This window comes from Carassius carassius, chromosome 49 (assembly GCF_963082965.1).
Source record: "Carassius carassius chromosome 49, fCarCar2.1, whole genome shotgun sequence".
In the NCBI taxonomy this organism is placed as follows: Eukaryota; Metazoa; Chordata; class Actinopteri; order Cypriniformes; family Cyprinidae; genus Carassius; species Carassius carassius.
In genome coordinates this window covers 21,591,973-21,713,868 of record NC_081803.1, presented here as the reverse complement: position 1 = coordinate 21,713,868, position 121,896 = coordinate 21,591,973, and the positions used below count along the sequence as shown (strand labels likewise).

At 35.4% G+C, this 121,896-nt stretch overlaps 9 protein-coding genes across 12 annotated transcripts in view; 5 read left to right on the top strand and 4 right to left on the bottom strand.

The window, feature by feature from the left end:
• Positions 1-6,216: 6,216 nt before the first annotated feature.
• On the bottom strand, positions 6,217-10,135 carry LOC132132572 (chronophin-like). The gene is made up of 3 exons (XM_059545000.1): positions 9,361-10,135; positions 7,863-8,330; positions 6,217-6,495 (listed from the first exon to the last, which is right to left on the bottom strand). The coding sequence occupies exons 1-2, from the start codon at positions 9,962-9,964 to the stop codon at positions 8,005-8,007; spliced, it is 930 nt and encodes a 309-aa protein (XP_059400983.1). The 5' UTR covers positions 9,965-10,135; the 3' UTR covers positions 6,217-6,495; positions 7,863-8,004.
• A 967-nt stretch (positions 10,136-11,102) lies between these two features.
• setd9 (SET domain containing 9) lies at positions 11,103-13,821 on the top strand. The gene is made up of 6 exons (XM_059544664.1): positions 11,103-11,424; positions 11,499-11,821; positions 13,136-13,259; positions 13,331-13,446; positions 13,532-13,637; positions 13,726-13,821. Exons 1-6 carry the CDS (start codon positions 11,327-11,329, stop codon positions 13,811-13,813), a joined length of 855 nt encoding a protein of 284 aa, XP_059400647.1. The 5' UTR covers positions 11,103-11,326; the 3' UTR covers positions 13,814-13,821.
• Positions 13,822-16,277: 2,456 nt separating this feature from the next.
• Positions 16,278-31,669, bottom strand: LOC132132772 (mesoderm induction early response protein 3-like). 2 transcript variants are annotated; one of them, XM_059545294.1, is made up of 13 exons: positions 31,612-31,669; positions 30,586-30,610; positions 30,068-30,213; positions 29,765-29,899; positions 26,653-26,773; positions 26,485-26,558; positions 23,731-23,800; positions 23,330-23,472; positions 21,786-21,867; positions 21,614-21,708; positions 21,182-21,309; positions 20,901-21,046; positions 16,278-16,899 (listed from the first exon to the last, which is right to left on the bottom strand). In XM_059545294.1, exons 1-13 carry the CDS (start codon positions 31,618-31,620, stop codon positions 16,478-16,480), a joined length of 1,596 nt encoding a protein of 531 aa, XP_059401277.1. In that variant the 5' UTR covers positions 31,621-31,669; the 3' UTR covers positions 16,278-16,477. The 2 variants fall into 2 exon arrangements, with proteins under 2 accessions (XP_059401277.1, XP_059401279.1); XM_059545296.1 differs by lacking the exons at positions 30,068-30,213; positions 30,586-30,610; positions 31,612-31,669 and having other exon boundaries at positions 26,653-27,388; positions 29,765-29,901.
• A 778-nt stretch (positions 31,670-32,447) lies between these two features.
• On the top strand, positions 32,448-45,671 carry LOC132132173 (G protein-coupled receptor kinase 5-like). The gene is made up of 16 exons (XM_059544479.1): positions 32,448-32,686; positions 34,759-34,857; positions 35,958-36,070; positions 37,316-37,393; positions 37,524-37,621; positions 37,704-37,796; positions 38,476-38,539; positions 38,643-38,783; positions 39,598-39,788; positions 39,906-39,943; positions 40,760-40,849; positions 41,040-41,248; positions 41,397-41,537; positions 42,146-42,283; positions 42,360-42,536; positions 45,332-45,671. The coding sequence occupies exons 1-16, from the start codon at positions 32,635-32,637 to the stop codon at positions 45,389-45,391; spliced, it is 1,782 nt and encodes a 593-aa protein (XP_059400462.1). The 5' UTR covers positions 32,448-32,634; the 3' UTR covers positions 45,392-45,671.
• A 356-nt stretch (positions 45,672-46,027) lies between these two features.
• LOC132132424 (set1/Ash2 histone methyltransferase complex subunit ASH2-like) lies at positions 46,028-63,915 on the bottom strand. 3 transcript variants are annotated; one of them, XM_059544787.1, is made up of 17 exons: positions 63,822-63,915; positions 63,323-63,386; positions 62,354-62,487; positions 62,183-62,271; positions 61,081-61,175; positions 60,918-61,013; positions 60,740-60,835; positions 57,641-57,716; positions 57,532-57,567; positions 54,801-54,906; positions 53,590-53,807; positions 53,344-53,511; positions 53,070-53,263; positions 51,316-51,408; positions 51,125-51,223; positions 47,912-47,971; positions 46,028-46,652 (listed from the first exon to the last, which is right to left on the bottom strand). In XM_059544787.1, the coding sequence occupies exons 1-17, from the start codon at positions 63,866-63,868 to the stop codon at positions 46,545-46,547; spliced, it is 1,779 nt and encodes a 592-aa protein (XP_059400770.1). In that variant the 5' UTR covers positions 63,869-63,915; the 3' UTR covers positions 46,028-46,544. The 3 variants fall into 3 exon arrangements, with proteins under 3 accessions (XP_059400770.1, XP_059400771.1, XP_059400772.1); XM_059544788.1 differs by having other exon boundaries at positions 57,532-57,549; XM_059544789.1 differs by lacking the exon at positions 57,532-57,567 and having other exon boundaries at positions 63,822-63,914.
• A 4,967-nt stretch (positions 63,916-68,882) lies between these two features.
• Positions 68,883-77,558, top strand: ykt6 (YKT6 v-SNARE homolog (S. cerevisiae)). The gene is made up of 8 exons (XM_059544832.1): positions 68,883-69,153; positions 69,842-69,952; positions 70,079-70,161; positions 71,102-71,202; positions 73,557-73,661; positions 73,793-73,858; positions 74,047-74,148; positions 76,758-77,558. Exons 2-8 carry the CDS (start codon positions 69,849-69,851, stop codon positions 76,791-76,793), a joined length of 597 nt encoding a protein of 198 aa, XP_059400815.1. The 5' UTR covers positions 68,883-69,153; positions 69,842-69,848; the 3' UTR covers positions 76,794-77,558.
• A 2,165-nt stretch (positions 77,559-79,723) lies between these two features.
• ddx56 (DEAD (Asp-Glu-Ala-Asp) box helicase 56) lies at positions 79,724-87,886 on the bottom strand. The gene is made up of 14 exons (XM_059545369.1): positions 87,815-87,886; positions 86,989-87,150; positions 86,752-86,906; positions 86,053-86,223; positions 84,887-84,977; positions 84,571-84,812; positions 83,291-83,416; positions 83,060-83,173; positions 82,027-82,121; positions 81,636-81,712; positions 81,462-81,551; positions 81,277-81,382; positions 81,099-81,190; positions 79,724-80,074 (listed from the first exon to the last, which is right to left on the bottom strand). Exons 1-14 carry the CDS (start codon positions 87,869-87,871, stop codon positions 79,994-79,996), a joined length of 1,659 nt encoding a protein of 552 aa, XP_059401352.1. The 5' UTR covers positions 87,872-87,886; the 3' UTR covers positions 79,724-79,993.
• A 5,556-nt stretch (positions 87,887-93,442) lies between these two features.
• LOC132132841 (cell cycle and apoptosis regulator protein 2-like) lies at positions 93,443-112,222 on the top strand. Its single transcript, XM_059545368.1, has 18 exons — positions 93,443-93,560; positions 93,923-94,008; positions 94,086-94,200; positions 98,655-98,790; positions 99,172-99,286; positions 100,412-100,561; positions 100,637-100,847; positions 100,927-101,019; positions 104,172-104,335; positions 105,141-105,267; positions 105,379-105,507; positions 106,935-107,072; positions 108,019-108,255; positions 108,338-108,484; positions 109,613-109,721; positions 109,799-109,987; positions 110,817-110,989; positions 111,121-112,222. Exons 2-18 carry the CDS (start codon positions 93,923-93,925, stop codon positions 111,160-111,162), a joined length of 2,361 nt encoding a protein of 786 aa, XP_059401351.1. The 5' UTR covers positions 93,443-93,560; the 3' UTR covers positions 111,163-112,222.
• A 2,813-nt stretch (positions 112,223-115,035) lies between these two features.
• Positions 115,036-121,896, top strand: part of LOC132132832 (caspase-3-like) — a gene marked incomplete at its 5' end in the record, with an annotated part of 8,408 nt that continues 1,547 nt past the window's right edge. The window contains 2 exons of the mRNA XM_059545360.1: positions 115,036-115,234; positions 115,735-115,898. Coding sequence (XP_059401343.1) covers positions 115,036-115,234; positions 115,735-115,898 — 363 coding nt within the window. The remainder of the gene's footprint in view (positions 115,235-115,734; positions 115,899-121,896) is intronic.

The window sequence follows — 121,896 nt, the reverse complement described above, 5'->3', positions numbered from 1 at the left end:
ACACTAGCTTGCTCTGTTCTTTTTCTACTCTTTCCGTTTTCTTTTTATTTATTATATTATTTAAAAGCCTTTGCTACGTGTACGGTGTTAAGCTAACTGAGACTTGTTATAGCACTTTTATATCATTGCTCTTTTGTTGATTTTGATTGCTTCTATTGTCCTAAGTAGCTTTAGATAAAAGCGTGTGCTAAAAGACTAAAAGTGTATATTTATTAGGTCACGCTTCATTTTAAAGTCCAATTCTATTAACTTCGAGTTTTGCCTTAAACTCTTAATTTTCTTATTAATAGTTTGTAAAATAGTTCAGTTCAGGTAGGATAAGGGATCTAAAAATGGGCATGTGTTTTATAACTAGCTTCTAATAAACATCCAATATGCACAGTTTGAGAATTAAACTAAAGTGTTACCATTTATTCATTTTAACTCCTTTTTTTTTTTTGCACCGTGAGAATTAATCTTTTTGTTGCATTTATGGTGTTAATCATAGACTGTATAAAAACAGGTGTTAATGCATTGCTCAGGTGTGTGTGTGTGTGTTTGATATTCAGGCGTCGCACCCAGATGTTGTGTTGAAACGATTAAAAAGTTTCCACTGGAGATTCTGATGACAGTGAACGAGTATGAGGTCCAGAACCACGGCGTCTGTGCCATCGATGCACTCGTGTGAGTGATTCATTAATACTCATGTCTGCTGAAAGATGAGCTTCTGAAGCCTTGAACTCCTCCATCCTCTGCTTTCAGACTTCACACCAAAGACAAGATATACTGCGCGACGCCCAAACTCCAGAGATTCCTGCAAATCTTACTGAAGCTCAAAATACGGCACGGTCTGAATAACACTGCCTCTGCTGTCTGAATGAACAACAAACATTAGTCAAACTTGACTCAAAGATCATGAAAGCATTCACTCATTGCTTCTGTTTGCATGTTTTCTACGTCTTCATATTAATTCATTGATCTTGCATTCGTAGCTGCTTCATTTTGTACATGTTTAAAGCTTTTTTCTTACAACAGCAAAAAATAAATTTGGATTATGAGAAAGGACATGAACAAAAATTATTGCATGCTTCAAGGTGAAAACATTTTTTTGTAACTTTTATTGAACTGAAAAGCTGTTAGTGTGATGAATGAAGTTGCTTTGTTTTTGAGTTTATAATGAAAAATATCAATCATCAAGATATCAAATATATATATATATATATATATACTGCTGCAAAGCTGAAATTTTAGCATCATTACTCCAGTCTTCAGGTTCATGTGATCCTTCAAAATAAAACGTATTAAAAAAAGGACTATGTCTGTCTGTTTTGTCTTTTACATACATATATATATTTACAATTTTTCTGAAGGATCATGTGACACTGAAGACTGGAGTAATGATGCTGAAAATTGAAAGCTTTGATCACAGAAATAAATTACATTTTAACAGATGTTCACATAGAAAACAGTTCTTTTAAAAAAAATCACATTACAGTTTTTCTTTTTGTAAGCGAAACAATCTAATAATATGATTAACATATAATTGTATACTATATTAATAAAAAAAACTATAAATGTTCATTATGTTCACAGTTCATTGACTAATTAAACATTTTTAAATTTAATAAATGCTTTTGACAGTGTGTATTCATTGTATAAGAAAGGTTTCAATTAGCTATTGCTTCCTAAAATATTGTTTTAGAATAACTTAGGTTTGCAACCATTTTAATACTGTTAACAAATAAAAAACCCTTACTGAAGGTTTAACCCACACAGTAGTGAACACACACCCAACACACGCAGACCGATCCTCCCACACACACACACACACACACACAGCGTAGTGAACACACCCACCAACACACACAGACCCACCCACCCACCCACACACTAGTGAACACACAACACCCAACCAACCACACACACACAAACTAGTGAACACACATTCACACACACACACCCACCCACCCACCATAGTGAACACACAACACCCATCCACCATAGTGAACACACAACACCCACCCACCATAGTGAACACACAACACCCATCCACCATAGTGAACACACAACACCCAACCACCATAGTGAACACACAACACTCAACCAACCACACACACACACACAAACTATTGAACACACATTCATTCACACACACACCCACCCACCATAGTGAACACACAACACCCATCCACCATAGTGAACACACAACACCCATCCACCATAGTGAACACACAACATCCACCCACCATAGTGAGCAGACAACACCCACCCACCATAGTGAACACACAACACCCATCCACCCACCCACCATAGTGAACACACAACACTCAACCAACCACACACACACACAAACTAGTGAACACACATTCATTCACATACACACCCACCCACCATAGTGAACACACAACACCCATCCACCATAGTGAACACACAACACCCATCCACCATAGTGGGAACACAACACCCAACCACCCACCCACACACATACCCACCATGGTGAGCACACAACACCCACCCACCATAGTGAACACACAACACCCAACCACACATATACCCACCCACCATAGTGAGCACACAACACCCACCCACCATAGTGAGCATACAACACCCACCCAACCAACCACACACACACACACACACACACACACCCACCCACCCACCATAGTGAACAAACAAAACACCCAACCTCCCACACAACCATAGTGAGCACACAACACCCACCCACCATAGTGAACACACAACACCCAACCACCATAGTGAACACACAACACCCATCCACCATAGTGAACACACAACACCCACCCACCATAGTGAACACACAACACTCAACCAACCACACACACACACACAAACTAGTGAACACACATTCATTCACACACACACCCACCCACCATAGTGAACACACAACACCCATCCACCATAGTGAACACACAACACCCATCCACCATAGTGAACACACAACATCCACCCACCATAGTGAGCAGACAACACCCACCCACCATAGTGAACACACAACACCCATCCACCCACCCACCATAGTGAACACACAACACTCAACCAACCACACACACACACAAACTAGTGAACACACATTCATTCACACACACACCCACCCACCATAGTGAACACACAACACCCATCCACCATAGTGAACACACAACACCCATCCACCATAGTGGGAACACAACACCCACCCACCATAGTGAGCACACAACACCCATCCACCATAGTGAGCACACAACACCCATCCACCATAGTGAGCACACAACACTCAACCAACCACACACACACACACACACACACACAAACTAGTGAACACACATTCATTCACACACACACCCACCCACCATAGTGAACACACAACACCCATCCACCATAGTGAACACACAACTCCCATCCACCATAGTGAGCACACAACACCCACCCACCATAGTGAGCACACAACACCCATCCACCATGGTGAACACACAACACCCATCCACCATAGTGAGCACACAACACCCATCCACCATAGTGAGCACACAACACCCACCCACCATAGTGAGCACACAACACTCAACCAACCACACACACACACACACACAAACTAGTGAACACACATTCATTCACACACACACCCACCCACCATAGTGAACACACAACACCCATCCACCATAGTGAACACACAACACCCATCCACCATAGTGAGCACACAACACCCACCCACCATAGTGAGCACACAACACCCATCCACCATGGTGAACACACAACACCCATCCACCATAGTGAGCACACAACACCCATCCACCATAGTGAACACACAACACCCATCCACCATAGTGAGCACACAACACCCACCCACCATAGTGAGCACACAACACCCATCCACCATAGTGAACACACAACACCCATCCACCATAGTGAGCACACAACACCCATCCACCATAGTGAGCACACAACACCCATCCACCATAGTGAGCACACAACACCCATCCACCATGGTGAACACACAACACCCATCCACCATAGTGAGCACACAACACCCACCCACCATAGTGAGCACACAACACCCATCCACCATGGTGAACACACAACACCCATCCACCATAGTGAGCACACAACACCCATCCACCATAGTGAGCACACAACACCCATCCACCATGGTGAACACACAACACCCATCCACCATAGTGAGCACACAACACCCACCCACCATAGTGAGCACACAACACCCATCCACCATGGTGAACACACAACACCCATCCACCATAGTGAACACACAACACCCATCCACCATAGTGAGCACACAACACCCACCCACCATAGTGAGCACACAACACCCATCCACCATGGTGAACACACAACACCCATCCACCATAGTGAGCACACAACACCCATCCACCATAGTGAACACACAACACCCATCCACCATAGTGAGCACACAACACCCACCCACCATAGTGAGCACACAACACCCATCCACCATAGTGAACACACAACACCCATCCACCATAGTGAGCACACAACACCCACCCACCATAGTGAACTCACAACACTCAACCAACCACACACACACACAAACTAGTAAACACACATTCAAACACACACACACACACACACACAACACCCACCCACCCACACACCATAGTGAACACACAACACCCAACCACCCACACACACACAAACTAGTGAACACACATTCACACACACACACACACACACACACACACACCATAGTGAACACACAACACCTACCCACCCACACACACACACACACACACACACACTAGTGAGCACACACCCGGAGCAGTGTTGTATGTTTTTAACGTGGGCAGACAAAGATAAGATACAAGCCATATTTTTATTTCTAAAAAAGTGAATTCACAACACAGAGAGAGAGCATCAACTCAAACCAGTTGACAGTTGACTTCAGATGCAGGTTTGTCTTCAATATAATCACTGCTCAGAATCAGATCATAACGGACACAGATTCTAAAGACACTGAACAATGAGCACAAATCACTCAGGATTGTTTTCAGAATAAAACGCTCCAGTTTCAATAAACAGTCGACTGACCAGAATCAAAAACACAATATGATTTCATCTTCTCATACATGCAGGTTCACATTCAGTGGTTTCACGTGGGATCATTTTGGCACATTAGATTTGCAGAGGTTTCATATTTCAAGGTTTTGAGCTCCATATGAAGGCAAACCACATGAATAACACACGGCTCTCAAACATCAACTACTCCTGTCCAAAAGGTCACTTTTGTTAATAAAGGTGAAACAAACAGCAAACAAGTGTGCAGTAATCAAGACCTGAAAAACAAACAACACTAATTCAATTCAATCTCAAATGATTCAAAATAAATACACATACAGTGGTTGGCACATAAAAAGAACAGTCCCATTACTAAGCAGAGATTTCGACTGGCACAGTGCTTTAACTAGACTTAACAAATCACCAATGCTGTTAACTTAACCATCAGAAACTCATGCTAGGATCAAGGAAAGGTACTCGATTATCTTCTGACCAGCTGTTGAGGGAAAATGAAGCTGCACGCAGAAAATAAAGCAGTCAGCAGTCAATCACAAGCTGCTTAATCAAACACTGATCGTCTGATTTCTCCACAATCTCAGCGTTAGCTGCACTTTAAAAGACCACATACTGCTACAGATTAAACTCTGTTTAACTAGTTCATTTCATTTAAAAAACTTATTTTCAGGGACTTTTATTTTTATTTTACACTTCCTTCGTTTTTTTAATTTTTTTGTAAAATATTAAGGAAACATTCAATCAAATTATTGATGTACAATAAAATCCACTTAGTATTATTACCTTTCAAAAGTCAAATCAAATTTAAGGGTGATAGTTAATTGATACTAAACGTATTTATTAAATTTCGACAATAAAATAAAAACAAACACACACACAAGAGAAATATAATCATCTAAAATGGAATAACCTTTTAATAACAAAAACATAATAATAATAAATACAAACACACCATAAATTCATACATAAAAAAAGAAAATGTGAAAAAAAAGAAACATAAAACCCCCTTAAATATTACTACCTTAAATATATACATTACAAAAATTTATTTATTAGATTTCAATAATAAAATAAAACAAACAATCCCCTAAAATTTCATTACCTTTTAATAATAAAAAAAAACACAAAATAAAATAATTTAACAAAATATAAAATAAAAATGAACTAAATAAAAACACCTTTCAAAAATAAAATAAAATGTAATTTAATTAAAAATCAAGTAAAATGGGATATATAAGTAGATTTCTGTCATCATTTACTCAGACTCCAAACTAAGATGAATTTATTTCTTCTTTGGGAGACAAAGGAGCTTGAGCAGAATATTCTCACAATCCTTCCACTCAGTGAAAGAGAATCCGGATGAGTGTCATTAAGAAAGCCTCCTGCAGTCGCTTCATACAGAGCTCGTCTCATGGACAAATGCTTTCCAAAGACTGCGTGTCTTTCTGGAGACTGACAGCATCCGACCCGATTTATCCCCTTTGAAAGAAGCCACATTCATATTCAAGTTCATCTTCTTTAATAAAAGGCTCTCTGTCTGTTGAAAGCATGTGATGCATAAATGAATCTTATCTGAGGAGCTGCATGAACTGTGAGATTCATCTGACAGATGATGCTAAACTAAGACAACTAACTAACCCAGGCTGAAGACACACCAAGACTAACTGTTGGATTCATCTCATTCTTTTTGATTTATCCAAAAAAAACTATAATAATTATATATAGCAGAAAATAGCAGAACATTTAAAATAAATTCCAATTGGATTAAAATGTGAAATATTACATGTTTTTTTTTTCTTTACTTAAGGGGACTGTATTTTTTTTTATTAGCTTTTAATAAAATAACTACATTTATTAATCAATAAAAATATAAATCACCTTTCAAAAATAAAATGACAAATTAAAATAAAATATTTAATGCTTGTCTGTATTGATGAAAGGTATTTTAGGGGATATTTTATTTTATATTATTATTATTTTTTAAAGGTAATTATATTTAAGGGGATTTACATTTCTTTTATTATTTTTTCATATGTTCTTCTATTGATTTGTAATTGCTTAATTGTTTGCATTTTTCAAAAGGTATTTTGGGGGATTTTTAATCAATTTTGGGGGGATATTTTATTTTGTGTAATTTTATTCTTAAAAGGTAATTGTATTTAAGTGGATTTACTTTTTTCATTTATTTGTTATTTTATCATTTAATTTTAGATCTTATTTAAAAATATAAGAAAATATAAAATAAAAAAAGACTAATCTTCTTAAATATAATTACCTTTCAATACTAAAATAACAAGATAAAAAAAAAAGAAAAATCCCCTAAAATATATATTTTAACAACACGCACGGCCGCACGCACAAAAAAAAAAATATATATATATATATATATTTTTTTTTTTTTTTTTTTGTTAGAATTGTTTATATTATATTATTATGGATAAGTAATTATATTTATGGGGACTAATTTTTTTTTTCATTACTGAATATTTTATTTGATATTTTCTTTAAAAAAATTATGGAGTAATAAAACTAATAAATTCATGAACATTTTTGAATCCTCTTAAATAATAAATTAAAGTAATAAAAAAATATTACGTAATATAGAAATATATTTACGTAAAATTCTGTCATTTATTTATTTACACTGGAGCAGAGCGTCTGGTGTCAGACAGTGATTATTGAATATTTTCTTAATATTTTATATCTTTTTTAAAGAAAATGATGGAATTATAAACTAATAAATTATGAACATTTTTGAATCATCTTAAATAACTCTCAATTATAAAATTAAAAAAAAAAAAAAAAAAAAAAAGAAAGAAAAATTAAACCCCCTTAAATATTATTACCTTTCCTAAATAGAAAGGGAGAAATATATTCAAGTCTAATTGTGTCATCATTTATTCTCACTGGAGCCGAGCGTCTGGTGTCAGACGGTGATTACTGATGTGCTGATGCCACCGGTCCGTGTTGAGAGTGAAGCTGTAGCTGTCACTCGTCCAGAGCCTGCAGGAAATCAGCCACAGACTCCATCACATAATCAGGAGCGCAGTCCTTCTGCTGCGGCTCCTGGCTGTCTCTGAACACGAGCGCCTCCTCCAGCGTGGAGACCCCGGTCAGCGTGAGCACCGTGGTCAGGCCACAGTTACTGCCGAACAGAACGTCTGTCTCCAGCCGGTCTCCGATCATCAGTGAGCGCGCCGGGTCCACATCGAACTGGCTGGCGATGCAGTCGAACATGAAGCGGCTGGGCTTCCCGATGACCGTGGCCTTCCTGCTGCTGGCCGTCTCCAGAGCGGCCGTCAGACTGCCAGACCCTGCGTCATATTCACACACACGTCATTCACATGTGCATCAGTGAATGACCCCATAGTGTGTTTGACAGGGAGCTCATCACAACAAACGTCACAGCTACAGCTACTGCAAACCCCTGACAGACTTCAGATCAAATGAAAGCTCTTGAAAACAGGTCCATTTCACAGTAAAATCAAAAGATATGTAACCTATCTTCCTGACCAATACATCTTTTTTTTTGTTTGTTTGTTTGTTTTTCTATGAGCTTTTCTAGTAGTCTGTTATGATGCTAGAACACATTTATGTTTCCAGGGCTGTGGGAACCAAATATTTTGCATCTCATTTACATTGTGTATTTTTGCATTAGTGTAATTAAACTAAAAAAATGTTTATTTTTTTTCATTACAGCTTTGAGAGTTTTGGTGAATTGCCATGAAGATGATTTAAGAATGCAAAAATTGTAATAGTCCTAAAATAGGCTTTATTTTCTTATTGTAATATATTATATATATATATACCCCTGATTTTAATAGACAGAATGCATAAAAATATTATATTATGAACATTTTATGTATTTATTTATACTAAAAGCAGTGATAGTTTTGGTGGAGATAGTGTTGAAATAACATTAATATAAATGTCAGAATGCAGAAAGTTGTAATTGTTGTATTTTCTTTCCTAAAAAATAAATAAAAAATAAAACGATTGATATTTGTAAGGTTTTTTTGCTTTAAGAAATTATATGCATGGTGTACTTTAATGCACATTTAGACCCAAAACTGTCATTTTAAAATATGTCTTTAATTTAAGCTGCTAATTATAGAACGTATGTAATACTTCAAAACAGCTTTTTTCATTTCTGTAAGATTTTCCAGGGCTTGATTAAAATGATCTGCGTTCGCACAATTACATCCCAAACTCTCACTTGGCATTAAACCCTGTGGCATTACAACAAATCTTTAGCGTTTCACGATATGCACACAATCTGCTTGTGATTTCAATAAGAAGATGCATTTTCATGAAGCTGAGTGGGAGTCAGCAGCCCTGACTCACCCGGGGTGACCCTGCCTCCTCTCAGCGGGTGCCAGGGGTCCGGGTCAGTGGCCAGGAACAGACACTCGGGGCTCCTCAGGTAGCAGCAGGCTTTAGCGAGCTTCATGAAGGTGAAGTTCTCGTCGTATCCCACCAGCACCGCCTTCACATCCGGGTCCAGCGGGCAGGTGTAGATGCTGGCGCCCGGCTCCGCGTCCTCCTCCTCCGCCACCGGAACCCCGGCGTCCCGCAGCTCCTTCATCACCCCGCCGCAGCCGATCACGTACACCTTCCCCTGCACCCGCGCCACGTCGCGCAGGTAAGCGGCGGAGCAGTAGGCCGAGCTGAAGATCTCCTCCTCCACGACGTCCGTGAAACCAAGGCGGTTGAACTTCTGCACGTAGTTCTCCCGCGGCCTGGTGCAGTTGTTAGTGACGAAGAATACGCGTTTGCCGCGCTTCTTCAGCAGACTTACCACCTCCGGAGCTCCGGTAACGGCTGTTTCTCCGTTCCAGATGACGCCGTCGCAGTCGAACAGCACGTTGTGTTTAGCTTCCAGCAGGTCCCGGATCTGAGCGCCGCGGAGCGTTACACAGCCCCTGCCGCCACCCGCCGCGCCTGCCATCCTGCTGGCTTGAGATCCTATGATGGAAAACGACGAACTGCGTCTGTTGTATTCAAACGCGCTGAGGTAACGTTAGATAACGGTTAGTGGAACGAACGGAGAACCGAACGCGACCCAGTGGAGCGGCTCACCAGCGCGTCCATCTCTGAGGCGAGAACAGACGAGATCCAATCACGTTTTAGGATATTGCAATGGACACACCTACTCCTCCGCGTCTTCCAATCAGAAAGCGAGCAGATGTAGATGATTAATATGAAAGAAGAAGGTGGTGCTTAGAAGAGGTGAGTTCTTATTGGCCAGGTGCGATTGTTCTAATTTATAATGTTTGCATATTTTATAGATTGTACAGCTTGGTATCAGATTGTACCTTTTTAAGAGATAATATAAATTAAATCTATACTAATATGTATATAGATAATAAATATATATATATATATATATATATATATATATATATATATATATATATATATATATATAAAAAATAGTATAATAAATATTTTCTTTCTTTAAAATGTAAAAAAAAAAAAATACTTTATTATATGTCCTTTGTAGAGGATGCCAGGACTAAGTTATTCAAAAATAAAATAAACAAGACATTAAAAGGCATGTATAGACAAAAACAATATAATTTATATTCAGTCAGTTTTTATGTTTCAGACTATTTTTAGCCAAACTCTGTAAAGAGATAATTCTCAGCTATTTTATTAAAGATATAACAGAATGATTTAATATACTATTGTTATTCATACAGTCTGTGCGTAAAATGTCCAGGAGGATATATAATACTATGCATTTGTTAATAATTATTTCTAAAACGATAGGAATTGGAGTTTGCCCTCTCTGACTAGTTGTACTAGTTAGATAAGATAACAGCGCTCCACAGAGCACTGAGCAGTGCATGACAAAGAAAGAATAATGTTAAATTCTAAAGCATGTCAAAATTATTATTAATTGTTAATAATAATATAGTAATAACATTTCCTCCAAATTATTAAAGCAAAGCACCGCAGCTTTCTCCTGATGCACCGGTCTCCCAGACGCAAGGTGGCAGTAATGTACACTAGCGTCTGATTCACGTTTAGAGAATCGGTTCACTTCAGTGAACCAGCTCACATAGTTCCCGTGCGAAATTTAACGTTTTATTTTTGCACTGAACAAACAAGTAGTCACATACCACTGTTCATCGCAATATTTCCGAATACATTACACACAATATGAAAAGAGTTGTCGCTAAGATTCGAGTGATTTACTCGAATCGGTTCAACAGAATCATTAACACGATTCTCATTCGCGAATCACTAGTGCAGGAAGATAAGAAGCTGTTTGACCGCCGATGCAGCTCTTATGTAAACGAATAATATGATTAAATCTCTTTATAAAGCGTTTGAGGTCAGGTGGAAATCCTACAGGCACAGATTTGTCCCCTGGATGGCGTTAAATCTGCAGAAAAATGAGAGGTAAAGTTCAGTTTGTGCTCTGTCAGGCACAGCCATGTTCAGATTTACTGAGTTCAGTTTGTTTGTTTTCTCAGAACTCTTCGTCAGGTGAAGAATCGATCGCAAGATAAGTTAGTCGAAGATGAGGAGGTGTTCGGATCTCTTGTTTGTTTATTCACTGAACTCCTGAAAAACGATCTGAAGAATCAAAGCGAGCTGCTCCGGTTCCTCCCTCAGGCGAACCGCGACAAGTACACTAACGTTCGGAATGAAACACGCGATGCTCCGTCTTCAGTGATGTTGAACGCTCTGGGCTTCCGGATCGAGCGGAAGCGCAGCTCTCTGCGTTTGGCGGGAACTGGCGTCTTTGTAACGCGGGGACGCGCGCCGAGAGGAAGTGTTGTGGCGATGTATCCAGGTGTAACACGTCACTCATCTTATATAAATAATAATTTAATAAACAACAACACTTATTTTAACAATACTAACATATTTTATAACTATTATTAATAGTAACATTATATTTAATTATATATATATATATATATGATTTCTTTATATGATTCAAGCTATTACTGATTTTAAAAAATATTTGTTTTTAGTAGTGATTAATGCATGATAACTAATACATTTAGTTTTTTTCCCGTAGTATTTTTTCCCGTCCATCTATTATGTAAATTCATACTTGTGATTAGACAATGTATTCAGTTATCCTTTATGACGTCACTTGTCAGTGTATCGCTTTCGTTCAGAATGATTTGGTCATCTTAAACAATAAATAAGAATATTTAAATATTTAATGCATTTTCAATTATGACAATAACAAATATAATTTATCCATATATAAATATAATTAAACCTATTTTTATATCATGATAAATAATTATAATTAAAGAAACAACTACTAATGCTTTATTTACGAAGTAGTATTAATAATATATTTTAATATTATTCATATGATTAATGATTCATGATTAATATTAAGATACTTAACAATAATATTTAATAATAATATAACAATAATATTTAATAATAATATAACAATAATAATGTTATTATTGTTAAGTTTTAATAGATAGTTATTAAATAATATATTAATACTATTATTTTTCTATCACATTATAAATAATAATAATTAATAATAATAATACTACAGTGGGTATAGAAAACAATTACCCTTCTTTAAAATAATCACAGTTTGTTGCTTTGCAGCCTGAAATAAAGACGGACACAGTTGTTCTTTATTTCTTAAAGAATTATTTTTTTATTATTAAAAAAAAATATTTCAGGCAGCAAAGCAACAAAATGTAATTATTTTAAATGTGCTGATTATTTTCAGTACCCACTGTATAGTATAATAATAATTATTAATAAATTATATATTTCTTATTAATAATAATATTTTTTATTATTAATTAGTATTAGATGTAATAATAATTATATAATATTAAAATAAAATATTTTATTTATTTTTAAATTGGTGATAAATCGTAAATGTTTTAGTAGTGTTTACTACACAATGTCTCTTTTTACATAATTATTAGGAATTGTATGTATATCATGCATTTTCATACTATTAAAGGTTAGGTTAATAGCACAGTGCTCAGTTATTGATATCTGAATGTATTTTACTCTTTTAATTGATTTCTATGTCATAAATATTAATTTTGGTTTATACTCTTGTATGTCTTCATCATCATAAGAATGCTGTTGTGATGTTCTCCTTTCACAGGAACCATCTATCAGGCGGATGAGCCCATCTTCTTCCAGTCGATCAGAAATCCCTTTGTGTTTCGATGCATTGATGGTGTTTTGATTGATGGGAACGACAGAGCGCTCTCGAAGACTGTGTACCGGTGAGCGGCATTCACAGCACATTATGAGTGCACCACATAGACACAAATCAAACGTCTTGACTGAATAACAGATCGTGTAGCGGACGGGACAGACTCGGCCCCTTGTGTCTGAGCGACTGCTCCTGGCTGACCTCTGACCCCGTGAACCCTCTCGCCGTGGGACAGTATGTCAACAACTGCTCTAACGGTCAGTCAGTCAGGTTGGACGAGTCTCACCCTCCACAGTTCTTAAGGAGCACATCTTTGAGAATAAAGTGGCTTGTCATCCACAGAAAAAGCTGCGAACGTCTGCTATCAGGAGTATGACGTGCCTGAAGGGTTTCCTCTCGAGCTCCGTCAGTTCCTGCCCAATGTAAACTACAGAGCTGACACTCAAAGGCAAGATGAGAGACTTCATATGCTGTTATTAATATTACTATTAGGATATTATTATTGACATTTGCTTATCTTTCCGTTTCTATTTCAGACCTTTGCGCTGTGTGGTTCTTGTGTCACTGAGAGAGATTAACTGTGGTGAAGAGCTCTTCTCCAACTACTACACAATTGTGCATTGAATAATTTTTATATATATATATATATATATAAATAAATAAAAGTTGATTGATTTGTATTATACATATAGTTCACGAAAAAAAAAAATGGACTTGTATTTTGGGCTGAAGCAACAGTTTGAGGTAAAAACAAAAAAGCCTTAATGATGGATTTGTTCCTTCTGGTTCTTCACAAGACATTAACTGATGGACTGGAGTGCTGTGGATTATTGTTATGTTTTTATCAGCTGTTTGGACTCTCATTCTGACGGCACCCATTCACTGCAGAGCATCCATTGATGAGACACTGATGCAATGCTACATTTCTCCAAATCTGTGTGGAGGAGTACATTTACAGCAAATTTTCGTTTTTGGGTGAACTAGTAGTTCTGAAGTAGTTCTTTGCTTTGAAAACTAGTTTTCCTGAGATGTTTATTTACAACTATTTAAAAATGAAAATGTTGTTACTCTGGCCATAAAATCAACTTTTGATAGATGTTTGTGAAAAAACATAAGTAGAGGAAGTTAAACCTAAACTCCTTTTTCCTTCGATCACATAATTAAACTGACATACATTACAGAAATTCAAAAATCAATCATCGTTACGGCAAATAAAGATCCAGAGGCGTCAAATTCGATCAAGTTTTTGGATGAACTCATCAACACGGTTATAATATCTCCAGAACTTTATTTCTGGAATGGTTCGCCAGTTAGGTACAACATAAAATACAAAATAAAAACCAACGAAACAAGAACAGCGTCTATGTACAAACATTTAGAATGATAAAATTTCCTTTTCCAATATTAATTGACATTTGATTGTCTATTCAACACTATAATTTTATCACATCAAATTTTGTTGAAAAACAACTTTAACTAGTAACTTCCCCGCCTCCGAAAAGCATGAAAGTGAATGAAAACCAATCGAATATGAAACAAAATAAAGCATACAACATTCCAAAGATAAATGGAAGGTTTTCAAATGTACATTTTCTTTCCCTGGAAGCAGACAACCATTACATTACAATTTCAATGTTAAGCTATTCATTTTTTAACACAAATTTTGGGACACAAATTACTGCACCAAGACATTTCCTAAAGCTCTTTTCCATTCTCGTAAGGGACAGGAGAAATTAATTGCACAACCTACAGGACTGCATTGGAGAATATTGTATTTAAATTGATCAATACACATCCTTCAAGTATGTCAAGTCCAAAAATATAAATATGGAGGATTCGGTCCACAGGTACGAGGAAACAATTTTAGACACAGCATGAACCGTCCAAAAGAGAGATCTCAGTCCTGAAAACCCTCCCAAGTTCTGAATGAAGGTTAAGGCAATACTGCAAACTGGGCTTCTGCCTTAACCAAGAGACATTCGAGTTCAGTAAATCCCTAAGATGTGATAATACTGTACATTCAGCTAGCGCCGCGACTTCCTGTGAAGACAACGACGGCGCTTCGTCTCCAGCGGACGCTAAATACAACACCCACTTGCAGTCAAGTGAATAAATAAATAAATAACTCTCTTCTTAAGCAAATCTCTTATGAGGAAAAGCATCAAACGAATGGTTAAAGTCGAGAAGGCATTCTTGTGGCACACGCAGACTCAAAAGCAAGTCTGTTAGCCGAGGAAGAAAAAAAATGGGAAGGTATGTGGTATCTGTACATATTTACAAATTATTGCCATACGAGAGCGTGTAAAATAAAACAAACAAACAAACAAACAAGGTCCGAAATGATCCGTTTCATCTGTAAGCGATTCTTGATGCATAGATAAATGTCGGGTCAGTGCTTGCAGGCCTTCATCAAGGACTTGGAATGCCAATGAACACACGATGAAGACGAGAAGTCATTTACAACGTTGCATAATTAAGTTACTGAAGGGAGCAGACGGGTAAAACTGTGGGTTTGGGTTCTGTTCCCATGATGAGAAATCCCTGCAAAAATGGTTTTTCAATAAATAGTGATCTCTAAATATCAAAACAAATTGAAAAACTAAAAAATGCATGTGCCAGTATTTCAAAACCACTTTGGGAAACCAAAGATTATGACTGTAATGCAGTCCAATGGTCTTCATTGGAATAAATATGCAAAACGCCGACTGCTAAAACAAGAGGAACACTAATAAATATGCGCAGAAATAGATCAATTACACACGTAGTAATACCTCTACTGTATTTAGGGCCTATATATATATATATATATATATATTTGCTAGAACCACTTTCAATTGTTCTTAGGTTTGTTTTTGCAGTCAATTCGAAATAGCAGAAAATCTCCCAGGGCTGAACTTTCCATGGTGCAAAAAAACCCAAATTAAGAAGTTGTCCTAAACGCCGTACAGACGAAGGCGGAGCTGTAAACACTTGATGGGAACCACAGAGAGGCCGAGCTCATGTCGTCAAGATGATGGCTTAGAAAAACCCCCTGCTGTCGGCCGACAGCACGCCAGTTCATGTTTTCCACAGTATTCGGACGCACACACGCTTATGACACTTCCAAAAATTCAAGACTGGAAAATAAATGGCTGTATTAGCTCTTGAGAAATCAAGATTTAGGTCTGTACAATTAGACATCACTGATGTCATAGTAAAAAAAAAAAAGATCAATCTGTACATATATACACACATATGTATATAACCAGGAACTGAAGGAATATATTGGATTGCATGAAGCACGAAGTGTTACTCCGACTGCAGCGCCGTGTGCTGATGCAGTGTGTGTGCTCCCATGTAGCTGCCCGCCTCGCTGAAGTCACTGACCGAAACTGCCATTTTGGCACTTGTGATGTGGTGCGTGCGGCCCTCGAAATCCACGCTCATGTTCCTGCTGTCGTTTAAGAACGGCTCCGACAGTCCCATCTTCATCCGCTTGGCCGGGGGGCGCTCGCAGTCCTCGCCGCACACACTGATCTGCCCGAGCTCCGAATGGTAGAAGCCCGTTTCCATCAGGTTGAGGCAGTCTCCGTCTCTGTTGCTGGAGTAGTTGAGCGGCTCTTCGTGGCTCAGGGGACCGCGGTGAAGCCCGTCCAGCGAGGAGAAGCTGTAGGAGTCCAGACAGCTGACGTCTGCGGGGTTACACACCGATGCCACTGTGCTGGTCAACGCTGGAGGAAGAGGAAGAGGTTAGACGCGTCTGCTCACCAAGGCTGCACGTGTTAGATCAAAAATACAGAAAATAATTTGAAATATTCATTTGAAACCAAAATCTTGTGTGACATGTAGTTGCTGTCACTTTTGATCAGTTTAATTCATGCTTGCTCAAAAATAATTATCCTACAAAAAAAAACACCTTATTAACCCAAAATTAATGTGAGCTGATTTGGAAACTTATTTTACAATATTTAATCAAAAAGAACAGTAAAAAGTTTGTCTTTTTATTAAATATTATAAAAAATAATGTAACTAAATTAGTGTTGGGCGATATGGTAATTTTTCAAATCGTCATATCGTCAGCCTGTGAGATCGATGATACACGATATTATCGTGCATGGGTGGAGCAAGAGAGAGACTATTTGTTCTTGTCATAGCAGAACCGTTTGGTGTTTTAAACCACGCAGGTGCACGAGAGAGCCTATGGAATCACCAATAATCGAAAAAATATACTTTCAAACATACTGATAAACTAACGTTAAATATAAAAATACTGTATTTAAAACAGCTGGTTCATATATAGTCGGACACAATGGTCATATCGCGCGTCCTGTGACAAATCTGCGCTTCTGTGCACGGAAGTTATCAGTCTAAATGTTCTGCAAAATCAGTCAACGCTGAAAATCGATAGTAGATTTCTTTTAAAGTCCAACAGTTTAACACTAATATTGTACATAATCAAACACGTTAAATATAAAAGTATTCAAAACAGGTAAGTTGATACATTTGTAGTAAAGTTGAATTGAACTGATGTATCAGTCAGACAGCGCTCCGGACCGCGCGCCTCATGACGAACCCGACGCACTGCTACAGAAACAAGAATGAGACGCACTCTAACATAACTGTGGCATTAAACTCGGTTAGTGAGGGCTCGTTTAATATATTGCACACATATAGGCCGTTCAGATTACTTGTTTAAGTGTAATGAAATATGATGTACGTATGTTTGTGGATGGAGACTTTCTCACAGCCAAAACTCCTCATTTTCTATCTCTTTCATTTCATGGATTTAACGAGTTATTCGACTCAAAGCGTTCCAACTTCATGGACAACAAGCTCAAATCCCCCTGTGCAGTGTGTGTGTGTGTGTGTGTGTGTGTGTGAGAGAAATGTGGTGCTGAAGTGAAATAGCTGAGCAGTTTGATAGCCGAATTATAATAGGCCGCCTAATAAAAATAATAAAGTTATTATTATAATCCAATACATTAATAGAATGAGCCTAATATCGTATTGATTATCGACAGAGAAATCTGCTTACACCTATCTCTAACTATCGTCGATACACGATACTATCGTCTATCGATACAACCCTAAACTAAATCACTTATATTAACTACACCTATAAATTTTTTACAAATAAAAAGTCATTTCTTTTGATTAAATATTAAAAAAAAAAAAAATCACATTAAATACATATAATTAAAAAAAAAAAAAAAAAATTTAATTATATAATTTTAATTTAAGTGCCATAGAATAAAGGCATTCTATTCATATTTTTTCTTGGATTAAAACACCTTTACATTTCAAATCATATTTTTGTGTTTTTATCTCCCCTCCTTTTACAGCATCAGCCTTCTAATCAATCTAGAAGATATCCTGGGAACTAAAGTCTTTTCCAACTTGAGAACTATATTCAGTCACAAAGAATTGTTTAATGCACAGATATCACGGACCATAAATACTTCAGCATCACTTGACCACTGAGTGTAGGTTAGGCTCCTGCTCAAAGCATCATAAATGCTGTCATGCTTTAACAAACACAGCATATAGACTATAGATCCTAATAACAAGAAGCCTTATTAGTATGGATTATAAACGAGAATTGTTAATCTCCACACAGCTGACAGCTTTACCTGTTGTAGTTTGTTCAAGTTGTGCATGAAATAGACACTGCTTTTCTGCACTTGTGCTTCACAGGTCTCCGTCATTTTCGCTCTCTCTCTTTCTCTCGTGCTGCACAGCTGGAGCTGCTTTCAGCAAGAGTGCAGTCAACGCTGCTGTTCGGCACAGATGAGGACCATTTCAAAGCCTTTTTTTCCCCACTAAAACTTTGATGCGCATCGTCTTAGTTTATTACGTCAGCATAACAAAAGATGTGATCGCAAAACAAGCAGGGAAAAAGGCGTTAAGTCATAACATGTAGATTTATAAAGTCACCAGTGGTGATCTCAACAAAGATATATCACTTACAAATTAATATTTCTGGTCACAAATGCGATTGTTTTAGTCGCAGTCTGGAGCCCTGGTTAGGTCCTCTGTGCATGAATATATTTTATTTTTTCCCTCCGATATTTATTCAATAATAATAAATGGAAGGGAAAACATTTTTTGCCCAGCCACTGACATAACATATCAGGGAATTTTGGCAGAAAGTTCTAAATTAGTCTATCACTTACTTTTTGTATTTTATTTACTGAACACTGACATTTTATATTGCTGTTGTAGTGTAAGCCACTAAAGGCTGTTCTTACAGTGACTTCCCTAAAGTTTAAAGTGTCTATTAACACTTCTCACTCTAAAAATGACTAACACAATGGCTTATTGCTTTACACATTAATAGAAAGCGGTTATCAGAGCATTAAAACAAAAATGTGTCCCTGAAGCACAAAAGCAGTCTGAAGTCTCTGGGGTATATTTGCAGCAATAGCCAAAAATACATGGTATGGGTTAGAATTATAGATTTTTCTTTAAAGGCAGGGTAGGTAATACATGTATAAACAACTTTCTTCCAAATTTGTTTAAACTTTCTATATATATCAATGCATAATTAAAATGTAAGTACTCTGATAAAAAGAGTATAAAAATCGAGTGACTCTAGACCGTTTACTCTGTATTAAACACAGCTCATTATTTCCATTTCGGGACGAAACATAGGATTGGCTTAGGCGACTGTCACTCTCTCGCAACCATGGCAACCACCCTTTTGCCACACATGACCTGCCCACTTGCGCGCGCACGTTTGATTTGAGGAATTCAACAGGCACGGATCCTAGGAATACCAAAACAATGGCAGAGAAACAGCAAGCAAAATTCACAGTACCAGCCTATGCAGTTAGTGAAGGCAAACCAGGCAAAAAAAGGAAGACAGTAACAGTACAAGAAAAGGCAATGAACAAAAAGTCTTTGGATAAACAAAGAAATAAAACACGAGTTAATATCGGCGTGGCTTTCCAGCGATGACGAGAACTGAGGGAGCTCAAGGGGCTGAAAAGTGACTCCTTGATGGCTTTATTTCTGCTGGACAGGTAAATCTTTCTTTTTGTATTTTGATCATACATATTTTTTTCATGAAGCATGTGTCATTAGCACACGTAGCTGCGTAATATAGCTAACATAACATTACTTAGCGAGCCGTAGTAGAGACGATAAATAATCTATAGGAGCCCAGAAGGGAGGGGGTGGAGTGAATGGAAATAATGAGCTGAGAGGTCTACAGTCACTCGATTTTTATACTTTCTTTTTCAGAGTACTTACATTTTAATTATGTATTGATATATAAATAAAGTTTAAACAAATTTGGAAAAAAAGTTTTTTATACATTTTTTACCTACCCTGCCTTTAATACCAAAAATCATTAGGATATTAAATAAAGATCATGTTCTATGAAGATTCAATTTCGTATTCAATTTCAATTTCGTAAATTTCCTACCGTAAATATATCAAAACTTAATTTTTGATTAGTAGTATGCATTGCTAAGAACTTTATTTTTAAAAGGTGATTTTCTCAATATTAAAATTTTTTTTTTTTTGCATCTTCAGATTTCAGATCTTCAAATAGTTATATCTCGGCCAAATATTGTCCAATCCTAATAAACCATACATCAATGGAAAGATATTTATCAGCTTTCAGATGATGCATACATCTCAATTTTGAAAAATTGACCCTTATGACTGGTTTTGTGCTCCGGGGTCACAAATGAGGTAAAAGCATGTCTGAAAAGGTTTAGTAATGTACCGGAGAGGTCACTGGCTGTGATGGAGTTGAGCAGGTTGAGCTGTTGCTCGGTCGGAGGCTCGATCCTGCCGCTGCCGCTGGAACACACAGACGCAGATCCATCCACCAAACCCTCGGCTTCATCCACCAACCGGTCCATCAGATCCCTGCAGAGGCCATGAGGAGAGGAAATCAGCCTTCAGAGCTCCAGAGACCTGGATTAGGCTCACTTATAAAACTCCTATCGCTCTGCATCAGGTTCACACGGAACATTTTAACACTACGATCATTACGAAACTCACGTGACGCCAGGATAACTGCTGAACTTCTTCTTCCCGAACCGGTTTTGCTGGACGAAAAAGTCAAATCGCTCGGACTTCTTCCACATGTAGTAAAACGCAACACATTCTGCCACCGTTCGTGTGTTGACCTTGAAAGAAAAAAAAGTTACATGCAACTTATGCAGTATTGGTGCAAAACGATGCAAAACAATGTTTCTGCACGCATAAAATCATTTAAATGAAATTCCAGCCTGACATTATTTTTTTAAACCGATCAAATCCCAATGAAAATCAAAGACCGATATTATGAAAATTCTTAAGATTCACTTAGAAAAGCATGCATGCAATGTTAATGGAATTTCATGTTGTAATTGACAAGAGTGACATCTGATTTATGCAAACACTGACTCAAAACTGCATTTAAATATTTAACATAAAAAGACACCGTCTTACTTTGTGCTTCTGAATGAGGTGGAAGTTTTTCTCGTACAACAGAAGAGCGTGTTCAAAATTTCGGCATTCTTCTTCAGACCACGGAAGCATCTCGTCTAAATAATAACATTTATATTAGTTTATTATTCAACACTTAGTACAAAAACAAAACAACGGCGATATTTCCACTCACCCTTTGAGGATTTGTCTTTGCTGCGATATCGTTCAAGAGCTTCGTGGACGTTGTAGTTACACTTCAAAAGCTCATATAAGGCCTGGAGATGAATAACAGGTTAGTTAACCCTATAAAAGCAGCCTCGAAAAGTCCTCAAAATCATCCACATGATCAAAACTTCATTGTTAAATCAGTTTCATACATAATCTGCTCCATGCCTTCTGTCGACTGATTGATAGTTTGGACATTATCAAGTAAACATATGAATAACTGATATTGTTAGTAATTTTTCAAGATGAACACTTCGCTTTACTTGATTCTCCAGACATCTCCAGACATCTCCAGACATATTTTTAATAATAAAAAAAAAATAATAATAAGTTAGGGCTGGGGGATTTGGCAAAAACAAAATTAAATCTAGATTTTTCCAGAATGTTTAACCGATTCTAGAATTTTTATTTTTTTTAATGATTTTTAACGTCAACTTGAAAATGTAACTACAATATCATTCAAGTAAATTTTTCTTTACTAATGGTTCGTTCACGGTTTTCTTTATTTCCGGTTAATCACATGGGGTCGGATCGTACTTCTCTCTTTACGGTTATCACCGACATATTGTCAGAGTTGGCACGTATTTTTCGGCTTCATATTTTTGTGGAAACCTATTTTTTTCAGGATTCACTGATGAATAGAAAGTTCGAAATAACAGCATTTATTTGAAATAAAATCTTTTAAAACTATTATATTTTCTGGCTCTTTTGATCAATTTAATTTGTTCTTCTGGAATAAAAGTATTAATATATAAATAAAAATTTAAAAAGGTAATATATTATGATTTCTACACAAATTATGACGACCAGAGAAGAAATGATGCTGAAAACTCAGCTTTGATCACAGAAATAAATTATATTTAAATTACCATGAATTACTGTTTTTACTGCATTTTTGATCAAGCAACTCCATCCTTGGTGAGCTCTGGAAACTATGGAAGTCGTCAGCGTTGCTGAACAGGACTTACTCAAGAAGGATTTGACATTTTGTTTCTACACCACGAAATCAACAGTCACCAAAGAAATGTGTTTGTGGTCGTGAGGGAAAGAAACTTCGTTCAGCTTCCCGAAGAACACCGCTTCAAGGTGACAGTGGATGCAGTTTGTTTCTCCGGAGTTGTGCAAGTATATTTATTTGTTCCCGCCGTTTCAATGTCAAATGTTTTATAAACAAATTAAATAAAATGTACGTTTTTATTCCCGTTTTATTTATATCGATGTCAAAGCTTGCAGACGATCACTATGCAAAAGCTTTGCTTGCTTGATGACAGAAAGCTGTATCTGGCTTTTATAAATCTGATTAAACTAAAGACTCTTTTGAGATACAAAGGATGTGATACTCCTCTATAGGTACTCGAGAGTAACATGGGATTGGTGTGTTTTATCCCCTTTAGGGGTTTACAGGGTTAAGTGTTACCGATAACAGTGCTGAAGTGTCTATTATCTATTTAGTGGACATAATTAACAGCCTCTCATGTGTAACGAATGTGTTTGGTCTGTGTAAAACTTTACCTGCTCGTTGTCTTTGACCAGAGAACATTTGCCATCTCCATCCATCTTTCCGTCCACACGCAGAGCGTCCTGCAAGAAGCTTTTGACCTTTGACTCGGGCAACATGTCCGGCTGCCAAAGCAGCTGATCTTCCTCTGCGTACACTGAAAAACACAGAGAACATTTCCAAACACACTGCATTAAAACTGTGCAGATGTTGAAGTGTTTTATTTGAGTGCCATCAGGTTTCAACCAATGATTGCTCACGAAATATTCTGTTTCACTAAGAAATGCATGCATGCAATATGTCAAAGGCATTTCATGTTGTATTTAAAAACATGATGGGTTGAATAAATTAGGTGTCAGGTGACACCTAATTTATGCAAATATGCACTTACTTTATTTAAATATGAAAGACTCACCTTTTTCCTGGTCATTATAACAGGTGAGAGCAGGAATCTCTGCCTGATATTCAGATCCCACCATGATCTCCTGTGAAAACACAAATTAATAAAATATACACTGACCTTAAAACGTTATGATTTGTCCGACACACATAAGTGATAAGGCAATCCTTAAAAATATTTTGGTTTGCAGTAACAGTCAATAAAAAAAAATGGGTCGGTAGGTAGGTCTTTTTTTTTCTTCAAGTTTCAATGTAAAAAAAAAAAAAAGAACAATTTTGGTGATGGTGATTACGTAGATATGAACTTAAATTAGCATATCGTGACGTCACTGGCTGGGTCTTCAACCCGTGCTTTTGGGCGCATCATTGCAAACCTCATTTTGATGCAGGCTATATAGTCCACAAACAAATTAAAATCATTGTCAAAAACATGTTTATTGCATGAATTTCAGGTGAGAAGAAAAAAAAAATGAGGTACTGTTATACTGTTTTACTTGCATCCACCGCTAGGTGTGAATGCAACCTACAAATGAGAGACTGTTTACTTTGCTTTCTTGGGTGGTACTTTTGTGAAAAAAAATCCTGTTTGATTTTAGTGACAAGTGTTCATTAAATCGATTGTAAAATCGATTTTGCATGTCTAAATACGTTTTATACAGCAAATTACTCAAAATATAGGTAAATCCACGGACAACAGGCAGGACGAGGAAAGATTCAATACATTGGTAAAGACCATACATAAGTAGGCGATTCTAGCCCGAATCTGTATCTGTATTAGAGCTGCAACTAACGATTATTTTTTCTGTCGACTAATCTAACAATAGTTTTTCGATTAGTCGACTACTCTAACGATTATTTTTATTACAATAAATAATTATTCTGTTCTTTTTTTTGATTAGCAAATGAATCCTTTGGATAACGTTACCAAAAAATATAAGTACAACTTCTAATATATATATATATATATATATTTCAACCTTTATTCATTTTCAACCAATGTGGTCGAAGTTTTTACAATATACAAAAATAAAGAGGCAAAGAAAATTATTTTACTATGGTAAATGAGTTTACGATAGCGTTTATAATTAAACCACAGTAGCCACAACCATAAATGAAGTCAGGGTTCTGCTATGGTTTAGCGTGGTTTCCGAGATCTGGAGCTGATTCGGGGTAGCTCGGTGGTTTGTGACTGTTGTCTCGCGGTGCTCTGTCTTTTAAGGGGCTGTTCACATATTCACAAGTTCGTTATTACAATGTAGGCGCGCGGTATGCGTGCTCATAATGGAAGCAGTTAAAAACATCTCAACTTTTCAGAATGCCGCAAGCGCACCGCGGGTCATGTGACGAGAACTAACCAATCAGCTTCATCCTTTCCCGTAACAACGTTGAAGGCTCAGCTAAGATGAGGGAACAGCTGATCATAGCTGTATTTGGATTGCCATTTTAAAATAAATTTAATAGCAGAGTTACTGCAAGCGATTTTTAGTGCTGCAAATCCATTTATCCTTTGCTGAAATTTCCGTGTCTTCATGGAGAGCACGTCATGGTTGCTTAGCAACGGCAGACATCCCAGGGGCGCAACTGCCCGAGCGCTTTGGAAAGAAGGAGAAAGCGGCGCGACTAGTGTTTTACACGCGTTTTTAGGCACGATATGTGAACGCCCCTAACGCGTGTTCGAAACCCGCGCCAACACAGACTTACTTTATTTTTTATTTTATCCTTACTTCAGCCGCTACGGGTGATCATACCAATAACTTGTAATCTTTACAAGAATATCAGAATCATGCAATGAGCAAGTCTACTCTTATTAGACACTTAATAATATAACATCAGTTTGTGCTTTTAGAATTGCCGAATCTGCTGCGGTCGTTCCATCATATCTGCAACAGAGACCTGAACCAGGAAGTTGGTCACCAGATCACACGGTAACCAGTTAAACCGTAACACCAGAGAGCGCCAGGACGTTTTCCTCTGAGGTGCTCGTGCATCGCATTTGTGCCGCCGTGGTACACCATATCGGTTTTGCAAAGGGAACAAAGGGCCATTTTATTTGGCCTCTGTTTAAAGTATTCCCATACTTTTGATAACATTGGTCTCCGTTTTTGTGATAGAATGCAACTTTCCTCATTCCCAGAATGCCATTACGCGAGATGTAAACAGTGTGACGTGTTGTTGCAGCACTAATCTGTATGCATGAGAAAAAAATAAAAAAACCTGGAAGCGCTCCAAAAAAAAACTAACAAACCTGGACGCGCTCCGAGAGAAAGTCGTTAAAATCAATTTCCTATTTTCGTTTTCGAAACTTGTGTTGGTTGGTCCAATCGATTCGTGCAATAGATTTTCTAACATAGTGACAGTCGACACGGTCACGGTTTTAGACTAGACGGGAGAAGGGATGGGAAAAGATCTGGGCAAAGATCGTTGCCGAGTTAAAGCGGTGTCGAGCTGTTTTAATGCATTTTTTAGATGTATTATGGTGCCCGAACCATAATATTATTTATTAATATTATTTTATTGCTTTTGTATTAGTTGTTTGAAGAGTAAAAAAAAATTTGGTCGGTCTTAACGCAAATCTACAACCGGCAAGTCGGTCGGACTAAAAGCAAAAAATATATCAAATTTGAGTCGGTCCTACATTGACAGGGTCAGTCGGGTTACGGCAAACAAAAATATTTTTAAGGATGCCCTAAGAAACAGCCCCTTTTGAACTCGAACTTCGAATATTACTGTGGAGTACAATGACAAAGTCAGTAAAAGTGATTTTCCTCACCTTGCGAGAGTCTTCAGGACTCAAACCTTCATCCTCGCCCTCAGATTCTTTGTCTCCATCATAAACCACATTTGCTGGAAAACAAACAACAAAATTGAGCTATAAAAAAAATCTAATGGAAACTGAAGCATAAAGTCAAATGTACAGAAACAATGTGTACGAGCTTACATCGAAGAGTTCTGGGGAAGAAATCGTTGGTTTCGTGTGACGTCACCGACGGTGTGAGGTCATCGGCAGAAGATTGTGTTTCTTCGTCGTCTCCAGAGAGCAGATCTTTAGCGATTTCCTCCTGTTTTACGAGAAAAGAGGACATGCAACAAGGTCAACGAACATGAATGGAAACTCACGGTTCGGATCAGATCACCGTTTTTGAGTCACGGATCGGATCAGCAAGAAAATCAAATCAAATCAATCAATCAATATAACTTTGCTTTCCATTTATTATTTGAAGCCAAGTACTTCTTCGATAGCATAACAAAAACTACGATCAAAAGACAAGATATAGAGCAGATATACAAATCACAAGGATAGATAAATAAAGAGACCAAAAGAACAATTAAAATAAGGCCAGTAGCATTCAGATACAGAAATGTGTTGTTTGTAATGACAGAAGCAGGTATTTATAGACTGCTGTACCTTTAAGACCTGATGCACTGATGTAATATAAATGATGAACATCTGATTTCTTTCTCATCTTTTTTTTCTTCACTTAAGACATAACCGACTTCGCTTACCAGAATCATTGTCGAGACGGGTATTTTGTCAGTTTTATGTGCATGTGTCTGTGCAAACGCAAGGAAATGCGAAAGAGGATTCATTTCGATGTTCGTGCGCCGTCTGAAACGTGCCTCTCTGCGTGTTTGCTTGAGTATTGAATTCTCGTTCTCTTTCGCCTCTTCTTGAGCTGGAATGGTTTAAAATCACTTGAGTGTGAAACACATACAAATTATAAACTTTCACTCTATTATGGTTCATTTGTGCAATTAATCTGCAGATTAAATGTGTGCCGGACTGTGTGGCTGGGTCCGTACGGATCAATTACGATCTATTCAATCCCCAATGAACAGCACGAAATGTATATATACAAACAAAACTGCTCAACAGTTTGGAATAATCATAGTTTTTTTTTTAATGTTTTTGAAAGAAGATACTGCTTTGCTGCTCCAGAAACATTTCTGATTATTATCCATGCTCAAAACAGTTGTGCTGCTTCATATTTTTGTGGAAGCTGTGATACATCACCATTCAAACGTTTGGGGTAAGTACCTTTTTTTTTTTTTATTAAACACTTTTATTGAATAGGAATGCATTAAATGTCAAAAGTGACCACAAGGACATTCATAATGTTAATACAGATTTCTATTTTTCAAAAGCAGTCTTAAGTCTCTGGGCTATATTTGTAGCAATAGCCAAAAAAAACATTTTTTTTGCACCCTCAGATTCTAGATTTTCAAATAGTTGCATCTCTGTCAAATATTGTCCGATCCTAATAAACCATATATCAATGGAAATATATTTATTCATCTTTTAGATGATGTATACATCTCAATTTCTAAAAATTTTACATTTGGTCTGGTTTTGTGGTCCATGGTAACAAATGAAGCAGCACAACTGTTTTCACAATACATTCCGTAATAAAACTGTTATTTTAAATAAGTAATAATTTACAATATAACTCTTTGTACTGTGTTTTTGATCAAATATAGGTGCATCTCAATAAATTAGAATGTCATGGAAAATTTTATTTATTTCAGTAATTCAACAAATTGTGAAACTCGTTGTGAAGTAGTTTAAATCTTTGGTTCTTTTAATTGTGATGATTTTGGCTCACATTTAACAAAGACCCACCAATTTACGATCTCAACAAATAAGAATACTTCATGAGACCAATAAAAAAAAAAAAAAAAAGTTTAGTGAATTGTTGTCCTTCTGGAAAGTATGTTCATTTACTGTACATGTACTCAATACTTGGTTGGGGCTGCTTTTGCTTTAATTACCTGCCTTTTATTAATTGCCTCAGTTCAGCGTGGCATGGAGCTGATCAGTTTGTGTCACTGTTGAGGTGGTCCGGAAGCCCAGGTTTCTTTGACTGTGGCCTTCAGCTCATCTGCATTGTTTGGTCTCGTTTCTCATTTTCCTCTTGACAATACTCCATAGATTCTCTCTGGGGTTCAGGTCTGGTGAGTGTGCTTTCGGCAGTGTGGGCAGGTGCCAAATCCTGCTGGAAAATGAAATCAGCATCTTCAAAAAGCTGGTCAGCAGAAGGAAGCATGAAGTGCTCCAAGATTTCTTGGTAAATGGGTGCAGTGACTTTGGTTTTCAAAAAACACAATGGACCAACACCAGCAGATGACATTGCACCCCAAATCATCAAAGACTGTGGAAACTTAACACTGGACTTCAAGCAACTTGGGCTATGAGCTTCTCCACCTTCCCCCAGACTCTAGGACCTTGGTTTCCAAAAGAAATACAAAACTTGCTCTCATCTGAAAAGAGGACTTTGGACCACTGGGCAACAGTCCAGTTTTTCTTCTCCTCAGCCCAGGTAAGACGTCTCTGACGTTGTCTGTGGTTTAGCAAATTCTTGACACGTCCGTGTGTGGTGGCTCTTCATGCCTTGACCCCAGCCCATTCCTTTTGAAGTTCACTAAGATTTTTGAATCCAGTTTGCTTGACAATCCTCATAAGGCTGCGGTTCTCTCAGTTGGTTGTGCATCTTTTTCTTCCACACTTTTTCCTTTCACTCAACTTTCTGTAAACATGCTTGGATACAGCACTCTGTGAACAGCCAGCTTCTTTGGCAATGAATGTTTGCGTCTTCCCCTCCTTGTGAATGGTGTCAATGATTGTCTTCTGGACAACTGTCAGATCAGCAGTCTTCCCCATGATTGTGTAGCCTAGTGAACCAAACTGAGAGATCGTTTTGAAGGCTCAGGAAACCTTTGCAGGTGTCTTAAGTGGATTAGCTGATTGGACTGTCAACATATTCTATTTTGTTGAGATGGTGAATTGGTGGGTTTTTGTTAAATGTGATCCAAAATCATCACAATTAAAAGAACCAAACACTTAAACTACTTCAGTCTGTGTGCACTGAATTTATTTAATACACGAGTTTCACAGTTTGAGTTGAATTACTGAAATGAACTTTTCCACGACATTCAAATTTGAGATGCACCTGTATATACAGCCTTTGTGACTTCTTTAAAAAAAACTTCAATATTATTATCAAATTTGACTGGATAAAAACAAATCTTAAGATCCCATGACTCCAGTGACTTACTTTATCTAACGTCATGTCGGGCAGCTCATCGGTCAGCTCTACAGACGAGCTGTCCACACTCGACCCTCCGGCAACGCTGTCTCCAGCTTCATATCTGTACAACGCCAGCAGCTCTTCCAACGGCATGCTCCCCTCCTGTGACACACAACTTTAATTCAACACTTAATCACTGCAAACAATTCAGAAAACTACACGAGCAATATATGGGTGATTACATCAGTACTGGAAAATATTAACCGATATTAATAACAATATTAGCCTGGTTAAAATCAGCCACAATATAATTTTTTTTTAAATAAAAACCTTCTCCAGATCAGCAATTTCTGAGCTCCCGCTTGACTCGCCCTCCCTCAGCTCTTCTTCCTCTAACGTACGTTCATCATCAAAATCATGCACCAACATCTCTGCCGTCGGGTCAAAATCGTGATCTTCCGATGAGAGAGAGCCAACTAAAAAGATCAAATCAAAAAAATATATTCTTTTATATATATATATATATATATATATATATATATATATATATATATATATATATATAATTAAATTTGTGTGTGTTTGTGTGTATTTATTATATAAATATATGCAAATATGAAAATATAAATAAGATATATAAATATAAATAAAAAAATAAAAAATAAATAATATCAATATAATACACACACACATACATATATATATATATATATATATATATATTTTGTGATAATTTAATTATTTGCATTATACACACATACATACATACACACACGCACACATACACATGTGTGTCAATAAACCGATGAACATTTGTCATTATCAAATATATAAAGAGAAATATTTACCTGGGCTTGTACTTCCCAAGGAAACCTGAAATTACAAATGAAAAAAAAAATACATGTTAAGTTTTGGGAATCTACAGAATAATAAAAAGAGTAATGGTTTATTCCCTTAACCAAAACATTACAATAGTAACCATAATTTCCACAGCTCCTACTATTACTACTGCAAACTCAACAGTAAGAAATATATTTCAAAACGTCTTTGTAATTTTCTTAACATTTCTGTTTGGATGAGTGACAGCTGATAATATTACCAGAGTTTTTAGCTTACTTTTAAAAGTACTGTTGCCATAGTATAATAATAATAATAATAATATGCTTCCCAAGATGACAGACCAATGAAGATAAAATTAATCTAATTAATTAAAACTAACAAAACTGTCACCGAATATAAAAATGTAAATAAAAAAAAGAGATTCATAAAAAAATAAGTGAATCTTGAGTAACGTTTATAACGTATATAAATGATACATAGAATATACAGCAGTAACTGTTAGTTTTCAGAAGGTCACTAACAAGCCAAATCAATTTGTATTATTTATTCAGAGGTTCAAACAAAATACAGCCATGAGGCATTATAAAATAATACATATATTTAATTTTAAAATAGGACAAAAATAATAAACGGTTTGACGTCGTCACAGCATCAATCCGCTACTGCAGCAACGAAAAACAAAATCACTCTGACCACTTTTAGTCGATAAAAATGGAATAACCGATAAGTTAAAATATGAGAAAAGCGTGAATGAAAACATTTGAGCTGTTTTATGACTAAATTTAACCAACGCGCGCGCTTGACGCTCGCAGATCTTACGCAAAACACGGACGCTCGACGCTAAAAGAGGCCCCATCTACGCTTCAAACACTTGCTTTGACGGCCAAAACCGCTCGTATCTCCACAAAACCGGCCTTTATTTAACGATAAGATATTATTACACGTAATCAGATACAGAAATCCCAAACTAATGTACTGTGGAAAGAGAAATGAACGACCAAAATATGACGCCTTCCTCCTATTTTCCAACTTACCTCCGCCATCTTGGTACCTTTCGACTACTGGCTTTACGACGGAGCCCGGATTGACATCGATAACCAATTGTGGGAGAATATTTCAACAGGTTCGCTCTGATTGGCTGATGCGTTTGGAACGCACGGCGAGCGGTGCACGGGATTGGCTGCTGAGGGCAAACTGTATTCCAATAGGTTTTATTACCTGAGAATTAATTAGGATGTATTAAAAATACACATAACTTATTATTCTCTTGAAAACATTCCGAGTGAACTGTGATAAATAACTTTTATTAAAAAAAAAAAACATAGATTATGCAAATTGTCAATCATCTTCAGTAAGTGCAATGATTTTAGGCTACTTGAATGAAAAAAGATCAATATTGTCTACTTACAACAAAAAATCTTCAGGAAAATAAGATTGTTTTAAAACATATATGTTTTCTTTCCATCTTTATTTATAATTCTCCTTGATATTTCTAGCTGTTTCATATTAAATAGAGCAGGAGGTGGCGCCAGTTACTTAATTCACAATTCTATACACAATTCTAAACTTCAAACCACAAGGTTGAAGTGAAATTAGAAAAAAAAATAGTGCATAATATATTTATTTATTTATTTATTTTTCATGCCACAAACATACAGTTTATTATATTGCATTTAAACAGACTTTTTAAACACAAACATATAATTTAATGCCAGATCTCTTCCTGCAATTAAAAAAAAAAAAAAAAAATCCCTGAAATGGTAACGTCATTTTTTCTGTCTGAGTTTTCACCTGTTGGCTCACCTGTACAGGTGTAACGAGATTGGGTGCCACTGTAGATGAATGCAGAACAAGAAAGTTGAGTTCTCATTCGTCACTGAAGGCTTCAGTCTGACAGCATGTTCATTATTAAAGCACACGGAGGATGTTAACTTATATTTATAATTGAGTGCATGAATTACTGCCTCATAAATATGCAATAATTCAGTGTTATATAAAAAAAAAAATCAGTGGTAAATGCAGAATCCCGACTTTGTTGACTTTCACCAGCTGTAGAAATGGAGATTGAATCAATGGTAGCAAACTGTGCACTCATAAAAGCACGAGAAGGTAAGATAGTTATTTGCCTGTTTTTTTTTTCATTGCATTTGATTAAGAGATGTATTTTTAAGAACAATGTTCATTAAACTATAGTGTTTTTATATACTTGGAGTAAGTTTTAGAAGAAAATACTATTTCAGTCTTCGAAGTGTCATGTCTAATGCAACGTGTTTCTTGCTGTTTCTTTGTAACTTTGTGAAATTTACTAACAATTTCTAAATGAAAATTGTTTCTACGTCAAATTTGTTTGTGTACACTCAAAACATTGTAATTGCTATTACATTTCACAATGAATTACAAATTAACAGCAAGCAACACATTGAAATAAACCTTAAAGATTGAAACAAAGTAGAAAAAAGTAATATTTAAGAAGAAAATAAAAGAAATAGTATTTTCTTGTAAAACACACTCCAATAATTTTGGTTTTATGTAGAATTTTGAAAAACAAAATTTTTTTACAGTGAAGGGATTTTTTTAATGTATTTTTCTTTACATTAGTTCAAACAATTTTAAACAATATTTTGCTGATAATTTTATAATTATTGCCCTTTTATGATCAATTATGGAAGATAAGTGCTTTTTAAAAGCTGCAGTTCATTTAACATGAAGTAGCAAAGACAAAACAGTGATAAAAATAAATATATTCACTAAGAAATTACTAATACATTTTGAAGCAGAATGACTGAAACAGTATTTTCTTATAAAATATACACTAATAATCTTACTTTAAAACTTTTTTATAGATGTGAAAAATATTCGAACTTTAAGATATACTTTTCCTTTTATACATTCGTATAAGCTTTAACTTAAAATCTTCACATTTGATCACATTTGTTACCCATTTAATTCTTAATATCTAATTCGGACACACTGAGAAAAACTCAAAAGTGGTGATGATTTTGAGCAAAAGAAACAGCACATTCAACATATTTTCGTTCGTCCTGCACCTACAACCTGAAATATTTTGACTTCAAACACAATGCCTTTGACGTCATTCAGGCCTTGCATCACAAACCGGTCTGACTTCTTTCACTGCCAGCAATCCAACAAATCTGAGCCCTAAAAAAAGATTCAACTCATGTCTCCAACCATGTTTTCCAACTTTGCAACTAGACAAACTTTTTTTCCAGTGAACAGGTGTAAGTCGTTCGATAACACTTTTTTTCTCATAATAAAGCTGATGTATTTTGTGTGGTGAAGAGTATTGTCTGGGTGAAGGTGTGTCCTCTCATATCTGATGTCTACAGTTCCTACAGCTTCATTTTCACTGCTATTTTTAGCACAGTCTCATATAGTAGAGGATGCCATGGATTCTTTTCAGTATTACTGTCAACAAACCGTCAGACAAAACACACACACACACGTTCCCAAAACAACATTTCTATGAGTGCACCGCATATCTATCTTTTTCTCAACACCAAAAGTCACCTTCTGAAGAATAATAAATAAACACAAATATTATTATTCATATATCTAAAATATTTTTAGGGAAGTGTCGTTGTAGTATTGCTGAAAAAATTCAAAGGGCAAAGTTATGGATGGCTAAAGTACCCTAAATTAGATTATTAATTAATTAATTAATATTTACATCATAATAGCTTTTAATGTACATATTGTTTCGGTTAATGTTTATTTGATTTCAAATACAATTTCTTTTTTTTTTTTTTAATACACAGACATATACATATATTTACATCATAGTAGTATTTATTGCACATTTTTATATTTTCTTTAAGTTAATGTTTATTTATTTACTATTAATTAAGTATAATCATCCTAGCAATGAAAAGCTAATTTTGGATGTCTAAAGTAATCTAAATGAGATTAAATAAATAAACTTACTGTAATATACTTATTTAATTTGCAATATTTGATGGAAACACAATTTCAGTGTTATGTTATCCAGTTGTCTTTTTTAATAGGTCTAATAATTTCTGAATGCCACATAATGGACATGTAATGGATTTGATGGTTCATCACAGGTTCTTTAAAGCACTAGAATCAAAGGTTCTCTGCAGGTTCTCATGTTGCTTGATTATAAAGCTCTTTTTTTTTGTCTCTTTGTTTCTTCTGTTGTGCAGTAGGTAACCGTGGGAATGGCAAAGGAAGGAGTCGAAAATGGAAGGAAATTCTGCGTTTCCCGCACATAAACGAGTGCACAGAGCTGGAGAAAAGCATTGGTGAGAAGTTGTTGGGGTCTGGTTTTTAAGGTGTTTTAACCTCTTAAGACGCGAGAAAAAAGTTTTAGAAAAAAAAAAAAAGTTTTTTCCATATCTTTACATTTTTTAAAGCATTACAAATAATGTAAAAAAAAAATCATATTTCATTCATAAGTTATGCTATGTCCTCGGTAGAGTCCTCAATTTGTTAAAAAATAAATAAAAAGACATGAATGAACATGCATAGGAAAAAACTGTTGATTTTTTAAATCATCAATGCATTTTTAGTTTTAAACATTTTCTTTTTTACCAAACATTGTATAAAGATGATTCTCAACTGTGTTATAACAGAATGATTTAATACATAATTTTTCTTTCTGCAAACTGTGTGTAAAATGACCATAATCTGGTTTTCTCATTATATACAATGTATCTATAAACTAAATCTAATTTGCATATTAATGTGTTTTTGGGGCAACGTAATGAAAAAAAGAAGAGTAATAATGAGAGTAATAATTGACAAGATTTTCAGAATAATATATAATATTTAATAGAATACTGAAATATATAATTTATTTCCCTATTCATTTTTTATATCTCCCAAAATGCGTAATACACATGCTTTTAGTGCCGGTGTCCACATATGAAATCAACGTCATGTTTCATAACATAAAGTCATATTTTGATTTGAAACCCCATAACATTTTCATGAGATTTTGATTTATGACACACAATTCAAAAATTAGACAAAATACAAAATATTACAATATTTCCATAAGAGTGTCACTAAATTACTTTCAGACATTTTTGAAGACCCTGAAGAGGAAGTGGTAATGTTGAAACATCCAAACATTTAGTGAATGTGCTCTGTACACATCCAGACTTAAAACTGTGGCATGTACAGTCTCAGAGACATTCACTAAAATATAATGTAATGCAAGAGGTTAATTTCTTTGCTGTGGAGTTTATATCCAGGGACACAGATCCTGTGGTGCACATGTACACCATAATATAATAAAACATCAAATGATCAGTACTTCAAATGAATAAAGATAATTTCCTGATTGTTGTTTTTAAGCTGCGATAAGATACTTGCATTTGATTTATTTTCTGTCCTTCAGAGCGAGATTATCACAGTCTGTGTGTCAAGCAGCCCATCGGACAACAACTCTTCCGGCTTTTCTGTGCAACCAAATCTGATCTGCAGCATTGCATCGATCTGTTGGATGAAACGGTATGATCTTCTCTCTAGCACACTGGGTTTGTGAGTCAAAACTTATAATTCTTTAAATCAAGCACAGAATTCAAATAAACGAAAGGAATAGACTTGAATTAGTGGTATATATTCCATCAAATCACTACATACATGTTCATTTACACACATGCATCTTATAATAAAGTGTTTTCAGAGCGGCTCGTGATGCTCATGAACTCCATCTCTGCAAGCGCTGTGAGTTAAAAGTGCATTTGGAAATGCAAACATACACATTCATGTCATTTCTAACATTTTTGTGGAAACATTTCTCCAGTATTACACCGAAACAGAAGCTTGAGGGTTTGAATGTTTCAAAGTGAAGAATATACTGCACATATTTGTATGAAGGCTTAGTGTTAGTTGGTTATTGCAAAAAGTGAACTTAGTGTTAGAACCCTTAAAATGAACTATTTCTATTAGAAGAACAGTCTTTTGTTTTTTTGTGTATGAATGAAATTCATATAAAATGAAATGTGTTGTTGCAGTTCAAGTTCAGTTGCAAAATATACATTTACATTTATTCACTTAGCTGACGCTTTTATCCAAAGCGACTTACAATTGCCACATATGTCAGAGGTCGCACACCTCTGGAGCAACTAGGGGTTAAGTGTCTTGCTCAGGGACACATTGGTGTCTCACAGTGGATTCGAACCCGGGTCTCTCACACCAAAGGAATGTGTCTTATCCACTGCGCCAGCACCACCCTTAAATATGGCAAAAATAATCACAATATAATGTTTGTATATATATGCAACTTGCATGTCATGTGAAAAAGCGTTCTTAAATTATAGAAATATTAAAGTAAATGTAAAGTAAAGTAAATGCTTTACATACAATCAGTTTGTCTGACAAAGAAAAAAAAAATAAAAAGAAAAAAAATCCCTGGTCTAATAAACAATAAAAAATATTTTTGTATTTATTTATTTATTGTCTCTCTCTCTCTCTCTCTCTCTCTCTCTCCCTCTATATATATATACACACACACACATATATAATAAAATACGAATTCATAATTCATCCGTTACACGTTTAAAATGTTACTTGCCATTTATTTGTAATTATTTGTGAAATGTACTTGCAATTTCTTAATGAAAAGAAATCATATGCATCAAATTGTTTTCAATGTACATGAAAATCTACATATGACCTGATACTGAATTGTCTGTTTCACATTTGGTGAAATGCAAGTTGTTAGTTATTGAATAAATGTTTTTCCTCTTCCAGGCAGAATATGAGGTCATGCCGGATGACAAGAGAAAGATCTTTGGCAAGCAGCTCATCAACAAATATCTTACCTCACAGGTTTTTAAACATTCGTTTATTCCCTATTCCCAATCTGACAATCAAATTTTAATTTTTGCAGTTAGGAAATGTCACTAACTTGTGTAAACGACAAAAAGGCAAGTGTTTTCACGCTCATGTATGTGTTCAGTCCTCTAGGGTGCATGTGATTGTCGACAGTGAACTTGAGAAGTGCATCTGTGACCTGGAGCTCAACGCTTCTGAAGATATATTCAGCAGCTGCCAAGAGTCAGTTCCACAAGTGTGGTCATCAATGCATCTGTACATGTGTGTCTGTGAGCATCGATGTGACATTGATTTGGTCTTGTAGGGCACTTCATGAGTATCTAAGTGGAGCTCCGTTTGCAGAGTATCAGAAAAGCATGTATTTTGACCGGTTTCTGCAGTGGAAGATGGTGGAGAGGTTAGTGTGAATCGTTTTAAAGGGATTGTGCACCCCAAAAATGAACATTTGCTAAATGTTTTCTTTCTCTCAGGCCATCCAAGATTAGGATGAGTTTGTTTCTTCATCAGATTTGGAGAAATGTAGCATTGCATCACTTGCTCACCAATGGATGTGAATGGGTGCCGTCAGAACGAGAGTCCAAACAGCTGATAAAAACACCAAAATATTCCACAAGTAAACCACAGCACTTCAGTCCATCAGTTAAGGATTGAGTTTTTCACTGAATGGAAGTGTTATTATGGATTATGGAGTCATATTTTGGCCAAAAGTGATAGTTTGAAGTTAAAACATCTTAATAATGGATTTGTTTCATACAAACAAACAGCTGTCAGCTTCTCCAGACATTAACTGATGTACTGGAGTGCTGTAGATTACTGTGATGTTTTAATCAGCTGTTTGGACTCTCATTCTGACGGCACCCATTCACATCCATTGGTGAGCAAGTGATGCAATGCTACATTTCTCCAAATCTGATGAAGAAACAAACTCATCTACATCTTGAATGGCCTGAGACAGAGTAAACATTTAGCTAAAGTACATTTTTCATTATTAACTATTCTTTAATAAAGCATCACAATCAATGCTGTTATTTTGGAAATGTTTTGAACAGACTTTGACTTTTCTTTCATCCCTGCAGACGCCCGATCACCCGAGACATATTTCGAGAGTACCGTGTTTTGGGGAAGGGTGGGTTTGGAGAGGTGAGACCAAATCTAGTGGCCATTCTTGTGAAGTGTAAATGATAATCACATTTAGAAATAAAGAGGAAAGTGTGAGAAGGTAATGCAACGATTCTGGTTCCAGGTGTGTGCATGTCAGTCGCGAGCTTCAGGGAAAATGTATGCATGTAAGACACTGGAGAAGAAGCGTATTAAGAAGCAGAGAGGGGAAGCTATGGCCCTCAACGAGAAACAGATTCTAGAACGAGTCAACAGCAGATTTGTGGTGAGATTTATGATTATTATCAGTAACCATGTTTGATGTTCAAGTTTGTGACGTATATGTTCATGCTTAAATGACTATTTCTGCTTCGTTGAATCTCACAAAACCGGTCAAAAGATTCCAGATTTCACTCCAAGATCAAAGACAGACAGAAGATTTTACAAAAATATTTAGACGTATATACAGACGTTTATTAAACATCTTTATTTCATACATGTACTGTATACAATTATATATTTTTAAAAAACAACTACTTAATAATGTGTACACGTAGCTATTTTATATATAGATTTTATATGTAGAACTATATATGTTTATATCATAGTAATATTTATTGTACTGAAAAAAATGTATACATTTTACATATAGTAATTAAGTAATTTTACAATACAATAAATACATATAAAAGCTTATCTATTTATATAATTTTTATAGTAACTACAGTATATGAATTTATATATATATATATACACACACACACATACACACACACACACACACACACACAGTATATATATATATATATACTATATATAATGAAATATAAACACACACATATATAGCATTTATAATTAATTTAAATTATATAGTAGCAATTAAGAATAAATACTATTTGTGTGTATATATATAATTCATGCAATATACAAATATATATATATATATATATATATATACATATATATATATATATATATATATATATATATATATATATATATATATATAGTAGTAAAATCTTTCTTTTTTTGACTTTATACTGAAATATGAGCAGTTTTTGTGACTTTGCTGTGTGTGTGTGTTTATCTGAATGTGTCAGGTCAGTTTAGCATACGCTTACGAGACGAAAGAGGCTCTTTGCCTGGTGCTGACGCTGATGAACGGAGGAGACCTGAGGTTTCACATCTATAACATGGGCACCGAGGGCCTCAGCAAAGAAAGAGTAGAGTTTTACGCTGCTGAGATCCTGTGTGGCTTGAGCCATCTTCATAAAGAGTCCATTGTTTACAGGTAGGTCATAAAACTGAGATCTGTCGTGTGACTCTCAGTGACATAGTTTCCAGAAATCTACCTGAGAAACAGATCAAGCCTGGCTCATAATTGCATGTTTTGCTTCGTTTCTATTAGGGATTTAAAGCCAGAAAACATTCTGCTGGATGATAATGGTATGTGAACTTCCATATAAATACAAAAAGGCGTTAACTGCCAGTACAAGCTTTGTAACAATACCTTCAGGAACCACAATTTGCCTAAACTTTCTATTTTTGGCATCAACAAGGAAACATATCTCCAACATCACTTTCATTATCTTATCTATCTATCTATCTATCTATCTATCTATCTATCTATCTATCTATCTATCTATCTATCTATCTATCTATCTATCTATATGCAATCATGAGTCTAAATCTCACAATTCTAAACTGCAAGAAAAAAATAGAATTGTGAGATATAAATTCAGAATTGCAAGATAAAAAAAGACACAATTACACTGTTTATTTTTTATTTTTTATTAATTGTTTTCGTGGCGGAAACAAATTTCCATAAGTGTGTCTTAAATATCCAAATATATTTAAAGGCCAGTGTATGTAAGGTTCAAGTTTCTGACATTTTTCTTAATTAAGCAGATGGTTTGCACACTCTCAGAAAAAAAATAAAAAATAGAAATACTGTCAATTTGGCATTACCTTAAGAAAAGTACAAAAAACATACCTTATTTACCCCTAAGGTGAATATAAGTACCTTAATTGTGCATTTTGGTTCCAAAAGTGTATATCTTATTACCTAAATTGTACATATTAATGGCTTTTGAAAAGGTTTTGCCCCAGTAAAAGTTTTGATACCTTCTGAGAGTGTACTCAGAACTGTTATCAGGAATTTAGGCATTTAGGTGAAGTTAAATATTCCTTAGTAAGGAAGTCTGGATCAGTGAAATAGATTAAAATACAGAAATTGTTCTCTTTTTTTATGTTTTCTGACAGGTCACATTCGGATCTCTGATTTAGGACTAGCCATAATCTTGAAAGAAGAAAAACCTGTGAAGGGCAGAGTGGGAACAGTGGGTTATATGGGTATGAAAATCATCTTAGTAAATCGTATTAGACATTATTTTTTCTATACAGTAAGCTAATGATAACTATGTGTTAATTTTTAAGTACCATCAAAATAATAAACCACAAAAAAAATCTTAATTGTGCTATAATAATAAAATTTTCTTTATGCAATATAAATATACTTTTTTCATATTTGTCACATCTTTAGCCCCAGAGGTGATCAAGAACACATACTATAGTGTAAGTGCGGACTTCTGGGGACTCGGGTGTCTGATCTATGAGATGACGGCTGGAAATCCTCCCTTCCGCAACCACAAAGAACAACTGCCCAGACAGGAGATTGAAAGACGGGTTCTGGAGACGATCGAGCATTATGGGAACAAGTTTGACGAGGACACCAAATCCATCTGCAAAAGCGTGAGGCTGCATGTTATGCACTGTTGAATCCGTATAATCCTCCTCTGTTTCCTCTGATCTGATCTGATCTCCCACTCGGTCTGATCGGGTCTTACTTTCTATAAAAAAACAAATATTAGAAATATTTCTAATTGCTTTATTTATTTAGCTCCTGGCTAAAAACCCAAAGGAGAGATTGGGCTGCAAATGTGGGCGAGGGTCAGAGGTCATCAAAGGTCACGCGTTCTTCAAGGACATCAACTTTACGAGACTTGAGGCAGGAATGATGCCGCCACCATTTGTTCCCGATGTAAGTGACATTTCTGATTATTATCAATGTTGAATACACTTCATCTTCAACTTCAACACCATTTACATGATATATATATATATATATATATATATATATATATATATATATTATTTTTTAAATAAAAAAAAATACTGACTACAAACTTTTCATGCACATAATATAATTTTTGTAATTTTTTCACCCCCCTTGTTACCTTTTGGTAGCCTACAAAAATTTATTGTAAATTTCTCATTATGTTATATTATTACCTATATAGGATTCAATCTTTTCATCAACTTATATTCTCTCAGTTACCACAGGTTTTGTATTTCTTTTTAGAAATGATTGATTGTTGATCTGAACGTACGCATTCCCGTTTTTAAGTGAACCTGGCAAAAACATCACAAAATAATACACTTTTACTCAAAAATCGAGTTTAAGCTCAGATCAATGAGGCCTAAAATCAATCAGTTTGAAACCAAAATTAACATTAATATAAAATGCCCAGATGTTTTTATTCTGCAAAAAGGCAGAATGGTAGCCTATGGGTGCCACCACTTTATCTTCCTGACATTACTGCTGGTATTCACCTGAAAACAATCGTGTGATGTTATTCTCTCCACCAGCCGAGAGCCGTTTACTGCGCAGACGTCCTGGACATCGATCAGTTCTCTCCAGTTAAAGGAGTGAGCCTCGATCAGGTCGATGGAAATTTCTACAGCAAGTTTAACACTGGAAGCGTGCCTGTGCCCTGGCAGAATGAGGTAAGGAAGAAACATCAGAGTAAGAAGGACAATCCATGCTCAGTAATTCATATATGCTTTTATAAAATTCCTTTAGATGATTGAGACTGAGTGTTTCAAGGACCTGAATGTGTTTGGACCGCGTGGAACAAGAACACCAGATCTGGACCGCAGCATTGTGATCACACAGACCAGCTCCGAGACTCAAGTCATGAAACGGAGTCCTTCTGAATACGGCCGACACCGGCTGCTGAACCGAATCTTCAAGAGACGCGTAAGGAGCCGCTTCAAACGACAACACTGCAGTTATTACACACAAACTAGATCTGTTAACATGCACACATATAGTTGGTTAGCAATCAGATTGAAAAGACTTTATGTAAACTCCTCAACAGGTCCGACTGAGCTTGATCCGAACTAGATTTTCATCAAATTGAAAGGGAAGAGATTTTGGAAACCCGTTTCCCCCCAAAAAATTATTTGCGACTTTTTCTAATTCTCAATTTGTTTCTCATAACTCTGAGATTTAAACTCAAAACTGCGAGAAAAAGGTCAGAGTTGTTAGATATGAACTCAAAAAAGGGTGATTAACGATAATTTTGACTATATAGATTATTCAAGGTTGTTTACAAATTCATAACACAATTCTGACTTTTTTTCTCGCAATTGCAAGTTTATATCACACAAGCCTGCAATTCCGAGTTTATATCTTACAATTCTCGGAATTCTGAAAAAAAAAAAATCTGGAAAAAAGTTGCAAGTCAGAATTAAGATATAAAAACTCGCATTTGCAAATAAAAAGTAAGAATTGTCAGATAAAAGGTTGAGATCAGTGTTGGGGAAAGTTACTTTTAAAAGTAATGCCTTACAATATTGCGTTACTCCCTAAAAAAGTAACTAAATACGTTACTTAGTTACTTTTTATGGAAAGTAATGTGTTACATTACTTTTGCGTTACTTTCACGTTACTTTTTAAACATAAGCAGGGCTTGATTGTTTTTAATATAAGAAGTTCTATTTATAGCAAATGTAAAAGCCCTTTCACACCAAAAAGTGTAATGAATAAACCTCAGGCTGAAGGAAAAGTCAATTCACGTCTGTACAGTAGAACACAGGAGAAGAAGATTCAACACTCTTCAGCAATAAAAAAAAACAATGAAGCACAATTGTTAGTTTATCTAAAGTCATTTTTTAATTATTAGTATGGTTGAACTGGATCATTAAAGGTCAGCAGCAAAGACACTGTTAATAAAATAGGAATAGATACATTTGTGTTATTTCATATATTTAGTTATTGCAGGTTTGCGTCATATTCTGAGTTTGCATTTCACTGTTTTGATTAATTTTGATGAATACTAAATCTGTTTTGTTTTTTTGTGAGTGGGATGAATTAATGCACATTCACATTTAGTCTAGAACTACAGTAACATGTTCACACAGCGCACACAACGCCTCCATACTTCCGATTTCTCCCAATATGGGAACAGGAGGTTTGTCAGTCAAAAAATGGGAATACAAAGTAACTGGCGTTACTTTTTTGAAAAAGTAACTCAGATATTTTCTTGTAAATTAAAAAGTAATGCGTTACTTTACTAGTTACTTGAAAAAAGGAATCTGATTACGTAACTCGCGTTACTTGTAATGCATTACCCCCAACACTGGTTGAGATTACCTTTTCATTATTTCTGAAATATAATTCTGAGGAATTGATTGCAAAAGTCGCATATACCAAAGAAAAAAAAATATGCAAAAAAAAAAATATATATATGCAACAGTGCTTTGATTAATAGAAAATTCTAGGTTATTTACAACTTAATTATAACTTCTATTTTTTATTTAAATAACTCCCACGTTGCAAAATTCCTGTAACTTTTGCCGTCTTAAAAATAAATGTCATGCCAAATATGTTGAAGCTATGCTTTGATGTATTATGTGACGAGTTTTTTCCAAATTAAATCATTCTCATCCATTCACTTCTACTCAAACAGAACAGCCTCTCGTCTCTCTGTAGGGCATCACACATGTTTGAGCTTGTAGGCTCCTTTAAAAGAATAATTCACCCAGAAATGAAAATTCTGTCATTATTTACTCCTCCGAAAATCAACCTAGAACAATGCAGAAAAAACATAGGCTATATGTTTGAGTTACTTCACAATAAACCTATTGAAATTGTACCCTAGTTTGTGCAGTACATTTATTTAAATTTGAATGTTAAAAGTTAATATTGCTCATGTTCTATACTGTATTGTTAATATAAATAATACACTCTCCAAATAAAAAGATTGCATTTTATGAATGCAACAGCCTAATACTAGCAGTCCCTTATGACAATGAACCATGTTAAGGTGAACATAGTTTAACTACAGTATTTGTAGATTTCCTTGGTTATAACTACAGTAAACATATTTTAACCATGTTTAAACAAAAACATAACCTAAAAAGTTGCAATTAAGGCATATTGAATGTTAAAATGCATTTTAAATATAAAGTTAAGTAGGTATTATTACCCTTTGTACTCATAATAATTAAATACATTTTATAATTTAAAACTTCAGTTTAGAAGTATCGGTATAGATATCGACTATACTGGCCATTAAAAGTATCGGTATCATATCAATATCAGGATCGGTATCGACCATACTGGCTATTAAGAGTATCTGTATCGTATCGGTATCGATATTGACGATACTGACCATTAAAAGTATCTGTATCGTATCAGTATCAATATTGACGATACTGACCATTAAAAGTATTTGTATCGGTATCGATATTGACGATAATGACCATTTAAAGTATCTGTATCGTATCAGAATCGATATTGATGATACTGGCCATTAAAAGTATCAGTATCGTATCAAAAACAAAATATGTGGTATCGCCCATCCCTAACAAAGAGTCTGTGTGGTTGAGATCAGTTTGATTCGCAAATTAATCTAACGGTTTATTTACATCACAAACTTGCCAAGGGATGTCATTTTCAGTTATTAACATGGAATATTAATGTCATTTACAGATAAAATTAATTGAGTAAAATAATAAAAAATGCACTTTGTATCTCTGTTGTTGTAGCCCAGGGGACAGTCAGCTGAACCCATTTGTTGCTCCTCGTCCAGCCAGGGTTCTGTGTGACTTCTGCAGAAGAGGACTGAACAAAACACTCTCCTTTTAATCCTCAGAATTTCGGATTCATGGAAAAAAAAGACTCTACGGCTTCCTCACTGGAAAGCTTGTTTAAAGAGCCACTGTTTTAACGTTATTGAAAACAAAAAACAAAATTATCCTACATTTATCATACCACAAATCCTATACAGTTTAAGTGGTTAGGGTATTTTTTTATGCTTTAATATAACAAAAAATGGATTTATGATGTTTTATATGCTCAATTTGTAAATAAAAGACAAAAGCATTGCACAAATTGTGTCTGCCTTCATGCTGTCATTTTATAAAACCAGATTTATATGTTAAATTTGTGCATAAAAGACAAAATCAGTGTGCAAATGTCATCCATTTTCATGCTTTCATATCTCAAAACCAGATTGGTTTATATGCTCAGTTTGTACATAAAAGACAAAATCAGTGTGCAAATTATGTCTATTTTCATGCTTTCATATAAAAAAAAAAAAAAACAGATTTATATTTTCTACACTCAAGTTTTTACCTGAGACTAAATCAGTGCACAAATAGCGTCTGGTCGATGCATTAATAAATACTGAATTATAACCGTAGAAATATCACAAACGTACATGCATAAAAATAAAAAGGCCATTTATAATTATTTAGATAACTTTATTAACCCAAATTTGCGTATAAAACATGGTTTACAAAAAAAGGATCATATTTTACATCTATCTGAATGACTACAAACCAAATAACTGATAAAAACCATGAATGAACACACAGCACATCACACACAACTGAACATCAGACCTGAAGAGGTCACTATACAGTCAAATCAAACAGCACTTGAGCGGTTACAAAGGAAAAGGATCATATGAAGGAATTTATATTGCATAACTGATGCTAAAATAATCCTGCAGTATGAGGAAATGTAATATGCAACCATTAATATGAGCTTACATAAAAGATAAACCATCCTACAGCTCAAAAACATCCTCAGAAACATCTTCTGAGAAGAATCTTTCCATTCCTCCACGGGAAACAAGGGCAGGATACAACTGTAACCAAATGATTTAATAACATACAACAAAAAAGCTGTGTGCTGCTGAGAACGGGTCATGAAAAGCATGTTTTCAGCCTGATGGATGGAGGATTTGGCATGGTTTTAACCCTCCCATGGGGGACTCCGTCGGCCGTCTACATCCGTCTCTACGTGGTACAGCAAATCAGCCAGCGAGTGTTCAATCACAGCACCCCAACCCATGTCACTTATCTGATGATAAACAGGGAGAAAAATCTGAACTGTGACCATGAAATCAATCAACATCAATGGTGCAATAACAGCTCAAAACATTGCAGATTGTTGTACTTCAGCTGTACGACAAGCAGAAATTAATAATGGGTAATATAACTGAAATATAAATGATATTTTAAGATAAAATTTGCACTAAAATGGCTAATAAAGGGTGACACTTTTCAAATTCAACAGTCATTGTTAATGTTAGTACATGAAAATACAGTTCATGATAATTTCAGTGCATTAACTAATGTTAACAAGCACAACCATTGATTTTAGTAATGCATCAATAAATGTTGAAATTAACATTAACTAAGAATATTAAATACAGTAGAGGTGTTGTTCATTCTTAGTTCGCATTAAATAATGAACCTTGTTGTAAAGTGTTATCCCAAAAAATTCAAATTTGTTGAAAATGTCAATGCATATTTTACTAAATAAACAAAAAGAAAAATCATATTTAATCATTTGATTTATAATGCACATATACAGGGTTATTATAGTTAAAAAGTAAACTGAAATACACTGAAATTTATCAAAAATATATATTATTTTATTTCAGCATGTTGCAATATTTCTTATTTTCATTTAGTTTAACTTGAATTAAAGTCACAAAAACTGAAATGAAAATTAATAAAAAAATTAATGTAGACTAAAAATTCTATAATAAAAATGACATATACATATAAAGTTTTACTTGATTTACTCAAAAAACCTAAACGACAAAAAAATAAAAACTATAACCAACAAAAACTAATACAAATAAATAAATAAAAATGTCAAAACACAACAAAAGTTACTAAACTTTAAAATGAAAATGAAAACGGAAAACACACAAGTACAAACGAATTCAAGATATTAAAAAAACAGTATATCAAATGATAGCAAAACAACACTGCACTTAACTTATTCTTTTATAAATAGATTGAATCAAATAAAGACTGAACCACACGGTTCCCCAGAATCTCACTGTATGCATTACAACTACGTCATGCACAGCTTTAATGTCTTCTCTGGAAGTAAAGCGCTGAGCCAAAGCAGTTAATAATAAGGTGGAGTACAGATGATTTCAGTCTCTGAATCAGAATAAAAAGAACGCTACGACATAAATATCTCAGAGCACATGTGGAAATATTATGCTGTCATTTGAGGATAGAAATATATCAATCAGTATTACAGTAACAGGAAAAGCATTCAAGTGTAAAAAATCTTAACACTTTGGATTTCATACTCACTGGCTGATACTTGATGTCTTTTAGTGGGTATTTAAAGTGTGGTCCAAAATTAACAGACACCTGGAGAGAAGAAACAGCATGAAAAATAATATACATCCACTGATTTCGGATGGTATGCATGACATAATCCTGTCAGTTACATCATCTCGACTCTTTCAAACTGCACCATCTAGTGTAGGTACAGAGGAGCTAATGACAAACACCTCTGAGAGCACTCAAACTCAATCGGTTTAGCCAGAATGGAGAAAAACACACATTTGTTCATACACTAGTGTAAGATTTTTTTTTATATTGACATTTTTAAACTGCTGCATTAAATTGCTCAAAAGTGACAGTAAAACATTCATAATGTAACAAAAGATATCAAATTGAAATAAATGTTGCTCTTTTAAACTTTCTATTCATCTGTGAATCCTAAAAAAAATCTTTAAATCTTAAATATTAACAGATATTCAGCATATTCTGATTTGTGAAGATCATGTGACACTGAAGACTGGAGGAATGATGCTGAAAATTCAGCTGCGCATCACAAATAAATTACAGTTTACAATATATTCACATATAAAAAAAAAAAACACTTTAAATTACAATGAAATGTAATTTATTTTTTAGTTTTTACCGTATTTTTGACCAAATAAATGCAACCTTGGTGAGCATAAGAGACTTCTTTTCATACGTCCTGGAATGCTAGAACGCCAATCTCTGGTGGAGACTGTTTATAAAGTTTTAAATATGGATATTTAAAAAATTAGGAGGTCTTTATTAACCCCTCGGAGCCTTGTGGTGCACTTTTTAATGTTTTTATTACGGATGGATGAACTTTATCAGACTTCTTTTGGACTATTGAATCTCAACACCCATTCACTGCCATTATAAAGCTTGAAAGGACCAGGACATTTTTTAATATAACTCTGACTGCATTCATCTGAAAGAAGAAAGCCATATAACACCTAGACTTGCTTAAAGGTGGCTAAATCATGGGGTAATTAAAATTTTTGGGTGAACTATCCCTTTAAAAACATCCCCAAACTTGTGTAACAGTAGTATGGGCATCAGTGGTTGTGAATAATTAAAAGAATGATTCACATTCCAGGGTTCCCACTCTTTTTCAGAGATCGTTTTCCAGGACATTTCAAATTTCATGATGATGGGAATAAAATATAAGGATCACATATTCACAGCCTAAAGTAATATATTCCTCTCTCCTCTCTTAAAAAAAGCATACAATTTATGGCTATAACCCAACTATAAAATCAGAAATGCACCAAATACACACACACACACACACACGTCTGGTTCACTATCCTGCTAGAGAATCTCCTTAGACATAATGGTTTTTATACTGTACAAACTGTATATTCTATCCCACTATCACAGAAAACTTTTGACATTTTCAAAAAAACATTTAGTATGTTTCTTGATCCATTTCCCCCATGGGGACTGCTGGCTGGTCCCCACAATGTAGATGATCTTAGGTTATACTATCCTTGTGGGGACCATTTGGTCACACACACACACGCGCACACGCACGCACGCGCACACACGCACACACTCTCACACACACACACACACACACACAGCTTCTGAAGGTAAACTCTACACTTTATTTTAATGAACACATTATAACGACTGTCTAGGCCCTTCTTGTCAAGCTTCCCCTTCCCTCTTCCCCCAACTGCAGTCTCCAAAGAAATAAAAGGCATTATAAAAATAGTTTGCAAAAAGCATCTGTCCCAAACAGACTAAACAAATAAATGTCTGTCCAAAATATTTACTGCATTAAGCTCCACAGTAACCTTGTGAATTTTTTTTTTACTGTTTGAGTTGGCTCAAACTCTCTTGCAACTTTTCCAAGCTTTGTTTTAGAGCTGTTAACTCCTCACTTTTGTCTGCGACACTTTTTCGATAGGCATTTGATTTTAACAGTAAGGTGAAGTCAAGGGAGCTCAAGTGCCACACAGCTGGGTATATTAGGGGACTTCTCTCCATTATTTTCTTGCAAGTCATGGAAAGGAAGGAGACACATTCTTTTTTGAACAGCTGAATTTTTACAGGATGCTCCTTGTGTTAATGTTCCTTATTTAATAAAAAAAACATATTAGAATAGAAAGAGGAAAGGTAAGATGCTTTAAAAATTAAACTATTACCACCAGCAGATGGCAGCAAATAACAGTCTTAATGTGTGAATCATTGGAGTCACTCTTATCAAACGATTCATTCAAAACGCTTATTTAGGAATGAAGAAAATGACGGTCTTCATGAATGGGTCATGAATCGTTTCTCAAAGATTCAGTCGGCAAAGAAACGTCACTGTACTGTATGTTGCTAAGAGAAACGTCTGTTTGGAACTACTAGGTTGGTGAAACAGAGCAAACAGACAATAGTACAATAGCAAACGTGCCTTTATATATACGTTTATATAAGTACTATTATATACTACCGGCCTCCGCCTCATGTTCACAAGTCTGACTGCACTATGAACATACAATTATCGCTGTGCATCGCGTCAGCTTTTCATTTTCCCTTCCTATATCGTTCATAAAACAGGTTTGGGAAGTTTGGGTCTGATTTGTCATGGGGATGCAAGACGTTCCAACGATTCTAAATAAAATAGACTTAACAAATCGATAACCTTTTCTCAGGCAAATGCCGTCACGCATGCTGTAATTCGCCGTGCAGACCCCTTGCACATGCGTATCAAAATAATTACTTTACAATATTATTAACATGTAATGAAATATTACCTCCATACCAGTGAACATTTGCTGCAAACATTGAAAAAATTAATTTCTAGCACCTGAAAACCGGCAACACGAGACAGCGTCATACGTCACAGGGAGCTTAAACAGCGTGAGCTCACGTGTCAAAACTCAGCATCCCTGAACAGAGCGCTTTCTGTTACGTTCATTGTTTCAACCAGTTATCGGCCAATTCTTTAATGATCAAGTAAATTTAAAAATAATAATTTTCCAGGACAACAAGATTTTTTTCAGGACAATCTATGTTTTCTCTCATTTTCCATGTGTTTTCCAGGACTGGAAAATTGGTCATTAATATTCCAGGATTTCCAGGTTTTCCAGGACGCGTGGGAACCCTGCATTCAGATGAGAGTTTCTGTCCTGCTGTATCTAAACTAGCAATATTTATTTTAATGTTTGTCTAGATTTACTCCCACAAAAGAGAAAGAACAACTTTAAGACCGTTTTCACGTACCGTGCAGCTCTTGTAGAGGGATATGGCGGGGTAATACATGCCCTCGAACAGATCCTCATAGGCCACTCCTTGATTCACTCCGTTCTTAAAAAATATAATCTGTAAAAAAAAAAAAATAATCATGCATCAGTGATGACATCACAATCCAATAGCCACATGAACACATGATTATAATGCAGTGAAACACTCACTTGACTGGAGCTGATGGGTTTTAAACTCTTCTCAGCCTTGTCCACGTAATCTTTCTCTTCAAAGTACAAATAGCTTTTGAATTTGATCAGCGCCTTTGAAAAAAATCAACATTGCAACTTTAGATTAGTGAGGCACAAAATTTAATTTAAGCTTTCAAACTGGAAATAAAGTTTATTTAATAACTTGATTAATAAAATGTATTTAATATCCAACACAAAGAGTTGTATATAAAAATTAAAATAGCACATCAATCAATCAGTTTATATATATATATATATTTGCTGTAAATGTGATCATCCTCAGTTCATCTGAGATGTAGATATGTTTGTTTCTTCATCAGATTTGGAGAAATGTAGCATTGCATCAGTGTCTCATCAGTGGATGCTCTGCAGTGAATGGGTGCCGTCAGAATGAGAGTCCAAACAGCTGATAAATACATCACAATAATCCAAAGTAGAGCTGTAATCGGGGACAGGACCCAAGCCCGACAGGTTTCGGCCCGAGCCCGACAAGTACATTTTGATAGACAGCTTTTTAAAAGCCCGAACCCGTTTACAGCCCGACATTATTCAAATGTGCGCACACACACAGCTCTTTTGCCTTTTGTCAAGATTCAGTCATTTATAGAGGTTTTAACATAATTTATTCATAACTAGCGTAGACTACACCACTTGGAAGTTGGAATAAGGAAATAAAATAAGTCCTATGTGACATCTTAACAAATAGGCATAGGCTCATTTAGCCTATAAATAGACCAGCGCACTAATAAAAACGAGTCTTTTTTAAATTAAATTAAGATAAATTCTAAATTAAGATGGGTATTTGGCAATAACGAAATTAATATAAAGGCGCCGGATTTGCTTCGCCACTAGCAGATGATATTTAATAAAAGAATAATGCCAAAATTAGTGTAAATACTCAGTCCACATTATGCATTTAACACTCAATGAATATTTAGCTATCATAAAAAAAACCTTTACTCACAGAGATTAGGCTAAGCCTATATGTTTTTGTGGAGGAAAATGATTGAATCCACTGTAGATGTCTTCAGCGTGTTCCTGCTCTCACTGATGGTGCGTCATTATTCACTCATTATTCTCATTATAAACATGGTCAAAACTTTTCCACACCTCAGACTTTGCTTTAGTTGCTGGTGCAACCAAAACGTAATCGCCAGAGGCAAGCCTCCGTTACACCTACAGCATCCATTTTCGCATTTTTCTCAATTTTTGCATCTTTCTCGCGCTAACCGAAACACATCACATGACCGGAGCGCAAGCCCGAGCCCAACCCAGCGTAGGATGATATAAATTAAGCCCGAACCCGTCGGGTCCCGTCGAGATCTTCAGCTCTAATCCAAAGCACTCCAGTCCAACAGATAATGACTTGTGAAGCCAAAAGCTGCTTGTTTGTTAGAAACAAATCCATCATAAAAGTGTTTTAATGTCAAACCGTTGGTGTGGATTACTTGTGGATTATTGTGATGTTTTTATCAGCTGTTTAGACTCTTATTCTGACGGCACCCATTCACTGTAGAGCATCACTGCAATGCGACATTTCTCCAAAATCTGATGAAGAAACAAACTCATCCTAATCTTGGATGGACTGAGAGTCAGCACATTTACAGCAAATGTTCTTTTATGGAAGAACTATTTCTTTAAGAAACATTTTTAGTCACCAAAATGTAAATTTCATTACACTAGAGACTTATTTATCATCTTATTTCATGTGTTTTTACTTCATGTGCTCATACTTTGTCCTTGTATGTGTCAGGCAGAGCCTTGGCGGTTTCGGTGCCGTCTGGAAGCTCAATGTAGAAGCCCAAGACGTCGCCCTGTCCGTATCCATCAGAGTAATGCTTTCCCATGGACTGATGGAAGCGTGTTCCTTTCTTACTGCGCCACGAGTAGCTGAACTTATCGTAACCCAGAGGAGCTTGAAGGTTTCCTGAGATGAAACACATATGATAGACGCTGTAAATACACGGACGCTTCTGTAAGTGTTAGCAGTGCTGTTACAGGACAGACCTAAAGGCTGTGACCAGCCCAGTCGAGCCGCGGTGTCCGGTGGCATCTCGTCCACAGTGACCTCAAAATACCACGCGCCCTTTCTGACCCCATGAGACGCTCGGACCATCGAGTAGCCCTTTTCTCCGGTCACCGTCAAGCGGTCGTCTGAAATCTTCAACTGTGGTGCTGAAATATATATAAGAAGATAGTAAGCAATGGAGCAGGAGGTTTATTTTGGTCTGATGTTGAGGATATCACATGTACCTCGGTCATGCAGCGCCAGGAGCACTCTCTCGTACAGACACGCGCGGTACAGGTCTCCAGGGATGGGCTTCCCGGCCCAGCAGTCCAGCTCCAGTTTTTCCGGGTCGGGAGCATGGGGATCCGGCTCGGCTAGGATGTAGCGGTACCCGTCTTTGTTGAAGGGGTGTTCGAGAGGGTAACCATGGGGCGGAAGACGCTGCGCTGAGAACAGTGGGTCACTAAAACAAGGAGTAAAAGATCAGATCTATAAATTTTAACTACGTGTGTATTTGTTTTTAGAATTGGGTGAAAAACCACAACTGTGTCCATCATCAGTTCATATTAGCTTGATTAAATAGTATTTACAGATACATCTTTAGATTTTAATAATGCATTGTTGAAATGAACATTAAAGGATTTAAATATTTGTCAAATATTTTTAAAGGGATACTCCGTTAAATCTCTTACCCCCATGTCGTTCCAAACTTGTAAAAGCTAAGTTCGTCTTCGTAACACATTTTAAGATATTTTGGCTGAAAACCGGGAGGCTTGTGACTGTCCCATAGACTGCCAAGTAACTTACAATGTCAAGGTCCAGAAAAGAATGAAAGTCATCCTCAGAATAGTCCATCTGCCATCAGTGGTTCAACCGTAAATATAAAGATAATGACTTTATTCAGCAAATCGTCTCCGTGTTTCTCCACATCATGGCACTATGGTGATGCGGAGAGACACAGAGGAGATGAATTGTTAAATAAAGTCGTTATTTTGGTTTTATCGGTGCAAACAAATTATTGTTGTCGCTTCATAATGAACCAGTGGTAGATGGACTATTCTGACAACGTCTTTCATACTTTTCTGGACCTTGACAGTGTTATTAACTTATACCAAAATATCTTAAATTGTGTTCTGAAGACGAACAAAGCTTTTACAGGTTTGGAATGAAATGGGGGTAAATGATTAATGACAGTATTTTAATTTTGGGTTGGATTATCCAAGTATTTAGTCATTTAGACTTTTAGTAGATGCTTTTATCCAAATGAGGAAGAAATTAAAATTAACAAGAAAGGCGGGTACACAATGAAACAGACTTCAAACAAGTGCATTTTTAAATCCAAAAAATTTACACAATGAAAAGTGGACACAAATGAAACATTTACAACATGCAATTATGAATAAAGTGGAGTTTAATCTCATTTCAAATGGACTTTAAGATGCCCTTGGTGTCAGACCTGCGTGTTCTTTTGGCCGTTCCAGCCACAGCTCCGTCGTGCTGCTGCTGCTGCTGTTTGCGTTTGGCTCCTCTTCCTTTTCCTGAAGCAGCTGGAGGAAGCCCTCCTGTGACAGAAGCAGAGTCTCAGACGGAGATTCAACCTCAGCCTGATTCACACGCTCGGATCATCCAACATGAACAACGTAAACGCTTGCAGCAGAGCAGCCCGGGGATTGAGCTTAATCTAAAGGCCACAGCGTTTGACAAACACAACAAAGCTCAAGCGTCAAAGCAATATGCCTCAGTCCATTCATGTGCCAAAAGCCAGGACGGTTAGTAGGGATGTAACGATTCACTCAACTCACGATTCAATTCACGACAATATATATATATATATATATATATATATATATATATATATATATATATATATATATATATATATATATATATATATATATATATATATATATATATATATATATTTTTTTTTTTTTTTTTTTTTACAAAATTAGATTTAAGACAAATTAGAAATTAAATGCATCCTTTTATTATTGCTTGGACAAAAAGCTACACGTTTCTTAGTGAAATTGAAATATACACCATTAATAACATACTAATATAGCACTTGAATATCATTGCTCTTTTGTTGTTTTTGATTGCTTCCATTGTCCTCATTTGTAAGTCGCTTTGGATAAAGTGTCTGCTAAATGACTCAATTTAAATATAATATAAATGTAAATAACAAAACTAAACAGAAATTTTAAAACAAGCCCCAATTCAAATAAATAAGCATCACAGATAAAATCCATCTCTTCAAATAAACAATAAGGATTGTCTGTGGTCTTTCCATTTCAAATGAAAGGAAACCACTGCATTTTAATCATGATCCACACAAAGATGCTGCAGACATGCAACATGAGCAGTTTTTAAAACTAAACTAGATCGTATAATTCTGAAATCTTAATTAAAAACAGAATGATTTGACTTCAGCTTTGTGAAACTATACATAAAAAAAATCAGCATGAAACAGAAACAGTAGACGAGCTGAACGAGATGCAGATTCACTCTCTGCCAGCAGGTGGAGCTTAAAGCGTTTCCTTGATTACAGCTGTAAACAAAGCACTAGTGAACAATGCAGCAGACGGAGCTTAAAGCATTTACTTGGTTACCGGCATAAACAAAGCACTCGTGAACAACGCAGCAGCCGGAGCTTAAAACGTTTCCTTGGTTACCACCGTAAACAAAGCACTCGTGAACACTGCAGCAGGTGGAGCTTAAAACGTTTCCTTGGTTACCGTCGTAAACAAAGCACTCGTGAACACCGCAGCAGGCGGAGCTTAAAACGTTTCCTTGGTTACCGCCGTAAACAAAGCACTCGTGAACACCGCAGCAGGCGGAGCTTAAAACGTTTCCTTGGTTACCGCCGTAAACAAAGCACTCGTGAACACCGCAGCAGGCGGAGCTTAAAACGTTTCCTTGGTTACCGCCGTAAACAAAGCACTCGTGAACACCGCAGCAGGTGGAGCTTAAAACGTTTCCTTGGTTACCGCCGTAAACAAAGCACTCGTGAACACCGCAGCAGGTGGAGCTTAAAACGTTTCCTAGGTTACCGCCGTTAACAAAGCACTCGTGAACACCGCAGCAGGTGGAGCTTAAAACATTTCCTTGGTTACCGCCGTAAACAAAGCACTCGTGAACACCGCAGCAGGTGGAGCTTAAAACGTTTCCTTGGTTACCGCCGTAAACAAAGCACTTGTGAACACCGCAGCAGGTGGAGCTTAAAACGTTTCCTTGGTTACCGCCGTAAACAAAGCACTTGTGAACACCGCAGCAGGTGGAGCTTAAAACGTTTCCTTGGTTACCGCCGTAAACAAAGCACTTGCGAACACCGCAGCAGGTGGAGCTAAAAACGTTTCCTTGGTTACCGCCGTAAACAAAGCCCTTGCGAACACCGCAGCAGGTGGAGCTTAAAACGTTTCCTTGGTTACCGCCGTAAACAAAGCACTTGCGAACACCGCAGCAGGTGGAGCTTAAAACGTTTCCTTGGTTACCGCCGTAAACAAAGCACTTGCGAACACCGCAGCAGGTGGAGCTTAAAACGTTTCCTTGGTTACCGCCGTAAACAAAGCACTTGCGAACACCGCAGCAGGTGGAGCTTAAAACGTTTCCTTGGTTACCGCCGTAAACAAAGCACTTGCGAACACCGCAGCAGGTGGAGCTTAAAACGTTTCCTTGGTTACCGCCGTAAACAAAGCACTTGTGAACACCGCAGCAGGTGGAGCTTAAAACGTTTCCTTGGTTACCGCCGTAAACAAAGCACTTGTGAACACCACAGCAGGTGGAGCTTAAAACGTTTCCTTGGTTACCGCCGTAAACAAAGCAGCGCTGCACAGATGAACTTTAATATGCATTATACAGAGGCAAGACGAAAAGAAAAAATACCATCTAAACTTTTCTAAAGACGCACATTCATATAAACTCCTAATCGATTTGCGATTTGTTTAGCACCTCAACAGATTTGAATCGTCAAATATTTTAATCTATTTTCAATCAGCTCGCGGTTAATCGTTACACCCCTAACGGTTAGATTTCAGTGTCTAAAAGGGAAAAGAGGGGGCGCAAGCACACAGAAACATGAATTAGTGCTACAGCAAGTCAATCAAGAGCGCAAAGATCGTTGCAAAGGGAGAAGACACTACAGGAACACCAAACATCAGACTTCCATTTCAAAAGCCAAAAATATTCACCTGAAAAAGTCGATCCACCTGGAATACAACGCACAGCTTTAAAGAAACTCCCTTAGCAATGGATTCAAATATACAACTTTAATAATGTCTAGAGTTTAGAGAGTTTTACCATTTAACCCTCCAGCACCCGTGACGGCTGTCATCTGCTTCTGGTTGTCATACGATGGTCCAATATTTGCCAGATCCTGAGGAAAACCAAACGCAGATTTACCACCAAATCTTTCAGTATTCATAAAACACTGAAAATGACCCACTAAATGTTGCAGTACAAAACCAGAACAAAAGGTACAGAATACTGTATCCCATGAAGCAATGCATACCCTTGATTCAGTATGTGTGTGGCCTGTCATGACTGGATTAAAATGCTAAATAGCTGTTCATTGCATTAATATAACGTTCATATTAATGGCATTCTTCTGCTAATTGATGCCAACTGCATATGCATATGTGAGTGTGAGTGAAGTGACATTCAGCCAAGTATGGTGACCCATACTCGGAATTTGTGCTCTGCATTTAACTCATCCGAAGTGCACACACACAGAGCAGTGAACACACACACACACAGCGAGCACACACCCGGAGCAGTGGGCAGCCATTTATGCTGCGGCGCCCGGGGAGCAGTTGGGGGTTCGATGCCTTGCTCAAGGGCACCTAAGTCGTGGTATTGAGGGAGAGAGCACTGTACATGCACTCCCCCCACCCACAATTCCTGCTGGCCCGAGACTCGAACTCACAACCTTTCGATTGGGAGTCTGACCCTCTAACCATGTAGTATACTATTTCAAAAATAGACAATTATAGACACCATGTTTATTTTTGGAATAGAATTCTACCGTACAAGTGTTATTTTAGTATTATTTATACATGATTTTCTTAACGTACTAATAATTATGAATATATTTTAAATTATTATTATATATTTTTTTTACAACCCGAATTCCGGAAAAGTTGGGACGTTTTTAAATTTTAATAAAATGAAAACTAAAGGAATTTCAAATCACATGAGCCAATATTTTATTCACAATAGAACATAGATAACGTAGCAAATGTTTAAACTGAGAAATGTTACACTTTTATCCACTTAATTAGCTCATTTAAAATTTAATGCCTGCTACAGGTCTCAAAAAAGTTGGCACGGGGGCAACAAATGGCTAAAAAAGCAAGCAGTTTTGAAAAGATTCAGCTGGGAGAACATCTAGTGATTAATTAAGTTAATTGATATCAGGTCTGTAACATGATTAGCTATAAAAACTTTGTCTTAGAGAAGCAGAGTCTCTCAGAAGTAAAGATGGGCAGAGGCTCGCCAATCTGTGAAAGACTGCGTAAAAAAATTGTGGAAAACTTTAAAAACAATGTTCCTCAATGTCAAATTGCAAAGGCTTTGCAAATCTCATCATCTACAGTGCATAACATCATCAAAAGATTCAGAGAAACTGGAGAAATCTCTGTGCGTAAGGGACAAGGCCGGAGACCTTTATTGGATGCCCGTGGTCTTCGGGCTCTCAGACGACACTGCATCACTCATCGGCATGATTGTGTCAATGACATTACTAAATGGGCCCAGGAATACTTCCAGAAACCACTGTCGGTAAACACAATCCGCCGTGCCATCAGCAGATGCCAACTAAAGCTCTATCATGCAAAAAGGAAGCCATATGTGAACATGGTCCAGAAGCGCCGTCGTGTCCTGTGGGCCAAGGCTCATTTAAAATGGACTATTTCAAAGTGGAATAGTGTTTTATGCTCAGACGAGTCCAAATTTGACATTCTTGTTGGAAATCACGGACGCCGTGTCCTCCGGGCTAAAGAGGAGGGAGACCTTCCAGCATGTTATCAGCGTTCAGTTCAAAAGCCAGCATCTCTGATGGTATGGGGGTGCATAAGTGCATACAGTATGGGCAGCTTGCATGTTTTGGAAGGCTCTGTGAATGCTGAACGGTATATAAAGGTTTTAGAGCAACATATGCTTCCCTCCAAACAACGTCTATTTCAGGGAAGGCCTTGTTTATTTCAGCAGGACAATGCAAAACCACATACTGCAGCTATAACAACAGCATGGCTTCGTCGTAGAAGAGTCCGGGTGCTAACCTGGCCTGCCTGCAGTCCAGATCTTTCACCTATAGAGAACATTTGGCGCATCATTAAACGAAAAATACGTCAAAGACGACCACGAATTCTTTAGCAGCTGGAAATCTATATAAGGCAAGAATGGGACCAAATTCCAACAGCAAAACTCCAGCAACTCATAGCCTCAATGCCCAGACGTCTTCAAACTGTTTTGAAAAGAAAAGGAGATGCTACACCATGGTAAACATGCCCCGTCCCAACTATTTTGAGACCTGTAGCAGAAATCAAAATTGAAATGAGCTCATTTTGTGCATAAATTTGTAAACTTTCTCAGTTTAAACATTTGCTACGTTATCTATGTTCTATTGTGAATAAAGTATTGGCTCATGTGATTTGAAAGTCTTTTAGTTTTCATTTTATTAAAATTTAAAAAACGTCCCAACTTTTCCGGAATTCGGGTTGTATTTGCAGTTTAAGTTTTAGTCATTTAGTTACAGTATGTGCATTATGTCATTTTTACTCGCTTTTAATTTTTAATATTTATCTATATATCTTTATTTTTATTTCAATTTTAGCAAACAATTTTTTATAATTAGTTTTATTTTTTATAAAATAAAAATTGTATTATTAGTATTAATCTACAATAACACTACCATACTATTATTTTCACTTTGTATAGTATACAGTGCTAGTATGTGAAATTCATAATGTAATATCATTAATATCAAATCTATTTTGTCTAATTACTTGATCAGACAGCAAAAGGTTAAGACATTAAAATGCAATTTTTTTAAATTCCACATGTACAATAATGCATATTTACAAAAAAGAGCATTGCTTTTTAAATATTTTAACACTATAGCAAAAACACAATGCATGTAATTTGGTGTTTTGATTTCAGCTTCCTTTGGTTTTTTCAAGTCAGGTAACAAGCTGAAATACTATAAAAGTAAATAAAATTTGAAAACCTATAAAACTCTAAACTGGATTCAGGATGGACCTAAGTGAACTTAAACAGCAGAATTTAATAAGCTATGTTTAAGAGAAACTCATATCGGTGAATCCTGAATCTCGGTGTGATTTTGTGATAGTGTCCTATTCTGCTGTGTGTTTATATGAGCCGATGTCTATAAAATGGCACCTGATCAAGCAAACCAAACTTGGGATAGTCCTCTTCAGGGTCTTTACTGCCGGGGTCTGGATGTTCTTTCACCAGGAAAACATCTCGCTCTTTACTCTGAGTCCAAACAACAAGAGTCAGCCTTTCTCCATAAGCCACATCACAGACAGAAGAAATCAAGTAATATCAAATGACTTACCATAGTCTTGACGATATTATTTGGCCATGTGAGTTTGCCGGGCCTCTGGCGGGTCGTCATGCACTCCCAGAATTTGTCAATGAAAGGTATGATGTCCTTCACAAGAGAAAGCACACATGAAACACATGGTACTGCACTCACTGACCTCCTGCTGAAAGCATACCTTATCTTTAGAGAACATAGTTTTGGGATGCTCCTCTTGAGTTCTGGACCTCCATGTCAGATTTGCCAAAGTTGTGAGACACATCTCCTTCAGATCTGTGGTTAAAATGATCAAGAATCAATGTAATGACTGAATGTAATACGGATGTGCTTCTTAATGCATGCTGTGCATTTTATGCTAGAGCTGTATGATCTAAATAAAAATGACATTTTTAGTGCCGTTTTTGCAAAAAGCTGCATTTGTTTTGTTTTTTAGTCATTTGTATATTTAAGTGACTACAACTATAATGCATAATAATAGTTTAGTTTAGCGTTTGAAAATGAAGAAATTAAATGGCTATAAATATTAATACTACAGTATTAATGTAAACTAAAATTACTACTATTAGTAGTTTTTAAAGAGTAATTTTAACAATCATAATAATAATTATTATCAATATATTTTTTATATTACAGAAGTAATATTTATTTTGTGTATTTAGTAATTTTTATATTATATTTTAGTAATTATAACAATAATAATTATTATTATTATTTAATTCTTTTAGTATCTTGCATCATCAGCACGTTTTTTTTCCTGTTTAACACTAAATCTGTATTGAATAAAGCGCTATAAAAATAAAGGTGACTTGACTATTATTTAATTTAACACATTTAATGTTTAACATTTGAAAATGAAGAAATGAGGACGGATATAAATATTAGAATTGTAATTTTACAGTTGTAATATTAATTACAAATATTTATATTATGTTATTTTACTTTTTTATTGTTATATCATAAAAATAATATTTAGTTTTTATTTAATGATTATTATACATGTATAAATTATAATAATAATAATATTATTACATGACTATAATATTATGAATATAATAATAATATAGCCATATAAATAAATAATCAGAAAATTCTGGCTATATTACACAGCCGTACACAAAAGCAAAGCATGAAATTTTCTTTTTAAATTGTATTTTTTTAAAGATTTTTATTTTTATATAAATCCAAATCGTGCAGCCCTAGTAAATACTGTTTAATACCTACATAACGATTCAATCAGTAGCATGCAAAAGATGTTCACCAATACAGCGAGTCAAACTCACTCGCTTGCTTCCTCAAAAAGTATGTGTTTCCGCTGTGGTGGCACACATTGCAGTGAAACACATAATTGGTCACGAAGGGCAGGCAAGTTCTGCAGGAAAGAACAAACAGACAGCATAAAAACATGCATGTGAGACACTCGTTCATCTGCGTGCATCAGGACACAAACATACGCCGTGTCGATGCTGAACGTGTCCGCCGTAAACCACTTCATACACAGAGCACACTGCAGCTCCACTTCCCCGAGCTGACGGCCGTTCTCATCGTCTCCAGATCCTGTCTGTGCGTCCGCCGCCTCCGAACTGTCCTGAGGACACACAAAGACACAACGTTACGTTACACTAAAAATCAAAACCAAACAGCACATTCTGTAATGTGACATATGTCCAAGTGATGCAGGACATTTAATGAAATACTAAATATTAGGACTTTCTATCCACAAAATGTTATACACTGCCATTAAAAAAGTTTGGGATCAGTAATGCTTCTTAAAAAAAGTCTCTTCTGCTCATCAAGATTGCATGTATTTGATCAGAAATACAGAAAAAACACTAATGTTAAAAATAAAACTAAGAAATTAATTGGGAAATTTATTTATAAAAAAAGCAAAAACTAATGAAAAATTACAAAAAAATGAAAAGTAAATATAAAAAGGCTAATTCAAAATATGAATACACTGATTAAATAAAAAAAAAATTCTAATGATAATTTATTATAATATAATAATAATAAAACTTAAATTACAGAAATAAAATAAATTAACTGAAACAAAATAAAAATAGATGAAAAACAAACTAAAAAAAGCTGCAAAAATTACAAATGTTTATTTAAAAACTTACTGAAATAAACATGTTTAAGTACTAAAACTACTTAAAATAAAAACTAAGAAATTAAGAAATTAATTTTTTTTTTTTTTTTTTTAAAGTAAAAAACTACTGACAATTTTTTTTTTTAAGTATAAAAAGGCTAAAATGTAAATAAAAATAGAAATTTTAATTATATAAAGTTTATAATAAATTATTATAGTAACAATATATTAATTTTATAATGATATAATAGTAATATAATCCTTCAATTACATAGGAAATAAAATAAATCCTTTGGAATAATCTCCATTCACAAGAAGAGCAGCACATCAGTACCATAGTGTCTTTTCCACTGGACACAGTCTCCATGTTTGTGGTCAGATCTCCAAATGATGCATCTCTGCAAAAACACACATTCGTGACAATATGAGATAGAAACCTATCAGAACTGACCAATCACTCGAGCTTAACCATGAGCTCATTAACATATCCCCGCCCACATGTACACGTCATTAACATTACGGACCTGTACAGAAACGTCATCATCCGTCAGTAGCTGCTTATAAATGGCACTTTAAAATGAAAACGAACACAAAACCACAAAGAGCGCAGAAAGAAACGAAACTAGTAACGTTATTCTGATTAGCGCAGGTTTCGATTTGGAAGGCATCGCATAAATGAGAAGATAAACAAACAGCAGCACTTCATTCAAACACTGTTTGTGTGCTGAGCAACGCTATTAACATCACAGCTGTGAAATATAAACATGAGCATGTCTCTAATTACTTAATATCAATGTTTTCATTGTTTAAAGCATGTTTTTATTGCTTCTTACCCTTCTGTTGTGTCTCTCTCGGGCGCAGATCCCGCTTCTGCAGCCATCTTTAAAATAACGACAGTGATTGAAATCTCGCGATGACACAACGGCTTCATCGCGGCCATTCTGTCCGTGATTCACACAGTGCTCAGACACACACTGACACCTGCCGGACAACGGCTGAATAACCCCGTTGCAAAAGTATGCATGTTTGTATCCTTTTTGTTTGTTTATTAAAGCTAAGTTTTGTCGTTTAAATGTTAAAAAAAAAAAACATGGTTGGAAACCCTATTTGTTTTACAGTTGTTACAATAAAGCATGAATTAAGGAAAGCATTATCAATGATAATCATATACTAGAGTAAGGTATAGAATAGATATATTTTTATCTGTTAAGAATGCTGTTTTTCGTTTTTAACCATGTGTTGTTTGTTATCTTTAATAATTTTAATAATAATTTGTTACAAAACCATCATTGCAGTAACCTCAAACCATTTCATATCTATTTATTTATTTATTTATTTAAACTAGCCTATTGTGGGCAACCCTAGAGTATCTGTTTTAAATCAATTGTTACAACACATTTTTAGTATGGTACTATAGCATAGCTAAGTATAGTATAGTATAGTATAGTATAGTATAGTATAGTATAGTATAAGTATAGCATAACTTACTATAGTGTAGTATAGCATAGTATAGTGTAGCATAGGATTATGGAAGCATATGGGTAGCAATATTCAATTTGGAATGTAATATTCAAAATGACAATGCAATTATGTAAAATGGCAATGCATTTCTGTATTTACATTTACATTTTCCAATACATGCAATACATGTGCAACGTTTGGTGCAAAATGAAAATTAAATTACATAATTTTCATTTGCCATTTCATACACTAGTTTTAATATGTAAAATGAATACTAATTTTAACGCTTTATAAGTCGCAAAATTAAAAGGAAAATGTATTACAGAAATGATTAGATATGTATAACATGTTCAAGCAAAAACTGTGGCAAAATTATCATTCAAATGCTATTTTTCTTAATTGCATTAACACTCACAGTCAAGACACTTACGATTGCATTTTCATTCAATGTCCCGCAATGAATGTAGCAAAATTCGCATTGAAAATGCATTCCGAGCCGACCACGTCAATCACTGCGTGAACAAGGCGGGGCTTGCAGAAGTTTCAAGAGGCTCAAGACTCAAGAAGAGGATTCAAGTGAGAGAAGATGGACAAGAAAGTTGGTCCGTGTACGTTTTGATCATTTCGAATTATGTGCCCAGCTACATCTGATTCAAATATTATGTTAATTAACAGTGAGTGGTGGTTCTAGACATTACAGTGCCGCACTCGCACTGACTCTTTTTCTGTCTGAAAGAATGAAAAGACCGAGCTGAAGGTTGAGCGATTCGACCAATCAGATGAAAGCAGCGTTTCAGCTCCGCCCACAAGTGCGAATGAAATATTGAAGCCATAAACCGAAATGATCAAAACGTACACGGACCAACTGTCTTGTCCATGTTCTCTCACTTGAATCCTCTTCTTGAGTCTTGAGTCAAAGTATCTTAGTGTAGTGACCACACACACACACACACACACACACACACACACACACACACACACACACACACATATATATATATACTTTACATTTTGAAAACTTATTTTATTTTACATTTTTATTTAGAGATCGATTATAAAGGAAAGAAAATCAAAACAAAACCTGTAGCCTACTATATAAACTTTGAAATAAACTTGTGGCAACCATCGGAGACTAATCGAGCATTTATCATCATATAATATTTTTAAATACAGAAACCGGTTTTGTTCATACAGGGAAAACAAAATGCAAAAAACTTCCAAATTATATTTGACCTTAGGCTACTTATTTTTAAATATACAAAAACAGTTTATTTTTTAATATCTGTCGGTTTTGATAAAGACAATTTTTTTTTTTCATTTAATTATAAAAGTATTATATTAATATATTCTATTTAAATGCTTTTCTTTCATTTGGTCACCTGAATCATTGAATCTAAATGATAAAATATTTCCTAACATGCAAATGATGTACCACATCTCTGATGCGGACATACAGTAGCCTATATACAGGTATATATTTATAAAGATAGATAGATGGATAGTACAATTTTATATGAAAATAAATTAAATTAGATATAATAAATTAGATGTATAATAGATTATAATTTATGCATATATGTCAATTTTATTTACATTTTATTTAAACAATTTATTAAAGAATGGTTAAAATACATTAAAAAATACTTTTATGTAAATATTTTTTGGCCTTTTTTTAAATAATAATGTATTTTTTGTTACATTTCAGTTAAACCTTCTAATAAAGACAGTGCCAAGACGTGTTCATTTCAAGACCCAGCAGTTTCTGGCGTGAAGGGGAAATCGAAGCGCATGTGCACCGTGTCACGGATCAGCAACGCATCCTGGAGCGAAGCTTCCAGAACAGCCACTATCTGTCAGTGAGTCTGTCCGAAACACAGGTCAAGATCTGGTTTCAGAACCGACACACCAAATGGAAGAAGGAACAAGAAGGTCATGGAGGAGAGGAGGAGAACCATTGCGCACATCCAGGGTTCATGCAAAACTCGTTTATGTTTGAGCTTCCTGGACATCACACAAATCCTGTTCATTACTCCACACCACAAACACCTCACCCGCGCCACACCCTCGTGATGTTCTGAATTCCTTTGTCTAGTTCTTTGGGGCTTTAAAGAACAGAAACTATAAACAATAGACTGAGCTGAAGAACTGAGAACTTTTACAATCTCTGAAATAGTTCAATTAAAGAAGGTTTAGCTATTTTTTAAGAATGAATGAACACCAGTAATATATTTAATTTAATATTTAACTTTTTTCTTTTTTTTATATAATAAAGTCTTATTTTTTGGGAAATTATATTTATAATTTCTTTAACAATTTTGTTTTTAACCACAGTTTAAATGTAAGAGAACACAAGGATCAGTAAGATTTTTTTAAAGAAATGAATAATTTTAATCATCAAGGACATATAAAATTGATCAAAAGTGACAGTAAAGGTATTATGTTACAAAAGATTTTTCAAATAAATGCTGTTATTTTTCATTTATGATTATTATTATACAGTATATTTATTTGCAAACTCAGGATTGCGAGAAAAAAAAAGGCCAGAAATTATATACATACAAACTTATAATTATGACTTTGTTTTTTTCTCTCGCAATTTCTAATTTATAACTCACAATTTGGAATTCAAATCTCAGAATTCAGACTTTTTTTTTTGCAAGTTTATGTCTTTGCAATTCTGACTTTATATCAGAAATGACTTTATATCCCACAATTCTGAATTACAATTATAAAGAGTATAAAAGACAGAAATAGGATTCTAATATAATTCAAGGGGTCTTTTATGAATATTCATGAGAATGAGGCATTACTAATAAATGATGCAAAAAAAAAGTGCTTTTTCTGAGCTGTCCTTAAATATCATGCTTATATTAGTCTCTATAGAATGATAGTCAGTGTAAAAAGAGCAAATAGGAGAAGCAGATGAGCACAAAATAGGTGAAAAGTGTTGAAATAGCAACCGGAAATGTTAAGGAAGTTGCAAGATTTTATAAAATACAAAAATGGTCAAAGCAAAATGACACTAAACTTAAGTAGAGAAGATCAGATACAGGATAAGGATGGGTCATGCAATACTTAATTCTACACTTCACGTAATAGGAAAACACAATACAGGAGGATTATGTGAAATATGCCAAGTGAAGGAAACAGTTGATCATGTGTTGTTAGGAATAAACAGGAAAGCAATGAACTAGAGAACCACAGAAGATAGGATGCAATGAATTTTCAATCAGCAACACATTAAACCAAAACAAGGATTGTGCTTATTGTTGTACAGTGTAAGAAAAATTACGCTATATTATTAAACCCTAAAAACACTAAAATGTTTAAATGTAAGAGAACACAAGGGTCATTAAGATTTTTTTAAAGAAATGAATAATTTTAATCATCGAGGACATATAAAATTGATCAAAAGTGACAGTAAAGGCATTATGTTTACAAAAGATTTCTATTTCAAATAAATGCTGTTATTTTGAACTTTCTGTTCAAGAATCCGGACAAAAAAAATCTATCATTATTTAAAAAAAATTGTAGTTGCCTATTTTAAGGACCATTTTCACAACAAACACATTATTCTAAACATCTCATTACTGTAATAATGGAAAATAATATAAAATGGGAATAATAAATAAATATACAATTTATAAAATATTAGATACAAATAAATATGTACATTATCATTCGAAAATAATGTAAAATGCGAATAATAAATTATTATACAATTTATAAAATATGTACATTATCATTCAAAAGTTTTTTTTAGCAAGAGTACATTAAAATGATTAAATGGGACAGTAAAGACATTTATTGCATTACAAAAGATTTATATTCCAAATAAATGCTCTTTTTTAAAACTTTCTTTTTATCAAAGAATCCAGAAAAATAAAATGTATCGCTGTTTCCTTAAAAATATTGTGCAGCACAGCCGTTTTCAACATTGATGATATTCAGAAATGTTTCTTGAGCAGCAAATTATCATATTAGAATGATTTCTGAAGATCATGTGACGCTGAAGACTGGAGGAATGATGCTGAAAATTTACAGGAATATAATTAAATTTTAAAATATGTGACCCTGGACCACAAAACCAGTCATAAGGATCAATTTCTCAAAACTGAGATTTATACATCATCAGAAAGCTGAATAAATATCTTTCCAGATGTCTGGTTTGTTAGGAGGACAATATTTGGCTGAGTTACAACTATTTGAAAATCTGGAATCTGAGGGAGCAAAAAAAATCAAAATATTAATTTTCAATCAGCAACACATTAAACCAAAACAAGGATTGTGATTATTGTTGTACAGTGTAAGAAAATTACGCTATATTATTAAACCCTAAAAACCCTACTCTAAAAACTGTCATGCAAACCGCCAATCCACAGAAGAAGAAGAGACTTTTGTTTTGCTCACGTGGTGTGTGCGAAAGACTTTTATTTTGAAATGCAGTTATCCGCCAGCTAGTAAGTTTCTGAAAAAAAAAAAGTCTTCCGATAGTTGTGAGCTGATTGAATACTTTCTGTAAACGTGGACTATCCTGGCTAGTGATGTTATAATCCATAATACAAATCACAATTATTATCAACTGTATAACAGCACTCAAATTGTCAGTTATCATACGAATAAATATAAGAAGTTGTCTGATCTGTTAGATTACGTTAGCTGTTAGCGGATTGGTGTCAGTCTTGGCTGTTTGACGCTCGGCAGGTAAGAATAACAATTCATTATGTTTATAAACAATGTCACATTTCACATTACTGAACCTGTTTAATAAAGATTAACATTAAGAACGATGATTGTGTCGACATCGGGCTATTTCAGTGCTAGCATGACTGCTAAGCAGCTGTTGGTCGATTGATTTATTATTTCCTTTCGATGATACGATTCAACGCTATTTCGTTTTTGTTTTTTTGTTTAATAAAAAAATATGAATAATAAAACATTTATATAATAAGTAGCTCAGAATAAAATCAAATACAAAATAGCAGTAACCAATTGGTTTGGTTTTGATTTCAATTACAACACTACTGAATCAACCGTAGTGTTGTATTTCATATTATTTTATGATTTAGTTATTAAAATATTAAAATCTGACAATGTTAATTTAATAATAAGTGCAGTTCATGTCACTTCCTTATAAAATCACCTGGTAATTACGAATAATCAATCAATAAAAAGAGTATTTGTTTATTTTTATTATTATTATTTAATTATATTCTTTATAAAATAAATAAAGTAGAAATAAATAATAAGCACAGTGTATGTTAAAATCATCTAAATCTGAATAATCAATCAATCAATAAAAGCAGTCTTGAACCATTCTCATTAATTATTAATAATAGAAGCTGTGATTATTTAATAAAATGAATGGTGTCTGATTTGTTGTCCTGTTCAGAAACACCATGAAACTCTACAGTCTGAGCGTCTTGTATAAAGGCTCAACGAAGGCCAACCTTCTGAAGGCGGCATATGATCTATCATCATTCAGTTTCTTCCAGAGATCCAGGTGCAATATCTACAATGATTAGTTTGTGCATATCTCTTTATATGCTTTTATTAAGCTACTAATTTGTTTCAGAATGCCAAAAAAGCTGCTATCATTGCAGCTGACTGTAAACCGTTTGCTTTGCAGTGTGCAGGAGTTTATGACGTTCACCAGCGCGCTGATTGTTGAGCGCTCAGCATTAGGAACCCGTGCGTCTATCAAAGAGCAAGGTCAAGATGAAGTCTTATTAAATGTTTGCCACTGGCCTGATTGTAGCTGTTGAGTTTAATTATAGCTTGGCTTGTTCAGGATGAAGGGCTAGTTATTAGGTTTACTGTGTAATTAGAGCTCCAAACTGATCCAGAGCCACAAAAACAGAATACTAGAGATATTCAGAAATGCATCCCACTTCAGCACTTAACCTCTAAAATAGTACTTAAGTTCATTTTTATATGAAGTTTTATATAAAATTCCTTTGTTTTTGAAATATTGTTAGAAGTGTACTGTGACAGTGTTATTTTAGTATGACTAAGATACTATTATAGTTTTTTTAATATATATAATTTCCGTTTAAATGTTTAAAAAAATATATCTTTTATTTAAACAATTTATTATTAATACACATTTCATTAAATTAACTGTCACCTTGGCATCTAGCCATATATTTCATTTAATTTCAGTGAATTTTTAAGTAACAGAATGTTTTTTAATGGTTTTTATTTTAGTTTTAGTTTTAACTTTAATAACCCTGTCTGCCAAATTCATTATTTCTATTAAAACTTGTATGTCATGTATTTTTATATATTTTTACATTTTTAATTAAGTTGCAATTTTAGCAGGTAAAATTATAATCAAGTATGTGTGCTTAAGTATGTTAGTCAACACCTTACAATAAATGTATTTATTTATAGCATTACAAAAGATTATTAAAACAACTTAAACATGACACAAAGTGTACATGACGTTAAGTACGCTTAAGTTCATAGTCTTGAAAGTATACTCTCTTTACGTACAATTACATGGATTTTTATTTAAATAATATTATATTGTCTTCAAGTATAGTCTTTGTAAAATAAACTAAGATTTGAGGTGCACATTCACTACTAAGTGTTTGCAGTGGCTGCTCATAAAAGCAGTGGATTCATTGTTTATTTGTTTTTTCCTCGTTAGAGTACTTGTGTCACGTGTACTTGCGGAATGACAGTCTCGGTGCTGTTGTGATCGCAGACAGTGAATATCCCTCGAGAGTCTGCTTCACTTTACTTGATAAGGTGTGTCATGTTGACTATCTGTCTGTCTGACTATCTGACTATCAGTGATGCGTGGGTTGATCCAAAATGAGCGGGTGCTTGCAGTCACCCGCGGTAATCCGCCGTTACGAGTCATCAAAAAATATTTTTTATGATATTCGGGTCGCGGTCGGTCGGGTCGTTTGAAATAAAGATGCCAATTAAACCTTTGTATAGTACTAGACACTATTTTGAAATACATAGGCCTACACTTTATTGGCTGAATAACTGGCGCGAAGATGACGCACGAGCTCAGTCTGCAGGTAGAGTTTGAGGCGGCGAGAGAAAAGGTGAAGACTGGGGAGCAATGACACTGTTTTTGGTCAAACATGATTTTGACGACTTCATTAAGTTTTGTTTTATAGAAAACTCTTTTTAAAAGATTTTCGTTTTGTATTAATTGTATCTTAATTTTGATCAATGTTTTATCAATCAATTGCCTGTATTTAATAAATAAGAAGCAAATAAATAGCAGACAATTTAATGAGGCGCCAGCACGATCACTTGCATTGCATGTGAACTGGAGGGCGCCGAAACTCAGCTTGTGCCTCACAGATTTGAGAAATATAGGCTATATATTACAGAAAGCTTGAAATGTCTACTTTTAAACCAAAATATTCAAACCATAATAAATAGGCTACTCTCTGATTATGTAATCCATATGAAATGAGCATTTCTCTCTGGCGTTAGTCCGCATCGTCAACTTCATCTTTGCAGCGACACAGAAAACACAAGTTTATTACTAAACAATTAAATGTCTCCTTGCTAATTTAGACACATTCATAATCATTACTTTAACCGGTTCTTTGCTTGCGGTCTTAACGCTTATTATCCGACCCCACGGAATGAGTGAGCGGAGCGGAATATTCAGAAATGCGCTCTCCGCTCACGAGCTCTGATCTGAACAAATCCGAACCTCACTGTCTGCTGAACTTGCAGAAACATAAAAAAAAAAAATCATGAACTTATTGACGATTTTTTAAAATAATTCTTGCCAAAATTTGAATATATTAAGGTTTTTTTGTTTGTTTTGCCTAGTTCCTATGTCTATGGCCCAATGATGCTACGATGAGCATTTACTACTTTTAAAAAATGCGGGTCAGGAAGCGGGTCGGTACAATATTTAATTTTAATTTTTTTGCCGTCCGAGTTGCGGGTGGGTTAGTTGAAAACGTCGGTCGGTTGCGGGTTGTTTATACACTGACCCGCGCATCACTGCTGACTATCTTGCTGACTATCTATCTATCTATCTATCTATCTATCTATCTATCTATCTATCTATCTATCTATCTATCTATCTATCTATCTATCCTATCAACATGTTAATAATGTTAGAAACATGCTAGTGACATGCTAGTAAGTTGCTAATCATGCTAGCGACATGCCAGTCACTTGCCAATCATGCTAGGAACATGCTAATCATGTTAGAAACATGCTAGCAACATGCTAGTAACTTGCTAATCATGCTAACAACATGCTAGCGACATGCTAGTCACTTGGTAATTATGCTAGTGACATGCCAGTCACTTGCTAATCATGCTAGGAACATGCTAATCATGTTAAAACATGTTAATAACTTGCTAATCATGCTAACAACATTCTAGCGACATGCTAATAACTTGCTAATCATGCTAACAACATTCTGGTGACATGCTAGTAACTGGCTAATCATGTTACCGACATGCTAGTCACTTGGTAATTATGCTAGTGACATGCCAGTCACTTGCTAATCATGCTAAGAACATGCTAATCACGTTAAAAACATGTTAATAACTTGTTAATCATGCTAACAACATTTTAGTGACATTTTCTGCATTTCAACATTTTCTGGTCAGGCTTTCTCAAGCCAACTTAAAGTTTGTCTTGACAAACTTTATCTAGTTCAATATTAAAAATATTTAAATCCTTCAAAATTCAAGCTTTTAATAGTATTTTTCAATCAAATCCAATTCAGTTAGATTCAATTCAAACTTCTTAAATTGTAAAAAAAACTTAAGTATTAAACTTCAGTCTTTTTAAACTATTTCAATTTTTTTTAAAATACTTATCCTTCAAACTTTAAGCTTTTTAAACTGCTTCAAAATTTCTGTCTTGATTTTCTCAAGCCTACATCAAACTTACTGTCTTAGGTGTTATCAGTATAAAGACTGTCAAACAAGTTTACAAACTTTTTTTTTAAATGTTTTTTTGTATATGTAAATGAAATTTAACTGTGCACATTTAAATGAATACTATTTAAATGCCAATTTATATAAAAATATAATTTTAAATATATTGTTTTAATGGTTCGATATGACCATTTTCTCTCTCTCTGATGGTTTTGTGGTTGTCTGTAGGTGCTGGATGAGTTCTCCAGACAGGTCAACAGTACAGACTGGCCGTCTGGTTCTCCGGCAACCGTTCAGTACACTGCACTGGACAGCCATCTGGCTAAATACCAGGTACCTTCTGGTGACTAATAGTGAAACTGCAAGAAAAGCCGTGCAGTGGAATGTCAGTATTGTTTATTCAAGGGTTTCAAGGGCGCTTGATTTTATCACCCATAACAGTTTCAGTATTTCCTGTTTTACAGAATCCACGTGAGGCTGATGCTATGACCAAAGTGCAAGCAGAACTGGATGAAACCAAAATTATTTTGGTGAGCAAATAATGATTTGAACAGTGTGTATTAAAATCCACCCTTTTGGATTGTTACAGTCATCTGTTTCACTTGCACTGATATTCCGTATGCAGGGCGTGTAAGTGTGCTGTCATTATACACAGAGGAGAGTTTGTTTGTCTTTAATGCGTTGGCATTTGTATGTTATATAATATGTGTTTCTCCAGCACAGCACAATGGAGTCGCTGCTGGAGAGAGGAGAGAAGCTGGATGATTTAGTTCAGAAATCTGAGCATCTGGGAAACCAATCAAAAGCATTTTATAAAACGGTCAGTACTTTACATGCAAATGAAACGCACGTCAATGCTGTTTTTTTTTTACTGTTGTGAGCTTCATTAGTGGTGGTTTCCAAAACAATCACTCTTATTATCACTCATTTATAGCCAGTGATTTAAACACATTCTTAAAACCAAGTATTAAAGGAGTCATGAAGTTGTATTTATTATTATTATATACTGTTGTCTGAGGTCCACTTATGACGTTCATGTGGTTTTTTTACATTCAAAAACATAAAAAAAAGGGATATTTTCTACCCTAGTTTTGAAGCCAGCTCGAGAAACGCTGGTTTTTATGTGCGTGCCGCATTGAAAACTTGGAAGTAAACCCCCACCGCTGTGATTGGATAACAGTTTTGCATTAGTAAACTAACTGTCTGTGTGTCTGTTTGACAAGCTGCGTCCTTCATAGATTAAGCCATCTGTGACTTTAGACACACATACACAATCAGGCTAGGGCTGCAACTAACGATTATTTTGATAATCGATTAATCTGTCGATTATTTTTACGATTAATCGGTTTATGTACTTATATTTTAGTTTTTTCCATTTTTTCCCCAAGTAAATTATTAATAAATGGTCTTTATCATTCAGCATAGATTTAAGAGATTTTAACCATTTTGCACTGTCATATCCTCATCAAAAATATACCTGGAGTTGTTTTATTGTGTTAGTAATCCTTTGTCGAACTCTTCTGCAATCAGAACACTGACCCATACTCTAGCAAATTTCACAAGGAGATTTCAAATAATGTTTTCACCATGGCAGTCCTTAGAGCTCCTAAAGTAGTTTAACATCCCGAACAAAGCTTAAGGAATCTTTCAGAAAATATTTTCACGAAGAATAAGGATAAAACAGAATAAAATTGCAGTGCATTGTATTTTATTATTTACTGGGAAAAAGCTTTATAGCTTTTGCTGTGAAATTGTAAACAATCCTTCAAAAAAAGTGCCAATGGCATGAAACCTGAATGGAACTCACAATTTAAAGTAAAATCCATCAGAAGGTTGTCCAGAAAAAAAAATAGGACACACACAAAAAACCTGCTGTGTGAAAAAGAGCATTGAATAATACTTAGAAAAAAAAGTGCATTTCAAATATCTACATTTACCTCTCTCATTCAGTCATAATTAGGCTGCACGACTGAATTTTGAACTGGTAAACCACAAACTGATCACAGAACATGTTTGTAAAGCTTTAAATGTTAACTGTTAAAAAGCAATGTTATCAGCTTTTACGACTAAACATTTGCAAACAACATTGTACTGGAGAATCTGCACAAATAAAAGTCTTAGGGGCCGTTCACATATCGTGCCTAAAAACGCGTGGAAAACGCTAGGCGCGCCGCTTTCTCCTTCTTTCCAAAGCGCTCGCGCAGAAGCGCCCCTGAGGCGTCTGCCTTTGATAAGCAACCGTGACGTGCTCTCTCCTTGAAGACGCGGAAATTTCAGCAAAGGATAAATGGATTTGCAGCTCAAAAAATCGCTTGCAGTAGCTCTGCTACTAAATTTATTTCAAAATGGAAATCCATATACAGCTATGAGCAGCTGTTCCTTCATCTTGACTGAGCTTTTAACGTTGTTACGGGAAAGGATGAAGCTGATTGGTTAGTTCTTGTCACATGACCCGCGGTGCGCTTGCTGCATTCTGAAAAGTTTAAATGTTTTTAACTCGATGCGGTGCGGTGTTGGAAATAACGAACTTGAGCGCGCAAAAGACGCGATATGTGAACGTTCCCTTAAACAATGCAGTAGTGCAGAGTTTACAGGTTACTCTTCTTTTTTAAAGGCTGCAGAGACGCTGTTCGGGAAGCACGTGACATAAAACAAGGCCAGCTATTGGCTATTCGCTACTTCTCCTGTTGTACTGGCTGAGTAAAACCTCCGGTGGCTCATTACTGCCACACTTTGGTCACCGCAGATTTGAAATATGCACGAAATGAGCCGCTTACGGCAAATAAAAGTTATTTAGCAACGAATCGATGACTAAATTAGTTGACAACTATTTTAATAATCGATTTTAATCGATTAAATCGATTCGTTGTTTCAGCTCTAAATCAGGCAATGTCAAGCGATCTCTAACAAAGCAATAGTGACAGTACAAATATTTTGATATAGAAGCCCAGCATCACTCTGCAATTCCAGCGTCAACTGTGTCTTGTTTACAAAGGAATCAACGGTGAAATGAAGTGAACAAACACTCATTGTTTCAATGTTTAATTTTCTTTAAAAAATAAAGTTCAACCACGCTTTCCTAATATTTGAATCCAAAGTAAGTTTATGCAACAACTGCACAATATTCTGCAATCTTTAACGACATGTTTATTGCTTGGTTTTTTGATCCGGTTTAGAAGCACTTATGTTATTTCCCTACAATATCATGTGTGAATCAGTGGGCGGGGCTACAGAATTATGCATTGATATTCTACTGTGGAGGCGGAGTTTAATCGATCTATTACATCATTCATGACATGACCCCTTTAAACCTATCAGCTACCTTCATGCAAGACACCCCAAATACTGAGAAAGTTGGCAGTGTGAACAGGCAGCTGCTCACAACGTCTTCAGAAGATCTGATGTAATGTTGATGTTTGTATGTTCTAGGCACGCAAGCAGAACTCGTGCTGCGAGATCATGTGATCGTGATCAAGTCTCTGATTGGACTGGACTCTTCGGCCACATCTCCTCTCTGGTTTTCTATTTTTCCCCCTCTCTTTCTCTCTGTCCTGGTGTAGGCTGGTGCTTTTATCAAGCAGCAGTAATAGTGAATGCACGAAACGGCCGATCTGACGATATACAATAATGGGCTCCGAGGGGGCTGATTTCCCATGATGCACCACACTCACACTGCCATCGGTTTTCATGTTGTGTGAGAACTTTGTTTTCTTCTTGAGGGTTCCTCAGGGTCTGGCACAAGCTCGAAACGGATCCGGATGAAGCATAGAGGGGTTCGAGTCAAACGTCCCCCCCCGTGCCTTACTTGTGTGTTGATATCAGACTGTTGAATTAGCCTTATCTCAACGGAGGACATGCGAGTGAAAAAGCTGCAATCTCTGTATTTTGACTCATTATTCAGCGCCTTGTAGAGTGTACATGTAGCGTGATTTTTTTTAAAGATGTGAAAACAGTAAATAATGTGTTAATTATTGATGTGTTCATAACATCCTCAATATTGTGAGTAAGTGACTGACCAAATTAAATGTTTGTGTACAATTCTAATGCTTTTTTCTCTTGAAAGTGTAAATACATTACTGAATGGTATTGGCTTTGGTTTCCTGCATCGAGAGTCGTGATTGCTATTTGGATTTTAATACTTAAGAAACATTCCTTCAATATGTTCAGCTGGTGGTTGATAACGTACAAGTGTTGTGATGTTTGAGAGTAATAATAAAGCCTTAAAGTGTGGTTTGGTGTGAAATCAGCCCCCTTGATCCTCGTGCGATGGTTGTGAGTGTAAATCTGAAACAGTGTTAGTGATTGATCACATGACTCTCACTGGACCTCTCAAATGCTGTATCCAGTCTAATGAGGCTTTGCTGCTAACAGCCTGAAGGCTCGACTCTTGAGTTCATCTGCTTTTTCTCTTTCTTTGAAGCTTAAATCTTCATGCACTGAAGGTTGGGTAAAGCCAGCAGTATCTGGGTGAACCAGTCAAGAACATGTCCGGGTCTTATTTTATCTCAGAGTCAGAAGACACAAAACTAAATCTATTTTGGTTAAAGAAAATCAAATTTCAGACTTTTTTTTTTTTTTTTGCATTTTGACAATTACAATTTTCAATTTCCCCCCCAATTTGTGATATTGACATTTTCTCACTGAATTGTCATGAGAATTAAATGTTCTTATTTTGTGAAGAAAATATGTATGTTAATGCATTCTTTTAAAATTTTCAAAATTTAATCATAATTTATTTATATTTTTTAAATATAATTAGGACCATTTATATTCTTGCATTTCGACAATTGAGAACAACTTCCCCCAATTTGTGATATCAATGACATTTAGTCCTGTTTTCTCATGAGAATTTAATGTTATTTGTAAAAAGAGTGCATTCGAATGCATTCGTTCAAAAACAATTTAATATTAGGACTTTTAAATGCTATTTTGCTTTTATTTTGAAAATCTCATAATAAGGACTTTTTATATTTTTGCATTCTGACAGTTAAGAAAAGTTTTTCCCAAATTTCTCCAAATTTGTGATATTAAAGATTTTTTTTCCTGACCAAATGTTCATTATAATAACATTTTCTCATTTCTAAAAATGAGATATTATATATATATATAGAGAGAGAGAGAGAAAATATAATCATATCGCCAGAATAATTTAAGAAAAAAATGTTAAAGTCAGGGAAATGTCTTGCTGTAATGAGAATTTAAGGGCAAATTTTTATTTTATTTTTAGCTTTTTTTGTGGGAAATATGACCCATCCATGTTTTTTTTCTTTTTCTGTGGGATTCACTCATGGTGTCTGTCCCAGCCGGCACAAGAGGAAGGTTTTGTGTGATTAACGTGTTGAACTTGAGAATCTGCACATCTAAAACTCATCACTATGACATGTTCAAAAGTTATGCTTTTTATACATTCATTGAGAGCGTCGTGTGTGTAGACGTTTATGTTCAGTGAAGGTTTTTCAGCACAGGAAACATGACAGTGTTATATTAATATCTAAATGAGTGTGTGTTCAATCTGTGTGCTTCTATCTGCCCTCAGCAATTTAATGTCAAGTTACACTTCACGTCTACTACTAACTAACTAACCAACTAATGATGTAGTGTGAGAACATTTGAGGTGCCTTTTTCTGGTAATTGCTAAATCAAACCAACTCATTTAAGAAGAACACAAGCATTTAGTGATGTCTCAGACTAGTTGCTCCCCTTCACATACTCTTTAATTGTACTAATATTGAATATGTTGATTAATAAATACTTAGCATTAACAAAACATGCCTTTCATTGGATTCCATCCAGTAACCTGCATCATAGTGAGTCATGTGATCAAATGAGTAGTTGATGTCAAAATCAAATTACAACTCCATTTCTGCATTTTACACAGATATAAAAGCATTCTGTCAAAAGGTTTATATTAGCTGACAAACTACTCAACTGTTAACATGAATAAGAATAAATCGGTCATCTTTCATGTAGAAATCACAGACTGGGAAAGACTAGCTCCTCTTGCACCGGCTAGAAGTGGCTCTTTATGCTGTGCTTCAGAATACAATTCATTTATGAAATATGTCGTTCTCAAATTAATGTACTGATTTTTTTTAAAGTACTTATAAACAGTCAAATACTGATTTAACTTAGAAGTAAAAAGACATATTTTATTAAGCCTATTTTTGAGGACTTTTTGCGGTGATACTTTTAATTTTCTCCCTGAATTCTTATGAGAACTATATGTAAAAACCAAAAATAAACCCATGTTATTAATAATAATAAAACATGTTGATGCATTCTTTCGACAATGATTAAATTATTGGGTTTATATAATGATATTGTATTAAAAATATACATTTGTTAATTACTTTTTTTAATTACTAATTTTGTGGTGTAAATCAGCTGAAAACATGTTTAAGCACCCAACCTTTATAACCAAAATCAGAACAAGACACTTTATGAAGTATAGAGTGTTAGTATTAATGAAACGCGATATTACATGTTCAATATTCACCAATATCATTTCACACAAGCAGTGAGACAGGAATCCTCCTCTCATGCATGGCTGATTCTGAAGGACTTTATAATTTCGATGACAATATTTATAATCAGGATGATAGTCTCGGTTCAACTAGTTCTGTCAAGATTCAATCCAATCCCAATGTCTCTAGACTCTTGTGACGTTAGGATTTTCCAGCCTTCCTTTCACACTTCTTCCTCGTGTAACGAAAACTCTTCAGTGGATTTTTGCCTCTAGAATTCTTCTGCAAACGCAACAGAAATAAAAATGGCATTCATTCAGAGACCTATTAGAAGATCGGTTTTTAAAGTGATTATTGTTAAATAAAATCATAAAAATGACTTGTAATAAACGTTAACTGCAATAAAATATATTAAACAATTTATATAATACATTTAATTTATTTCTAATTTTTGTTTCAAGTTTAAGTACTAAAATAATAAACTAAAATAAAAATTAAGTACACACTAATGTAATTGAAATAAACTTAAAATGATTATTTTTATTTTTCCTTTTTTTAAGCTGAAGTACTAAAGTAATGATAATATAACTAGAATAAGAATTATTAAAAAAACTTGTATAAATGACAACACAACTAAATGAATAAAACTTACTAAAAATAAAATTCATGATTTTTCATTTTTGTTTAAAGCTGAAACTAATACTAAAATAAATAATAATATATGAATAAACTAGAATAAAAATTTATAAATACAAAGTAATATAATTGACAACAACAAAATACAACTAAAACTTAAAATTATCTTAATGATTTGGCATTTTTGTTTAAAGCTGAAGTACTAAAATAATAAAAATGTAATATAATAATAAACTAGAATAAGAACTCAAAAATACAAACTAATAAATGACAACACAACAAAATTAATATAACTTTTATAAAAAAAAAAGAAGTGAAAACAGAATACAAAAAACTTAATTCAATAACAAAAAGCACTATATCAATAATACTAAAATCACATTGCTGCTCAACTCTTAACCAAAATGCCATTATTATATCAATATGAAGATATAATGGTGACCTAAACTTATTCATTTTTAAAATGTTTAAGTAAATGAATGATTTGTATTCTAACTTTAAAGTTAGTTAAAGCTAAAATAAAAAAAAATAAAAAACAAATTCCAAATTAAGCTGGAATAAAATCAAATAAAATATAAACATTACACGAAAACTAAAAACTAGAATAAAAACTAAAATTGATGAAAAATAAATAAAACTATGCCCCGTTCAAGTAAATGAAGCATCTCACCTTAAAGCTGCTCAGCATCACGCCGCCTGCTTTAATCTTCTTTTTCTTTCGTCGTTTCAGAGGATTGACGAGACTCTTCAGCGCCGTCGGGACTGAATCAGACATGAAAATGTGTTTTGACGATCTATGTGTCTTTGTGTCCTATATATAGATGAATAACAAGGCAGTGAGTCCTTACTCAGGTAATCCGGCACGTTCTTCAGGTGAGGTTTGATGACGGCGGGGTGAAGGTCTTTATCGTGTCGCAGCAGCTGCAGGTCTCTGGGATTGTCTTCGAAGTACGTCTGTCACACACAAACACCAATCATTCGACACGACGCCAGATGAAGCGCTTCAAACCAAGCACGTTTAAAGAGCCCAAACCTTGAGTTTCTCTGAATTGAGCAGCTCCTGTTTGATCTCCTTCAGTCTGGCCTCCTTCACCGCCTGCTTCGTCACCGATCGCATGGCATCCTGGGTAAATTAAAGCAGACGAGAGACTCCTCAGTCAGTCGAAAGCACAAACAGCTTCAGTGCAGCGTGAGGACACAAACATACCCGACATCTGTATCTGAAGCCCTCGATTTCCTCCATTCTGAACCCGTACGGCTTCAAAACACTGTCATGTGTGACGTCTGGAAACAGACGAGGGAGTTTAATGCATCATTCTTTTGTGCCTGCATTTACATCAAATAAATAATAACACAATACATATTGAAAATATAAAGGGCTCATATTCTACACAATACCTGCATTGTTTTTATTTATACTAATGTCAGTTTAAAGCACCAAGATTCCAATACAGTAGTTGCCGAGCAACACACAAATGTAAACAAACGTGGCTCAGCCAATCAGAATCAAGGAGCGGAATTCTCAGTTTTACAACAGAATATTAGGCTCTGAAGAACAAAAGCAAGCCAAATTTGAGTTTTCTGAAAACTATTTTTACCTCCAGTAAGAGCGTTTTCGACCTCGGCGAGCATTTCAAGCTCTGTGTGTGATATGAAGGACAGCGCAGAGCCCGGGTTGTCCGCACGAGCCGTTCTACAGAGAAGCGGGAAAAAATCTGTGTTGTTATTATTGACTAAAACTATTAGAAATTATTATTTTTTTATTAGATTGGAATAGAGCTGAGAATAATACATACTGTATGTGACCCTGGAACACAAAACCAGCATTAAGTGTCAATTTGTTTTTATTGAAGTTTTATTGATGCATCATCTGAAAGCTGAATAAATAACTTTCCAATGATAGCCTATGGTTTATTAGGATCGGACAATATTTGGCAGAGATACTACTATTTGAAAATCTGGAATCTGAGGGAGCAAAAAAAATCAAAATATTGAGAAAATCATCTTTAAAGATGTTCAAATGAATTCTTAGCAATGCATATTACTAATCAAAAATTAGGTTTTGATATATTTATGGTAGGAAATTCACAAAATTTCTTCATGGAACATGATCTTTACTCAATATCTTAATGATTTTTGGCATAAAAGAAAAATCGATAATTTTGACCCTGTGTTTTTTTTTGGTTATTGCTACAAATATACCCCAGAGACTTAAGACTGGATTTGTGCTCCAGGGACACATTTAAATTGAGAAATCAAGTTCAAGTTGAAGTGCTACAATTATTTAAATAAAACTGAAATCGTTATTTACAATATACAAATAAAAAACTATACAAATAAAATCTAAATTCAAAATATGAATAAAAATACAGTTTGAACTGAGATTGTGAGGCCACATTAAAGAGCATCAAAACAGCATTTATTGTTTGAATTTCCTCTTAAAATGAATAGAATTTGAAAGCGGAGACTGTTTCTTAATGCTAACCGCATGGGAGGCGTATAATGTATATAATGTCTGAAACTGTATTCACGCAGACTTAAAGCTCAATCTTGGGATTTAAGAATTGAAGATATAGAAAACTAGGAGTCTTCTGAACTGATTTTCTTCAGCAGTAATACTTCTGTGCACACCTGCCGACGCGGTGGATGTAGGACTCGACTGAAGCCGGGAAATCAAAGTTGATCACATTAGACACGTTGTGGAAGTCGATTCCTCTGGAAACGCCATATTCCTTGTCTTTTCCTCTGGAGGAAAAAACAACAATAGCATTCATATTTAAAACACAAATAGTTTTCAACACACCAGACTTTTTTTAAGAGAAGACAGAATAATATTTAATGTTCGAATGTTTTGTGCATTACTTCTTTTTCTTCTTTCCTTTCTCCTGGGCTTTCTGGGAACGTCGAGCGGGATTCTCCAGGCCCTGTTCTTCGGTGGCGATGATGTAATTGTAGAAGCCTTGATTAAACTGAGTGATAATGTGACATCTGAAAAACACAAAAGACAAATACAGCATAAAAACAGCATTTGCTACACATTTAACATCTACAATCTGATGTATCGGAGTTATTCAGAGCATAGAGTAATTCTACATATTAGTGGTTAATATTATTTTACTCCCACCTCATGCCTTGCGTACATCAGCAGGAGAGAAAAAGGTTTTTCAGAGGAGAATATAGTTAGAATTTTTCATATTATTTAAACAAATATGAACTTTTTCTGTAGAATAATTTTTTTTTCTATTTATGATTTACTTTTTGTTTCAGTTTCTTTCCATTTAGTAATTTTAGTGCTTCAACTTTATTTGTTTCAAAAATATTTTTAATAATAATCCTGGAAGTGACTTGACACCAGTGTTATTTAAGTATCAAAGTTATTGTTTATATTTTGAACTAGACTTTAGGGGTTTTATCCCACATATATATATATATATATCTCTTTATCCATTAAGGAATTGTCTATAATTTCAATTTTTCCATAATTTTCTATTTATGTTTCACTTTTTGTTTCAGTTTCTTTCAATCTAGTAATTTTAGTGCTTCAACTTAAACTTATTTCTAATTTTCAAAAATGTTCTTCTTGTCTAATATTTATATTTTATTTAACAAAAAGTTTTTAATAATAACCCTGAAAGTGACTTTACACCAGTGTTAAGTTTCACAGTTTTAGTTAAAATACTTTGAATTTAATTTAATTTTTTAGAATTTTTGTTGAATGTTTTTGCAATTTTTAGAATATAGTATATATATATATATGTATATGTATATGTATATATATATATATATATATACGTATGTGTGTGTGTGTGTGTGTATATATATACACACACACACACACACACACACACACACACACATACGTATATATATATATATATATATATTACACACATTTTAATATTATTATTAATTTTAGCTGTTAAAGTAAATTAATGTGTGAAATTTTCTAACTAAAATAAAATGTTTTTTTCTTTTATGCAATTTTCTATAATGTACTGAAACTTTACTTTAAAAAGCAACAATTTTTTTTTTTTTTTTTTTTTTTCAATATAATAACCTTGCAGATAGTGCAGCAATGACACCCTGCAGCTTTTATAAGAAAGTAAGCAGATTATAGTCTCATTCCTGCTCTCCTCGCTCACCTGGAGTGAATGGGCAGCTCAGAGTTCAGGACACACGCAGGGATGCTGAACTGCTCCAAAAACAGCTTGAGTCGGTAACAGCGGTCCACATCTCTGACGAACACCAGCGACTTCCCTTGAACCAGGCCGAGCTTCAGGAGGGTGTAGATGAGCAGGAACTTGTCCTCCTCCTCACATCGGACGCTGTACTGCTGGAGCTGAGAGCTGTCGGGCAGCTGAGATCCCTGGAGCTTCAGCATGACCTGTGACAGACGGAGGATAAGCGTCAGATCCAGCCAATCACACCAGCTGCTGGCGCTGATGCCGCTGCACTCACAGGATTGTGGAGAACCAGCTCCTTCAGGGCCTGGACGTCGTCGCTCAGCGTCGCAGACATGAGGAACGCCTGGTAGATCTTGGGTAAGTGACTGCAGAGGTGAACACAGACAGATACTAGATGCTAGAGCTCTATCAGGGGTTCTGCAGGATGCTACATTTAATACAAGTTGTATTTTCAAACTTTGAAGTGCTGCTAATACAACTTCCAACAGATCTTCATTAAAAAAACAAATGCGTTCAAACACTAGAATATGGAAATAACTTTTACTGTAGCTTCTGATGACACTGCAATTGTCTTGTCTAGTCTTGTTTTCTAGAACCAATATCTAATGATTTTTTAATCAAACTAGATGCAAAATGTTAATATAAAAACTTGTGTTTACTGAGAAATTAATCACAATGAATTGAGTTTATGATTGAAAGGAGAAAAAATACTGGCCAACAGGTTGAGAAACAACAACTTCATTCAGACCACAAAACCAGACATTAGGGTCAATTTTCAAAATTGAGATGTAAACATCATCTGAAAGCTGAATGAATAAGCTTTCTTTGATGTATTGTTTGTTAGGATCGGACGATATTTGGCTGAGACAACTATTTGAAAATCTGGAATCTGAGAGTGCAAAAAAAAAAACTAAATATTGAGAAAATCATCTTTAAAGTTGTCCAAATTAATTCTTAGCAATGGATATTACGAATTAAAAATTAGGTTTTGATATATGGGTAGGAAAATTACTACGGTAAATATCTTCATGAACATGATCTTTACTTAATATCCTAATGATTTTATATACAATTCATTTGGTGCGAGCATGCATGAACTGCATGGATTTGTGCTGAATGTGCCCAGGTTTATTTCTGCATTTCACTTTCAGTCTCACATTAAAATAATGCCTCTATAATTTATGCTTGCTTTATGCTTCTATGTATTCATTTCTGTTCTGAATATGGTTGAACTTATTGTGGAATGATGGGGACTAAAATACATGCTTATAATGTGTGCAACGGTTTCATTTTAAAATGCAATATTGACACAACTTATTTCTCTCAACAATCCAGTTTTGACTCGACTTGTTTTCTGGAAAATATGGTATGACAAAAGGTAATACAGCTAACAAGACATGCAGGTGATGTGCGTCTCATGCTGTTTTGATGAGAACGTACCACAGCAGGCTTTTAAGGTCTGCTTCAAACCCAAAGGAGAAGAGTAGATCAGCCTCGTCGATGACCAGCATCTCTAATGAAGTCTGAAGCTGCAGGTTCTGGGCGTTGATGTGGGCTTGAACACGGGACGGTGTGCCCACCACAATGTCTGGCTTCTCCATTAAAATCGGCCTGTAAAAAAGATTTCATCACACTCTTAAGAGACTTAAATGAGATTCAAAAAATTCCTCAATTAACTTGGTTTAGGGTTATCATTAACCAAAACTATTAAAAACTGAAATAAAGCTAAAAAATAAAATACAATTATTAGTTAAAAATGTTTTGTACTAATTGAAAATTAGAAATGTTGCAATAGCAACTAACCAAAATAAGTTTAAATAATAAATGACTAACTTAAAAAATAAATAAATAATTAACCTAAACGGTAGTATTTGTTAAAAAAAAAAAAAATAAGAAAAATGACTAAAACTTAAACAAAAATTAAAACGAAGACTAAAATGTACAAATTAAAGCTAATTCAAAATATTAATAAAAACAATGATAGTATATAAATAATACTGAAATGTAACATTTAATGAAACACCCATTCTTAAGTCATTTCAAACATTTCAAGACATATATTAGCAATTTTTATTATAGGTCCTTATGTAGATATAACTTCTTTATCGACATTGAAAAATATTTCACTGTGGTACGGACTTCTGTGCCGATATATCTGCCTTCCCGGAGATGTCGGCCACTCGCACGTCTCTGCTGCAGAACGCAGTGAGCTGTCGGATCATGGTCTGGACCTGCTGACCCAGTTCTTTGGTCGGGACCAGGACTAGAGCTCTGACGGCCTGCTCTCGTACAGTCTGGACAACACAAACTGTGTGTTATATACTTGAACTGACTCCTCTGTCATCCAGGCCCGAGTGAGTGTAAATAACGTGTCACCTGTTTAGACGTGAGGATTCTTTGGATGAGGGGGATCGCGTAGGCTGCGGTTTTCCCTGATCCAGTTCGAGCTCGGGCCAGCAGATCTTTCCCCTCGAGCGCCAGCGGTATGGCTTTCTCCTGGATGAGGGTGGGCTGAGACCAGCCTAAATCCGCCAGAGCCTGAGAGAGAAACAAACACAGCTTCATCCCAATCACAAGTGGACAGCACTCAAAAATACCGCAAAAATGTGTTTGATTTGTAAAACCAACATGCAAAATTCATGAGAAATTCAATTGTTACAAATGTAGTCACATTAATTAATTTATATATATATATATATATATATAATTTAATTATGTATATAAAATTATATAATTTAAAAAAAAAGAAAAGTAAATGATTATTTGCGCGCACACACATATATATATTATATATGTGTGTGTGTGTGCAAATAATCATTTACATTTTTTATTTACTAATTTATTAACTCTCCTTTAAACATTAGTTGTTTTTTTCCTTGTATGACAGCAAATAATCAGAGTTTTATTGTTTTACTAACGTTACAGTATTCGACCAGGAACTATAATAACCACATAACTAAATATAAAAATGGCATTTACGGGAAACATGTTTACACAGAACGAATCGCTGGCATAGATCCTAATAAAATAGATATCCTAATAAAATTAATACAATATCACGTTACTCGTATATCATGTAACGACAGTGCCGATGTTAGCATAAAAACATAATGTAAATGCATTCAAACTGCACTAAACCAACTGATGATAGAATTTCGAGGTAGACAGACTTTGTATTATTAGCACGACTGTTTTATTTTACCTTTAATACTCGATCATCTAAACCCATCTCATGAAAGTGTACACTGCCTTCCTCCATCTTCACACGTGTGTTCTTCTTCTTCTTCTTCTTCCTTTTAATGGCGGTTGGCAAACAACTTTTAAGTGTGCATTACCGCCACCTTCTGATATGGAGTGTGGATCACAATAGCCTTTTCTCACTGTCACTACTACCCTTAAATAAATAATTAAATAAATACATACATAAATAAGCCAATAAATAACTTCATAAATATCTAATAACATTATTAATATTCATACATTATTATTATTATTATTAAATACAACTTCCTAAGACAACTAAACTCATATCCTTCTACTCAGCCCTGTTTTATTCAAAAACACAAATATCGCTCTATACCCAACATGCCCTGAATTCATTTGTAATATTTCCTTCATTTCAAATCTAATTTTTTCTTTCCTAAACCAGTCTTTCAGCCTCATCCTTTCCTCCTTATACCTATGACAATTAATAATTACATGTTCTACTGTTTCGTTAATATTACAGACCTCACACATCCCAGTCTCATGTTTCCCTATTATTTTAAGCGTACTATTTAATCCAGTATGCCCAAATCTCATTCTCGAAATAATGTCCTCTTCTTTTTTATTCCTATTATTTTCTCTCATACCTCCTACCCTCTTTTGGATACTGTAGTACATTCTCGCTTTTGTTTCTATATTCCACTCCTCTTGCCACTTCTTTCTCATTTCTGCTTTAATTATGCTTTTAACTTCCGCCTTACTATACCTTATTACCATATCTATCTCTGTTTTTTTTGTAGCATTTTTGGCATATTTATCAGCCAATTCATTTCCCTCTATTCCTATATGGGCTGGAATCCAGATGAATTTTATTACCACTCCTACTCTATTGATTCTATAAACAGCTTGGGCTATTTCCAACAAAATATCCTGTCTTGCTTCTGAATGCATGTTCTTAATACTGGTTAACGCACTGCTTGAATCTGACCCTATTAACACTTCCCTTGACCTACTATTTTCAACCCACTCAAGAGCTAAGAGAATGGCCAGCATTTCTCCTGTATACACTGACAATTTATAATTTACTCTCTTATTAAACATAACATTCTTTTCTGGTATAATGAACGCAGCTCCTACTCTATCATCTTCTGTTTTTGATGCATCTGTATATATCTTAGTAAACATAGAATACTTCTCCTCTAGGTATCTACTAACCTGACTCCTATCAATATTATTCTCTTTCTTCCACTCTAAAAAATGCAAATCTACCCCAAACTCCCCTAATAACCAAGGTGGAACATTAGATAATGGCACAGTTGGGCTTACCGTAATATCTCCTATCCCTATTCCATTGACTGCATTGCTTATTATCCAACCAAAGCTCTTAATCTGTCGTCTTTCCCTTTCTTGACAAGGTTGTAACACCCTCTGAGTCGGGTGACTTCCATTATGCCCTTTTAAATTTGCCCAATACGTTGACGATATCTGATTTCTTCTAATCTCCAATGGCATTTCATTCATTTCTACTTGTAATGCTGCTACTGGAGTTGTTTTAAAAGCACCACAACATAGTCTCAGCGCCTGACTTTGAATAACATCCAACTTTTTTAATAATGTTCTTGAAGCAGACTGGTAAACTGCACATCCATAATCAATAACTGCCCTAATTAAGCCAATATATACTGCTTTCAACGAGGTCCTACTTGCTCCCCACTCTCTACCTCTCAGACACCTTACCACATTCAATATTCTTTTACATTTTTCAACAACACTCTCAATATGTATTTTCCAGTTAAGTTTTTTGTCAAACCATATCCCTAGATATTTAAAACATTCCACTCTCTCTAGATTTTTGTCATAAAGTTTAAGTTGAATCGGTTCTTGATTTTTCCTTTGAGAAAAACAGACTACTTTGGTCTTTCCCACTGAAAACCTAAAACCCCATTCCATTCCCCATCTCTCTACTTCCCCAATTGCCTCTTGCATCTTCCTCACTAAATATTCTATATTTCTTCCCTTTTTCCACATAACACCGTCATCTGCAAATAAAGCAACAGTTATAGATCTATCAACTCTACTAAACACTTCATTTATCATAATTGAAAACAAAACTGGACTAACTATACTCCCTTGAGTTCCATTTTCCACTAAATACTTTGTACCTACTTCTTTACCTACTCTTACTGCGATCCACCTATCAGTTAAAAAGTTCTTGATCCAACTATACATTCTCCCTCTTATTCCCATTTGATAAATCTTAATCATTAGTCCTTGTTTCCACAACATATCGTACGCCTTCTCAACATCAAAAAATACAGATACTATACTTTCTTTATTAATTTGAGCTTTCCTAATTTCATTCTCTAAACATATAGCCGGATCTATTGTGCTTCGTCCCTTTCTAAACCCGCTCTGGTAATCCTTTATCAATTTCTTTGTCTCCAAATAATACTTTAATCTTTCATTTATCATTTTTTCCATAATTTTCCCTACATGTGAAGTTAAAGCAATCGGTCTATAACTTTCTGCCAAAGTCGGATCCTTACCTGGCTTACATATGGGGACAATAATTGATTCTTTCCACTGTTTTGGCAAACATCCCACTTCCCATACCTTATTATATAACTTTAATAACATTTCTTTACTCTCATCATTTAAATTTTTTATCATACAATAACTTATTTGATCATTCCCTGGCGTTGTTTTTCCTGACTTTCTTAATACATTATTCAACTCACCCATTGTAAACATCACATTTATAGTACTTTCATTTTCCCCATCAACTTGTATTACTTCGACACTATCTCTCACTGTTTTCTCCCTCTGTATCTTTTCCTCATTACTCAAATTACCATTACTATGTACTTTAACAAATGTCCTTGCCAGCAACTCTGCTTTACCTTTGTTCTCTACTATTACTTTCTCTCCTTCTTTCATTATAGGATATCCATACTCTCTTTTATTTCCTGACATTCTCTTTATCATACCCCATACTCTATCTAATGGTGTACTTCTTCCTAGAGATTCACAATACTTCCCCCAAAAGTTTTTCTTAACTCTCTTTATTGTCTTCCTTACCACAGCCTGCTTCCTTTTATATTCAATTAAATCCTGAAAGTTATGTGTTCTTTTCAAAACTTTAAATGCTTTATTTCTCTCTTTTATTACCTTTGTGCACTCTTGCGTCCACCATGGTACTATTTTCTTTCTACTACTGCCTCCTCTTCTTGGTATTGACTCTTTTGCTGCATCTAAAATAATACTACTTATTTCCTCATTCAGATCTTCAACTCCCTGATATAAACAAACCTCCTTTAATTTTCCTTTGGACAAAATTCTAAACTTGTTCCAATCTGCTTCCTCAAATTTCCACCTACTTACTCTCTCTTTCTTTTGCATATCCCTTTCTATTCCAATTTCTGTATATACAGGATAATGATCACTCCCTATAGTACTTTCCTTATTTACTTCCCAACTACTTATCCCTACCAAAGAATGGGACACCAACGTAAGATCTATTGCGGTTTCTGTACCCTTACTTAAATTTATCCTTGTACCAGACCCATCATTTAGACATACTAATTCCTTTTCATCCATTATTTCTTCTAAAATTTCTCCATTTAAATCTTCACTTTCACCCCACACCTTACTATGTGCATTAAAATCCCCGCACCAAATAATTTTCCCTCTCCACTCCTCCAGTATTGACTCTAGTTGTACTCTCTCTAGCTTTTTACATGGGTTATAGAAGTTAATCACTTTAATCTTTTCTTTCTTGTTCCATATTTCAATAACTATTACCTCTAATTCTTGTATTGTTTTTAACCTCCTATATACTATACCCTCTCTAATAAATATGGCACACCCCCCTCCAATTCCATTTCTTCTATCTTCACGTATGATATTATATCCTTTAATAATGAAATCCAGATTAGGTTTGAGCCATGTTTCCTGAATGCAAATGATATCTGGTTTCTTTCCTAGTTTATCAATAAATCCCTTAAACTCATATCCATTTGCTAACAAACTTCTAGCATTCCATTGAATTACCAACATTAAGTAATGTTTTGAAAAGCTGTATCTGCATTCCCTTCTCCATGGTTAAGGTCAGCATGTATCTTTTCCCATGACAAATCTTTCATGTTTAAGAACTTAGCTGCTGCCTTAACTATGATTTTAATCTTCTCTGTTTTTGTTTTTGCTTGTTCTGAACAATTTATGACATATGCTACAAAAAGCACTATCCTATCCATTGACATTCCTGTATTTTCCTGTTCTGACCCCATTTCTTCCTTATTCGTACCACTGTCTTCTTTTCCTCTTCCATTATTACATATTTTCACAGCCTCTGCATATGTTACTTTCTGATTTGATTTCACTTTTTGAACCTCTACTGCCTTTTTCCGGACTTCACAGCCCCCATATGCTGCTGTGTGGTTCCCTCCACAGTTACAACACTTTATTGTAACATTACTCCCACATTCTCCATATGCATGTTCTCCTCCACATCTACCACATCTCTGTTTCCCTTTACATACATTTGCAGTATGCCCATACCGCTGACATTTGTAACATCTTAACGGAGGAGGTACATATTCTCTGACGTTAAAGCTCATGTATCCTACCATCACTTTCATAGGAAGCACCTCATCTTTAAACTGTAGCAGTACGGACTCGCTATCAGTTTTTCCTCCATTCCTGAAAGCCTGCATTCGAGTGATTTCTGTGATCACTCCTCCTTTAATCATTTTCCTTAGTTCTTCCAAATTCTCTTCAATGGGAATTCCTGTTATCACTCCCTTAGTTCCTCTCTTCTCACCAATTATTTTTTTCTCCACTATTTCTTTTTTACATACTGATTGCAGTTTCATAGTTTTATTTTTCTGCTCAGCATTTTTGCATTTCACCAATAGACTTCCATCACGCAACACTTTCGCCATTTCTATTTCCCCAATCGCTTTTTTCAATCCATTTGTAAGACTGATCAGGCCAACTGATGTAATTTCATTCCCCTCTTTAAATTTAATAATGATCTTAAACTCTTCCATCATTACCTTTTTCCTTACTTCTTGAATTTCTTCATCCTCTTCTAATGTTCTCTTACTTGTCATCTGACTATTTCTATACTCTTTTTTCCCTCCTCCTTTCCTACTCGTACTCTTTTCCCAACCCATCTGCATATCTTCATCCTCTGAAAATCCACTATAATTTGCCATTCTGATCCAGTCACAAATCAGATTATGCCATGAACCCGCACACAAACAACCAAAATAAACTTTGAAGCAACTAAGAGAAAACAAAACAAAAACTTTCCTCTTCAGCAATGTTTCTGCTCGTGTTCAAAATGCTCCCGAGGCCGCGTCTCCAGCCCTCACTAATCTCGCGAGATCACTCCACACGTGTGTTTGCGCACAGACGAGCGAGACATTAATCCCCGCCACGTCTCAGCGCCACCCGTGGTACCGGAGGAGAACTGCAGGTCAAACCACACGACGTCACTTTCACACAAATTCAAACGCCTAGTAAGAAACACAAAGTCTAAAAATCAATCCAATAATTATTGCGTCACATTTAACGTTTTTTTCCGGTCTTAAATAGTTTATTTATAACCAAACGCAGTTTAAGGCGTTTCACCTGCAGTTACTCTGACTGACCGCTTGATGCCGCTGTTGTGAAACGCCCTGACAGAAGACAAACAAAAGCAGTTACGTGGAGGAAAAACAGACACCGAACGCAAAATCCAGGTGAGTTTCACCTTTAAAACGCCAATAGACATTAACAAACACCTCTGTTAATAGATACGTCCTAAATAATTATCGCTGGACACGGGGAAGCTGCATTAAACTGCCGTTCCTGTAAAGCTGCTGATGCACTATGAGGAAGTGAAGATCACACATGCTGCTGTTGACCTACACAACAAGCAGACGAATTATTTCACATATTTCATTCGTGCATTTCTATTGTGTATACATGCATGTCCCAAAGCACTCAGTATACTTTCTTTTGCATGCAAAAGAGAAAAAAAATCTGATATGGAGACATATGTGATGGGAATCTGTGAATTGCGGATAAAGAGACACTTTCTGTTTTACTATTGTGTGTTCAGATGAGGCAGCGGGTGTTCACCGGGGTGGTCACACAGATGCAGGAGCATCATGGGATTGTGGATCAGGAGGTTCATTTCCCAGTGAGGTCTGTGTGTTTGCTTTATTCTGTATGAATCAGTCATAACCTGTGTCAGCTTGATCTGAGGTGTGTTTGTGTTGCAGTGTTGTAGTGGGCCGTGTGCCTCTGGTGGGTGAGAAAGTGTTGGTGAAAGCGGTCCAGGACCCCCTGAAGCCCATCAGCTGGACGGCACAAAAAGTTCAGACGCTGAACGGACAGGTGGGGAGAAATGTTTTGGGCTAATATTTCATTAACATCCTCTTTAAGACGATATTAGAAATGCACAGGTCGTTAAAAAGCAAATTTCTGTGTGCATCTTAGTGTGTTTGCATTACCAATGCTTGAAAAACACACTTTTAATACAGTATAGGGCTGTAGCTACCGACTATTTTAGTAATCGAGTATTCTACCAAAAATTCCATCGATTACTCGAGTAATCGGATAAAATGGGTTTTTGCTTAATTAAAGTGCAATATTAAAGGGTTAGTTCACCCAGATAGCAAATTTATGTAATTAATAACTTACCCTCATGTTGTTTCAAACCCGTGAGACCTCCGTTTATCTTCAGAACACAGTTTAAGATATTTTAGATTTAGTCCGAGAGCTCTCAGTCCCTCCATTGAAGCTGTGTGTACGGTATACTGTCCATGTCCAGAAAGGTAAGAAAAACATCATCAAAGTAGTCCATGTGACATCAGAGGGTCAGTTAGAATATTTTGAAGCATCGAAAATACATTTTGGTCCAAAAATAACAAAAACTATGACTTTATTCAGCATTGTCTTCTCTTCCGTGTCTGTTGTGAGAGAGAGTTCAAATCAAAGCAGCTGGATATCCGGTTCACGAACGAATCATTCAGTTCACCAAATCGAACCGAATCGTTTTAATCGGTTCGCATCTCTAATACACATTAATCCACAAATGACTTAAGCTGTTAACTTTTTTAATGTGGCTGACACTCCCCCTGAGTTCAAACAAACCAATATCCCGGAGTAATTCATTTACTCAAACAGTACACTGACTGAACTGCTGTAAAGAGAGAACTGAAGATGAACACCAAGCCGAGCCAGATAACGAACAAAACATTGACTCATTCACGAGTCAAGAACCGTTTCTGTCAGACACGCGTCCGATTCGAGAACCGAGGAGCTGATGATACTGCGCTTGTGTGATTCAGCGTGAAGCAGACTGACACACAGAGCGTCTGAACCGAACTGATTCTTTTGGTGATTGATTCTGAACTGATTCTGTGCTAGTGTTATGAGCGCGGGTAAACTGAAGGCTTGAATCAAGGGCAATCATCGCAAAAGACGCCATTATACGTCGAGCGCATAAGAACCGGTGAACCGTTTTCTTCAACCGGTTTATTGAATCGAACTATCCGAAAGAACTACTGGTGATCCGAAAACCGATGCAACCGGTTCTTCACTTGTAAACGAGTCAGTCTATTGTTTGTTATCTGGCTCGGCTCGGTGTTCATCTTCAGTTCTCTCTTTACAGCAGTTCAGTCAGTGTACTGTTTGAGTAAATGAATTACTCCGGGATATTGGTTTGTTTGAACTCAGAGGGAGTGTCAGCCACATTAAAAAAGTTAACAGCTTAAGTCATTTGTGGATTAATGCGTATTAGAGATGCGAACCGATTAAAACGATTCGGTTCGATTTGGTGAACTGAATGATTCGTTCGTGAACCGGATATCCAGCTGCTTTGATTTGAACTCTCTCTCACAACAGACACAGAAGAGAAGACAATGCTGAATAAAGTCATAGTTTTTGCTATTTTTGGACCAAAATGTATTTTCGATGCTTCAAAATATTCTAACTGACCCTCTGATGTCACATGGACTACTTTGATGATGTTTTTCTTACCTTTCTGGACATGGACAGTAGACCGTACACACAGCTTCAATGGAGGGACTGAGAGCTCTTGGACTAAATCTAAAATATCTTAAACTGTGTTCAGAAGATGAACGGAGGTCTTACGGGTTTCAAACAACATCAGGGTAAGTTATTAATTACATAAATTTGCTATCTGGGTGAACTATCCCTTTAATTATGCAAGAGAAAATAAGACTCCTGGGTCTCTTAAAATGAACAGCTAAGTTTCCAAATGCAATGCATACATCAAAAATAAATTATTACCCATTGTTTCTCTGTCTGCACTTGTACTGTGAACAATGACAATAAAGTTGACAGATAAGTGCCATTCATTTGGGGTTTAAAATAAAGCATTTTCTGAGATGCACATTAAACACATAAAACATGAATGACTTTTATTTTGACTGGTTGACTTACCTTTACAGTTCTGTGTATGTGATACTACAGTCTATGATGTGATATATGACGCTAGTTTTACTCAAATCAAACGGTCAAATGCTCATGCAGTGACTGTCAGAGCAGTTCTGGAGATGTTGTTCATGTGTACACGTCCTTATTTAGTGAGACAGCAGACGCTGAAATTACCGCGAGGGTCACGCGTGTTTAATGAATGAAGACGCGCTTCTGCTCCATTCATTAACAGAGACACGCAGAACATGCAGGATTCATATTTAAATAGACTGTTCCGGCTTAATATTTACAGATATTAGTCCATATCGTGATTTGATGTAAATGCAATGACCTATTTTTGATGAATTCATTCAAAATTTGGCAAATTCCGTGCCATTCCGCATTAAACTGTCAAATCCGTTTTTATGACTGGATTCCGAAATTCAGTCCGCGTTTTCTGCATCGCAGAAATCATAGTTGTGGTGTGCCAGCTCTATCTTGCAATGGATACACACCACGACGTTCTCTTTACGACGCAGCGCTTGTGTCTCCTTCCACTTTGTGGGTGAAGTAAATGTGTTGTGTCACATTAAAAAAAATCATTGCGAAAGGACCTGACGTGAGATTTAAAATAAGTTAAAAGAGGCTTCGAGGCAGAGGAATTTGCCTCGATCATTTTTTGTAATCAAGTTACTTGAGGAATCGTTTCAGCCCTAATACAGTACAATGAGAATAACCATTTTGTTTAGGTGTACGGTGATTAATGCATTTTTCTTAATTCTGGACTTGAGGTTCACCCTTATAACTGCTTTTCTGTTTTAAAGCACAGAAATATGAATTTCCACTAAACAAACACTACCTGTCATATGTTTGGGCTCTGAAACTTTGTTAAAAGACATCTCTTCTGCTCACCAAGGGTGCATTTATTTTTAAAAAAAATGCTGTTACATTTTGAAATACTATTGCAATTTAAAATAACTTGTTTCTATGTGAATGTATATTAAAGTTAGGGCTGGGCAAGTTAACGCATTATCGCGTTGATGCATTAATTGATTAATGCCGATAATTATTTTATTGCATGTTAATGCAGTTTTTATGTTATCATGAAAATCCATTGCTCAATAGCTGGATTTCTATCACTCTGCTTTTATCGTGTGATGGAAACACTGAATTTAGAATAAAAATGTCTTAATTCGCAAAGTTTTTTAGCTTGCTTGAGGTGGTTTTTGACTTGTTTTGCGAAAAAGGGTTAATGTGAATAATGGGAGATGGAAATGCATTTTGCGACTTAATTCCTCCAAACGCATCAAAAAAGTAATGTGACTTTGCGTTATGGATGGTAAACCTTGACTAACCAGCAGACTACTCGTGAGATGAATGTTATAATGTTATGATCGAGGCTCTGGACTCTGAGTGTAACTTGTTTTTAACATATATATTTAACATATATTCTATAACATATTTTCTATAAAAACTTCCATGTCAGTGACAAATAGCTTGTTTTATATTTAATCTAATTACATTAATGTTATAATTTAAGATTTACAAGAACTGTTTTAACTGCTACTATGTAAAAGGAACACTGCTGTACAAAAGCACCTTATTTGTTTAAAGCGTTTGCAAACCAAATGTCATTGCACTTTCATTCATATAGCAGTACTTTTAAATAAAATAGTGCACAATACACTACTTTTTAATGCATTATTAGTTTTAATGCTTAATGCGATTAATTGCAGACAATCATGCAATTAATCGTGATTAAAAACATTTAATTATTGCCCAGCACTAATTAAAATATAATTTATTTCTGTGATGTGCAGCTGTATTTTCAGCATCATTACTTCAGTCTTCAGTGTCACATGATCGTCAGAAATCAGAATAATATACTGTTCCGCTGCTTAATAAGAAACATTTATTATCAATGTTATAAAAACAGTTGTGCTGCTTCATTGTTTTATTTTTATGGAAATCGATATGCTTTTTTTTCAGGATTCTTTGAACAAAAAATTTTTTTTTGTGAATGTCTTTACTGTTATTATTAATCAATGCATGCTTTCTGAATATGTACATGAAATTGTGCACATAAGTTGTCGACTATTTTATGGATTATTTATAATATTAACATTTGCAAACAATGCATATCTGTAACAGTGAAAGGTTAATTTTGATTAAAATTAAATTTAGATTTATATCACCAACCAATATTTGTTCTGTGGAAGTATGAGTCTCTACCATGTTACAATTTCTAATCTACAGTGACAAACAAATGTAAACGTTTGGTTTCAAGATGCATGTGAAGGTGCTGCATGATTAATGACATGCGCGTGTTATGAAGGAGTGTATAATTTAATTTTTTTTATGCTTGATCTTCAGAAGCTTTGTCTCTTTCTCTGGTTTCTTTCTGTCAGCCCTTCAAATCTCCTCCTCCGCTGCTGCCCTCCATGTCATCGAATCTGAAGCCTGGCATTTTAGGGACCAAACCACAACCTCTGCTGAAATCTCCCAAAATACCACCACTGATTCCCAGCATGCAGCCAAATCCTGGTACATGATGCAGTGTGAAACTGTTAAGAAACATTTTTGTGAATGGAAATAAAGCTAAATGAAATTAAATAATAAATATTAGATACAAAAAAAAAAAAAAAAAAAATTAATGCAAGGACAGAGCTGATCAAATTTTTGTTTGTTTTGAAAAAAAAAAAGTCACCAGGGCTGCATTCATTTGATCAAAAATACAGTAAAAACAGTAATATTGTGAAATATTATTACAAGTTAAAATAACTGTTTTCTATTTGAATACATACTGAAATGTAATTTATTTCTGTGATGCGCTGCTGAATTTTCAGCATCATTACTCCACTCTTCATGCAGTGTCACATGATCTTCAGAATGATATCTAATATGGAGCGGTCTGATATGTGACAGGTATGATGCAGATGTCCCATCACCAGCAGATGTCCTGGAGCGGTCCGTTTGATGGTTGGGCTGGAGGACGGAAGAGACACGCTGAGGTCATGGGAGGACGTAGAGGTGGACGCTGGTGAGACACACTTTCAGTGAATACTGTGCTCAGTATACTGCATGCTTTAAAAAAAACTATCCAGTTTGCAATGATTAAATGCTTTTAAACAGCCTACACTGACCACACTACATTGCAATCTAATTGGGCTCCAAATCTCTAAAAATAAATAGTTACTAAATTGAAAGTTTTAGTTTCTTCAACCCGGTTGATTGATTTGAATCGACCCACGAGTTGCATCCAGTTACATCATTAACACAGAAACGACAATCTTGCTTTTTTAGTTTAATTTTGCATTGAATTTTTAGCAGTCTGATTAAATCAAAGTCAAAGTTGTCAAAATTGAGGCTGACGATGCATCTGTACAGAACAGAAAACGAAACTTTTCTTGTGCATTATCAATCTTTATACTAGAAATTTAAGCTTAAGTTGAGTGCATTGCATTGTTGGATGCTTTATGCTCATCAAGGATGCATTAATTTGATAAAAAAAAAAATTGTAATATGCTTTAATATGCATTTATTAAAATAAATAAAATAAAAAACCTGGCTATGCTTTCTATACTAGACTAACTGAGACTTGTCATGGCACTTGTATACTGTAGTTGTTCTCTTGTTGACCTGACTGCTTCTATTGTTCTCATTTGTAAGTCGCTTTGGATAAAAGCATCTGCTAAATGATTAAATGTAAATGTAAATTCAATATAATTACAATTTAAAATTGCAGTTTTTTATTTGTATATATTGCTAAATGCAATTTATTCCTGTGATCAAAGCTGTATTTTCAGCATCATAACTCCAGTCTTCAGTGTTACATGTTGCTTCAGAAATCATTCTAATATACTGCTTTACCGCTCAAGAAACATTACTATTATAGATGTTGAAAATAGTTAATATTTTTGTGGAAACTGTGATGCATTTTATTTTTCAGGATTCCTGATTTATGATGCATTTATTTGAAATAGAAATCTTTTGCAACATTATAAATGCCTCTACCATCACTTATTATTATAATATAGTATTGATTTGTTTCAAAATGTTCGTTCTTCGTTCTCAAAATCGCTTCGTTCTGTTGTTTTTGTGTGACTGTGCTTGAAGACTGTCCTGATTTTAACTCGTCTTTGTTGCTCTTTGTGGCGTGACTCAGGGAGGACGGCGGCGGAGGGCCGTGGGGAGGAGATGCCATGCACCAAAAACGAAAAAGATGGAGGGCCGCCTCAGAGGAGGAAGCGCCCAAAAAGAGCAGCTCCATATCCACACACAGCGCTCCGTTATTCTCCAGTTTCTCCAGGGACACGTAAGTCGTTCAGAAACAACACAGGACGCTCTGATGAAACATAAGCTTATTGTCATTTCCTCTTGGTTTTTTCAGCCAGGCCTGTGATTATCTGGAGCTTCAGCGGCGGTACCCAAACCTCCACCTCTCCTCCAACCTCTTCCACCTCCAGCTGTCCTGGACCCAGAGTTTCCCGCTCAACCAGCCTCTTCCTCTGAGAGGACCGTGTCACTTCCACGTGGGATCAAACCAGCCGGAGAGAGAAGCAGATGTTTGCGAGTCCACAGATGATGCTTTCTCTGTTAGGGTACACGTGCCGCTCTCTTGACCAATCATGTGACCACGCAAGGCTCAGATTCTCAAGAATGGTTGTGTTCTCTCTGCAGGTTCTGCTGTTTTCTGTGCCGTGTCTTGAGGACTTGTACTCACAGTGTTGTAACCTCTCAAAGGAGGCAGTACATCCCACTGCACTTCTCAAAGTAAGAACATTCAGTCCTCAACGTCTCTGAAATCACACGCTCTTCAAAATAAAAGTTCGGAATAGTGATGCAATAGATATTTGAAATCTTTTGAGCATAGACTTGAAAATGACATTTCCAACTTAAACTGTTATAAATTTTGAATTCTTTGGTCCACAGACTTAAGGTTGGTCTCTTTTTAAAGCAGACACTCGGCAGATTTTTGTAAAACTGAATAAAGTTATAAAGAGTTTATAACAAATATGTTATGGAAGTTTAAGTTTATGAAAATATAAAATATAATAGAAATTAAATATGTATATTTTATATAAAATCTATATTTTACAAAACATGTTATACTATAAAACTGCAAGAAAATCAAAACCAAAATGAGTAAGTTATGTTCCAAATTTGAGGTTGATATCTCAAAAAATGAGCTTTCAGTGAGATTTTGTTTGGGCGCAGTACTAAGCTTTTCCACTAGATGACCATCAAACCTCATTAGTAACCATTTAAAGGAACACTCCACCATTTTTTGAAATAGGGCTTATTCACATTATTTCCTACATTTAGATAGGTGGGCAAATGCATTTTTGCGTCAGTGCATGCATTGTTTTAGTTTGACTGGGTCGGCGTTAGCTTAGCTTAGCACAATGAATGGAATCCTTTGTTGCCAGCTAGCATGGCCTGAGTAAAAGTGATCAAAAAAATTAAAAAAACCCACCTAATTACTTCTTGTGGCCTGCGTATTCACAACAAGTACAAATAGCGATCCAGATTAACACTAGGCAATTTCCTAGGCAGATATTGACTTGGGACTATATTATGGGGAAGCACAGGCGAAGCACTGCTGCTTAGGCGAAGCACTGCTACTTCGGAGCAGAGATATCACGCAACACATGAAATCCCACGAATTCCGTCAACATAGCGGCGTGCAACGCGTCAAAAAAAACAGAAGAAGAAGAACATACCGGCGTGACCTGCACCGAGTGTCTTCGCTTTTGGATGATTTATTTTGAGAAGTTACCGCAAACATGGTTATTACCTGCATAGCAAAAGGTTGTGAGAACAAGCAAAGGACATACACGAATGTAATGTTTCACAGAATTCCATCTAATGTGGAACTGAGAAATAAATGGCTAGCAGCTCTGGAGATCTGTAGTTCAACGCCTCTCAACAAACTAAAGCAGTATCGTGTTTGCGAAGAACATTTTCCACCAGAGGACTACTTTGAAAAAATGGAATATGGGTCCAGAAAGACGGTACTACATCTGAAAGATACGGCCGTCCCATTTATTTTCAAAGCACAGGAAGAACAAAGTGCACATGTAAGTTGTCTTTTATTTCTCTTCCTATATAACCTATATTGCCTGTGAAAACATCAACTCTATGTGAATACAGGTATAATATGTGTCGATCTATACATGCGTCATGATTAAAATAATCACTTACTCTGTGGACAGCTGTCCATTTGGTCCATTCGGCGTGGGGCGTTTTTTCCAGTTCTCTTTGTCACACCGGAAAAAAAATCGAGTACTGCAGAATGGATCAGCGCCGTAAAATCCTCTGTAGATGTGACACAACTTCGGGCACGCTCATCTTGATCTGACGTGTTGAGCCTGGTCATCAATGGCAAAAACATGTCCTACTCTCTACAGCACAGACACTCTATTTCCGTCGGCATAGATTGGCATATTCCCCCACATTCACACCACCAGTTCATGTTGGCTCTCATCCTCACGTCCTCAGGCTGTTGAGCGATCGCAACCTCCTCCTCCTGTCATTCTATTTCCAAAGCACGCAGCTCGTCTTCTGTAAACTCTGGTTCAAATAGGTATGGTTCTGGTTCTTGACTGTCTGAGAAGTCACCCTCTTCGTCTCTCTCAAAACCAGCCATGTTCATCGCCATTCGTGTACTGTAAGGAAAATAGCCAGGCAGGTACTATTCACGCCGGTATGTTGACGGAATTCGTGGGATTTCATGTGTTGCGTGATATCTCTGCTCTGAAGTAGCAGTGCTTCGCCTAAGCAGCAGTGCTTCGCCTGTGCTTCCCCATAATATAGTCCCAAGTCAATATCTGCCTAGGAAATCGCCTAGTGTTAATCTGGATCGCTATTTGTACTCGTTGTGAATACGCAGGCCACAAGAAGTAATTAGGTGGGTTTTTAAAAAATTTTTGATCACTTTTACTCAGGCCATGCTAGCTGGCAACAAAGGATTCCATTCATTGTGCTAAGCTAAGCTAACGCCGACCCAGTCAAACTAAAACAATGCATGCACTGACACAAAAATGCATTTGCCCACCTATCTAAATGTAGGAAATAATGTGAATAAGCCCTATTTCAAAAAACGGTGGAGTGTTCCTTTAAGGGTGCCTTCATTTCCAAAAATGGTTTGAGTGACCAGAAACATGTTTTTCCATACTTCTCTCAATATTTATGAAGTAGACATCACAGTCAGAAGTATTAAGAGTCAGTATGGCAGTATTTGATTCAACCTCAAAAAACACATAAAAGGCATGCTACGAGAACCCTGGACTTGCGTTATAGTAATGCATCAAAAAAGGATAATCTATTGTTTTTTCTACACATTCAAAACACTTTTAGACCTTTTTTTCCTCATAAAATACAATAGATGTTACCTTTTGAACACTCCATGAAAATAAGTAAAGATTTTTACAGATTTTTCATGATTTCATCTGTGCATCACTATTTCAAAGTAAAGGTCAGAACGCACTCTCTGACTCTGATGGGTACTCTTCTTGCATATTAATAAATTACAGTTGCTCTGTAAATATTTCAAAAATCAGTCACTAAATATCAAAACAACAGTCCTTAAGCTTTCCAATGATATATGGTTTGTCAAGATTACTTTAGGTTCAGACTAAGACATTACTGTTTAAAAAGTGTAATAGCAAGAATATTCATAATCGGCAAGTCGACTGCTTTTCGACTGATGTTTTTTTTTTCCGCTGTTTGGGGGAAATAATATTAAAGGGCAACTATTATGCCCTTTTTTCACAATATGTAACACAAGTCACCCAGAATGTGACTGTGATGTTTCAGCTCAAAATGCCATTTTTAGTAGAAGCCAAAACATGCTGCTTTCGTGCATGTGTATTTAAATGAGTGTTCTGTATAATTGTGTCCCTGGCTCTTTCTCTGTGTTGTAGTTTGTGATGGTGGACAGTGGAGGTGAACTGCGGCTTCCGGGAGGCCACTGGTCAGCTAAAGCGGACGGAGCGAATCCAGCAAAAGATGGTTCGACGCTGGTCAACACTGCGGTCCGCTGCATAAAGGATCAAACCGCTCTGGACCTGTCAGCCTGCACGCAGTGGTCTCTAGATTTGGTTTTTAATTTCAGTCTAATACAGTTGAGATTCATTGGTCTGCCAAAGCGGGTTGAATTGGTATTGTTTATGTACAGAAAGTATATAAGTAACATAACAATAAGAAGGAAAACATAGATGTAAAGCATAAATTATTTATTTGTAAGTTCCCTAAATAAACGATTTATAGTTTAAATGCATTTTTAATACACTACCATTCATAATTTTGGGATCCATAAGGTTTTTTTTTTTGTTTAAATTATACTTCTATTCAGCAAGGATGTATTCAATTGATCAAAAGTGATAGTAAAGATATTTATAATGTAACAAACATTTCTGTTTCAAGTTAATGCTTTTCTTTTGAACTTTCTATTCATCAAAGAATCCTGAAAAATGAAATGTATCGCAGTTTCCAAAAAATACAAACCATTTTAAACATTGATGATAATCAGAAATGCTTTTGAGAAACAAATCAGCATATTAGCATGATTTCTGAAAAATCACGTGACACTGAAAACTGGAGTATTGATGCTGAAAATACAGTTTTGATCAGAGAAATAAATTGTTTTAACAGATATTCACATAGAAAACAGTTATTTAAACATTTTAATAATATTTCACAAAATTACTATTTTTGAACAAACAAATGTATCCTTGGTGAGCAACAGAGACTTCTTTAATTAACTTGCCGACCTCAAACATAATCCCAAATTTTTGTCTTATGTTTTAATTAAGTAAACATAAGAAATACCTCACTTTTTGTCTTTTATATATTCATTAATAATTTGCATGTATGTCTTTCTGTCTCTGAAGGCACAAGATGGCAGAGCTGAGATATCTTTTTGGAGATAAAATAGAGACCGTTGTGGTGCTGTTGCCAGATGTGTGGAATCTAGTACCAGCAGAAGAAGACTGGGCAAAATTACGACAAAAAACGCTGGTACAGACTTAGCAATGACATCAGAGTCTAAAAAAAATTATGCATCCGAAGTATGCTTAGAATCATATCAAAGATGTCTTCTAACTTGTCTGTATCTTTCCTGTCATCCAGGATGGTGATTTGTCACTTCCAGAAGCTCCCTCCGTGGTTTTTCACCCCTCTGCTGGACTCAATCTGTCTGTCGTGTCTCTGTCTTCACTGCTGGAGCCCCAGACGCCTCAGACACGGGACAGCTGTGAGGTGAGCACTTTATATATATATATATATATATATTATTTAAAACGGTTAACAATGCATTGTCAGAGTCACTAGGACTGTAGTCATTTGGAGATAAGGCTAGGTTAATCTAGGTGTCATCTGCTGTGATAAGCAATTTGGTTCTTTCTCATTATTTGACTCAGTGGGAGCATATACAGGTAAACAAGAGCGGTGCAAGAATTGAGCTTTGTGGGACCCCGCATTTCATGGACGTCTACTAAGACTCATGCTCTCCTAGACTCACATAATAACCTCTCCCTTCTAAGTATGACCTGAACCATTTGAGTACCATCCCAGAAAGCCAGACCCAGTCTTCCCGTCTCTGTAGATGTATGTTATGATAGACAGTGTCAGGCACAGCACTGATATTTTGCCAGAATCCGAATGCAAGCGAATATAATTTTTTTATCTTAATGAATGCTGTGTCTGTGCTGTGATGTGCTACCAGATTGAAATTGTCCAGGTGTCCATTTGAGTTTAAGTAGTTGTTGAGCTGATTTAAAACTACCTTTTCAATAAACTTGCCTATAAAAGGGAGATTTGATATTGGTCTATACTTGCTCAAAATGGTGTTATCAAGATTGCTCTTTTAGAAGAGGTTTAACAACTGCAGTTTTCAAGGAGTATGGAAAAGTCCCAGAAAGATGTGAGGCGTTCTTCATCACTTCTAAGAGATCTGCTTCTAAACAGTTAAGCACACGAAAAATATGTGGGAAGTGTGTCAAGGTCGCAGGTTGTTGATTCAAGGTTGAGTACTATTTCTTCCAAAATTTTGCTTTCAATTGCTTAAAGATTGCTGTGGCTAGCTCCACATTGAAAGCATGAAGGATGTCTTTATAGATGCTATAGTGAGTTTCAAGTTTCGTCTTCCTCCACATCCGCTCAGCTTTTCTGCATTGTCTTTTCATACTCTGAACTACTGCTGATTTTCTCCCAAGGTGATTTTTGTCTGCTAGTCTTCTTACTGACTTTCACAGGAGCTATATCATCAATAACATTCTTAACTTTTGAGTTACAGGAATCAAGGAGAAGAACAACAGAGTGCAGAAATGCTTGGTGTTTAAGATATAGCCTCCATAAACAACAGAGACAGGTCTAGATTCAGGTCTAAATACAGAAGTGATCAGATAGTGCTACATCCATAATAACAATGGATGAAATGTTTAGACCTCTAATGATGTGTGTGGGTCCATGCACATGCTGAATCTGGTCAAAAGTGTTTAAAACGGTTATAATTCCTTTTGTAGTTTTGATTTCTGCATTATCTGTGTGAGTATCAAAAATCCCCTGCAATAGCAAAACAGTCAAACTTCACTGATACCAGCTCTGTGAACTCTTCAATACATGATGTAATTAGCATTGTTAAGGTGCACTGTTGTCTTAGCTGACGTCTCTCTTGATGGTGTCAGGTGAGTTTGATGGCGGCGATGTTCAGTGAGATGCTCCAGAGGGATTTTGGGCTTCAGCTGTATCAGTGTCTGTGCCGTCTGCCGCAGGGCCCCAGTGTCCCGCTGACTGGCGTCAAAGAGGACAGCAGCGCACCCATGGTACACTAGACTGCACACCTGTGGTATTTTAGTATCACTGAGATACTGTTATAGTTTTAATAATAGTTTAAATTAGTTTTTATTTGAATGTTTTGTTTTCTTTTTTTTTTAATATTTATATTTCTATAGTTTTTATATTTCATTTTTAGTTGTTTTAGTACATCACGTAAATGTTGGCTTGAAACTATCTGAAATAAAATAATTTCAAGGTTTTTATTTTATTTCATTTAAAGTTGTACATTTTTTACTATAATAACTATAATAATCCTGCTGCACACACAAGAATTATTTTAGGATCACTGTTATATTCTATTATATATGTATATACGCGCACACACACACACACACACACACACACACAAAGTACACACACATATTATTATGTAAATAAAAACTTTTATTTTGGATGCCATTAATCACGATTAATTATTTGCCAGCACTAATTCTATTATAGTTTCAATAATATTTTGAATTTGTTTTTGCTTTTATATTTCCTGTTTTTAATTTTATTTAAAGTTTTAGTAATTTTGCTTTGTGCGTGTTCTAACATGTTAATATATAGTTTTTACAAATTATTTTTTCAGTTTTAGTTATTTTACCCCATCAAGTCTAATTAAATAAAAATGAGAAATATTGCTTGGGCAACTAGCTGAAATAAAGAAGCATTACATTTTAAATTTAGGTTTAATGAAATAAGTTTTTGAAATAACACTGATGGACATCTGGATGTGCAAAGGGAAAGAATACTCCTAAACATTTAAAACTTTTAGCATTAAAAAAAACATTAAAAAAAAACAAAGTCCACTTTCAGTGTCAGACAAAAAACAAAAATAATTCTAAACAAAATTAAATGGTCTGCTGTTCCTTTAAGGTTTAACCTCTGAATGTAAATCACCTCTGTTATGATTGGCTGATGTAACTTTTTTACACTGTTTTTTCTGTAAAGGAGGATGAGCCCAAAAAATCAGACAAACAGATGGGAAAAAAGAAAGGATTGATCGATGCGAAGAAGAGGAAACCCAAAGAGAAGGATGAGGAGAGAGAGACTGAGGACAAGGCACACGCGGACGAAACTGAAGCAGCTGAAAAACAATCTGAGCATCTAAAAGAGAGTAAAAGTCAAAGTTTAGGAGGAGACGGGCAGAGCAGCAGCGCCTCAGACACTCAGCCGTCAAAAGATAGCGTAAGAAATCTGATTTCTGCTTGTGTCTGAGCCACACATCTAGTGTCTTCTCCTCTAAACGTGTCTGTTTGTGTCCTTGAAGGAACGTCCTCTGGGCTGGACGGCTCAACTTCCCCGTAAAGTGCTTCTGTCCTGGGTGTTCTTTGACCGTCAGCTGACAGGAAGTCTTCGAGAGGCAGACGTGATCAACATCCTGCTGTCTCTCGGCCTGTTCCTCAGTCCTGCTCAGGTTTTGTTTCTTAGAATTCTGCAGAATAAAAGCATTTTGGTTTAACATTTGCAATTTAGATATTGAAAATAAATGAAGGCAGACATAAATATTAGTATTATCATTTTGCCGTTGTTGAGTAATAAAATTATTATTATATTATTGTAATTAATATTGTTATTAATACTAAATAAATCCTTTTTTTATTTTACAGAATAATAGTATTATTGGAATAGTAGTATATTTCTGTATTGGTTTAATTGGTAACACTTTACAATAAGGTTCATTAGTTAAATACTTCTACAGCATTTATTAATTTTAGTTATTGTTAATTCCAACATTTTCTAATGCATTATTCAAATCAAAAGTTGTGCTTGTTAACATTAGTTAATGCACTGTCAATTTACATGAACTAACAATGAAGATTTATTATTATTATTGTTATTGCTATATTCAAAAATGTGCTTAATTTTTATAATTAAAAAAATAAATAAAATATTTTGAATAATAATAATAATAATAAATAATTTAATAATAATATTTTTTTTTTGTGGACCCATACTGAATTAAAAAAAAAAGGTTTTCTTTCTTTTTATCAGTTTGTCTATTTTGATCAATTTCATTAAAATATCTCAATCTAGTTAAAATTGTATAGTGAAATATTTGTAATTTAGGCATGTTAGAGTATTATATTCAGTGTTCAAACCTATGAACCAAACCAACCAGCTCAGAGACGAACCACGAACATTGATTCAAAATGAAAAGTATTAGAAATTTGTAAAAGATACGAAGACCGTGCACTTGAATATCACAGTCGAATAAAAAAATATGGTAAAAATATAAAACACACAGCAAAAAAAATAATTTTACCCTTTATTTTCTTAAATCAATTTATAAACTTGAAAAGCAAAATTACCTAATATATTAAATCTTTTAAGTCCTAACCCTATTGACACATTTTTTTAATTTATTTTAAGCATAAACCCACTTCATTTTGGTATCTCAAGTAATTTTGTTTCTCAAGTTAATGTATCTTGATTTAAGATTTCAGGAAACTGAAGAACATTTGATGTGTATTGACGTACACATTTACAATTATAAGTAAAAACAATGTATTTTAAGTCTGTCTGATGTCCCATCTCTCCTCAGGCGCAGGATTTGGTCAGAAAGGCTGCGGTCGGTGGGCTTTGCCTCTACAGAAATCTGTGCAGTCGCTGGTCAGACGCTGATCAGACAGACAGCAGTGCCAGTGCTGAGGGTGAATCATGCAATCTGATAAAGTGTGTAAACACGTTTGTCCATAGCATTATAAAAATACCAGTGTGTTCCTCTCAGGAAATAAAGCCATGTTGCCGGGCCAATCTTGCAAAGAGAGAGCATCTGCCCATCGCACCGCTAACACAGATCTGGTGAACTACAGAGGGAACGTCATTAACTTACCAAACCTACTGCAGACGCTGGAGAGCAGCAAAGCGGCCCAACATGAACTAGAGAAGTGTGTCACCGCACTGCAAGCCAGACTCGGTGAGACTGTAATGCTTTAGACGCATAGTTCAGCAAGATTTGCTGAAAATGTCCTCACCCGTCAGATGAAGGTGAGTTTGTTTCTTCATCAGGTTTGGGAGAAATGTAGCATTGCATCACTTGCTCACCAATGGATGCTCTGCAGTGAATGGGTGCCGTCAGAATGAGAGTCCAAGCAGCTGATAAAAACATCACAAGAAGACATTTCTCACTAAGAACTGTTGATTCTGGCCAAAAAAAAAAAACGATTCCTCTATCCATAATATTGGTTTTTACAATTATAAAAAAAAGTAATCTGGTCTGAATCAGGAGTGAAATCTAGATCAAGCACCGTACAGCTCTAAACAAATATGTGGGTGGATTTTGATGTGAAGGACAACGGGAGATGGACCTTTTCACTTTTTATGGATTATGGACTCAAATTTTGGTTGGAAGCAACATTTTTACAGTCAAAAGCATCTTAATGATGAATTTGTTTCTTACAAACATGCAGCTTTTGGCTTCACCAGACATTAACTGATGGACTGGAGTGCTGTGGATTATTGTGATGTTTTTATCAGACTATCATTCTGACGGCACCCATTCACTGCAGAGCATCCATTGATGAGACACTGATGCAATGCTACATTTCTTCAAATCTGATGAAGAAACATACTCTACATCTTCAGTAAATTTTCAGCAAAAGGTAAATTTTATTTTATTTGGGTGAACTGTTCCTTTAAACTTAACGTGATGCTGTATTTCTGCCATTACATTCCAGTATCATGTGATGCACAAGATTTTATGCATGCATTTGAATGCGTGTCCGGTGTGTGTACATGTGATTCAGAGGCAGCAGAAGCGAGGAAGGCATCTAATGAATCAGAGCAGGGCCATCAGAACGAGCTGAAGAGGAAACTGGAGAAATCCGAGACACTTAACAAAACATACGAGAAGACTCTGAGAGAAAACAGCAGCCAGATGATCTCTGTCATTGAGAAGATGCAGAAGATGGTCGAACAGGTGACATCCTGAAATGTTTGTTTTATATGCATTTTAAAAAAATGGCATTTTAATGGATTTGTGTTTTATATGCATTATAGACATAATTTTTTGTCATATCTTTATTAATATAGTATGTGTTTACTGTTTAGACAACAGCCCTCACAAATGCAGGAAAGGATGAGAAGGCATAGAGACACAGAAGCTCTTCAGATGGTGATGAAATAGCGTTTGGACCGAGGAGAGTAAAAGAAACCTTCAAAATAAAATAAAACATTTTTGTTAGCTTTTAAAAATTAAAAATGTTTCTTTTTTTTGGCTGGCTGAATAAATGTTTTCATGCACATAGATATGAAAAGAACTGCATTTGTGGACATTTGTAAATGTTTTTATTAATAAATATGTTTTGCTGGCTTATTTTAGAATGCATAAGCATTCATATGAAACTATGTAATGTGCTTAATATGGTAAGGAAACTTTGTGCTTTATTTATTGAGTTTTATTGAATTTGATTTGGTTATTAAATTCTGGCAGCTATGAAAGTGATCCTTCCACACAACTGACAATTTCATAAACAGAGATGCAGATCTGCAAACCTGTTCATAGCCCTGTATAATGAAACTCTTAATTCTTTTTTAAATGTGAATTTGAAACGGTGTGTTTTAAAGGACAGGTGTCTGGTCATGTTTCAAAGGTTGGAAATAAGCATGAAACCTTTTTTTCTTTTTTTGACTATTTAGATTTTATTGAATTTCTGTTTTGTTCTTGTGTACTAAAGCATTTCCTTACTGTTAGCAACCGTCCACCGCCATAAATATTCTAAAGTGTTGGTACGAGGATAGTCTAGTGTTTAGTCTAGACTAAAGTATAGTGAACGTTCAGTTATTTTGGAAATACTGGCTGAATTCTCCCTTTCAATTGCAAACAGTAAGATATCGACTTATTTTGGATGTAATTGTCAAAAAAATGTTTTTGTCTTTTTCTCAGGGACCATTAATATTTTCTAATAGCCTGTTTCTGAACAGTTGCATGTTTAATCGTCTTCCAAAAGAATTAATTGACTGAGTAAAGTAGAAAACATTTCTCATTCAATATAGTTTTTCTTTTCTTTTGGTCATTTTTTTTTTTTCAATCCACAAAAACTACATTTTGTTCAGAGATTTGGCCAGTAAATCTCCAATCATGTATGAAAATGTATTTGGCATTCGTTTTCTGAGGAGCAGTCCCAACATAAATAAAACAGCTCAAAAAATATTCATATCTCAATCGTTTTTTTGTATCTTAAAATGTCTAATTTTAATTAATTATTTTGTTTCATTGTGTGTTTTGACCTTGCGAATTTTCTCATCTTAAACAACAAAGTGCAGATGTGTGTACGAATGTAAGTAAGATATTCATTTCAGTGTAACCGCTTCAGTGATTTTAATGGGAGTTTATGAGAGTGCTTGGACTGTTGGCTAACTCCCATATCTAGTACTTAAGTAAAAAGAGGGTTGTTTTGCATAGTTAATAGATTTAACTATTATGCTACTTTGCCCATCGCCCATTATAGATCAACTAACAATCTATAAAGGTGCAAAATGCTTTTACTTGCACATATTTGAGAATCAAGATTTTTTATGATATAGTTAACACGTTTGGGAATATTTTGAGTAAAAAGGAAAAAAATAATAAAACATAAAGCTATATCTGTTATACAGTGCTATTGTTGCTGCTGTGTCACATGACAAGCATTGACACTATGATATAAAATTATTTGTCAGTTAAACGAAACATGATGAAACTTTCATTTGAGTTTAAATTGTTATATCTTACTTCTAGAGATTGCAGTGATAAATTACATGGTGAAAAATGACTGAATGAATAATACTGAAAGTAGGGCTCTAGTGCCGGAGTCTTGGACTTGGTCATTGGATTTCTACCTGTTATATAGTGTTTTATTAACGTCTGCATCTACATAGCAATAAAGAAATACTAATTAATGTTGTACAGTGTGACAAATTAGGCTGTATTTATGTGTGCATGCCCAGTAGCACCAAACGTGTCCCTTCTAGCTTTAACCGCATGCATGCATCAAATCCTGAGGTTTGCGTGTGTGTGTGTGTGTGTGTGCTGTGCCAAGGCATCAGGCATTTAAATTTGGACCACAGACATGATGCACCTACAACAAAATATTGTGGACATTATTTGAGAAGTCTAAAAAGAAAAGAATTTGGGCTCGTGATAGTCAAAAATGACAATGAAATTAATTTGCAATTCAAATACAATTTAGAAATTCATTTAAAATTCAAATTTATTTCAAAATGAGGAAATTAATTTCCCATAGGAAATTGATGAGAAATATCAAAACATAGAGCCTTTTCTCTGTGTGTGGGTTTTCTCCCACAGTTGTTAAAAATTTATTAAATGTCTTCTCACCAAATAAATACAAACATGAATTTAAATTTGTACGGAGCCCCTATAGGGTCTTAGTGGTGGAAAAAATCAGAGTTGTCTTACTAAATTCAAAAATCAATCCGTGTGATGTCAGTGTTGCAACAGCATTTTAACTGAAACACCATTTCTGAGAAACACGTATGATAATCCAGATCCTGTGCTGACCGAATGTGAAGCTAGTTTCTGTGACTCTGATTACGATGTATTCATACTTTGCCCTTGCTGTAGTTACTGTACTGTACTTGTTACTGTAAGCACTCTGTACTTTTGCAAGTGCTCATATGATGTGAGTTGACAGCCAGTCCAGACATGCAGGATTTCAACATGGCCTGTTGGTCACAAACACTAATGCCAGGTTTCATTTAACTGTGATGACTATTATTTGTGCTTATGAGATGTGCGGCATGTTAACTGCGTGGCTTAAATTAGTGTTAAGTCATTCTTTGGACTCTTTATACATTTATAATAACATTTTGGCTCCCAATGACGAGACGTTTTAAGTCGTTTAAAAATATTACAGTAACCTGAACTGGTGAAAATAAGAATGAAAATGAGAAAAATAAAGCAGCATTAAACCATGTCTGGTATGCAAATAGCACAAACTGATATGCAGTAAAGCATCTGGTGATTCTCAACCTACCGGTACTTTAACAGTGATTATCTATGAGCATGAGAGACATGCATTACTTTACAGAACTGCCGTACTTCTTGACGTGAAGGATCAGAGCACACTGTACACCGAGTATTATCATGAACGACAGACATCAGTACTAACAAGCTATCTGCACGATTTACACTTTTACATTCCTAAAGGATGAGCAGGAACTGATAAACATCTAAAGGCCCACACAGTTCAGCTGATATTAAAACTAAGATTTGTTGTGTCATGAAATTATCACTTTTTGATGATATTTTGAATAATACATTTAAATTAGATACTTATTATTATTTGTATAATTATGAAAAATAACGCCTACTCTGAAAAATTATTATTATTAGTATTAATAGATTGACACTGACAGTATTATTTAAATTCTGACCATAAAGTCAAGGTTATTAAAGAGACCATAAAGTCATCTTCCACTCGGAGGCGCATGTGAGAAGTGAAGTTCTGGGAAATTTCATTTCTCTACTTTTTGTCTTTTTTTAAATTTGAAAACTATAATGAAAAGAACTGGATCCTTACAAACAAGCGCAAAATCCACACTTTATAGATATATTTCAAATGGCCAAATCCAACGTAACACATATGTGACAACACCATGATCTTCTTCAGCAGAGGTCTAAACAACAGTTTACATGTTAAAAACTGCCACTTAGAAACTTAAAAAGCTATTGATACAAAGTAAGTGCACAAAATAAGAAAAGCACGTCATTCTTTTTTAAGCTAATTATAACTGTGTCCTATATATATATGATTTGTCAGGGAACTGCTGGTGTTGTGCAGATGTTTAGATCAGACTGATGACAGAAAATGCTGCTCCATATATAAGACATGTGATGAGGCTCATAAAAGCTGGACTCACCTGTTATATGACGCTCAGACAGACTCATAAAGTAAGCTCTCCTCATTCACACACAGATCATACTGCATTAGACCTTAGTGTTGGACAAGAGAGAGGTAAATCTCCTTTCACAGCAACACGAGAATGAACAACAGAGCGTTGATAGTGTCTGTGGAGAACTTCTACTCCGATGCGGATCTGAACAAGAGGAATGGGGTGAAGAGAGACACTAGAAGACTTCACAAAATCCTCACCAAGCTCGGCTTCTCGGTGCACATCAGAACGGACATCGACACAAATGAGATCTATGAAGCATTTAAAGCAGGTAACAATATTTAGTCTAATGATTATATAAAAAAAATCAATTTCTTTCCAAGCAGAATGCTTTATTCTCTCTCTCTGGTTTCTTAGAAACACTTTACATAAGGTCATTTTTCGGGGCCAAAGTCCTGTTTGTTAATAATGCTGTCATCATTCATTAGCAGCAAGCACAGATTAAACACAATTTACCTCTGGAAAAACACTTGAAAAACTATTTGATTTTAATATGCAAAGAAATGTAGATTCATGTTAGATTTTGAGGTTTTGGTTGATTTTGCTATTGATCAGAAAGAATGAATCAAATAAGTGATTTATATGAGCAATAAAACTACTTGTCAGTAACTAAAAGTCAGACAAACTGAACATATGATACACAATATATGAATGGAAGAGATTGTGATCTCATGAACAATAGGAACAAATGAGCTCAAAGTGCAGAATCTGTCCATTATATTTAATAACACACCACCACTAACTTTTATTATTTCTGTCTTTCATCCTCAGAGAGTAAGAAGACGGTCAAAGAGTGTTTTGTGGGCGTCATATCCAGTCACGGTGAGGAGGGTGTTGTATTTGGCGCTGATGGACGACCAGTGAAACTGGCCACGATCTACAGTTACTTTGGAAGCCCGTCAATGGCAGACAAGAGCAAACTCTTCCTCATCCAGGTCCATTTAGTGAAAACTTTCTCACAGACAAACTCCTTTGACCTTTTTACTTCTTGCACACACTCTCAGAAAAAATGGTACAAAAGCTGTGACTGGGGCAGTACTTTTCAAAGATACACTTCTGTACCTTTTAGGCACTAATAATATGTATCTTTAAGGTACCAATAATGTCTCTTTAGGTCAGGGGCGATTCTAGGATTTTTTCAACTGGGGGGCACAAGAGGGGCCACGATTAATACAGAGGGGCCAATCTTGTGTTGTTTGAACTGTATATCCAAATCATTTCAAGAGTTCAGTAACCTTTAAAATCAGTAATAAACAGTGATACCCTATTATATTTAAATAGCAGTTATTCACTGCTCTAAATCAAAACAATCAAATACAATTTGTATTAACTTTTCACTTTACAAAAGTGAAAGAAAAACTGTAATAAATAAAAGAATCCAATGTATGAACAGTGTACAACTCACAAATAATAATAATAATAGAATCTATTTACAATAGCCTTATATAATATATATAATAGCCTTATTTATATAAATGCAGAATAACATTAATAATTCATAGAAATAAATACACAATTAATGAATTAATATAACATATATATATTTAATATAATAAATTGTTTTTGTTTATTATCCACATTCCATTCAATTTGAATAGCAGCAGTTGCAGGAAATTTGCATTGATGAATAAACAAAATCTACTTATGTCAAGGCTAATTCTTGAGCATATTTTGATTTAAAAATATCATATATCCATACTTTGTTAGAAGTATGGATATTGTTGTTCAAAAAGGTAGCTTTAGTTTAACATGTAAAATATGTGGATCCTATAGAAACAGTTTAGAATAGCTTAATTATTTCAGTGTTATTTTAGTATTAGTTATTTATTTTGCTATTCAATCATGCATTAAATATTTATGTATGATATTTGCGGGCATATGATGAACATATGATAAAGCCAGGTGCTAAATAATTTTTTTCATTTTGATTACACACAAGATGAAAAAAGATGTTCAGAGGGATTTCAGCATATTTATATATTTTCGGCATATTTTTTTATTTTTATTAAAGTCTCATTAATCAGGCCGGTAATGATTTATTAACAAATCCCTCTGGAGATATCTTCAGAATACAGAATATAAGTGTATAACTGGAGAGTTTGGTTCACATAGCTGCTACATAGGCTAAGATGTTTGTACTGAAGAATGACAAAAAACTCATTTTGAGAAAACGGCATTTAAAGATTTGTAATGTAAAAGCTAATAATTTTTTTTAGTGGAAACAACTATTTACAGACACAATATCTTGTCAAATCCTTAGCAATCAACAATACAAACCAACTAAAACACATCAAAACCTATAACTCAGCATTTATGGCCTTCAACTAAACAGAAAAACAGTCAAAAACACTGTGGAAATGTCAGAGCACGTCACGTGATGCGTCTGAACGAATCACGTTGTCGGAAATTGGTATCAGCCAATGAGATTCACTTTTAGTGTTAAATGCCCCATTGTACTTTCACAATTGGTTGCTGATGAAAAGGAAATGACCATATTTGGATCCGAGAACATTGTACGGGAGAGAGAGCTAGAGAGAGAGCTTTCCAGGGTGCAGACAGCAATCGCGGAGCACCATGGTGATTTAGAACTGAATTTATTGGTGATTTATTGGTGATTTGCCAACTGAATTTATGAGAAATCTACAGACGCAAATAGACTAAAGGTGTAGTAAAATAAAGACCTATATGTCTATTTTGGACTTTTTTTTCACCACAAGTCTGAAAGAAGACATGTTATTGAAGACAAACAGCCCCAAATCTCAAAATTGACCAGTTAAAAAAACAATGTTTTTGCATGTGTCTCACCCATAGACTGTAAAAAAAGTCTCAAGTGTGGAGCGTTAGATAAACATCGTACAATTTGTTTCGTCACCTCACTTAAGTGAAAAAAGTCGCTAATCGACTGCATGATTCAATAATGACTTTATTAGAATTGCAATTATACTTTTTTTAAACCATTGCTTTAAATTGCGTTGTTGCCTATATCGGCGCGTTCGGCCGAAAAATAAGTAAATCGTAACGCAGTAAACCCCTTTTACATTCAGCATCAGAGGAGCATAGTAAATATAATGATTAGCATCTTGGTCTGCTCTAGGAGATAACATCGTCATCGAACCTGGTCTGTCTAACACCGAAATACGTTAACGTTAGTACCAAACACTTCTTGCACTGTAACAACCTGCTTATCGAAAAACATAAGCTATATAAAATAGATCAACTTACCGTGTGCTTTTTTTCGTTGGAAAACAGCAGCTCGCTATTCTTGGTCCTTGTTGAGAAGCATCGCGACGCAATCATGAGTTATTAACTAAGCTGAAAGATTATGATTTGAATTTTTGAGTGACAGACAAGTAAAAGGGTGGGGGCACACTGGGGGGCCAATCAGTTTTCAGGAGGGGCCAGTGCCCCATGGCCCCTCTCCTGGCTAGGCCACTGCTTTAGGTACAAAAGTGTACCTTCTAAAAAAAGGTACCCACCCCAGTGACAACTTTTGTACCTTTTTTTCTGAGAGTGCACTCTTAGAAAAAAGGGATCATTGGGGTTCTATATAGAACCATAGGGTTATTTACTCAACTCCAAAGAACCTTTTATGCTAAAAAGGTTCTATAATGACAAGAAAGAACCCTTTTGGCACAAAGGTTCTTTAGGCTATTATGCATTCATATATTACATTATTCTGCAACATTTTGTATTTGTAATTAAATTATTGTTTGTAGTAACTTAATATCACATTTTAATCATGCTGATTTTTGGAGAAAAACTGAAATGGCACTCTTCGTGTGATATTGATTAACTACATAAAATGATTGAATGAAATATATACATTTTCTAACCCCCATATCTTGAATTTTGTGATCATTCACATGCATTCATAAGTGCATTTGAATACACCGAATAATGCAGTGAAAGAACGCACTCAAAATACACACGCGCACTAGTATGACTTCATCATTTAACTTTACATTAGCCTAGATGGGTGCACTTTTTAGGCACGATTTGTTTAGTTTTTGAATATACTTGATACTGTTAAAAGGCACATCATTAAAACAAAAAATACGAGTTCACATATCACACCTAAACACGCTTGGAAAACATAATTAGAACTAGCTACTAAATTAGTTTAAAATGCCTATCCATATACAGCTATGATTCGCGAACCCCAAACTGACTCAAATTGCGTCAGATCAAGGCTGCATCTCATTTCTAGTCTTACTTGATCTTAGTGCCGCGTTCGACACCATAGATCATGACATACTCATAGATCGATTACAAAACTATACAGGTATTCAAGGGCAGGCTCTAAGATGGTTTAGATCCTACCTGTCCGATTGCTACCATTTTGTTTACTTAAATGGGGTGTCATCTCATTTATCATCAGTAAAATATGGAGTGCCACAAGGATCCGTCCTAGGTCCCCTTCTATTTTCAATATACATGTTGCCCCTTGGTAATATTATTAGAAAATACGGAATTAGCTTCCACTGTTATGCTGATGATACTCAGCTATATATCTCAATGAGACCAGATGAAACTTCCCAATTATCTAAGCTAACAGAGTGTGTTAAAAATGTAAAAGATTGGATGACAAATAATTTTCTCCAATTAAATTCGGATAAGACAGAGATATTAATTATTGGACCAAAAAACACCACACAGAATCTTGTAGATTACAATCTGCAACTAGACGGATGTACTGTTACTTCCTCTACAGTCAGAAATCTGGGTGTTATATTGGACAGCAATTTGTCTTTTGAAAATCATATTTCCAATGTTACAAAAACTGCATTCTTCCATCTTAGAAACATTGCCAAGCTACGAAACATGTTATCTGTTTCTGTTGCAGAAAAGCTAGTTCATGCTTTCATGACCTCTAGACTGGACTATTGTAATGCACTTCTAGGTGGTTGTCCTGCTTCGTCAATAAACAAGCTACAGGTAGTCCAAAATGCAGCAGCTAGAGTCCTTACCAGGTCAAGAAAATATGATCATATTACCCCAATTTTACAGTCTCTGCACTGGCTACCTATTAAGTTCCGTATCAGTTACAAATTATCATTACTTACCTATAAGGCCCTAAATGGTTTAGCTCCTGCGTACCTAACTAGCCTTCTACCACGCTACAACCCATCACGCACCCTAAGGTCACAAAACGCTGGACTTTTGGTAGTTCCTAGGATAGCAAAGTCCACTAAAGGAGGTAGAGCTTTTTCACATTTGGCTCCCAAACTCTGGAATAGCCTTCCTGATAATGTTCGGGGTTCAGACACACTCTCTCTGTTTAAATCTAGATTAAAAACGCATCTCTTTCGCCAAGCATTCGAATAATGTATCTCTTATATTGTGAGTGTAGTTGCATCTGCATTTTTATTCTTTAGCTTGGGTTAAACTAATTTTACTTTGTTGGATCAGCAGCTATGCTAATGATGTCTCTATTTTGTTTCTATGTTTTGCCACGGGATTTACATCCCGTGGTAACTAGGATTTACACAAGCTCCAGTCTGGATCCAGAACACCCGAGAAGAGATGATGCTGACCCTCAGAGGACCCCAGATGATCCTAACCTTGAATCAACAAACAGAACTAACAATTATTGCTACATGTGTGACTGCATCATATAATTACTATTAATTAACAATATTGATAGTTCATCATCTAGCTGACTACGTCTTGTATTATTATTATTATTTTTATTTTTCTAAAATCCTGTCAAACGTGCACAAACTACTAGCTACTACTAAATATTGTAGAAACATAATTTTCTGTAAAGTTGCTTTGTAACGATTTGTATTGTAAAAAGCGCTATACAAATAAACTTGACTTGAATTGAATTGAATTGAATTCAAATGATTCGCGAAACCGCTACGAACTCCCGAACTGATTCAAATGATTCGCTATCCCGCTCCGAACTCCCGAACTGATTCAAATGATTTCCGATCCCCAAACTGACTCAAATGATTCGCGAACCCGCTTTGAACTCCCGAACTGATTCAAATGATTCGCGATCCCCAAACTGACTGAAATGATTCGCGAACCAGCTTTGAACTGCCGAACCGACTCAAATGATTCGCGAACCCGCCACGAACTCCCGAACTGATTCAAATGATTCGCGATCCCGCTCCGAACTCCCGAACTGATTCAAATGATTTGCAAATCCCAAACTGACTCAAATGATTCGCAAACCCGCTCCGAACTCCCAAACTGACTCAAATGATTCGCGATTCCCAAACTGACTCAAATGATTCGCGAACCCGCTACGAACTCCCGAACTGATTCAAATGATTCGCGATCCCCAAACTGACTCAAATGATTCGCGAACTCGCTTTGAAGTCCCGAACTGATTCAAATGATTTGCAAATACCAAACTGACTCAAATGATTCGCGAACCCGCTCCGAACTCCCAAACTGACTCAAATGATTCGCGATTCCCAAAACTGACTCAAATGATTCGCGAACCCGCTACGAACTCCCGAACTGATTCAAATGATTCGCGATCCCCAAACTGACTCAAATGATTCGCGAACCCTCTCCGAACTCCCGAACTGACTCAAATGATTCGCGAACCCGCTCCGAACTCCCGAACTGACTCAAATGATCCGCGAACCCGCTCCGAACTCCCGAACTGACTCAAATGATTCGCGAACCCGCTCCGAACTCCCGAACTGACTCAAATGATCCGCGAACCCGCTCCGAACTCCCGAACTGACTCAAATGATTCGCGATCCTGCTCCGAACTCCCAAACTTGTTCAAGTGATTCACGCTCCATACTCGAACTCCCAAAATGAATCAAATGATTTGCGAACCCACTTTGAACTCCCAAACTGACTCAAATGAATCACGCTCTGAACTCCCGAACTGACTCAAATGATTCACAATCTTAAATTCCCATCCAAATCAAATGACACCGCCAGCGCTACTATTGGCTTAGTTCTCTA

What these genes read in the sequence shown, in the direction of transcription:
- LOC132132841 (XM_059545368.1), top strand. Translation starts at nt 93,923, where the DNA reads ATGAGGCAGCGGGTGTTCACCGGGGTGGTCACACAGATGCAGGAGCAT. An exon ending in CTGTCAGCCTGCACGCAGTG is followed by an intron (nt 104,336 to 105,140) that starts GTCTCTAGATTT and finishes CTGTCTCTGAAG; the next exon opens with GCACAAGATGGCAGAGCTGA. An exon ending in AATTACGACAAAAAACGCTG is followed by an intron (nt 105,268 to 105,378) that starts GTACAGACTTAG and finishes CCTGTCATCCAG; the next exon opens with GATGGTGATTTGTCACTTCC.
- LOC132132424 (XM_059544787.1), bottom strand. Translation starts at nt 63,868, where the DNA reads ATGGCTGCAGAAGCGGGATCTGCGCCCGAGAGAGACACAACAGAAGG. An exon ending in AGGTGGATCGACTTTTTCAG is followed by an intron (nt 54,907 to 57,531) that starts GTGAATATTTTT and finishes CTTCTGTCACAG; the next exon opens with GAGGGCTTCCTCCAGCTGCT. An exon ending in GGGCTGGTCACAGCCTTTAG is followed by an intron (nt 53,264 to 53,343) that starts GTCTGTCCTGTA and finishes GTTTCATCTCAG; the next exon opens with GAAACCTTCAAGCTCCTCTG.
- ykt6 (XM_059544832.1), top strand. Translation starts at nt 69,849, where the DNA reads ATGAAACTCTACAGTCTGAGCGTCTTGTATAAAGGCTCAACGAAGGCC. An exon ending in AGTTTCTTCCAGAGATCCAG is followed by an intron (nt 69,953 to 70,078) that starts GTGCAATATCTA and finishes TTTGCTTTGCAG; the next exon opens with TGTGCAGGAGTTTATGACGT. An exon ending in ATGAAACCAAAATTATTTTG is followed by an intron (nt 73,859 to 74,046) that starts GTGAGCAAATAA and finishes GTGTTTCTCCAG; the next exon opens with CACAGCACAATGGAGTCGCT.
- setd9 (XM_059544664.1), top strand. Translation starts at nt 11,327, where the DNA reads ATGATTAAATCTCTTTATAAAGCGTTTGAGGTCAGGTGGAAATCCTAC. An exon ending in AATCTGCAGAAAAATGAGAG is followed by an intron (nt 11,425 to 11,498) that starts GTAAAGTTCAGT and finishes TTGTTTTCTCAG; the next exon opens with AACTCTTCGTCAGGTGAAGA. An exon ending in TACAGAGCTGACACTCAAAG is followed by an intron (nt 13,638 to 13,725) that starts GCAAGATGAGAG and finishes TTTCTATTTCAG; the next exon opens with ACCTTTGCGCTGTGTGGTTC.
- LOC132132572 (XM_059545000.1), bottom strand. Translation starts at nt 9,964, where the DNA reads ATGGCAGGCGCGGCGGGTGGCGGCAGGGGCTGTGTAACGCTCCGCGGC. An exon ending in AGGAGGCAGGGTCACCCCGG is followed by an intron (nt 8,331 to 9,360) that starts GTGAGTCAGGGC and finishes AATATGACGCAG; the next exon opens with GGTCTGGCAGTCTGACGGCC.
- ddx56 (XM_059545369.1), bottom strand. Translation starts at nt 87,871, where the DNA reads ATGGAGGAAGGCAGTGTACACTTTCATGAGATGGGTTTAGATGATCGA. An exon ending in TAGATGATCGAGTATTAAAG is followed by an intron (nt 87,151 to 87,814) that starts GTAAAATAAAAC and finishes TTTCTCTCTCAG; the next exon opens with GCTCTGGCGGATTTAGGCTG. An exon ending in TACATCCACCGCGTCGGCAG is followed by an intron (nt 82,122 to 83,059) that starts GTGTGCACAGAA and finishes GCTTCTCTGTAG; the next exon opens with AACGGCTCGTGCGGACAACC.
- LOC132132772 (XM_059545294.1), bottom strand. An exon ending in TGGTCAAAGACAACGAGCAG is followed by an intron (nt 21,868 to 23,329) that starts GTAAAGTTTTAC and finishes ATTCATCTCCAG; the next exon opens with GCCTTATATGAGCTTTTGAA. An exon ending in ACCTCATTCAGAAGCACAAA is followed by an intron (nt 21,310 to 21,613) that starts GTAAGACGGTGT and finishes TTTTCTTTCAAG; the next exon opens with GTCAACACACGAACGGTGGC.
- LOC132132173 (XM_059544479.1), top strand. Translation starts at nt 32,635, where the DNA reads ATGGAGATTGAATCAATGGTAGCAAACTGTGCACTCATAAAAGCACGA. An exon ending in CGCCACCATTTGTTCCCGAT is followed by an intron (nt 41,538 to 42,145) that starts GTAAGTGACATT and finishes TCTCTCCACCAG; the next exon opens with CCGAGAGCCGTTTACTGCGC. An exon ending in CTGTGCCCTGGCAGAATGAG is followed by an intron (nt 42,284 to 42,359) that starts GTAAGGAAGAAA and finishes AAATTCCTTTAG; the next exon opens with ATGATTGAGACTGAGTGTTT.